We start from the raw sequence: 144,179 nt of genomic DNA, 5'->3' as shown, positions 1-144,179 counted from the left end.
TTATTCTGTGCTTTGTGCTGTTTCATGTTGTAAAGATGATATATGCATTACTTGGATAAAAAATTGAATTAGAAAAGGAACAGTCAGGGGACTTCCTTTGTGGGTCCAGTAGCTTAGAACTCTGTACTCCCAATGCAGGGGGCCTGGGTTCAATCCATGGTCACAGAACTAGATCCCACATGCCACAGCTGAAAGTTCACTTGTGGAAACCAGCATAAATAAATATAAAAATAGATTAAAGAAAAGGGACAGTGTGACAACTCATGTCCATCTCCACAGTGAGCTTTTCTTGATTTACTCTGATCTATAGAACAAAAAGAAATGGCAACTAAATGCCACAGCTTGTCCTTTTATCTTGGCATTCTCAAATCCAACATCTAAGATTGTGTAGGTCCTCAAGACATGTCTATTGAAGAATGGGTAAATAAACAAAAGAATAAACACAATTCCAAACACATGGCTTTTCAAAAATAATTTTGTGGGGAACTATACTTTCATTCAAGTTGGATTGTGAAGAAACCTGAGCGCTGAAGAATCGATGCTTTTGAACTGTGGTGTTGGAGAAGACATTTTAAAAAATATATATAAATTTATTTATTTTAATTGGAGGCTAATTACTTTACAATATTACATTGGTTTTGCCGTACATCAACATGCATACACCATGGGTGTACACGTGTTCCCCATTCTGAACCCCCCCTCCTACCTCCCTCCCTATACCATCCTTCTGGGTCATCCCAGTGCACCAGCCCCAAGCACCCTGTATCCTGCATCAAACCTGGACTGGCGATTCATTTCATATATATTATACATGTTTCAATTCCATTCTCCCAAATCATCCCACCCTCTCCCTCTCCCACAAAGTCCTAAAGACTGTTCTATACATCTGTGTCTCTTTTGCTGTCTCACATATAGGGTTATTGTTACTATCTTTCTAAATTCCATATATATGCATTAGTATACTGTATTGATGTTTTTCTTTCTGGCTTACTTCACTCTGTATAATAGGCTCCAGTTTCATCCATCTCATTAGAACTGATTCAAATGTATTCTATTTAATGCCTGAGTAATACTGCATTGTGTATATGTACCACAGCTTTCTTATCCATTCATCTGCTGATGGATATCTAGGTTGCTTCCAGGTCCTGGCTATTATAAACAGTGCTGCAATGAACACTGAGGTACACGTGTCTCTTTCAATTCTGGTTTCCTTGGTGTGTATGCCCAGCAGTGGGATTGCTGGGTCATAAGGCAGTTCTATTTCCAGTTTTTAAAGGAATCTCCACACTGTTCTCCATAGAGGTTGTACTAGTTTGCATTCCTACCAACAGTGTAAGAGGGTTCCCTTTTCTCCACACCCTCTCCAGCATTTATTGCTTGTAGACTTTTGGATCACAGCCATTCTGAATGGTGTGAAATGGTACCTCATTGTGGTTTTGATTTGCATTTCTCCAATAATGAGTGATGTTGAGCACCTTTTCATGTGTGTGTTAGCCATCTGTACATCTTCTTTGAAGAAATGTCTGTTTAGTTCTTTGGCCCATTTTTTGCTTGAGTCATTTATTTTTCTGGAATTGAGCTGCAGGAGTTGCTTGTATATATTTGCGATTAGTTCTTTGTCAGTTGCTTCATTTGCTATTATTTTCTCCCATTCTGAAGGCTCTCTTCTAACCTTGTTTATAGTTTCCTTTGTTGTGCAGACGCTTTTAATTTTAATTAGGTCCCATTTGTTTATTTTTGCTTTTATTTCCAATATTCTGGGAGGTGGGTCATAGAGGATCCTGCTGTGATTTTTGTTGGAGAGGGTTTTGCCTATGTTCTCCTCTTAAGAGTTTTATAGTTTCTGGTCTTACGTTTAGATCTTTAATCCATTTTGAGTTTACTTTTGTGTGTGGTGTTAGAAAGTGTTCTAGTTCCATTCTTTTACAAGTGGTTGACCAGTTTTCCCAGCACCACTTGTTAAAGAGATTGTCTTTTCTCTATTGTATTTTCTTGCCTCCTTTGTCGAAAATAAGGTGTCCATAGGTGCGTGGATTTATCTCTGGGCTTTCTACTTTGTTTGGTTGATCTATATTTCTGTCTTTGTGCCAGTACCATACTGTCTTGATGACTGTGGCTTTGTAGTAGAGCCTGAAGTCAGGCAGGTTGATTCCTCCAATTCCATTCTTCTTTCTCAAGATTGCTTTGGCTATTTGAGGTTTTTTGTATTTCCATACAAATTTTGAAATTATTTGTTCTAGTTCTGTGAAAAATATTGTTGGTAGCTTGATAGGGATTGCATTGAATCTATAGATTGCTTTGGGTAGTATACTCATTTTCACTATATTGATTTTTCTGATCCATAAACAAGGTATATTTCTCCATCTATTAATGTCCTCTTTGATTTCTTTCACCAGTGTTTTATAGTTTTCTATATATAGGTCTTTGGTTTCTTTAGGTAGATATATTCCTAAGTGTTTTATTCTTTTCATTGCAATGGTGAATGGAATTGTTTCCTTAATTTCTCTTTGTATTTTCTCATTATTACTGTATAGGAATGCAAGGGATTCTGTGTGTTGATTTTATATCCTGCAACTTTACTATATTCATTGATTAGCTCTAGAAATTTTCTGATGGAGTCTTTAGGGTTTTCTATGTGGAGGATCATGTCATCTGCAAACAGTAAGAGTTTTACTTCTTCTTTTCCAATTTGGATTCCTTTTATTTCCTTTTCTGCTCTGATTGCTGTGGCCAAAACTTCCAAAACTATGTTGAATAGTAGTGGTGAAAGTGGGCACCCTCGTCTTGTTTCTGACTTTAGGGGAAATGCTTTCAATTTTTTACCATTGAGGATAATGTTTGCTGTTGGAGAAGACTCTTGACAGTCCCTTGGACTGCAAGGAGATCCAACCAGTCCATTCTGAAGGAGATCAGTCCTGAGTGTTCTTTGGAAGGACTGATGCTAAAGCTAAAACTCTGATAATTTGGCCACCTCATGCGAAGAGTTGACTCATTGGAAAAGATTCTGATGGTGGGAGGGATTGGGGGCAGGAGAAGGGGACAAAAGAGGATGAGATGGCTGGATGGCATCACCAACTCAATGGACAAGAGTTTGGGTGAACTCCGGAGTTGGTGATGGACAGGGAGGCCTGGCGTGCTGCAAGTCATGAGGTCACAAAGAGTCGGACACGACTGAGCAACTGAACTGATACTTTCATTCAACTCAATCCATCGCTCAAAAAATAATTTAGAATGACATTTTTATTTCAGCTTTATTTCAGTTGAGGAGTGATACAGAAAGTTTCATTAATTTTGCTATCATGTTTTTATCCAAAAGTGTAACCTATTATGATTATATACTTAAAGCTCAACATTCAGAAAACGAAGATCATGGCATCTGGTCCCATCACTTCATGGGAAATAGATGGGGAAACAGTGGAAACAGTGTCAGACTTTATTTTGGGGGGCTCCAAAATCACTGCAGATGGTGACTGCAGCCATGAAATTAAAAGACGCTTACTCCTTGGAAGAAAAGTTATGACCAACCTAGATAGTATATTCAAAAGCAGAGACATTACTTTGCTGACTAAGGTCCGCCTAGTCAAGGCTATGGTTTTTCCAGTGGTCATGTATGGATGTCAGCCTTGGACTGTGAAGAAGGCTGAGTGCTGAAGAATTGATGATTTTGAACTGTGGTGTTGGAGAAGACTCTTGAGAGTCCCTTGGACTGCAAGGAGATCCAACCAGTCCATTCTGAAGGAGATCAACCCTGGGATTTCTTTGGAAGGAATGATGCTAAAGCTGAAACTCCAGTACTTTGGCCACCTCATGTGAAGAGTTGACTCATTGGAAAAGACTCTGATGCTGGGAGGGATTGGGGTCAGGAGGAGAAGGGGATGACAGAGGATGAGATGGCTGGATGGCATCACGAACTCGATGGCTGTGAGTCTGAGTGAACTCCAGGAGTTGGTGATGGACAGGGAGGCCTGGTGTGGTGCAGTTCATCGGGTTGCAAAGAGTCGGACATGACTGAGCGACTGAACTGAACTGAACTGAACTGAACCCCAAAGTATGTTCCAAATTGTCCTTGACTGTTTCCAAAAGTCCAATGCATCTTTAAGGATGAAAATTTTTCATTGCTGAGAATTGAAATAATTTGACATAAACTCTGAAGGTAATTCCAAAGAGACCTCCATGTTTTTGACCAATGCAATGTTCAAATGCAATGCAAAGCAATGACGTATGGATACATGTTGACAACTGAAGAAAAACTCCACTTGGAGTATTAGTGCTACTTGGGATGACAAAAATGTGTTTATATCATGGTTACACGTCATGTAACACATATATTTATCTATATGAGGATAATGGGAAGACAGTAAAGAAATCCACAATGTCATGAAGACGTGAATAGATAGTCAATCTAATTTCTAATATTCCTGTTGAGAATCAGTTTTAGTGCTCTCAGGGAATCTTATAAAGATGGAATAAATGAGGCACTAGTGCTACAGTTTTGCTGCCCAACGTTTGTTTGATCAGAATTTAATGGATCCTTATGGCCCTGCTTTCTTCCTTTCTCTTCACTTTGTCTAAACAGCATATGCTAGGTTGTAGGTAGGGTTACCTGAGGACCCTTTACACTCAGAGGAAGCATCGTTGTGATGGCAAAAAGTCACTGGATAAATATAAATAGTAACCACAGTGTTTCAAAAATTGCCAAAAGGGGGATAGATCTTACAACCCACAGCAAAACTTCTTGAAAATCTTTGCTTGCTTTCTCCCCTGTGGTGTGTCACTGGGCCTGGCAGGAACACTGTCCTGGTCTTTCTCTACATTTCCTTGCACACACCCCACCCCCACCCACCCACTGCTATCTTCCTTCTCCACTTCTGTCTCATATCCCCCTTCCATACATACACCAACTTCTTCCTTTTCTGCACTACTGCTCTCATCTTCTGAATCTGCTCCGTTCTTGTTTTGTCACTTCCTGAGATCAATGTAATTGTTTTGGGCTGTTTTTAATTCCCTCTCTCTCCCATTAACCTGGTCCAGTGCAATCCTGGGACCAGGGACACAGCGTTGGTGAAGACAGAATTCGCCTTGCCAAGGAGAGAAGCAAGGAGATCCAACAAGTCCATCCTAAAGGCAATCAGTCCAGAATATTCATTGGAAGGACTGATGCTGAAGCTGAAACTCCAATACTTTGGCCACCTGATGTGAAGAACTGACTCATTTGAAAAGACCCTGATGCTGGGAAAGATTGAGGGCGGGAGAAGGGGATGACAGAGGATGAGATGGTTGGATGGCATCACTGTCTCAATGGACATGAGTTTGAGTAAACTCCAGGAATTGGTGATGGCACAGGGATGCCTGGGGTGCTGCAGTCCATGGGGTCGCAAAGAGTCTGACATGACTAAGGGACTGAACTGACTGAAGGTGACAAGGGGGTGAGGCTGTGAATCCTCAAATATTATTGTTTCTTGTCATACCAACATCTGACAGGCAGAATTACATTTCACTACAAACTATGATGGATGACCTTAACCAGATATACTCTTAGGACATCATCAGGTACAACAAAGCCTGGCTATAGAGTCCAGGTGAACAATTCAGGGACCACGTAGTCACTGAGAAATATGGCTGCAGCCCTGCTGGGAGCTGATTAGACTGGTATTGATTTATATGGATGGGTTTACATGCATTTACATAAAATATGGCTCAGTGGTAAAGAGTCTGCCTACTAATGCAGGAGATGTGGGTTCAATCACTGGGTTGGAAAGATCCCCTGGAGGAGGAAATGACAACCTACTCCAGTATTCTTGCCTAGAGAACTCCATGGGCAGAGGAGACTGGTGCTGCAGTCCATGGCATTGCGAAGAGTCAGACACAACTGAGCGACTAACACTACTACCACTACATACAAAGAACTATCTCATGCCTGGGACTACCTCATTCCTCAGGACCCCTTCTTTTCATTTGATACCTCAGCACCACTTTCCTAGGCCTGAAAGGGTGTTTAAAGCTCCAGAAAGTGCCAAGAACCCTCCTACATCCCCACACCCTTATGCTCTCTCTGGACTCTGAACCTTGGGTGAAGTTCTGAGGACTGAAGTATAGGGAAGCTGCAGGAGCAGAAATTCCTATTTATTACAGAGTTGCCAAATAAAATACAGGGTACCCAGTTAAACCTAAATTTCACATAAAGAATGAATAATTTCTTAGTATGCCCCCAATATTGATGAGATAAGCTTATTGGTATGATCACTCATCTAGAGCCAAACATCCTGGAATGTGAGGTCAAGTGGGCCTTAGAAAGCATCACTATGAACAAAGCTAGTGGAGGTGATGGAATTCCAGTGGAGCTATTTCAAATCCTAAAAGATGATGCTGTGAAAGTGCTTCACTCAATATGCCAGCAAATTTGGAAAACTCACCAGTGGCCACAGGACTGGAAAAGGTCAGTTTTCGTTCCAATCCCAAAGAAAGGCAATGCCAAAGAATGCTCAAACTACCACACAATTGCACTCATCTCACACACTAGTAAAGTAATGCTCAAAATTCTCCAAGCCAGGCTTCAACAATATGTGAACTGTGAACTTCCTGACATTCAAGCTGGTTTTAGAAAAGGCAGAGGAACCAGAGGTCAAACTGCCAACATCCGCTGGATAATCAAACAAGCAAGAGAGTTCCAGAAACACATCTATTTCTGCTTTATTGACTATGCCAAAGCCTTTGACTGTGTGGATCACAATAAACTGGGGAAAATTCTGAAAGACATGGGAATACCAGACCACCTGACCTGCCTCTTGAGAAATCTGTATGCAGGTCAGGAAGCAACAGTTAGAACTGGACATGGAACAACAGACTGGTTCCAAATAGGAAAAGGAGTATGTCAAGGCTGTATATTGTCACCCTGCTTATTTAACTTCTATGCAGAGTACATCAAGAGAAACGTTGGACTGGAAGAAACACAAGCTGGAATCAAGATTGCCAGGAGAAATATCAACAACCTTAGATATGCAGATGACACCACCCTGATGGCAGAAAGTGAAGAGGAACTAAAAAGCCTCTTGATGAAAGTGAAAGAGGAGAGTGAAAAAGTTGGCTTAAAGCTCAACATTCAGAAAATGAAGATCATGGCATCCGGTCCCATCACTTCATGGGAAATAGATGGGGAAACAGTGGAAACAGTGTCAGACTTTATTTTTGGGGGCTCCAAAATCACTGCAGATGGTGACTGCAGCCATGAAATTAAAAGACGCTTACTCCTTGGAAGAAAAGTTATGACCAACCTAGACAGCATATTCAAAAGCAGAGACATTACTTTGCTGACTAAGGTCCGTCTAGTCAAGGCTATGGTTTTTCCAGTGGTCATGTATGGATGTGAGAGTTGGACTGTGAAGAAAGCTGAGCGCTGAAGAATTGATGCTTTTGAACTGTGGTGTTGGAGAAGACTCTTGACAGTTCCTTGGACTGCAAGGAGATCCAGCCAGTCCATTCTGAAGGAGATCAACCCTGGGATTTCTTTGGAAGGAATGATGCTAAAGCTGAAACTCCAGTACTTTGGCCACCTCATGCGAAGAGTTGACTCATTGGAAAAGACTCTGATGCTGGGAGGGATTGGGGTCAGGAGGAGAAGGGGATGACAGAGGATGAGATGGCTGGATGGCATCACTGACTTGATGGACGTGAATCTGAGTGAACTCCGGGAGTTGGTGATGGACAGGGAAGCCTGGCGTGTTGCAATTCATGGGGTCGCAAAGAGTCGGATACGACTGAGTGACTGAACTGAACTGAAGCTTATTTTAAAAAGCACTCGTTCTTTATGTGAAATTCAAATTTAACTGGATGCTCCTGTTTGATTATCTGTTCTTACCTAGGTCTGGTAACCCTAATTTATGAGAATCAACCAGGAGTGAAAAAATCTTAAGCTTAAAAAATGGGAATTCTCAGGTATAATCTGCCTGAAACGTGAAAATATCAAGAAAGCAGTCTCTGAAAGACAAATACTATATCACTCTCAGGTGGGATGTAAACTAGGGCACAAATGAACCTTCCTACAAAACAGAAACAGACTTGTGGTTGCCAAGGGGGAGGGAAGGGCTGGGAGTCTGGGGTTAGCAGAAGAAACCTACTATGCATAGGATGGATAACAACAAGGTCCTACTGTGTAGCCCAGGGCACTACATTCAACATCCTGGGGTAAACCATAAGGGGAAAGAATGCTTTTTAAAATGTCTGTATGCATATAACTGAGTCACTTTGCTACACGGCAGATTTGGCACAACATTGTAAATCAACTATATTTCAATTAAAAAAAAAAAGCAGTCTCTGAAAATATCAAGATCAGACAGAGGGAGTCTGCAGCGCTAAGATGCTTAAGTAGCTAGACATATCTTATTTGTCTCCTACAGATAGAGACCAAGTTAGCTTGTCCTAAAAGAGTATACGGTGTTGTAGGCACATGAAAATTTACTTGTCAATAAGTATAGATGAGCTTAAAGTCTCTTCTTGGTTCCTGGAAGCGGGAGTTGGGAATTTCAAAGCAAAATGCTTATAGAAATGTTTAAAAATCTGAGGGAAATCTACATTGCCGAACTGAGAGATTATATAGATCAAAGATCCTACTACAATAAAAGGAAACTACAATGACTTGGAAAACTTAAAAGGGATGAGGGTAGGTATCAGGCAATGTGTAAAAAAAAAAAAATGATTATTTTTCCCCCTTGAAAAACACTAATTGAGTAGAAAAGTGAAAATCTGCAGTGATAAATCCAGTCTAATCTGGCTAATTCTCACTTTCTTATCTTCAATCTTGATTATTCTCATAAAAAGGAGGAAATAAGGAGTCTGACCCTAATTCTTCAGAGAATAAAACTATTACAGAGTCACTTCATGGAGCCAAATCATTATTTTAAAGATAAATACATAATATGTGTTTATGTAATTATAAACAATTTCAGTTAAATTAGTGAAAATTATTAGCATTGCATAGATATATCTGGGCTTCCCTGGTGGTTTCAGTGGTAAAGAATCCACCTGCCAAGCAGGAGATGCAGGTTCAATACCTGTGTTGGGAAGATCCCCTGGAGAAGGGAACGGCAACCCACTTCAGTGGACCCACAGAGGACACTGGCGGCTACAGTCCATGGGATCACCAGAGTCCAACAGGACTTAGCAACTAAACAACACAGATGTATCTATATGGATTATTTACTATTAATCATCAAATTATAAAGCCAGAAGAATCACCAAATTACCTAAGTTTCATAGCAGATATCCAATTTATTTGTCTTGTTTTGCTGTTTTAAAGACTATCAATACATACCTGTTAGATACAGGTATCAAAGCATTCTTGAGCAAAGGTTTAACTACAAAGGATTTTACAGGTGAAATGAGACTGTTTGGCTTCCCAGCGAGGATGGAACAGAACATGTGCTAGTTCAATGGTAGCAGTAGCTATGGAAAATGATGAATGCGAAGCAGCTTCCTGCACCCACAGCTATTCCCTGTGGCACCAATAGGATGGTGAATCCAGGGTGAGTTTGAGTCAATGATGAGATTTAGTGCAAGTGAAAGCAGAGCTTCCCTGAGAACACATCAGTGAAACAGGAAGAGGTGTTTGGAGCAAGTAAAAAGAATGAATCAGTAGGAGGCTTTAGAGTGAAGGCTCAGGTAGTCACAGATAAGATTGTGCTGTTTATGTCTCCTTTGAAAAAATCCAAAAACGACTCCACATGCTCAGCTCTGTTTGAAGGAAACAGACTCTATTCTGCTGAAATATGATTTTGGAGCCATGAAGGTTAATTTTATCTATCAACTTCACTAGTTTGATTAAACATTACTTCAGGGTGTGTCTGAGGGTGTGTCTGGATGAGATTAGGAGTTGAATCAGTAGGCTCCTAAAGTAGATCTCTCTCCCAAGTGCTGGTGGGCATTATCCAATATCCTATATCTTCATTATAGGCTGGTGTAGAATCCTAAACCGAAGGCAATGGCACCCCACTCCAGTACTCTTGCCTGGAAAAACCCATGGACGGAGGAGCCTGGTGGGCTGCAGTCCATGGGGTCACTAAGAGTCGGACACAACTGAGCGACTTCACTTTCACTCTTCACTTTCATGCATTGGAGAAGGAAATGGCAACCCACTCCAGTGTTCTTGCCTGGAGAATCCCAGGGATGGGGGAGCCTGGTGGGCTGCTGTCTATGGGGTCGTACAGGGTAGGACACGACTGAAGCGACTAAGCAGCAGCAGCAGAATCCTAAACAGAATAGAGAAAGAGGTATTTACCCTTTTTGCTTCCTACCTCCTTGAGCTGGGACACTGACCTTCTCCTGAACTTGGACTAGGATTTTCGCCATCAGTTCCTCTGGTTCTCAGACCTTCAGATTTAGACTGTAATTACACCACCAGTTTACCCGGGTCTCCAGCTTATAGATGCATTTCATGGGACTTCTCAGCCTCTGTAATGACTTGAGTCAATTCCTCAAATAAATCTCTTTCCCCACATGTATATTGTTAACCTAAAACAATAAAGCAGCCAATTATTTTACCAGTAAAATGGGTTCATTCTGGAGCAGCAAAGGATTGCCATTCAGGGCACACAATGATGGTGAACCACGTGGTAAAACAAAGGAGAAGGAACTTTTTTATAGAGTAGAAGGAAGCGTTGGGAGGGGTTATTACAGAGTCCAACGGAGGAAACTGAGAGCGGGAGGTAGTGAGTGGCTTTTCATTGGTTCAGTTCAGTTCAGTCGCTCAGTCATGTCCGACTCTTTGCAACCCCATGAATCGCAGCACGCCAGGCCTCCCTGTCCATCACCAACTCCCGGAGTTCACCCAAACTCACGTCCATCGAGTCGGTGGTGCCATCCAGCCATCTCATCCTCTGTCACCCCCTTCTCCTCCTGCCCCCAATCCCTCCCAGCATCAGGGTCTTTTCCAATGAGTCAACTCTTCACATGAGGTGGCCAAAGTATTGGAGTTTCAGCTTCAACATTAGCCTTCCAAAGAACACCCAACACTGATCTCCTTTAGGATGGACTGGTTGGATCTCCTTGCAGTCCAAAGGACTCTGAAGAGTCTTCTCCACACCACAGTTCAAAAGCATCAATTTTTTGGCGCTCAGCTTTCTTCACAGTTCAACTCTCAAATCCATACATGACCACAGGAAAAACCACAGCCTTTACTAGATGGACCTCTGTTGATAAAGTAATGTCTCTGCTTTTCAATATGCAATCTAGGCTGGTCATAACTTTCCTTCCAAGGAGTGTCTTTTAATTTCATAGCTGCAATCACCATCTCCAGTGATGTTGGATACCACCAAAATAAAGTCTGACACTGTTTCCAGTATTTCCCCATCTACTTCCCATGAAGTGATGGGACCAGATGCCATGATCTTCGTTTTCAGAATGTTGAGCTTTAAGCCAACTTTTTCACTCTCCTCTTTCACTTTCATCAAGAGGCTTTTTAGTTCCTCTTCACTTTCTGCCATAAGGGTGGTGTCATCTGCATATCTGAGGTTATTGGCATTTCTCTCAGCAATCTTGATTCCAGCTTGTGCTTCTTCCAGCCAGTGTTTCTCATGATGTACTCTGCATAGAAGTTAAATAAGCAGGGTGACAATATACAGCCTGGACATACTCCTTTTCCTATTTGGAACCAGTCTGTTGTTCCATGTCCAGTTCTAACTGTTGCTTCCTGACTGCATATAGGTTTCTCAAGAGTCAGGTCAGGTGGTCTGGTATTCCCATCTCTCTCAGAATTTTCCACAGTTTATTGTGCTCCACACAGTCAAAGGCTTTGGCATAGTCAAGAAAGCAGAAATAGATGTTTTTCTGGAACTCTCTTTCTTTTTCCATGATACAGTGAATGTTGAAATTTTATCTCTTGTTCCTCTGCCTTTTCTAAAACCAGCTTGACCATCTGGAAGTTCGCAGTTCACGTATTGCTGAAGCCTGGCTTGGAGAATTTTGAGCATTACTTTACTAGCGCGTGAGATGAGTGCAAATGTGCAGTAGTTTGAGCATTCTTTGGCATTGCCTTTCTTTGGGATTGGAATGAAAACTGACCTTTTCCACTCCTGTGGCCACTGCTGAGTTTTCCAAATTTGCTGGCATATTGAGTGCAGCACTTTCACAGCATCATCTTTTAGGATTTGAAATAGCTCCACTGGAATTCCATCACCTCCACTAGCTTTGTTCATAGTGATGTTTTCTAAGGCCCACTTGACTTCACATTCCAGGATGTCTGACTCTAGGTGAGTGATCACATCATCGTGATTATCTTGGTCATGAAGATCATTTTTATACAGTTCTTCCGTGTATTCTTGCCACCTCTTCTTAATATCTTCTGCTTCCGTTAGGTCCATACCATTTCTGTCCCTTATTGAGCCCATCTTTGCATGAAATATTCCTTTGGTAGCTCTAATTTTCTTGAAGAGATCTCTAGTGTTTCCCATTCTGTTGTTTTTGTCTATTTCTTTGCATTGATCGCTGAGGAAGGCTTTATCTCTCCTGGCTATTCTTTGGAACTCTGCATTCAGATGCCTATATCTTTCCTTTTCTCCTTTGCTTTTTACTTCTCTTCTTTTCACAGCTATTTGTAAGGTCTCTTCAGACAGCCATTTTGCTTTTTCACATTTCTTTTTCTTGGGAATGATCTTGATCACTGTCTCCTGTACAATATCACGAACCTCCATCCATAGTTCATCAGGCACTCTGTCTATCAGATCTAGTCTCTTAAATCTATTTCTCACTTCCACTGTATAATCATTGGTTGGGTTGTAACAATCTGATTGGCTGAGCTGTTGCCAGGCAGAGAGAAAATTTTTTTGCTTTTGCTGTCAGTATTAAAGAAGTGTCGCTTCCTGCTGGGGATGCAAAAAAGGTCTTTTATTATTGCATCTGCATTGACCTCAAGTAGCATGTGTGTGAGTACTCTTCTGCCTCCCAACTCCATTTCAGTGAAGTTTCCCTTCATTCATTTGCATAGTATCCATGTATCTATAGCGACACCTCTCCTACAAAGCTCCATATAGTTAAAGCTATGGTTTTTCCAGTAGTTGTGTATGGATGTGAGAGTTGGACTATAAAGAAAGCTGAGCACCAAAGAATTGATTTTTTTGAACTGTGGTGTTGGAGAAGACTCTTGAGAGTCCCTTGGACTGCAAGGAGATCCAACTAGTCCATTCTGAAGGAGATCAGTCCTGGGTGTTCATCAGAAGTACTGATGCTGAAGCTGAAACTCCAATACTTTGGTCACCTGATGAGAAGAACTGACTCCTTGGAAAAGACCCTGATGCTGGGAAAGATAGAAGGCAGAAGAAGGGGATGATAAGAGGATGAAATAGCTGGATGGCATCACCAACTTGATGGACATTAGTTTGAGCAGGCTCTGGGAGTTGGTGGACAAGGAAGCCTGGTATGCTACAGTCCATGGGTCCACAAAGAGTTGGACATGACGAGCAACCGAACTGAGCTGAACTGACTGGTTCTATTTCTCTGGGAAAACCCAAATAGGAGAGTAAAAACAAGTCCATGAAGCATCACAGAGGGACATGAACCCGTATTTTCCAATCTGGAGGCCTCCTCTGGCACATCCTCTTCGCCCAGCCCCAACCACTCACCATCTAAATTCCATTTCCTATTTTTCATTCAGTTTTAGAAGTGACAGTCCATGTGAAAAACAGCAGCTTTTTCTCACTTTGGCAGCTAACCAAAGTGTATACTTATTGATGGCAGGAGAAGTCTCTCAGATCTGTATTTCCTAGGGTTCTAAAACCTAGAAGCAAGTGCTTTGCACACAGATAGGAGTTTCAGTGAATTAACAAATGCAATCTTCAAATGGTTAACATTTACAAACACTAACTAGCAGTATATTATTAATCTCCAAAAACAAACCAGACTGCATCGCAGAGACCATCCTGCTGGGGATGCAAAGAAGGTCTTTATATTCTTGGGATCTGTACTGACCTCTCACCCAGACTCCTTCAGAATGAGACTGAAGCATGAGGTCAGGGGAGAGGAAAACAGACTGCAGACACCGAAGGTATGGCTGCGGCTTTACCAAACTTTGACCAGCACCAAATCAGCCAACACAAGATGAATAAAGTTCCTGTTAGCATGTCACACACAGTGGGGAAAGAACAAATGAAATCACATTGATAGAATTCATCTTTCTATAAAATTTGTTCATTGGATCTTTCTCCCAAACCTTCTTTGACGTGATTAACCAAAGATTGAAAACTGAAGATAGGAAACAAACAAAAGCCCATTGGATTATCTAGTCCACATTTTTTGGCCCTGTGTGCAAATTGTGTGTTCCCTAGGGAAATATTTTCTACTTTTTTTTAAAGAATTTTTTTTATGTGGACCATTTTTTAAAACCCTTTATTGGATTTTGTTAAAATATTGATTCTGTTTTAAAATTTTGTTTTTGGCCAGGAGGTGGACATGATGAGAGACCCAACTAACTTGGGATCTTAGTTCCCTGACCAGGGATTGAACCCACACTCCCTGAATCAGAAGGCAAAGTCTTAGCCACTGGACAGCCACGGAAGTCCCCAGAAATATTTTCTAGAACTTTTGTCTAATCCATTTCTGGTAGATTTGCTCTTGTTTCAGTCTTTTTCTGAAGAATTTATTCCAGTCGTTTTTGTTTAATCACTCAGTAGTGTCCAACTCTTTGCGTCCCCATGGACTGTAGCCCACCATGCTCCTTTTGTCCATGAGATTTCCCAGGCATGAATACTGGAGTGGGTTGCCATTTCCTACTCCAGGGCACATTCCCAAACCAGGAATCAGACCTGCATCTCCTGCTTTGGCAGGCAGATTCTTTACCACTGAACCATCAGGGAAAGATTCCTTATTCCAGTTAGGCACAACTTTGACACCTGAGGGTTATTCTGAGATTTCCATTTCAGTTTGCCTTATTTAAATTTTGCCCCATTACTCCTACTTAGACCGGTCCCCTGTCAACATACTGTGGATCGTTTTCACATTCCTTTTTAGGCATAATTTAACCATGCTTCACACATTAACTTGAGTAGACAGTATATGGTATAAATTACAGAAAACAGCGATGTGTGAAGACATTCTGTGGTGAATAAATTAAAGCATTAATTTCAGACATATCAAACTAACACTTTTTAAATTTGTGGTTCATATAATTTTCGGGCCTGTTTTCTAAGGTCTTTGGAATGGAGGAATTAAATGGAAGACTAGTCTAAAACTTCTACTTTTATTTCATGGGATAGAGATCAGCCATTCCCATGCATATTTAAAAGAGGAAGAATTTTAAAAAGAGAATTTAACACAGAGGACCTACTCAGATTTACGGAGATGTTGACATTCAGACATACATGTGAGAAAAACTGGGTTTAGCGACTCACCAGACATTATCACCACCAATCTGGCAGTAAAGAGAATTAAGACTATTGACAAGCAGGACAGAACTTTCTCACCCACTGAGTATTTGTGCAACTTGGTACAATGAGTCTGAGTTGACTGAGAAGCAAATGTGTTTATATTGCAAAGGACAGATTTTAAAAAGGAGACTCTAACTCAAATTTACCAAAATTGGTAGGTGGAAAGGAAACTATTCTCAGCACAGGCTCATCAGGGATCCTGGAGTTTCTGCTTTTCACAGCTGATACAGAACCACAGCATGTACATGGAACTGGCACCAAAATGTGCGCACACACACACACACATCTTTTTAGGTAGTGAGACTTGAGGAAAATGATCAAATTCATTTTTGCTCCTAGTTTTATTATACTTCAGAGTATTTATCACTTACTCTATATCTTTATTTTTATTCTTTCCCCCAACCCCTTCTAGAATTCAAACTCCATGTGGACAGAAATTTTGTTTTGTCTTGCTCACCTCTATAACCAGGGGACCTAGATATGACCTGACACAGAATAGACAGCTAATGAATACAGCTTGAAGATACAGCTTGGCACTGATTCTCTGGTTAAGGAACAAAACAGAAAGATACCATGTGTACTCTTCCGTTAAAAAGAGCTAACTCTCCCCCCTAAAACTAATACAGAATGGGGAAAAGCTCTTTAATTTCCTAAAGATAGGCTTTAAGATAGTGTTAGTCCTTAAAGGTAACTGGGAAGCATCTAAGATCTGTCCATCTAATGATGGTCTTGAAGATAAGGCTCATGAAGGCAGAGAGTGTCTCATTTTTCTCTTGATATCAGCACATGATGTGGACCTGGGATAAAGTAATAAATAAGAACCAGTTGGAATAGCTGGCCTGGACTGTTTTAGTCCCTGATTTGGGCATCTCTATGTGTTAATTAAATTACTGTTTTTTACAGTAATTCTATGTTGGGGGTTACAAGTCTTACCCCCCAGTTTCCAGCTCATAACATCAGGCTTTAAGAGCATTATTGAATAATTGGCAGTTACCAATGTATTGTGTCTCCCAGCTCCAAACTCTCCCTTCTCTGAGCTGGAGGCTGGTGGAATGCAAGGCTGTCAACAGAGGGCGCCAGAGGGACACACCTCCGCCCCAGGAAGACATCCTGTTCACCTTCTGGCCCTCCATGGCTGGTATTTGATGTTGGAGGCTGGTGGCCAGCCTGGAGGAGTCCAGCTGCACTTCCGGCCACTCTGTCCTCACTGGGAACAGTTTCTGCAGTCCAGCTCTGGCCCCACCTTCTGGAATGTCTTCCCCCACATGAGGTTGTTGTTGTCATTGTTTGGTTGTTAAGTTGTGTCTGACTCTGCGACCCCATGGATTGCAGCACGAGGTAGCCACAGCCTCTCTGAAGGGGGCCGACTCTTAGCCTTGGGTTTAGGGGTGGGATTGGGGTGGCCCCTGCCCTGGTCCTCTGTCCCTTTACTGTCCCCTCTCCTTCAGCCAAGACGTCATGGTTGCAGCCCCTGTAGCCCTCGGATGCTTTTTACCCTGGTCAGTAGCTCAGCTCCTTCTACTAATTACCAAGCCTTTACATTAAATTGTCCTCAGATACAGTGCTGGGAGGATGCTATATCAAACAATGAACCGCCCAAGATGCTGCTGGTGGGAAGCAATTGAGCTGGGCTTCAAAGCCAGGAGATCTGGAACCAGAGGACACACTCCAAACTTCCATGCTACGTTGTCTCAAACATTTAGGAGAAAATTCAGGTTAACTTGCCCTATGGCCTGGACACCACTCATGCCACACGAAGTACTTACTTACCTAGAATCTCACTCAATGGCAAAAAAATAATAGTGTTAGAGGAGGAAGGTACTCAAATGCACCTCCTCAAGTATGGTTCCCAGGTGGCGCTAGTGGTAAAGTGCCAGTGCAGGAGACAGAAGAGACGCAGGTTTGATCCCTGGGTGGGGAAGACCCACTGGAGGAGGGCAGGACAGCCCACTCCAGTATTCTTGCCTGGAGAACCCCCACGGACAGAGGAGCCTAGAAGCTACAGTCCATAGGGTTGTAAAAAGTTTGTCATGACTGAAGCCACTTAGCATGCACAAAACCACACACCACCATAGATTTTAATATTTTCGATCACTTTCACACACAGGATTTGACCCAAACAGCTCTGTAGAGGTGATAAGGCATATGTTTTTATTCCTATAGATACAGAAACTGAGGCCCAGAGACAATAAAAATTTACATGCACAGTTGTACTTAAGTCTCCTGACTCCCAGCTGGGACTTTGTAATACTACTGTTTTGTCTTGAAGCTTAGTTACTCTGGAGTCCATATGACCAAGAGACTGAAAACCGGATATCGGAAAGACCCCCGTCCTAGTCCTTGGAGCCTGTGTGCCCTAACTAGAGAGTCTGGGTGCCACAGTGAAAGGTCCGGCATGATGCAACCAAGACCTGACACAGCCAGCTAAATAAATAAACAAAAGAGACAGGCAGAGTGGGACTTCACACACACAGAGGAGAAGGTGTCGTGAAGACAGAGGCAGAGATCAGAATGACATGGCAACAAGCGAAGGAATGCCTGCAGCCTCCAGAAGCTAGCAGAGGTGAGGCCCAGAAAGAGGCCAAGAACAGATCCCCTCCAGAGCCTCGGGAGGGCACACAGCCCCCTGTTGCCACCTGAACTGTGACGCCAGCTCAGGTCCATTCAAGGGACTCATTTCCGACTTCTGACCCTCAGAACTAGGAGAGAATAAATTACCATTATTTTAAGCCACCTAGTTTGTGGTTATTTCATCGGTCTCAGGAAACTAACACACTGAAAAATTCAAGTTTAAGTTTCTTATGTGACTGGAAAAGATCTACATGATTGATCCTTTAACGACACTGATTTGAGCTGTGCATGTCCACTTATACTTGGAGTGTTTTCGGACTTATACTTGGAGTGTTTTCAGTGGTAAGTTTTACAGTAATGCATGACCCACAGTTGGTTAAATCCTCAGATGTGGAACCTTGGATACAGAGGAACTGCATAGGTGGAAAGTGGACTATAAGTTATATTCAGATTTTTTACCATGCCAAGAGTCAGCGTCCCTAACTGCGGAGTTGTTCACGGGTCAACTGTAAAGCTGCTGCTGCTAAATCACTTCAGTCGTATCCGACTCTGTGAGACCCCATAGACGGCAACCCACCAGGCTCCCCCGTCCCTGGGATTCTCCAGGCAAGAACACTGGGTGGGTTGCCATTTCCTTCTCCAATGCATGAAAGTGAAATGTGAAAGTGAAGTCATTAAAATTCAGAATTTTAAGAACATTCAGGATGAAAACACGAGCTACAGATTAGAAGACATTTGCAAAATAATATTCTACACAGGACTTATATCCAAATATAGAAAGAACTCTTTCAAATGAAAGAAAAAAGACCAACAACTGGTAAATGAGCCATTAAAAAGAATGAAATAATGCCATTTGCAGCAACAGGGTTAGACCTGGAGATCATCATATTAAGTGAAGTCAGAAGAAAAAGACAAATATATCGCTTACAAGCAGAATCTTTAAAAAATACAAATGAACTTATTTACAAAACAGAAGCAGACTCACAGACTTAGAGAATGAATTTATGGTACCAGACAGGGAAGGGTGGAAAGGAGGGATAGACTGGGAGACAGGGATTGATGTATATACACTGCTATATTTAAAACAGATAACCAACAAGGGCCTACTGTATAGCACAGGGAACTCTGCTCAATATTCTCTAATAACCTAAATGGAAAAAGAACTTGAAAAAGAATAGACACATGTATATGTATAATATAACTGAATCACTTTGCTGTACACCTAAAACTAACACACTGTTATTAATTAAGCATGTGCTGCATGGGCTCAGTGTGTTGGATTCTTTGCAACCCCCTGGACTATAGCCTGCCAGCCTCCTCCGTCCATGGGATTTCCCAGGCAAGAATACTGGAGCGGGTTGCCATTCCTTTCTCCAGGGGGGATTTCCACAATCCAGGGATTGAAGTCGTCGTGTCTCTTGTATCTCCTGCATCTGCAGGCGGGTACTTTACCACTAGCACCATCTGGGAAGCCCATTAATAGTTAATTAACTATATTCCAATATAAAATTAAAGTTTTAAATGGCCAAAAGACTTGAACCGGCTTGTGAAAGAAAAGGATGTCCAACTGACCAATAAGCACATGAAAATGTACTTAGTGTCATTGGACAGTTGGAGAATGCAAATTAAAATCCCAAAGAGGCAAAAACATACCACTATGCTCCCGCTGACACCAAATGTTGGTGACGATATGGGATAGCTAACACTCTCATATACTGCAGGTGAGAGTGCGTGAGTGTGTGCTCAGTCGTGTCTCTTTTGCAACCCCCTAGACTGTAGCCAGGCTCCTCTGTTCATGGGATTTCCCCATACAAGAATACTGGAGTGGGTTGCCATTTCCTTCTCCAGGAGATCTTCCCGACCCAGAGATACAGCCCAAGTTCCCCAAGTCTCCTGAACTGCAGGCAGATTCTTTACCACTGTACAACCTTTGATACAACTACTCAGGAAAACTATTTGATAATACTTACTAAAGCCAAACATATTAATACACACACTAATCCAGAAATTCCACTCATGAACAGGACATATACACAAGATACAGTGTGCTTCTGTCTACCTAAAGACATAAACTAAAATTACAAGAATACCCATCAACTGTAGAATGGATAAAAAAATTGCAGTATATTTACATAATGAAATAATATAGAGCAAAGAAAATGAATGAACTCTTGTACCCAACAAGAGGAATGAATCTCACAGACATAATGCTGAGCAAAAGCTTGATACAAAATGATACGCATTGTATGATTCCACTTATATGAAGTTCAGGAACACAGGAAACCAAGCTCTGGTGATAGTGGTTAGTTAGACTTACGGTGTCCTTGGGAGATTATCTGCTGGGAGGGACCTCAGTGGAGCTGAAAATGTCCTAGATCTTAACCTGGCAGAGGGTGGTTTTATAGGGATGTAGACATAAGTAAAAGAAATTCATTGAAGTGAACACTTAAGATTCATGTTCTTTACTATATATGTTAGATCTTCATTTAAAAAACATTAAATTTTTATTTTAAAGAAATGGCAGAAAGTAAGTAAGGTTAATGCATCACACTTAAGAGTTAGGAAACCTATATGGCATTTGTGCTTCACTAAAAAACCACCTCATGAAAATTGATTTTCCTCATTTGCAAATTTGGGACATTAATACCTATCAACTTCCGGTAGCAATTAACAGCATTAGATAATGTATAAGTATTCTTGAGTTCCTATAGGAGAGGCCTCATATAAATATACGGTAATGTTCTTGGTGGCACATTTCAAGATCTCATTTTCACTTAACTAATCTCTTACAAATACTACCTGCTCTAAGTTACAATTGCTAAAATCCATGAAGTAAATGAAAATGGAAACTTGAGTTATGCCAGCAACAAAGTGATAAACTGAGTCTAGAGTAAGGCTTACTTCTATTCTTTCCATGACCCCTCTGATGGGTGATCGTCACAAAATGAAAAGTTCATATTTATACTTATTAATCTTCCTGAAGGATTCCAGAATCAACTGACAGGATTTTCAATTCCAGAGACTCCAATCAAAGATTATAAACAGCCTCAAGCCATAATACCATCCCACTTATCTCCTTTTTGAGGGTTATTACATAAATAACAGCCAGGTTATAGTCATTATATATGCACATAGTGTGATTCAAATCATATAGTTCCTGGTAATCTGAGCCATCTAATGTGGTAGCACTAGCCACATATGGCTATTAAATATGTGAACTTGGCTAATCTGAATTGGTTTGTCCTCTAAGTGTAAAATACACACTATTTTCAAAATAGTGTACAAAGAAAAAGAAATGTAAATTATATCAGAGCATTTTTACATTGATTACATATCAAAATGATAATATTTTTACTATATTGTGTTAAATAAGATGTGTTACTCAAATAAATTTAACTTATTTTTACTTCTTAAAAATGTGGCTAATAGAAAACTTTAAATTCCATATATGGCTTGCATTATATTTCTATTGGACAGCAGGGCTCTGAATAAAGATGGAGATCTTCTTAACACTGTTCTTCTCAAGACAGAGTTTTCAGAAAAGGATTTTTAAAAATTAGGGTTACAGTTGCTTATATATCCTCTGGCCAAATTACCTGCCTATATCAGAGATTAAAACCTAATCTTTTATCTATAATCAACTGAATTTTAGAATGGTCATATGATAAAATATTTGGCCTACCTGAAGTCATGAAATATTTGCCCAGTTTTCCCTGAGCTTTAATAATATGTGAACCTGTGGTTCTAAAATCTTTGGGGATACCTGAACTATTGAGACAGAGAAATGACCTTAATACATCTCCTGTAGGATTATGCAGAACACCCCTACATAAAAACTCAAAAACAACATACTTTACGGACTTCCCTGGTGGTCCAGCTGTTATGACTCTGCACTTCCACTGCAGGGCGCACAAGTTCCCTGGTCAGTGAACTAAGATCCTGCATGCTGCATGGCAGCCAAAAAAACCAAACCAAACCAAATACCAAACAAAACACTGCTACAAACTGAATTATGTGCCCTGCCCCCAAACTCCTATGTTTCAACATAGGAGTTTCAACCCCCAAAAGTCATGGTACTAAGAGGTAGGGCCTTTGGGAGGTAATCAGGTTTTGGATGAGGCCAAGAGAGTGGGGCACTGATGATGGGATTATAAGAGATTAGAACTCTCTTTCCACCGTGAGAAGGTCACTGTGAGAAGGCAGCTGTCTACAAGCCAACAAGAGAACCCTCACCAGGAACTGATTCTGCCAGACCTGAATCCAGGGCTTCTAGTCTTCAGAACCATGAGAAAGTCAATTTCAATTGTTGAAACCACTTCATCTATTGCATTTTGTATGGCAGCTCAAGCAACTAATATCTACCACTTAAAGCAATCTCTAATTAAACATCATCATTAATCTTTTGTTCTGGTTTAGTCGCTTAAGTTGTGTCCCCGCTTAAGTTGTCTCTGGGACCCCATGGGCATTATCCTGCCAGGCTCCTCTGTTCATGGGATTTCCCAGACAAGAATACTGGAGTGTGTTGCCATTTCCTTCTCTAGGGGATCTTCCTGGCCCAGGGATTGAACCAGCATCTCCTGCATTAGCAGGTGGATTCTTTATCACTGAGCCACCAGGGAAGCCCTCTTATTTAATCTTTTATTAATGGTAATTTTGAATATATTACCTTTTTTTGTTATATAAAGGCATGGTGATTTGCACAATGTGGAGAATAAACAAATATTTGTTGATTTTCTCTACCTGTTAATAGGGACAGGCCTGATCTATGGCCTCTGTAGCCCAACTTGCTCACAGACCATTTCTGTTGAGCCAGGAAGAAGGGTCAAGAAGAACACTCATTATTTTAAAACGTTATCACAATGAAATATCTTTTTTTAACTATATAAAAAATATTTTCTTCAGCAAACGGAATTCATATTCCCACTTGAACTGAAAATGCTAAGTTGTTAATATCCCCCTAGGGATCTGCTTCTTGGTATGGTACCTTCAATGATTTTATCATAGCAAACATAATAAAGTCTCATTTTATGCTCCAAGGCATGAACAATCCTGAACGTCCTTCAATCAGTACAGTCCTCAGCCTGTGGCTTCTGGAATAACATTTTTAAAGGCACTAAAAAAAGAAAGAAAGGGTCTCTGCCCAGGGGACAGAATCAGGTGCTTTGTTTCTTTAGAAATCTTCAAAACACCTTCAGGTACATGGTTTTAAAGAAAGAGAGGCAAAAAAAAAAAAAAAAGTAGAAAACCAAATAGAGTAGTTGACCAATCCTTGTTATCACTTTAATCCTTTCTGCTACCTTTTAGAACTCCAAAAAATGTATACAATTTTGTTTGTCCTACACATATCTTCTAGGAAAAAGCCCTGAACTCTGAATATAATCTCCAAGGAGACACTGAGCAAAAGATTAAAAACCTCTTATTTAAGGGTTCATTTTAGGGAACAGAAGGAACACTCCTCTGTTTGTTTTTTGGGGCCCTGCTGCACTGGCATGCAGGATCATAGTTCCTTGACCAGGGATGGAACCTGAGCCTCCTGCAGTAAGTGCGGAGTCCTAACCACCCGACCACCAGGGAAGACCCCTGAACTGTCCTTTTTCTCACTTTGAAACCAGCCTCCCCACTTATTACATATATACATACAGCCTAACATAAGACCTCAGAAGGTATACCAGGCTCTGCTTCTGCTGTTTGATGGGTTATCTGGTTCCTTGATTTCCTGGTGTGTACATGCTTATGCAGGTTGCCTCCAACTTACCTCTTTCTCTTAGGTGTCCCTGTTAAATAAGAGCGGATCCTGGGGCTTCCTTGGTATCTCCATGGTAAAGAATCTGCCTGCTAATACAGGAGACACGGGTTCCATCCCTGATACTGGAGGATCCCACATGCTGCGGAACAACTAAGTTTCACAACTACTGAGCCTGTGCTCTAAAGCCTGGGAACTGAAACTACGGAGCCCTTGAGCTGGTGCTCCAGAACAAGAGAAGCCATTGCAAAGGGAAGCTTGAGCACCAAAACTAGAAAAAAACCTGCCCAGCAAGGAAGACCCAGTACTGCCAAAAATAAATAATACACAAAATTATAAAAAAAAAAGAAAAAGAGTGAGTCCTGAGCAGCTGCCTCCTCATTTGCGTGAGACTGGCAGTGTTACCACATTTATCAACATATTCTCCCCCTTTATTTCCTCTCCACTCTTTTGAGGTCACTTGAACTAGTCACACTGCTGGTTCCGACGTCCATCTCTTTACTCTCTTTGTATTTGCGTCTAGAGATGACCAGTTTGGTGGCGGTACTTTTCAAGCTTATCAGATCACAGTTCTGACCTGCCAGTCCCCGCTGGTATAGAATTCTCTTCCATCCCCACAATAAAGTTGTTTTGAAAAAGCAATGGAGTACTCTTAGCTCCCTAGAAAAGAATACAATATAAAACTAACACAAGCTTTCCATTCCTGCCGATTATTCTGGCTTTAGTACACCCAATGGCAGAGCCCTCTGCACCTGCCTTGGCCATGTCTTTCCTAAGAGTCAGAAGAGAGGTGGGGCACCCACTGACGTCGCATTGCTCACCCTATCCACCCTCTCCAAGCCCCACATTCGAAGTTCTCTCCCTGAACTTAACTCCCAATCTTCCTACATCCCTCCCCGCATTGGAGTAAAGAACTGAAGCTCACTCTTTTCCATACTCGTCTGATCAGTAAATTCTAAAATCTCTTTTCCTTGCAGAGCTCAGATGGGTAAGTTTTTGGGTTTTGGTTGATTTTTTTTTCCCCCTAAAACTTGCCTGAAACCAGTGTCTGGCCCTCCGACACTCTGAATCTCATGGCGAGAGGAGTAGGCTGGCCAGAAGGGTCGCCGACACCCAGAGCCGTTGAGAACAAGATCGGCCCCGGGAAGATGCAGGCGAGCTCGGAGCCGGGAGCCAGGCCCCCCCGGGCAGCCGCACCCCGACTCGCCGGCCCCCGAGGCACCGGCGTCGGGATCCCGGCGTCGGGATCCCAGCGCCTGGCAGGGACGGCGGTCCCCGGGGGCGGGTGGGCCGGCCGGGCCGAGGGCGCTGCGCCGCGGCCTCTGGCTCCTCCTCCGGGCGCCGCGCGGCCAGGCCGGTGGGTGGCGGCTGCCCGGGCCCCGGGGGATGGCGGCGGCCGCGCTCCGCCAGCAGGTGGCCCCGGGGTCCCGGCGGCGCCGCCTCCTCCCGGCGCCCCTCCTCCCGCGGGGGCGGTCAGCGCCCCGACCCGGCTCGCACCCTGCCCCTGCCGCTGCCGCCGCCGCCGCCGCCCTCGGCCCGCCCGCCGCGTCCCCGGGGCCGCGCTCGCCGCCGCCGCCGCCGCGTCCGGAGCTGTACCCAGGCCGGCCCGCGGCGAGCGCCCAGGGCGCCGGCAGCCCCGGCCCGCCCTCCCCGCCCCCAACTCGCTCCCCAACGGAAAGTTCGGCTCCGGCGGCGTCTAGCCCGGCAGCCGGGGATGAGCCGGGGTCGGGGGGCGAGCTGAGCGGCGGCCAGGAGGGGGCAACTTCGCCCGGGAGAGCGCCTCCCGCCCGGCCCCGCCGGCCGCAGCCCCCGGGCGGGCTCGAGTGGTTTTTCCCTTGCTTGTGCCTCCCCCCTGCGGATCCAAGAGACGGACCTTGGTCCCCGCGCTCCCGCTGCCGGGTGACAAGAGCCAGCGCCGCCGCCGCCGCCTCGGCCGCCGCTCTCTCTGTCCCTCCGCCCGGCCGCCCCCGGCCGCAGCCCCTGCCCTGCCCGCCCGCCGCACCATGGAGTTCTCGGAGAGGAAGCGGAGCAGGAAATCCCAGAGCTTCAAACTGGTGAACCGAGGTAAGCGGGGCCGGGCCGGGCCGGGCGGGGGGCGTGCGGGCGGCCGAGGGAGGACTTGGCCGCCGCGTAAACAGCCCCCGGCCCGCGGTGCGGCCAACTCCGAGGGCCGGGGCTCCTGGTACACCCCCCCAACCCCCCCGGCTCCCCTCCCCGAGTCGGGCTTCGGCCGCACACACGCCGGGCGGCGAGGAAAGTTGTGCGGCTGGGGGTGAGGGGGGAGGCAGGATGTGATTCCGCGTAAACAAGTCGGAGGGCACATCAGGAAATTAGCAAACAATGACACTTGGGGAGCGGGGAGCCTTCTTTGGTATTCCTCTCCTGTGGCTTGGCGGCCGGGTGGGGGAGGACGCGTCTCCATGAGGCCGTGCGGACACCCACCCGGACCAATGGTCGTGGTGGTTTGGGGTTGGTTTGCTTTTTCCGACCCCTCCTACAAAAAGAAGGAGAAAAGGTGGTGGTGGCTGTTCTAAGACCGAGAAAGAAGCTCATTAGGTGTCCAAGCCCAGAGAAGAATTGTTGACATGCAGCATCTTTCCCGGATATGTCATTTGGGCAGGAAAGATGTTTTCGAATAGATCACGTAACAGTCAGATAAGTATCATTAAAAAGAAAAAAAAAAAAATCCAGCCGGTCCCTGACGATTTAACAGGTGTACACCGCGGTCTCTGGACTTCGGTTTATTTTATTAGGGGAGAGGAAAGTTGAATAGTCCTGCATGTGTTCAGTGACTTGTTAAAGAGTCTTTATTTTTCCTGATTTGACTTTTCAAAAAACGATAAGAATGTAAGGGCAGACAAAAAATTATGTCTATCAAAATGCATCGTGTCACCTTAAATTAGAGGCAGGTGACTTTTTCTCCCTGTCATGTCACAAGTCGCAATATTGAGTTCAGAATAATCCTGTTTAAGTGTCGTCTTTAAATCAGCTTGAAGTCAAAACCAAACCAGAGAACCTGTCCACTTTGTTCCTCTGTTGTAGTATCTAGCATTGGCATCAGACTAGAGAGCCAGGCGATTGTTTTAACAACCTGGAGAAGTCACATGTAAGCTGATGAAAATTAGAGGGCGATTGCAATTTCCAGCTACGCTAACTATGGTGTAGATTCAATAAAGCCTGCTTTCAGTTAGTCTGAAACTGATTTTGATTATAGACATTTTGAAGATCTACTCCTATCTGTTAACTCTGATTTAGTTTGGATACTGTTTGATGAAAAAAGTCTGGCGTAGCTGTACATATTCAAAATATTTGGCTTTGCTTTTTTACTCTGTACAGTTTTTTTTTTTTCCCCCAGCAGTGTTGATTACTCAGTCATTTGTACTTTAAAAGTACCTCCATTTGTGACTGGCCTGTTGGTCTGTCTGATTCATTCTGGAATCTAGGTGGCTTTCTTATTTATGACCTCAGGGAACTTACTTTGTTGTTCAGTTGCTGAGTTGCGTCCTACTCTGCGACCCCATGGACTGCAGCATGCCAGGCTTCCCTGTCCTTCCCTATCTCCTGGAGTTTGCTCAAACTCATGGAACTTACTACTTTATCTTAAAAGTGAGATAAGTTTTGTAGACCTTGTTCTGGGAGGGCTAAGGCCCCCAAAAGGGAATCACTGTTAAGAAGGATTGTCTAGTTTCTTACTTAAGCAATCCTACTTTTTGGAAACAGTTGCCAAAGTGCAGTAGCCTCTTTAGAGAAGCTTGTAAAATACTGTATTTTAAAGTCTGACTGACATAGCAAGTCTGTCTTTTTCCTTTTTTAAAAAAAAAAATTACGGGTCTGATTTTTCTCTCTGCTCTGCAGGTGCATTTTTAGAACTTAAACGATAGTATGTTGAAGTGCGGTAGCCGAATGCAAGACTTGCTTTCTTATTCCAAATTATACTATATTTGAAGTAACAAATCAGTATTTTTCATGTGTGCTTGCCTGCAAGCTGCTCAAAGGCTAGGATTTCTCTGGATAAACTAAGAGTACCAGGTAACTCTGAAGCGTACTATCATCTACTCATGCAAATGGCTTGTGGAGATAAATTTGGAATCTTCTCCTGGTCTATGATTGGGCAAGGTTTTTTCTTTTCCTTATAAAAATACTTGTCATTTGGAAGAAAAGAAGCGTGGTATGTAATTGGCATCTGTGGACCAAATTTCCTGTGAAAACTGTGTGATCAAGCAGAGCTGTTTTCTAAAGTCAAAATAATAATTTCAAGTTTGTGTACTTCTCCAGAGTAAGCAGAGCAGTAGAGATTACCAGTGACTGCAAATTCTGTGATGAACTTCAAAAAATTAAAAAGTGTAGCTTACACATAATGTATGTAATGAGATTCTCGCCTTTCTTGCTTATTCATATCTTGCAGGTCATTAGAATTCTAATTTTTGGCTGTTTTCTCACCCCAGATTATCACCATGAGGTCTATAAGATCTCAGACTTCAGCAGCGATGTTAATGGGGAGGCCAAAGAGACACAACCCATTTTTTTAGGTAGGTTCTTATGTCAATTAATTTCTCAGCAAAACAGTGTGGCCATTTGCAATTAGGGGGAAGGGGGGAAAAAAAAAGATTGTGCCAGAATGGGAAATGTCTGCCACCGCTTAATGTATGACATTCTTTTCAAGACCTTTTATTTTACAGATTGCCAATAGATCCCTTATTAACATGGCTAAAAGTTGTAATTTCAGACATAAATGTTTATTAGTGTCTACACACAGTGCTAATTATCACTCACTCCCGGAGCCAGAAGCTGACCGTGCAGTTTTGTGGCTCTGTGTTCACCCCATTTACATCGCATATTTGCTGGCATGCTTCATTGGCAATAGTTTGTGTAATTGGGGTATTACATCTTTGACATCTGGATAACAGAAATTCAATTTCCAGAAAGCTGCTATTTGTTTGGTTTTTGCCTCCTCCTTGGGTGGGGTAGAGAATTAATATGCTGTCTGATGATAATGTCCCTTCACCGTTGTGGCCTGATTGCTAATCCTGCCATGACAAAATTAAATTAACTCTCCAGCCAAAAAGCAGAAGGAAAAGGAAAGTGTGATGGTCCGCTGAACCACCTCTAGGTAGGACTGGTGATCACGGAGCCGCTCCTTGTTCGTCCTCCCAGCTCTGTGCTCACTTCGCACCATGTCAGAGAAGGGAGGCCAGTGCTCTCACCACCCTCCTTCCTGAGCCACCCCAGGGCCAAGTGGAGCAAAGCAGCACCTTGGAGGCCCTCCGACAAGAGGAACTGCGTGATGGATGAGTAGGTTCTCTAAAATGCTGCCGCTCTGTCCACGTGCGGTTTTTAGTACAGAAACTGTACCCAAGGGGCCTTGCCCATGCAGTTTGTTACTTGTAGACCATAAGCCGAAAAGGCTTCCCCGATAGCTCAGCGGGTAAAGAGTCCATCTTCAGTGCAGGAGACAGAAGAGGCACAGGTTTGATCCCTGGGTTGGGAAGATCCCCTGGAGAAAGAAATGGCAACCCACTCCAGTATTTTTACCTGAAAATTCCCATGGACAGAGGAACCAAAAATGAAACAAATTAGGATTTTGCCACTAAGAATGAAGTACCTGTGAGGTTGGAGTGGAGGACAAATCATGGCACTGGGCCTCCACGGTACCCTTTCCCAGCACCTCCTAGAGCCTGAGTGGCTGTTCTGAGAGCTGGGTGCCCCATGAGGAAGCAGAAGTGAGAGACAATCCTGGCAAGAGCCACTGAAAGCAAGGGCCAGAATGGCCATGTCTCTGGGGAGAGTTGATAGGTCATTAAAAAGAATTTTTTTTAATTGGAAGATAATTGCTTTACAGTATTTTATTAATTTCTAGTGTGAAAAGTGAAAAAGTGAGTGTTAGCTCAGTTGTATCTGACTGTTTGTGACCCCAGGGGCTGTAGCCCGCCAGGCTTCTCTGTCCACAGGATTCTCCAGGCAAAAGTACTAGAGTGGGTTGCCATTCCCTACTCCAGGGGATCTTCCCAACACAGGGATCGAACCTGGGTCTCTTGCATAGCAGGCAGATTCTTTACCATCTGAGCCACCAGGGAAGTGCAACTACGTAAATCAGCTATAATGTATACATATATTCCCTCCCTCTTGGACCTCCTCCTCCATCCCACCCATCTAGGTAATTACAGAGCACTAATCTGAGCTCACTGTGCTGTACAGTAGCTTCCCACTAGCTATCTATTTTACACATAGTAGGTCTTTTGGAAGCAAGATGGGTGCTCAGATTCAGGGTACTGCTAGTTAAAACAACAAGGAAGCCAAGTAGTTGAGGGTTCTCTTGATCTTGCTTGAAGGAAGAGAAAGGGTGGGTGGCAAAGGACTGAGAAGTCAAATGGGTACTAAATAGAGCAGGGGCCCCCAACTTCTGGGATCTGAAATGCCTGATGATTTGAGGTAGAGCTGATGTAATAATAATAGAAATAAAGTACCCAACAAATGGAATGCGTTTGAATCATCCTGAAACCATCTCCCTGCCCCAGTCCCTGGAAAAATTATCTTCCATGAAACCAGTCCCTGGTGCCAAAAAGGTAGGGGACCACTGGAACAGAGGTAAAACAGGAGGGGAATGATGACATTTCTTCCACCAGCAAGCGCCGAAGGTGTGTGGATCTTTCCATCCAGGCAGAGACTGTGGCTGGGGCCAGCACTGCTCTCAGCACCTGTTTTCTGTTCTGAGGGTCTAGAACCCAAAAGGTTCACAGTCAAGAGAGGTGCTGTGACCCAGGAGGAGAATATTCCTGGACTGCACTCTGTTCAGTTCCTTCCACTTATTCAGAACCCTGTATTTTCAGTTCCCTTAACTTGATCAGTCGGAATTCTATATCAAAGCACCACTCAATCTAGCCATTTGAAAGGAAGAACTTGCCGATTAGTAGAAAGAGGTACATTTATCATAAAAAAGGAACATCATTTCCTTGGTTTAGTTCATCTCCGACACAGCAGGCTGTTCCCCCTGTCTGCTGGGTGCTCGGAGAAGGGTGAGGATGCGATACAGCGGGTGGACTCCGGGTACGAGCGAGTGAAGGGTGTAGAGCAAGCAGGCACCAGTGCTCGGGACTTGGTAAGAGGCAAACTCTCCAAGGGGCAGGCCTGGCTTCATCTTTCCTAGCTTGAGCCCAGGAAGGTAAGAAAACATCAGTGTAAGGCCAGGCTTGCGGTAAGTTTCTAAGTCGCTGTTGGTCACAGAGGCCTTAGACATTAAGAGACAAAAGATGGAACAGGATGAAAGTGCCTGGGTTATTCTCAGTCTTTTGCTCATTCTGGGGAAAGTGGGATATGGCTTCCATAGAACATTTCTATTTTGTGATCTTCAGGTCAATTTGGAAAAAAACAAAACCAGAAGAGCAAACGATTATGCAAACCTGATTTCTAGAGTAATTGAGAATAGTTACTGATAACGTATGAAACACAGTTCTGTTGTTGATGGTGTCGTAAAGTGGACTTTTTTAGGTTATAGTTCTTTTATGCAAATGTCAGTCACGTTTGCTTTGTAAATGGTTTGAGTCCACCCGTGATATTACTCATCGTGGTGTAGAATTCTGCATGAGGTTGTGACACCCAAGGGAGATTGTTAGCAAAACAGCAGAAGCTGTTTGACCTGTGACACATTCCTTAAACAGGGCCTCTGGCATGCTGCATGGGACTTTCTGTGTTCAAATGTCCATGTGTCATACCTGATACTATCTGCACCTGTAAGATTACAGTTCATGCCTCAGGGAAGGAGAGCGCGCCAGAATTTGGCAGAGGTTCCCACCTCAAATCAGTTTCCCTGGGATATTTTTAGGCTGTTGACTAAGGCAGCATATTCAGCAGGGTAGGATGGCTCAGTGGTGTGAACAACTTGACTGTGAGCTTTTTGTGCGTCCCTCCCACGTGTTTAACTTGCTGACAGGGTCAGGAGAGATTACCCTGTGGACATGCACCTTCTCTGGCTGGCCGTGATGGGCCATTATGAAGATCTGAGTACTGTTTTGAAGAAAATTTAATTCCTTTTGATCAATGTAACAGATTTTTCTCTTTTTTTTGAGAATATATGAAAAACTCAGCACTTTTTTGAAATGGGAGTGGTACTGGGGGCAACCAAAGAAGTGGATAGGACAGGGATCCTGCTCTCAATGATTAAAATCCAGTGGAACAGGGACTTCCCCTGGTGGTCCAGTGGTTAAGACTGTGTTTCCAATGCAGGAGGCCTGGGTTTGATCCCAGGTCAGAGAACTACATCCCACATGCCTCAGTGAAGACCTCATATGCTGCAACTAAGAACTGGTGCAGCCAAAAATATAAAAAATCCAGTTGAACAAATTCAGGACACAGTGAAGGAGCAAAATTCAGTCATCCGAACAACTGCCGTAGTCTGAGCACTTCCTGTGTGCCCAGCGTTGAGTCGAGTCCTTGACAAGAAGGGTCTCATTTACCCCTCCGAGCAAATCTCTAAGAGTCCTCACTATCTGTGTTTTGTAGACAAGACTAGAGGTGTTGGGCTTCCCTTGTGGCTCAGCTGGTAAAGAATCTGCCTGCAATGCGGGAGACCTGAGTTCAGTTCTTAGGTTGGGAAGATCCCCTGGAGAAGGGAAAGTCTACCCACTCCAGTATTCTGGCCTGGAGAATTCCATGGACTCTATAGTCCATGGGATCGCAAAGAGTCGGACACAACTGAGCAATTTTCACTAGAGGTGTCAAGGAGGCTGCCACAGGTCTCCCAAGGGGCAGATGCCATCGCTGGGAGCTCACCAGACTGTGTGAGCTGGGAACACCCCACAGCACAGCATGTGTGTGTGTTAAATGACAGACGTGAGCCTTTAGGGCAAAAGCTGAGCTAGAAGGAAAGGATCACATTGCAGGTGGGATGGAGAATGCTGGGTGGGGTGGAGAATGCTGGAAAGGTGACACTGTGACCTCAGGGAGGGTTTGAATAGGCAGGGGAGCTGGAGAAGATTCCAGGTGGGAGAGGTGATGGGAGCCTTAGAAGAGAGCTCAGTATCACTATAATCAGACTTTAAGTGAGGGTTGCGCTCTGGAGTTTGCACAGTACTGGCCCAGCTGTCATGATTTTTTTTTGTTTTTGGCTGCACTAGGTCTTAGTTGTGGCACCTGAGATCTTCGATCTTTGTTGCAACATGCAGATCTTTAGTTGAGGCATGCAAACTCTTAGTTTCAGCATGTGGGATCTTAGTTCCTGACTAGGGATCAAACCCAGCCCCCCTGCATTGGGAGCAGAGTGTTAATTAACCACTGGACCATCAGGGAGGTCACATCCCCTGATTTTTTGGGGGGGGAGGGGGCTGCCGTGGGTGTGGGCTTTCTCTAGTTTTGGCAGGCGGGGATTACTCTGTAGTTGTGGTGCATGGGGTTCTCATTGTGGTGCTTCTCTTGATATAGAGCATAGGCTCTACAGTGCTGGCTCAATAGTTGTGGCTTGTGGGCTTAGTTGCCCCATGGCATGTGGGATCTTCTTGGACCAGGGATCGAACCCATGTCCCCTGCACTGGCAGGTGAATTCTTAACCACTGAACCACCAGGGAAGTTCCATCTCATGACTTTTACAACGGACCTGTGTGTAGCCTGGGTGGATGTCATTATTCCCATTGCCCAGAGGAAGAAACTGAAGCTCAGAGTTAAGTGACTTGCTCATAAGTAGCAGATCCTGGACTAAACCCAGGACTCCTGTCCCAAGGTCTTTCCCTCTGCCTGGTTGAGCCGGGCAAATCCAGGGATCATTGGAGAGACCTCAGCCAGCATCAGGGCACTTTTAGGAAGTATTTTAATGCAAGAACGAATTTATTATCCATAACAGTAGCAAACATTTTGGAAAATCCTTTTATATCTAGATTTTGTCCTAGGTTTAGTGTAATAGTAGATGTGAAACATGTCTTTTCAGGTGTCTGGTCCCATTCATTTGTTTAGTCAGATCCGGTTATGTGCTGTGCTGGCTGTTCTCTCTAATGTTGATTCTGTGAAACAGCTTTTAGAAGACGAAGCTCAAGGTGCAGTAGCCAAGCTGAGCAAGCAGGGTCGAGATCTCTGATGTTTTGAATCTTTCAATGGCTTTCTTGATGACAGCCAGCCAGGGTCCCCCGAATCTCGAAGTGTCTCCTAAAGTTAGGAATCCAGCCAACCAGAGTAGTGTCATTCACCAAGTTATCTGGGTGCCAGGTACCATGCTAAGAACTTTGTTTTGGGAGTTTTTTGTGGGGGAGGTGGAGGGAGTCACACCTTGAGGCTTGTGGGAATCTTAGTTCCCCAACCAGGAATTGAACCCAGGGCCACAACAGTGAAAGTCCTGAGTCCTAACCACTGGACCACCACGGCAGTCCCCATGTGGAGAACTTTGCATGTTATCCCATTAATTGTCCCCCAAAAGTATTATTATTCCCACTTTGAGAAATTTGAGGTTTTCACGGAGTAACTCAGTGACAGAACCAGGATCCAAACCAGGGTCTGTTGTCTCCAAAACCCTCTTACCCACGTGGGAAGCTTGTTGAAATGAGCTCCCAGGGATACAAAGTTTGGAGGGGAGCAGAGCAGCCAGGAGCAGGTGGAGGAGGTCCTGAGGTCCCATGTCCCATCTCCTCTGCTGGCCTCTGCAGAACGGTCAGGGTACCCTCAGCATCGTGGGAAAGCCTCTGGTTCAGATGGTTTTGGAGAATTCCTACAGCACTGATGCTATGTCTGGTTCTACTGTGGGTCCAGAAATGGTTTCAAAAATGAGAACAAGCAAAGTCCAATCTGAGAGCCTCTTGAGGAGCCTTAAGGACTGGTGGCTTCTTTAAACATAAGTGCTCATAAGTACCTGCGCTTATGTGGCTGTGGGTGCAGGCTTAGTCGTCCTTGGAGAGGACTCACTTTATTGCCTGAAGTTTGAGAGCTTTTGCTGCTAGGCTGTCTCATACTTCCACTAATCACTGAGTTAATACTACAACCCCTCCAGAAGGTAGGTGTTATGTCCCTTAGATGAATACAAATGGGAAGCTGACCTCAGAGATGACAGCGACTTGCCCAAAGTCACACGAATTAGTAGCTGACCAGGCTTTAAAATCGGATCCTTTGACACCTCATTCTGTCCTCTTTTCTCTGTGCCAGAGCTGCCTCCCCACCCACACTCCCCCACCCGGACCTTCTGCTCACAAAAGCTGATCTTAAAATGTAATTCATCATGTTACCCCATGCTCAGAGACTGAACTGTCTTCTCAAGGATTCTAGGGTCAAGTTGAAACCCCTTAACTTAGTGTTGAGTAGCCAGTCTGCCCCTAATCTCCATCTCCATCTTCAACTTGGATGTAACTCATCTCCCTGGGCCCCACTGCCCCCCCCCAACCCCTAGGAAAGTAGGATTTCAGGTGAGAAAGGGGGCCCCAGTGCAGGTAGAAGGAACAGCGTGGCCGATAGCTTGGTCGAGGGGAAGCCTGGGACCCATTTGGGAAGAAAGAGACTCAGGTTTGTTTAGTGCCTACTGTGGTCGGTGAAGCCTTGGTTTGAATCTCATGTTAACAGTTCAGCACACCTCGGACAGACTCGTGAGAGTTTTATCTTCTATAATGAAATGCTAATAGAGATCCTAACTCCCTCATCCAGTGCTCCCACAGCACTCAACACATCCTTTGCGGTGAAACACATTTTCAAACTAGAAAACACTGCATTTGGTTTTGTCCCCTTTTTCTCTGAATTAGAGGTTATCTTTTCTTTGGGGCACTTCAGCACTAAATAGAAATACCGCTGTCCTGTAGCATTTACCGCAGACTGCCTATAATTGTTGCTTGTTTTGTACGTGCCTTTACTGTGCTTCATGTCACCCTGAACACATTCCATGTTGAACTATGGTTGTTTTTAACCCACCTCTCCTCCTGTACATTGGAGGATCCCAGAAAAAGTGGGACCTGAACTCTTTTTTGAATCCTTTAGAGCAGGGGTCCCCAACCTCTGGGCCATGCATTGGCACCTCCTGTTGGATCAGCGGTGGCATTAGATTACAAATAAAGTGCATAGTAAACTTAATACCCTTGAATCATCCCAAAGCCATGCCCTGCCCCCGGTCCATGGAAAAGTCATCTTCCATGAAAAAGGTCCCTGGTGCCAAGAAGGTTGGGGACCACTGCTTTAGACCACTTAGCACAGTGATTTGTTTGAATACAATAGGTACCCCACATGATGGGTACTCAAATCCATGTTATCTCCATGCATAAGTATACTGGACACGGATACAGTTCTGTAGGACTCTGAAGATGTGCTTTAAAATACAGCACCATCCTGAGATTTTAGAGATGGTTAGTGAACCCACTCCAGTACTGTTGCCTGGAAAACCCCATGGACGGAGGAGCCTGGTAGGCTGCCGTCTATGGGGTCGCTTAGAGTTGGACACGACAGAAGCGACTTAGCAGCCGCAGCAGCAGTGAGCCAAAGACATGTCTCATTTAACCAAAGAAGCTTTGGTCGTATATTAAACTAACATAGAAATTGGGGGTTTCTGATGTTGATGGGTGAGAGACAACTTGAAACCTAATTTTTTATTTTTCAAATCTAGTAAAGACAAAAAAAGGAGAGGCACTCACATACGAAAGCAACACATGTTGAAAACCCAAATTGAAAAATAACATATGTTTTGCTGGCTCTGTAATTCACCGCGATCTTGGCAGAACTTTACAAAGGAGCTGAAGATGGTCCTGCCCTGTTCGTAAGACCATGTTTAGAACCAACTGGTTCTTGGGCTCCACTTGCAGCAGGTTTTCCTACCTGCATTTAAGAAAATCCATGCATCAGATGGCAACAGACCCTGGAACTGTCCCGTTTGGATCCCCTGTCCCCACCCCCGATGCTTGCATCTACACACACCTCTTTCTGTTTCTCCTGAAAGCTCGGGGTGGTTCAGCAACCACACTGTGAGTGAAACTTGGGGTGGGGTTGTAAGAGTTGGTTTTTCCCCTACCGATCACCACCACATCACTAAAACAAATCTTCACAAGGGACAGACTCTAAGGAGGTGTCTTAACAGTTTAGCCTCCCTGATCCCATAGGAATATGGATTTTTTTCCTTTTGGAGGAAAAGAGTATGGTCATTCATAAGGGGAAAAAAGACCGGGGAACAGTGTGTTTCGCATCTCAAAGTTAAAAATAGACCTAGGACATTTACGCAGCACATCTGTTATTCTTAACAGTATTGGAGAGAATGCTACCTGCGAAGGAAGGTTATGCAGTAGCAGGACACTTGCAGGGACACGTGGTAATTGATACAGGGGCGCCTGGAGGGCCCTTGGAGGATCGCACTCTCCCCGGCCCCCAGCTGAACCTCCTATTGTCTCTGGCTCTAAGATCAGGACTCAGAAGACACATTAAGATCCCACAGGATCTGTCACCTTCCTGCCTCAGGCTGATTCCTGACACTGCTCTTCCCATTTCCTATGCTCCAGCCACTCCAAACCACTTTCCACTCCTGCAGCCACCTCGCTTCCCCCTCTTTACTGCCTGCACTGACCACCTCCTCTGCTTGCAATCCTGTACCTGAACCATGCTCCCTCTTCCGTGCTTGGCTGTCTCTTATCCCTGAAGACACAAGTTGACGTTGCTTCTTCCAGGCAGTCTTCTTTGATTTTCCCCTCCCATCTCCTTCCACACCATTTCTACCAAAGTGAAGGCACTGCCAGTTTAATTCTCTCTCTCTCTCTTCCTGTGTCCCCACTTCCCAGCACCATGCTGGGCACATTACAAACATCCAAGGATGCTCAATGAATGAGCAAGGAGTTCCACTTCAAATTAAAAATAGTGAGATCAGCTACTCTGAAGCTTTATCATTCACCTCTTTTACCTCCAAGCTCCCATCTTGGCTTCACAAGGTGAAAATATACATCTCCATCTCAGGAGTTATCTGGACCTCACATTGTCAGGAGTAAAATACCCAACGGAACAGTTACTTTTCTTTGTTTTTGAAAATAATTTTTAAAGTAATTAATTTCATTTGTTTTAAAATTTTTGATTGTGCTGGGTCTTCACTGCTGTGCTCGTGCCTTCTCTAGTTGCAGAGAGCTGGGGCTCCTCTTTGTGGGGTTGGTGCATGGGCTTCCCTTGTTGCGGAGCTCCAGGCACGAGGGCTCAGGTGTTGTGGTTCACAGGCACTAGAGTGCTGACTCAATAGTTGCTATGCACAGGCTTAGCTGCTCGGAGACATGTGGAATATTCCTGGACAGGGGATCGAACCTGTGTTCCGTGCATTGGCAGGTGGATTCTTACCCACTGTACTACCAGGGAAGTCCACGGTTACTTTTCATTACATGTTTTTTTCTTTCCTATTAAGTTAATAGCTGGCCCCCTTTTAAAGTTGAACTCAAGACTAGGATGCCCTTGTGTGTGTTCCTGCACCTGCCCCCAGGGTCTTGGAGACTTAGACCCCACCGTGTGAAGGTATCCCTGAAATTTTGCAGTACTGTAGTGCTGGTCCCTGCCTGCCATCACCTCTACTTAACTGCCTTGTCTGTGAGATCTCTGTTGACCCTCGAGTCTGAGCTTGAATTCCTGCAGGGCAAGACTTTGAGCTTCCTGTTCCCAGGGCACAATACCTGGCGACAAGTAGACTCTGGGTTGCTAATTTTGGATAAATGAGTACCATGTTAAAACCTGTTGAAATGTACTTTGCCTCCAGTTATCAGCTGATCCGAGTGGGACGGTTTGTTAAGCCGAGCAGGTTTTCTTGGACAGGACTGTCTTACACATTGAAGGAGGTTAGGATCGCACCCTCTGAATGTTGGCATCATAAATACACATGCAGGTCGAGAGCTTCCCACTCAGTCACTGTGACGATCGGCCTCCAGCACGTGGTCCTTAGCATGCCAGAGTTGTGGGGTTCTTGGCCGTGCTGGGATTAGGTTCCTGTACACGGGTTTTCTCTAGTTGTGGCAAGCAGGGGCTACTCTCTTCTTGTGGTGTGTGGTCTTATTGCGGTGGCTTCTCTTGTTGTGGAGCCCAGACTCTCTGAGCATGGGCTTCAGTAGTTGCAGCGCATGGGCTTAGGTGCCCTGTAGCATGTGGAATCTTCCTGGACACAGGGATTGAACCTGTGTCCCCTGCATTGGCAGGCCAATTCTCAACCACTGGACCATCAGGGAAGTCCAGGTCCTTTAGCTTTGAATGGGGAAAAAGCCTGGATAATCCTTCCTTCACCATTCTCTCTCAGATGCCCTGTGTGAAAGGGGACAACAAAGACAGAGGCTGTGATGGACCAATTCAGCTGCATCACCATTCCGAGAAGGGAGAGAGCAAAGGGCACATTCCATTCATGGTCAGGTTACTGCACCTCCTTTCCACACAATGGACGGCTTACTGCATGCATATCTGAGCGTAAATTTTAAAACCATGAAGAAGTTTAGACAGGTTTTCTTTCAAGATTCCAGACAGTATCCTGGTAAATAAGAATCCATAAAATTGTTTTCTTAGTACTGCAGTTTTTCCCCCCAGCATGTACAAATATATAGTGTGTTCTCTGAATTCCAAGGGTTTACAATGGGTTTTTTTTTTTTTTTAACTTGGAAATCAAATTTTACATCTGAAAGGTTAATGGAGAAAACTAATTATGCTATCTGGTAACCGAATGTGTGATGGGACATTTGTCTCTGTAATTAACAGCAAGGAGCTTTTATAGTTTCATAAAATCGAATGCTACATCGAGTATTCCTTGAGCATTTGTTTGGATGAGGTGTCCAAAACAGAGATGTTTATGGACGATATAAAGTTGAACTGAGATGGAATGCAGGTGTCTGCTGTGCATCTCGCAGAATTTCTCATTGTTGAAATGGAAGCCAGAAGATTAATAACTTGACTTTGTCATGATAAAATAAGTAATGTGTTCTTGGAACAGTGGTGCGGCACATAAGTTACTCGGTAATTCCAAGAATTTATTCTGTTCCAGGAATAATATCCTGAACAATTTATTTTTTACAGAAAAAGTTGATGCAACATAATAGCCTCCGAAGTTGCTTGTGTGGCTAATGGAATTATATCTCAAATGTGACTTTACGCCCACGTATAAGATGTAAAGAACCCCACAAAAATGCAAGGTTAAGGCACACCTTGCAAGTAAGGAGTCAGGAGGTGCACGAGTAAAGGTTCTTCTGTGAACGTTAACTCATTCTCCTCACACATATATAATTTTTTCAATTACTAGCAAGACTTTAATGGGTACCTTAATAAGCGCCGTGTGAAATATAGCGGTGCCGTTGTTGCTGCGGGAGTGGGAGCTTGAAGTGTCCCTGTGAACTGTTTAACTCCTCCTATGAGAGGCAGGGACATGGACCCAGACCTAATCCATCTTCCTCTGATTTCCTTTGGCCATTTTGGGCAACTCAAGTCTTTGACGTAGACCATTTTTAAAGTGTTTATTCACTTTGTTGCAACATTGCTTCTGTTTCATGTTCTGGTTTTTTGGCCGCGAGGCATGTAGGATCTTAAGCTCCCCATCCAGGGATCGAACCATCATCCCCCTCACCCCACCCTACCGCTGCCTCCTGCATTGGAAGGTTCCCCAGGGAAGCCCCTATCTTGCTTGTTTTGGCGGGAGCCTGGGGGTGCGGATTTCTTGTCTGTCTTCCTGGGTGAACTGGGAAGAGGCAGAGAATGAGACATGTTCCCCTGGGGAGCTTTTGTAGGAAGACACTGTCAACTGTGGGGCTTCCCTGATAGCTCAGCTGGTAAAGAATCTGCTTGCAATGCAGGAGACCCTGGTCTCATTCCTGGGTCGGGAAGATTCCCCTGGAGACGGGACAAGCTACCCACTCCAGTATTCTTGGGCTTCCCTGCTGGCTCAGCTCATAAAGAATCTGCCTGCAATGCAGAAGACCTGGGTTCAATCCCTGGGTCTTGAAGATTCCCTGGAGAAGGGAAAGGCTACCCACTCCAGTATTCTGGCCTGGAGAATTCCATGGACGTAGAGTCCATGGGGTTGCAAAGAGTCAGACATGATGGAGCAACTTTCACTTTCAGGCACCAAGTAGCCTCATCTGGCTAACCCCACGCACCCCACGGAAGCAAGGAGAACTTCTGTTACAGATGTCAGTTTATGCCTAGTACATCAGTGGTGTTTGAGGGTTGTTTTTTCCCTCCTAGCTTTCCTCAACAGTAGCTTCAGTGTATCTGATTCTAGAATTAACCATTCCTATACTCATTGGTAGGTCTTTATTGAGCAGCCCTTGGTGCCAGGCTGGGAAATTTGACAGCCCATAGGTTGTGATAGAAAGACAGAGCCAGGGGACCTCACCTGGGGGGTGAAGGGAGGTGACCCTTGAGAAGAGGACATTTAAGCAAAGAAGGACCTAAAGAGTAAGTGTAAGGCGGGGCTGAGGCTGTGAGACAGTATGGAAGTGAAAGTCCATCCTAGGAGCCAAAGACCCTCCTTAGAGTAATTCTTTTTTTCTTTTATTAAAAAAAAATTTTTTTTTGGCCGTGAAAATGGCATGTGACCAGGGTTTGAGCCCGCCACCCTCTGCACTGGAAGAACAGCGTGTTAACCACTGGACTGCCAGGGAAGTCCCTGAAGACCTTCCATAGAGCTGAAGTGGGGAGCCCTCTGCCTCCCCATCCAGTATAGTCACTAATGGGGTTTGGATTCAACTGTCCTGAAGTTAGGCCTGGTTTTTTTTTAAAGCTATCCATGTGATTCTAATGTGTATCAGACCCAAGAGCCACTGCCTAGAACAGGGGGAGACGTGGCCAGAGCCAAGGCTGGAGAAGCCCCCAGTGCGAGAGCTGGGCCCCATCACCTCCTACCGAGGCAGGTCACTTGACAAGGTCTGCATTTCCGAAAGATCACCCTGGCTTCAGCATGGACTGTGGTGGGGTGGAGCAGTGCTGCAGGCTTTTGGCTGTCGCCCCATCAAGTGATGATGAGAGAGGAGTGGAAGGACTCCTGAGTAATCTAGAAGTTACAATAAGCAGGACTCAGTGTTTAAGTGGCTATGGGAGGGAAGAGATGGAAGATGAGGCCCAGTTTTCTGGCTTGGATAGCCAAGTTGGTGCTGTTTATCAAGGCTTGGTGATAGTCATCATAAAATACACTCTTGGACATAGTTTTAAGATTGCTTTTGAAATGTCCAAGTGGAACTGTCCAGTGGGCAGTTGGATGTATGGGTCTGGAGCCCTTAAGTGGGATCAGGGCCGAAGTCCTCACAGACAGATGGTCACTGGAGCCAGAAGAGAGGTGGGGTGAATCCAGGACATGTGTGGAGAGGGAGAGGCCCACGTGGGACAGGGTCCAAGAAAACTTCAGCATTTAAGGCAGTGGCCGTGACCTGTAAGTGGGTCATGAAGTCAGTTTAGCAGACTGTCACCCACACAAACTATCAATACAATAATAATAAGAGAAATAGATTAGAAAATATCAGAGTGTCTTGTATGCAGAAAGGGTAAATTCATGAAACTTTGATATTCTTGCTGTGATTCACAGTCCAGAAAGTTTGGAAGCTGCTACTTACAGCCACAGTCACCTCATCCCTGGCCTTGCTCAGGGAAGAAGGCCACTGCAGTCTCCAGGTGCCTTCGGGCCCACAATTATCAGTTTCTTGAGATTTGTGGAAGAGAAAGATGCTGTGAACGTCATACATTTCTCATCCTCATTAACATTATTTATACTGAAGATGTTGGAGAAGACTCTTGAGAGTCCCTTGGACTGCAAGGAGATCCATCCTAAAGGAAATCAGTCCTGGGTGTTCACTGGAAGGACTGATGCTGAAGCTGAAACTCCAGTATTTTGGCCACCTGATGTGAAGAGCTGACTCATTTGAAAAGACCCTGATGTTGGGAAAGATTGAAGACAGGAGGAGAAGGGGATGACAGAGGATGCGATGGTTAGATGGCATCACTGACTCAATGGACATGAGTTTGGGTAAACTCTGGGAATTGGTGATAAACAGGGAGGCCTGGAGTGCTGCAGTTCATGGGATCGCAAAGAGTCGGACATGACTGAGCAACTGAACTGAACTGAATACTGAAGACGAAACTGTACAACAGCATGTGTATTTTAAGTTGGAATATTTTAAAAATTTAAATGACCGAAGAAACAGTACCGCCAGTACTTAATCTTGTTCATCCTTGACTGACCCACAATATGATATGTAAGTTAATATTTAAGTCAGTAGGGGCAATGTGCAGTTCTGTACTAGCGTTCTTTAAGAGTTTTCTGTGCAGCAGAGCAGAGGGTCAAGATTTCAGGTTATATGGAAACAGATTGTCTCTTTCCAGACAATCAGTTATGAACATTTTATTTCTGATTAAACGAGGGCAAGATTTTGTTTATGCTCCTCTCGGAAAATGAAAGCAGCTCTTGGTCTGCACACCTGTTATATTTTTCCCGTGTATGTTGTCAGCCTTTGAAGACTTTTGCCTTATGTCTTATAGAACCATGAGCACAAATAAATTCTCATCTTTTGTAGGACTAACAGGACTCACGTGAGCCCTGTTTTGAATTTAAAGGACATGTCTGAGCTGCCTTCTTAGTTTGAAACCGCACAACTAAGTTGGAGGCCATAGAGATAGTGTGGTCCAGAGATTTCATTGTTTCCACCGTGTGTATTCTGATAAGTGGGTGGTTACGGGGGTGACGACTTCATGCGGTGCCCAGCGCAGGTCTCTACAGCTTCCTGGATGCAGTACAGTGGGCTTCATGGATGGAGACCTTCCTGCCGGCCAGCTGGTTAGCTTCCTGCCCACACTGGTAGAACAGTGAGGCTCATGGACCTTGGAGCGTGATGGGTCTCAAATGTCTAAACTCAAAGTCTCTCTTTTCTCCTGGGGAGGATGTATTCATCAACCTCTGAACCTCTTAGCTTGTGATCAGGATTAAAGGTAGGCAGTGTGCTTGCCCGAGGGCCCCGTACATAGTAAGTAGTGGTCCATAAATGGTGACTCTAACCTTTTTCCTCCTAAGCACGTCCAGATTCCTTTAAAAAACACATAGCTTGGGACTTCCCTGGTGATCCAATGGTTAAGAATCTGCCTGGAAATGCAGGGGATGCGAATTAGATCCCTGGTTGGGAAACTAAGATCCCACAGGCTATGGGGCAACTAAGCTCACTACCATGTTCCGTAACTAGAAAGTCTGTGCATCAGAACAGGGGCAGTCACATGGTGCAGCAAAGATCTGGTGAGCTGCAACTGAGACCAGATGCAGCCAAAAAACAACCATGGTTTGTAAGCTTCAAGAGAAAATCATTTTAGGCCTGTACCCCTGGATTGCAAAGTGCACCCCAGGTAGCCCCTTCCTTCCCTGACTTCCTTTTGGCCACCTACTTCCCACTCCTGCCCAGCTTCATCTTTCCTGGGAAACATCAAAGAAGCTTTTTTTTATGTCCCAAACTGTTTCCACCAGTTGCCTTATACCCAACTTTACAATCCCACAGGGAAAAGAGTGTACATAATTCTTCGATTATTTTTTTTCTTACAAAAATTAATACATATTCATTTCAAAATCATTTTTTACAGTTTTCATTTATAAAGTTGAAAAAAAGATATAAAATTTAAAAAATCCTGTCCCAGTCACCCTCTCCAGAAATAACCATAGAGTATGTATAAAAAATATAGGCGTGTGTGTTGCAAAAAGGAGAATGGGGCTTTCCCTGGTGGTGTAGTGAATAAGAATCCATCTGCCAATGCAGGAGACATAGGTTTGATAATCCCTGGTCCAGGAGGATTCCACATTCTGTGGAGCAACTAAGCCCCTGCACCACAACTGCTGAGCCCCCGCTGTCGGGCCCGTGAGCTGCAGCCCCTCTGAAGCCCGTGCACCCTGGGGTCCATGCTCCACAGCTGGAGAAGCCAGGGAGAAACCCAGCACCACAGCCAGAGAGTAGCTCCCGCGCTCTCCAACTAGAGAAAGCCTGCACGCAATAACTAAGACCCGGCACAGCCAGAAACGAGTGCAAAATAAACTAACCATAGAAAAGGGAAAATAGAATTATCCTGGATAATGTTTTGTAATTTTTTTTTTTTTTTTTTTTGCTTAACCAAATCTCCATCTGTTCCACACAGGTTGAGTGCCTAGTTTAAGCCAGGCAGGCTCTGACTATCCAGTATTGAAGGAAATAATCATGGTCTCAGCCTTCGTGGAGTTTATAGGATAATCCTGCACTTATTTTGAAATGACTGTAAAAAGGTCCGCTTCATCCTTTTCAGACATGTAAAGATACACTGTAATCTCAGTCTATAGATATGCCATAATTCACGTATCTTATACTCACTGATTGATGTCTGGGTGGTTTGCAATGTCTCACTAGTGAAAATGATGCTACCGTGAATGTTCTTTTAAGTATGTCATGAATACTTGTCTAAATGTTTCTGTAGGATAAATACCTATGAGTGGAATTGCCAAATTTCCCCGAAAAGGGCCCATACCTGCAGCATATGAGAGGGACTGTAACCCTACACCTTCATCAAAAATGGGCTCTTAAAATCTATTTGTTTGTTGTTGTCTAGTCACTAAATCATGTCCACCTCTTGCAACCCCATGGACTATAGCCTTCTAGGCTCCTCTGTCCGTGGCATTTTCCAGGCAAGAATACCAGAGTGGCTGCCATTTCCTTCTCCAGGGGATCTTCCCAACCCAGGGGTCAGACTCGGGTCTCTTGCTTGGCAAGTGGATTTTTTGCCATTACACCATCTGGGATGCCCTATGAATCTATAGTCTTTGCCAAATTAATAGACAAAGAATTTCACATTATGTAATTTTTGTTGCATTAATCACTAGGGACATTAGGAGATTTTAACTGTTTATTTCCCTTGTGAATTGCATGTTCATGTCTTGTGCCCATTTTCCATTGTTAGTAGGTATGTGTCGTCATCTTCTTCACTGATTTGTAAGACCTCTCCTATACATTTGGGATCTGAACTCTTTGGTTTGATTATTCCTTAACATTATTTGAAGTGGTGGCTTCTGACCTACCCACTTAATGTGGCTGGAGTTACAGTCCATGTCTGATGAAGGAACATTCGATTGGGAGGCCATGCTGTATTTGTTAAAAAATAAAATTTTTCCTTGTTATAAGTACATTTGGGGAAGAGAAAAGTAGGTAAACTCTCTGAATTGGTTAGGTAGCTCTAGTGGTATCATATTGCTTTCTTCACTGATACCCTGTCATTTTCAGGATAGGGTAAAAACATCAAGGTCCCCGTGTTCTGTTTTGCGCGTTTGGTGATCATTCAGTCCAGCTAATCAGCTTCTCACCACGGCCCACCTGGTTTTTCCTCTGCCTTCAGTGCTCTTCCCTCTTCTCTCCCTCACAGCGCCCACGGACTTGCTGACCACGTGTTCTTCTCCAACTCAGGGCTTCCTGTCTTTGTGGAGTCAGCTACAATCCTCACAAAGTGATCTCGTCCTGTCAATTCCCAAAACGCTCGTAATTTAGGCATCATCCAAGGCATTTATCCTGTGTTCTCTCGGTTTAATCTGTCCAATCATGCTATAAATGTATTCCTAGAGCACGTAGCTGGGGACAGTCATAAGCAACAGCCCTTTGCCTTCTGTAATGGTTCTGAGTTGGGAACCATGGGGCCCTGGGTTGTTCCATGGAGATAGGGATCTGCATATTTCAGTGGGCTCAAAGCAGAGAATACTTGCGTTTGTTTTTTTAGATAAAGCATGAAGCCATCAAAGAAAGTTGTTCCTTCATCCCCTTTTAGGGCTTTGCCCCTAAACTTCTCATGATGTTTTTCCTACTCTGTCTGTAGATGTTCTTTGAGGGACATACTTTTTAAAATTTATTTTAATTGGAGGATAATTGTTTTACAATGTTGTGTTAGTTTCTGGTGTACAGTAAAGTTGGTCAGCCATATGTATACATACATCCCCTCCCTCCTGGACCTCTCTCCCACCCCACCCTGATCCCACCTCTCTAGGTCATCACAGCACTGAGCTGAGCCCCCCGTGCTGCACAGCAGCTTCCCACTAGCTATCAGTTTTACACACAGTAGAGGACTTCCCTGGTGGCTCAGACAGTAAAGCGTCTGTCTACAATGTGGGAGACCCGGGTTCGATCCCTGAGTTGGGAAGATCCCCTGGAGAAGGAAATGGCAATCCACTCCAGGACTATTGCCTGGAAAATCCCATGGACAGAGGGGTCGCAAAGAGTCAGACACGACTGAGCGACTTCACTTCAGTGTGCGTGTCAGTGTTGCTCTCAATTCGTCCCACTGAGGGACACAGTGGAGAAGCAGCATGACGGCCCATGTTGATTCATGTCCTGGTGTTTCTTTGCTCCCCTGGCCCTTCTTACCTGTCTCAAGACCTTCTTCCCCTTTCTGCTTTGCAGGCCCATTTTCCCAGCCTGGACCCGTGGCATTCTGTCTTGGGACCTGTCTTGGCATCACTTCCTCAGCCTCAGTTAGAAAAAGCTCCTGCCTCCCACGCTGGCTATGGGTGGCCCAGACTGGGTGAGCTTGCCCACGTGTCAGGAGAGAGGCCCTGGGTCCTCGGAATCCTTGTGCGTTCATCTGGGTTCCAAGCGAGGCTGTAAACTCCCGGAGGGGAGAGATGGTATCTTGTCTCTCTTGTCTTTCTTGTCTTTTTCTTTCTTTGGTCCTACAGAAATCTAGTAGTAGTAGTAGTAGTAATATTGAGTAGTAGTAGTACCGTAAATATTTATTGAATAGATGAATGAACCTGATGTTATCTAAACAGATTTGTAAGGGACCTCGTCTTTTCAATGAAAACACTATCTATGCCCTGGGCTTCTTAATTATATTCCATCTAACACTTCAGTTGAATATGAGGGTCCCCCAGCACATGGCAGCACGTGTGCGGGTTAACTCCCCCTGATCAACATATTTGATTCCACCAGTTCACCGATCCTGCAGCCGAGGTTTGCGTCCTTCCTTCTCAGTGGCATTTAGACTACACAGTGTTCTCAACTGGACTCCAAGGACTGTTTTGGGAATGCAGGTTCTGACACAGACTCTTCAGTAGATCTTGGGTCCTCTTTATTTGGGGGATTCCACTTCAGATTGCTTCAGGGCAAAGGGTTCACTTGGCAGCCATCACTCTGTTCTCTATGCTTTTCAGCCCCTTCTTGCCATTAGCACCCCTAGGCTTGCATGTCCCTGGTAAACGTGGCTGCTGCCCCCAGGGATGGCCAGTCAGGGCCTTGGTAGTGTCTGCAAGTCAGCTCAGGTTTGGGGCAATGGTGCTAACCCGGGTCTTCTCAGAGTGCAGAGTCCACTCCCGATGCCTGGCTATTCCACTCACGTGTCGAGCATTTTGATGGAGAGAGCTGCTGTGTGGTCTTGATGGACCCTGCTTCCTTTTTTCCTGCTCTTTTTCTCACTGCTGCCATTTGACAGGTCAGAGTTCAGCCTTTTCTACAATACGGCTCCATGCCAGCTTCTGCTAGTGTTTGAGAAGGAGGTACTTGAACTGTTCAGTATAAATCATGGTTATCTCAGTATTTCTCATTGATAAACTCAACTTTTTTCTGTTTAACTACCATTACCTGGAAAATGCAAGTTGTTTTTTGTTTGTTTGCAATGAGTTTTAAACCTTTTTGGGGGGCTGCACTCTGTGGCTTTTGGAGTCTTAGTTCCACAACTGGGGATCAAACCCTGGGCCCACAGCAGTGAAAGCCCCGAGTCGTAACCACTGGACTGCCAGGAAGTTCCCTTAAAAGGCCTTTTCCAAAAAGGATGTTCACAGTGGTATGCAGCCATCGCCACTGTTTCCAGAACTTCTGTAGCATCCCAGACAGGAGGCATCCTTAATGCCACTCCTTCAGCATATCTTCTTAGAGGTTCCTCCTCTGTTTCTAGAACTGGAAGGGTCAGCTCTTTAGACCATAATGTTGCCCAGCCTCCTGCCTAGACGCTACAGTTTGAGGCCACTTTTTCCTATGGATAACGAACAGTGTTCACGATAACCCGTCAAGTGTTTGGAGTCACTCAGTAGCTATTTGTCTCTCAGAGAAAGGACCCAACTTCTTTAACCTTTCTTTGAACATTTCATCTTTTTTGTTGACTTTTGCATGATCTCAAGTTTCTTGACAGCCTCTTTAAAAGAGTGCAAAACTGGACGTGATGGGAGGTCCCTGGCGGCTGTGGTTAGAACTCTGTGCTTTCACTGCTGTGGCCCATGTTCAGTCCCTGGTCGGGGAACTAAGATACCCCAAGTTCTGTGGTTCAGCCAAAAACAAACAAAAAGGTTGGACATGATACCACAGTAAGTGCCAAAGCATACTGGATGTAGTGGTGACTGTCCCTCAGTACTGTCAGTGTCCGTCAGTCCTTCTGTAGACGTGAGTTAGGGAGTGGCACCCTGGGGATGGACTGGATGGTGGTCGGGGCGTGCAAGGAGCTAGAGATGACACAGTTGTGACCATGGTGACTGCTGCCTACCCCGGGAACTCACTTGGCCAGCTGGGACACACATGAGCTCATAGCTTTTAATGTTGAAATGAGGGTGCTGATCTCTCTACGTGTTAGATTAACAGGAAACCTAGCATCTCCACATAAGATGTCCTGCCACCCCCTGAGTTGTTTGTGAGCCCAAGGGGTTGTCTCAGTCCAGAGGGGCCAGTTACCACTGGGAGCAACAGTAGCTACTGCTGCCGCCAGTATTCCCATTTCATCACCATCAGCTTCTTGTGCATTCCCAACTGCCTGCCGACTATATAAATTTCCTTTGTCAGAACTAGCCTCAGGGTGGTGGTCCAGTGGCTAAGAATCCGTGCTCCCAGTACAGGGGGCCTGGGTTCGATCCCTTGTCAGGGGACTAGATCCCACATGCCACAACTAAAGATCCCACATGCTTCAGCTAAGACTCGACACAGCCAAATAAATAATAAAATAATAAATATATTTTTAAAAAAACTAGCCGCATTGTATTCCCACTCCCCTGCAACCTTCTAATTCTCTGACCAATGTTAGATAGCATCCATTCAGTCACCCCAGCTAGAAACCTCGGATTTATCTTTCACTGATTCTCCTTCACATCCTCACCCCCATCCCCACATCCAGTGAATCAGCAAGTCTATTTGGTGAACCTTCTTCAGTGTCTCCCTCTCCATTCCCATCCCCCATCCTGGCCCAGACTGTCACGGCCATTCATGAAGCCTTTAGCAATAACCTTCTAGCTGGTTTCCTCTCCCCACACTACTTTCACCGTAGTTTTGCCAGATTTGTTTTTCTGAGGGAAAGATCTGATTGTTTACCATCCTTATGTTAAAGAGAGAGTGAATTTGAAATTACCAGAGCAGGGACTTCCCTGGTGGTCCAGTGGCTAAGACTCCATGCTCCCAATGCAGGGGGCCCAGGTTCAATCCCTGGTCAGGGAACTAGATCCCATATACCTCAACCAAGAGTTCACATGCCATAACTAAAGATCCTGCCTGCCACTGCTGAGATTGGGTGCAGTCAGATAAATAAAAATATTGAAATAAATAACCCAGAGCAATAACCCAGTATCTCCAGTGCAAAATTATTCTTCCTTAACCTGGCACCTTAATGGGATGACCTTGCTATATGTGTTGCCTTCATCACCTGCCACTTTTCTTTATGAACCTTGAACTCCTGGCACACAGACCGCTGTTCAGGAAGAAGAGGGGGAAGTGGTACAGCTGTGGCATCTACCCAGACAGTGAGCTTCTGCCTGCAAGAGTGATGCTCAGGGGCCACCCTCCCCAGCCCCAAGGGAATGGGAGCTGAATAACTTGATTCCTCTTATTCCAAACTTTATGCCTCTAATTTAGTAACGTATTCTTCTTACTGTATTTCTGCTACTTTTTCACTCCATCCTATTAATATTGGGTTGGCCAAAGGATTCATTTGGATTTTTCTCTGTATATGGTTTGTTTATAATCTTAGTATCACATTTAATCCTTTTTTTAATTAATTAATTTCTAAAATATAAATATATTTATTTTAATTGGAGGCTAGCTACTTTACAATATTGTATTGGTTTTGTCATAGATCAACATGAATCTGCCACGGGTGTACACGTGTTCCCCATCCTGAACCCCCCTCCCACCTCCCTCCCCATACCATCCCTCTGGGTCATCCCAGTTCACCAGCCCCGAGCATCCTGTATCATTTAATTCTACTAGACTTTATTCTGGTTGTGATACAACATTTCTTTCATTTACATAAGGAAGGTGTATGAAATGACTGTTACAGCTCAATACTAGTTAATTTTCGATGCAAAGATATGGTGACTATTTTGAGTCTTTGTGAAAAGAAGGTATATAGAAATGGATATATAATGTTAAGGTACACCATCTCACTCTGTCTTTGAGCATGACTGCCTTTTTTCTTTCATTAGCCCAAACCATGAATAATCGTGTTCTGTGTGATATGTTCTTCTCCCCTGACCAAGCCATCCTGTATGATGACTTCTGTGTTGCAAGGCTGTCTGTTGTGTAGTATGCAGATTATTTACGTAAAGCAAAGTGATCTATGTAAAGGAAAGTGAGTCTTGAAATTTAGCAAAGGATAAAATCCAACCTGTAATCTTTTGTCAGTCTTGTCCAAGGAGTCCAGTTACTAAACATACAAACCGTTTTTCATTTAAGATTGTTTTACTGTAGTGCAGCCACATACCATGGATCCATGTTTGTAACATTCCTGTTCGTTTTTTCTTAAAAGATCCAGCCCTTTGTGGTTACACATGAAAAAAGGCGTGGTTAGGTTTGAAAAGTGAACAGGTTTCCTTATGGAATTGTTGCTTCTTGTTGTTGTTGTTGTTGGTTTTTGTTTTTTGCCCATATTGCACAGCCTGTGGGGTCTTAGTTACCCAACCAGGAATTGAAACATTCTTGGCAGTGAAAGTGTGGAGTCCTAACCACTGGGCAACCAGGGAATTCCCTGGAATCATGCTTCTTTAGAGGTTCTTTTTCCTGGCATTTATACATGGAGAGGATATCAACTTATTAGAACTGGAAAGACAAAGAGGTCAACTAGTGCTTCAAATCTCAATATCTTAATTTATCCCACTTTTTTTTTTTTTGAGTCAGAGAACTTGGCTTCACTGTAGCAATCAGAATAAACCCACTCTTTCTGAGAAAGACATATGTGACTTTTAGAGCTGTTTGGTGCCCTGTGAACATCTTGGTAATGGGAAAAACCTACATCCCTCCTCGACTGCTCTCCCTGGGTTATGCCAAGCATGGTCTGGTTCAGAATTTGTTTTTACGGTTCGGGAAGCTGAAGCCTGAAAATAGCAGGTGGCTCGTCTCGTATCAAGTAGCAAGTCAGTACAGTTGGGAAATGAGTCCAGGTCTGGGGAGCCCCAGCCCCGGCCTAACCCCTGACCCACCCCCCCAGCATCCGTGGTCCAAGCCTGCAAGCTTCACCCTCTCCATCCCAGTGTGTACAGGCTGCTCAGCTTTCTCTGTCGTCCCCACGTTTAGTCTTCAGGTCTCCCTCCTATCCTCTGCCGCATCCCTCCTGAATATGTGAGGACTCAATTCCCCTCTCTCTGCAGAGTGCATCATCCCCACCCTACCCCCACCCCCCAACCCCCGCCCCATGTGTGTGTGTGTGAGAGAGACAGAGACAGAGCTCAAGAGAGAGAGATTTGGTCCCAGGGCCTCCTCCCCAGGTGGTGTGGTCAGGGCTGCTCCTGACTTCTCCGGCTAGAGGAAGGACAGCTCATCCCGCTGCCCTCTGGGGACGCCCAGCCTGTCACCTCTAAGAGGCTGCCCCGCAACCAGCCCGTTTCCAGCCTTCTCCGCGTCTCTCAGCTTTCCTTGACTCCAGCAATTCTTACACTTAGCTGTTTTCTGTCCTTTCAACTGTCCCGCAGCTGGATAGACTGTGAGCTCTCTTCTCAAAGTCAGCCAGCTCTGCTACCTGCCTTCACAGCCCCCTGCCTTTCTTCCTCCTCGGTCCCAGGTCCTAATCTGTTGCCATGGTTTGCCTCTTGTTTTGATTTTGTAAGAAATGTTTCTAAGTGTCAGCCCAAAGCCAGGATCTCCCTCTTTCTTCCACAGTCCTGGTTGTCTTCCTGAAAGTATCAAGTGTGCAGAATTCACACCGTACTTTCAGTCTTGTAAGTTTCAGAGCTGTAGGTTCTGGGACTGTGAAACTAAGCTCATGACAAAGCAACTTTGATCTTAGAAAGTTCCAGGATCCTCATGACCTTTTTTCCCTCCTTCTGAAGACAGCACTTTATCATAGGATTCAGACACTGGAGCAGAAGTGGAACCTTTGAAAAGAGAGTGGCCCTTTGGCTGTGATGTGTCAGGGTTCATGTGGGGAATAAGCTGGCACTGATCCAGGCCCCAGGCAGCGTGCCCACCTCTGCCTGGCTTGGCTGGTGTGGTTCTTGTCAGGGCCCTGGGAGGGAGGGGAGTGGCAGCCACCAGCCAGTGTCAACCAAGATCAGCACGCCGCAGCCTGGATGCGTGTGTGACGTCCCTGGTCCAGAATAAAAGCCCTGCAGGAAAGAAGCTCCTTCCTGCCCAAACTATGCTGTTAGTCACGCCGGGGAAGGGCGGGTTTGGATGCTGAAGGTAACAGCAGCCGCACTGGCTTACAGATTCATCTCTCAGAATTCCTCTGGGACCTCTTCCAGACACACCCTGTTCCCCAGACATCCTGAGAAAGTTGTGAATGCTGGCTCCGCATTTCTTCAATTGTGCTCGGTCATTCGTTCTCATAAAGATCTGGAACGTGATTTATTGTTTCTGTATTGTCGTTTTCACAGGTGTTTGGAATGAAAAGAGTTTTATGACAAAGTAAAATATTTCTCCTCTCAAGCATATGCCAACACAGAGCAGTATTGTAAATTTGGAAATCTGTATTAATTCTGCATTTGTTCATGTTAGATATTGAAGACAATTAATACTTTTGTTACCATTTTAAAAATTGAAGATACTAACTTCACAGCATAAAAATAGAAAAGTTTCCTTACATTCAGTTTTGTTACTGTTGTTTGCTGAGTCGTGTTCGACTGTCCGACTCTTTGTGACCCCGTGGACATTTTCAGGCAAGAATAATGGAGTGGGTTGCCATTTCCTTCTCCATTACATTCAGTAACGTATTTGTGGATTAATAAGCTGAATATCTAACTAGACAATGCAAAATACCTACATTCATTGTGCAGTTACCAGTGTGACAGAGAAATCTGGCTAATATGATGCTGAGGGTATAACAACATAATTATATTAAATGTACTCAGGACTTCCCTGGTGGTCCAGTAGTTAAGATTCTGAGTTCCCAATGTAGGGTTGCATGGGTTTGATCCCTGGTCAGGAACTAAGATCCCACATGCTACACAGACGCGGCCAAAAATTAAAAATAAATAAGTAAATGTGCTAGATTTATTTGTAGGAGCTGTTTTTCGTAATAGATGCTTTCTGCGGGGCTTTTCCTTTCTTCATAGTTGAAATTTCAAGCATTTAGTAGAGTGACTGTATGAGTGTGTACCGTGGCATTAGACTTTTATTTTTAAACCCAGATTAGAGGAAAAAAAAAAGAAAAGACTACTTCCCTTAACCTTTGTAAAGTTACTGGCTGATGACAAGTTAAGAAGATAGTATGTTTGCAGTGGGCTTCCTTTGTGGCTCAGCAGTACAGAACCTAGCTGCCAGTGCAGGAGATAAGGGTTCAACCTTGTGTTGGGAACATCCCCTTGAGATGGGAATGGGAACCCACTCCAGTATTCTTGCCTGGAGAATTCCATGGACAGAGGAGCCTGGTGGGCTATATAGTCCATGAGGTCACAAAGAGGTGGACACGACTGAGAGGCTGAGCTAGCATGCACACATGTGTGCAATAGCCCTTAATAGGTCTAGATCTAATAGCTCCTTTAATGATATTATTTATAGAAAATATTTTATATCTATAATTTCAGAGTCATCTTTAAGTAATATTTATTAAGCACCTTCGGTGCAATACAGATACCTTGGTTCAAAAAAAAAAAAAAATCCTCTGAGGAAAGAAGATTCTTAAAAGAGAAACTTGCATCTGGAGTCAGTAATCCTCCCCCGATTCCAAAGAAGGAAGGGGAGGGTGTCTCGTTCTGGTTTTTTTTCTGGTAGTGGATTATTTTTTCTTTCACTAATTTACAGTGCTATCTCTGGCCCTGTTTCCATTAGGAGATGAAAGCATGGAAATTAAAAAACAAATTACAGGAATGAGAAGATTACTGAATGACAGCGCTGGGAGGATATATCAGCGTGTGGGCAAGGAGGGGGAGAAACTTAAAGAGGAACCCCAGGATTTGGATGCGATCTGGCCTCAGCGTTTGAACTCCGCAGAGGCCCCCCCGAGCCTCCACCCATCTTCCCGGGGTGCGTGGAACGAGCTGCCACCCCAGAGCGGGCAGTTCTCAGGGCAGTATGGCACCCGCTCCAGAACCTTCCAGAGCCAGCCCCACACCGCTGGGAGCTCCAATGGTATGGCCATCCTCAGATGCTCATAGTCGTCCCAGTATGTTTTCTGCCTATAAACATTCAGTATGTTCTTCGAGTTCTATATAGTAAACCCTCCTTTAATCACGTACCTTAATTGAGTTATTTTAAAAGACAGGGAAGACATAAAGGAAAAAGAGTATAAAAAAAATCTAGACTTGAGATGCAGGAAAAACTGGAGGTTCTCTATTAGAAGGGATAGTTTCTTGATAGACACTTTAGCTCTTTAAGAAGTCATAGCCATCACTGGCTGAGATACGGATATTATTGTCACAAACAGCTGAACATTAGGGCAGAAAGAGCTCCACTGTGTCATTAAAAGAAGCTTCCTGGTCACATGGTGCATTATTAACACATCCCCTTGCTAAGTCCTGGGCTTTCTTCATTACAGGACGAGTCACTTAAAGGGAGGACTCATGACCCCGCCAGTCAAGTGACACCTTGACTTTAACCTCCCCTTCAAGCTCCTGAACCAAATGATCCATATTTTATAACTTGCTTCATTCAGGTTGACAATTGTTCCTTTAAAGTAAAATTTCCTTAATTTAAATTCCTAATGGGTTTTTTTTTTAAATTAATTGCAGTACAGTTGATTCATAGTGTTGTGTTAGTTTCAGGTGTGCAGCAGAGGGAGTCAGCGATGCCCTTAAATATGTCCACTCTTCCTTAGATTCTTTTCCCACGTAGGTCACCACAGAATATTGAGTAGAGCTCCCTGTGCTATCCAGTAGGTTCTTATTAGTTATCTATTTTAAATTCCTAATTGTTAAGGGGGAAAAAACTCAAATTTTTTTTTTCCCAAAGCATAAGGAAAAACTTGATTTCTCCATTCATGTTAATTTTCCCTCCAGTAACACTGTTATTCGTGTTATAAATGACATACAGATGTGCAGATCTGTAGTTTCAACAAAGGGAATGAGAAGAAAGGAAGAACACATTTCTAGTTTCTCTAAAACGTTAAGGATTTCCCCCCCGTTCATCATCCTTCAAGAAAAAGACAACTATTGTGATTATTTTTTTAAACACAGTTTGTGATAACCAGTTCAAAGGTATAAAAAGCCATCACTAGCCACTGCTGAAGAGAGAGGGAGGGACCCCAAGAGATGTATGGGTGTCTTCTGTCTCTCTTAATATTACATAAGCCAATATCAGATTCTCATGCTGGCGTGCTTCCAGGTTAGAAAGAGATGGCTCTTTAAAGAGTCCTTAAAAATAAAAAGATCGTTCTCTTTAAAATTAGAAAATGATTTATAGCAAGCTGAAAAGGATTGGTTTTGTCTTCTAAATGATATAGACTTGGAATAATGACTAGGAATATTCACAAAGTCCTCCTAACTCTACTGCCATCACTAGAGAAATAAAATGGCCTCAGGTATCTATGAAGCTAATAAGCACCCCCATCAGGAAGTATTGGGTGAATAGTGTTCTGTTTTCCAGGCCCCAACAAGGATGGTGGATTTACTTTGAAAAATGTTAGTAATGATCAGAGTTACAAACCTAAATTCCCCCATGTTTGTTTTAAAATACTTCTGTGTTAATGGCGTATTGTCGATTGGAAGACATTTGGTATCTCATTGGAGTTTTAATTTAATCATTTGTAGTTTTAAAGTTGTACCATCTCATTTTGCTACAACTCTGAATGTAAATAATTGTGCTGCTCCACACATTAAATAGTCCATGGTTTTGCTGCGGTGAAACTTTCAATAATTAATATTTGCAAAGAATGCATATTGTAGGGTGTAAATTACATTTAATATATAGTAAAGAATATAGCTAGACCAAAACTGGAGAACTTCCCTCTTCCACCTATGAAAAAACCCAAGTGAGAGCCGTCTGTTAACCTGATCGCCTTTAAGGGAACCTGGATACTGAGGCCAGGGGTACTGTACTGAAAGCATGCTTTTCCAAATGTCCTATTTTATTCCAGCAATAACAGGAAGATATTTGTTTACATGTAAGGAAAACAGAGTAAGACAATTGTATGACATATTAAACAGTGAAAAGGGTTTCCCTGATAGCTCAGCTGGTAAAGAATCCGCCAGCAATGCAGGAGACCCCAGTTTGATTCCTGGGTCGGGAAGATCCACTGGAAAAGGGATAGGCTACCCACTTCAGTATTCTTGAGCTTCCCTTGTGGCTCAGCTGGTAAAGAATCCGCTTGCAATGCAGGAGACCTGGGTTTTATCCCTGGGTTGGGAAGACCCCCTGGAGAAGGGAAAGGCTACCCACTCCAGTATTCTGGCCTGGAGAATTCCATGGACTCTCTAGTTCATGGGGTCACAAAGAGTTGGACACAACTGAGCGACTTTCACTTTCAAACAGTGAAAATGAGACTAAAATGAAACTGAAGACCTGGGAATGGACGATGTAGAAGGGCACTCTTTTATGAAGCCGGAGAAGAGCCAACACAGCAGCCTCTGACCCCTTAAGTTCACATGGACCCTCCCAGACCCTGCTGCCCCCGCTTCCCCCTACCCAGACATACCACACCCAGCACAAAAGCAATGTGTTGACAGTTCTTAATTTTTGGAATCATATGGTTAATGCTAAAACTATCTTTTAAATACTTAGATACATTTAACTCTTAGTATAAACTCTCAGGATGTGTGCAGCAACCCAGTTTGTTTGGTTTTAGATAAAGGCTGTTCACTAGATAAAGAGCTAGTTTTTTGTGCAAAATAGCACAAGTGTGTTCCTAGTAAATGTTTTCTGTATCGTTATCTGAGATGAACTGAGGTGACAGTGGTGGTGGGGTGCTGTGACAGCAAACTGTGTGTGTCCGTTCACACAGGCTCCGCCACCCCGTGACACGCCACACTCCTGGCAGTAGAGAAACCTGGACGGCTAGCTAAAGTCAGACCCCAGCAGGCTGTGAAAATCACCGGGCACCTTTTTTATTTTCCTCTTTATAATCTTGCTGTTGCTTGGCGGCCATCATTCTCTCTTTTCGTGCTCAGGAGAACTTCCAGTGGTGAATTCATCGGCTGGATCCAACTGCTGCACTTGTAACTGCCAGTCGACGTTGCAGGCCATCCTCCAAGAGCTCAAGACCATGCGGAAACTGATGCAGATTCAGGCAGGTACGCAGATCCGGCCTCAGAGGGAGGATCTTCAGTGGGGATGTTCATTATGCTTTGATTACGCTGTGCCTCCCACCTTGCTGTCTCACCAGCAAGGTTTCCTTTATATATATATATATATAATTTATTTTAAAAAATGTTCATGGAAGTATAGTTGATGGGGTACTTCTTCAAGCATCCATTTTTCTCTGCTTTTTCCAGAACCCACCTTCCTGTTAGCCAGTCTCACAAATGCTTTCTGGTTGATACTGCTCAGTCCTTCTGTACATGTGCTTCGGGTACTTCACAAATGTCAGCTAATTAAACTTTGGAACAATTACACCCGAAGGTGGGCAGAGCCCTTTGGCTCATCTCCCTAATGTAAATTGACGAGGAGGTTCATGATGGGGAAGGAGGTGAGAATGGCTCATCTTCCCTCCTGAGGGGCTCGGTTTGAGGGGCTGTGTGCATCTTACAACCCTCGCTTCTGCACAAGCCCACCCTGCCTCCCACAGTGGGCTCCCGGTGACAGGTGAGGAGCCGAGCAGCTCTGTACATGCAGAGGAGCCCTTAGGAAGCCTGGGCTCTGCTGGTAAAGATTGCAGAGTATCAGCTGACACTCAGGCTCTGCTTGTGGCTTTTCTCCCTAACATTAAAGTCAGAGAGGCTCCAAGACACCTCCAGTTTTGTCTTTTTACTTACACGATGCTTTTGTTGTTGTTGTTCTCGCTCCTGTTAGACACGTTGAGGAACAGAAGAGCAGTGAACTTGCATTTTAGGGTCAGAGTCCCAGTCTCCCCTGTCTTGGCTTGGGTGACTTCTCTGAACCTCAGATTTCCCATCTGTAACTAGAGTATTAATATCTAACTCGCAGGGTTGTTTTGAAAATAGAAGAGATAGTAAATGCAGCTGAACTCGGTAAAGCATGATCTGAGCCTCAGCTATTTTGTGAGTGTTGTTACGAAGACCTGGAGCATTTCTTAGAAGTCTGGAAGTCTAGGTCCTTATTACAGTGGCTGTGATTTCCAGTCTCCAAAATTAGGAGAGAAAAAGCTTTTTTTGTCATAGGGGAGCCTCACGTGCTGCAGTCCATGGGGTCCCAAAGGGTCAGACACAACTTAGCGACTGAACAACAGCAACAGAAAATAATAAATCATTTCATTAAGCCTTCCACTTCATCAGGGAAAACTGCTCCTTAAGCTGGAAAGTGGCCCAGTCATATGTAACTAACTTCCCCCCTTTCCACTGTAAAGGTATTCAGACAGCTCAGAAATCGTCCTTGGTGCCGTTTAGTTAATTCTAGTAAAATTTTAATATTCAGTGATGTGGTTTGATACTTAAAAAACTTAAACATATCAGTCACCCAAGATCACGTGCAAGTAAAATGAGCAAAAGGTTTTCTGAGAAGCAACATCTAATTTTATGCACTGGATTTAGTCTTATCCCAAGGGAAAAAATAAAAGCATTTTGGTCAGGCCAGTAAGCATTTAACTCACCTTGTTCCACAAGGATAATCTGTGTTCTTATTAACCCAGCAGAGGCTAACATCTCCTAAATAATGAGCTCAGAAAGAAAGGTTACTTCATTCTGTACAGATTTCTTTCCTCAGAGGAAGAATTTGTTAGCACTTAAGAAAATATGCGTATGAAATGGTAATGATTTATTTTGTTACTTAAGCTCCTTACTCCCAAAATGGCAAACTACAAATTGCAACCATTTAAATCCTTGACTGAAGCCTTTTGAGAATCTATTAAGTAAATGCCACTGTGTCTCCCTGTTTCCTTTTAAGAACCTTTGCAGATTAGGGCAGTAAACGACCCCAGAGCTGTCAGGGATCCCAAAGGATAAACTGAATAAATTAGTCTCCTTTAATTTTCCTAAACTGAAGAATCTGTGTTGAGTGAGTAGATTGACTTTAAGGTTTATTACCTATAAAATGTAGATTTACCTTCTACTTAGAAAGTTTCACTTTTACTTCAGGGAGAAGGCAAGGAATAAGATCAAGCGATAAGATCTGATTCGAAAGAACACAGCTCTGTCCAGACTTGCAGAAGGAGAAGAAAACCTCAGACCCTGTGTTCTTTAAACTCGAAACATTTTCGCTTTTGATTTTGGAAAGTGAGGCTTGGTGAGGCTGGAGTCCTCGATCACTGATGACTGCTTCAGTTGTCTAACTTTCCAAATGGAGACCTAGCCTCAGCTGAAAATTCAGATCTAACAGAGAAAAGTTCCAGTCCAGCTTATATATTGGGGATCACTGGAGGAGCTTTTAAAAAATCCCGATACCCAGGCATCTCCCTGGGAAATTCCAGTCCCAATTAGTCTGGATTGAGGCTGAGGCACTGGCTTTCTTTCTTTCTTTTTTTTTTTAAGGTGAATCCAATGAGACTAATGTGTAGCTGAGGTTGAGAACCAGTGAGCTAGACTGCTTACTGCATGGGTGATTAAAAAACTTGTCAGTGCTCATTTGCAGTGCAAGTAGTGTCTCTAATACTTATTTATAAATTTCTGTTCAGCTGAGAGATGCAGATATCAAGTTCAGAGTACCAATATTCCCCATTTACAACCTGATAAGAACTGACCCACATGTGCATGTCAGGATCTTTAGGTTTTCATCTGGCTTATTTTCAGAGCTGTATTTCTGTGAGAAAGCAGCTGGGGTCATAGTTTTAAAAACCGTATTAACACGTGAAGATTTAAGTAATAATGCCATATTTCCCTACTACACTTTAAATCAGAGTATTTTTAAATGGTTAACAAACACTACATCTTGAAGGGCACCTCTGAGAACTGTAATTACCATCCTTGATTCCCTTAAGTATATATTCAACATCAGCACTCAGCTCTCAATCAGCGCTTCTCGTCTTTGGAACTCAGACCATTCCTGGACCTTACTGATTTGTTCTTGTACTGAACTATATTTTTCCTATTTTTCAGCTACATAAAACTGGATTATGGAGAAACAGCCTGGTCAGAACGCAGTAGCATAGTGTGTGGAGATGGCTGATGTGTGGACAGTATTGGTTTGTGAGGCAGGAGTAACTGGACCTGAAATTGACCAGCAGACCTAGTCCACATGCTTACTGGTCATTCTCAAGTGATGCTTTTGATCAGACTTGCCCAAATGAGCATCGTTACCCGACTTTTGTTGATTTCGGCACCTGTAGGTTGCTGGCTACCAATCAATTTAATCTCAAGTAGAATATTCCCGAGATTGGCTTTCCAAAAAACATAGATGTCTACACCTCAATTTAAGTTCTGGGGTTCTTGGTTATACAAAAATGTCATGTGATGCGTAAAATCATTCTTCAGTGTTTTCCTATAGCTCATCATCCTTTCCTCCTATCGATTACCCACCAGGTAATCAATTAGCCACCAGGATTTGGAGGAGAGTTTTCTCTTGGGTTTTTTCTGCCTATAGACCTTTTGAGGCAGCATTTGGTCACGCTCAGGTTCAGCGTGAGGTTGATCTTAATGTGCCTCATCCTCCAGTAAACCCATTTCAGCCTCAGTTGATGGAGCAAGAATATTCTCCTAGGTTAGACACACATGCCTGTACCATATTTTTGTTTGTTGTTCACAGTTGGAACCCAAAACAGACAACAACCCCCAATTTCCCTTATCTGCTCCCAGCGAACTGCCGTCTCGCGCAAGAGAAATAAAAAGAAAAAAGTGCCCCCAAAGACTATGGAACCTCTCACTGTGAAACAGAAGCCCAGTGCATTGGAAGCTGAGAAGAAGGCTGCAGGGGCCCCTGAGAATTCCAGTCTCCCCGTGGCCGAGCACCCCTCCCCTGGGGAGAGCCACATTCTAGGATTCGGCATCGTGCTCGAATCACCAGCCTCCGATGTAAGTTGATGTTTTCTAGCTGCTCATGCTAATATGTAACTTTCAGACACTGTGCCATATTTATACACTTTGCCCTTCACTAGTTCTGCCCAAGAAAACCAGAGAAACTTGCAGAATACACGTGGGAAAGAGGAAAGGAGAACTCTTAATGCTCTCCTTGCCCAGAATTTTCTCTTCTGAAAATCTTAGGCCTTATTTACCTCAGCATGTTTCCATTCTCTCCGAAAGGAGAAGGGTGATGGAGTAAATATTCTGTTCACTAATTTCGTTAACATTTGTAATTTCGAAGCGGCCGTTTTCAATTTCCTCAGCATAGAGAGCTAAAAGAATGTAATTAAATCCTTTGTAGATGGACATAAATGAGCAGAACCCTACAGATAAGGTCACACCTTTCTAGAAACACAAACTAATAATAAAAAAAGAGCAGTACTCACACTAATTCTATTTTATAGATGCAAGGATGCAAGCCACACTGCTAATTAGGTTGCAGTGCCGTGCCATTGAGTCTGTGTAATGATAGGTTAACACTCTGCAAAGGTTTTTCTATTTTAATATCATAGCTCGAAGGTCGTCACAGCCCAAGATGCTGGATGGCATCTAAGACAACCGTCTGACTTACCGTTTTAGAGTCACACGGCCATAAACGAACTTAGCGACGTGTTTTGTCGGCCACAGCAAACTTGCCTTAGTGTCTGAGTACGCTGATGCTGTGAACCCCAACTTGTTGGGAGAGTTCCTAAAATAAACCAGAATGAGTGGGCTATTATTACCAGATGGCATAGGATGAGAACCCTGCTGAGAACTCCCACAGGCCTATATAGGATGCAAGTGTGGTCCTACTCTTCAACTTTAAATAAGAAATACATTGCTATTTTAAAACAGCATTCCTTTCACATTGGAGAAAGACAAGCTGCTAGCTTGGGTCTTTAATAAAGGGAGGCAACGAAAATGATTGTCTCGTGACTTTATTGGACTAGAAAATCACTTGAAGTTTTATCCCCTCCTTGATGAGAAGAATTCATGTTTGTTTTTTATCCACGAACACACATGATTGTTAAGAAGTCCTTCCAGACTAAAAACTTAGCCTTAGAAAGTCATTAATGGTGACAGCCTTCCACCCTGGACTAGCTGGTTCATTTCATCCTATCCGGTTGTTATTGTAGCTGAGGCCCTAGGTTCAAAACCCGTGTCAATCACACATTTGGAAGCAGAGGCAGATGATACCCCAGCACAAAGTACATTCAGCCTGAAGCAGCTTTCACAATACTTTTATATTTTTCTTGAATTATTTAGAGCCTTCTTTCCTGTGATAGGCATTAGTGTATCAGGAGCAATCACTGGAGTTGTGAAAATCATCTAAATGAGTCAATCTCATGCTAATCACTGAACTTCCTCCTTTTTTAAATTTTTAAGCTCTAAACATACTTCAGAGATAAATTGAGAAAGAACTGATAAAGGCTATATGTACATTAGTGAAATAGAACTTTCCTTTACCAATGTCAGAATGCCAAAAAAATAATTTGCTTTTTATTTTTGATGAGTTTTGCTAACAAGAACTATTAAATTTAATAAAGTACATTCAGAATTGTTCATGAAGACTCAGGGGCTGACTATCTTTGACAGAAGAATAACATGCTTCTTAAAAAAAAACTCAAAACTGTATATAGATGTTATCTTTATGTTATCCAACTGCTTGGCCATTTGAGTCATCTGTTGAATGGAAACTAACTGCCCTTAGAGAACCACACAGTGAGTCCATCACTGGAAACTGTCCTCAGAGAGTCTTGCTGGCATGGATGAGGCTGGCCCCTTAGGTGGTGGGTCCATCAGTGCTGAAGGTGTCTAAATTTAGATGCCCTTCTCGTCTTTTATTATTCCTTAGCCATGAACCTTTTACACTTTTGTGGAAGTCCAGAGGGAGAAAATAGAAAATAGATAATGATCTTATAGGAATTCTTCTATAAAACTGCTTGGAGAAAAAAGTAATAAAGCAGGATTATATGTAAGTAGACGGGCATTATGTATCTGAAGACAGGCTCTGAAAATACCCAGTGTTGAGGAGATTAGGTCCAGAATTGTAGGAGTGGGCATGTGGGCCAGTATGTCTGGAGCAGCTTATGGCTGCGCTGGTAGCACATGATCACGTGAACATGGGCTCAGCAGTGTATCAGACGGTGAAAGCCCCAGCGTGTTATCCGAGGCCCTTGGCTTTTTTATCTTGTGGGCACTAGGAAGCCACTGCAGGTTTCAAGTAGAGGAATAGTCATATATCCATGTTTAGACAGGAATCTGGAAGCGCCTTGTGGATGACTGATAAACACAGAGAAGAGACCAGAGACCAGGAGACAGATAATTCCAGGCAGCCAGGCAAGAGATGGGTAGAGTCCAGCCATGAGCAGTGAAGGGACAGAGAAGTGAGAGGCGCCCAGGAGGTACCCCCCACAGGGGACCTGGTGCCTTGGGAGAAGCAAGCCCCACATGTCTATCCTGGAAAATGAGGTTAGTCAGTACTGACTTCCTTAACTGAGACAGGGAAGGCAGGAGCGGGCCTTCATTTCTGGGTGGGAAGTAACAGGAGGTTGAGTATCTTCAAAAAGTCCAGTAGATGTTTGAAGCCCAGGAAAAATATTAGAGCTGGAAGCAATGAAAAAAAGGACACATAAAACCTGTGCCTTTATTGCTTTAAAAAAAATTTTTTTTTAATCAGAATTTAAAAAAAAAATCATTTATTTATTTATTTTTGGCCACACCTTGCAGAGTGTGGGATCTTAGTTCCCTGACCAGGAATGGAACCCGTGCCCCATGCAGTGGAAGTGCAGAGTCTTAACCACTGAACTGCCAGGGATGCTCCTTTATTGCTTTTTAAATGTAAAAAAAAAAAAAAAGAAAGAAAATTACCGTAAATTGTTTAAAGTTCACAATGTATGAAGTTACCTTTTTTATGCTGTGGCTTTTAGCATTGCCCAAATACAAATTTGTGTGTCTGGGCACAAGCAGGAACATGAGGGGCTGTGGATCACTGCAAGGGGACCACCGAGCCCCTGACACCTGATGGGCAGCCCTGCTCAGTGCGGAAAAGCAAGGCATCCTAGTCAGCACTACCCGCAGTAAAGAACTTCAAGCACGCAGGGAACCCTGCCCCAGTGCCTGGCCCAGAAAAGGTGCTCAGTAAACAGCCACGCATCGCAGCTGCATTAAGCACAATATACGAAATCACCTTATAGAAATTTGGTTCTAGGATTTGGCTTTAATTGGAACCCTCTCCTCAATTTAATGTGATTTTCCCTCCTTCCCCCTTGGCTTTTCAAGGGCAGGGATTAAATTAAAAAATAATAATAATAGTGGTTGTAGTTGTGTTTGTGTGCTATCCTTTGCCAAGTAATTTTTCAAATTTCATCCTTACTCTTTGAGGTATTATTATTATCCTCAATTTATAGATAAGGAAGGACTTCCCCGATGGTCCAGTGGCTAAGACTGCATGGTCCCAGTCCCAGGGGCCTAAGTGCTATCCCTGGTCAGGGAACAAGATCCCACATGCCCACAACTAAGACCTGGCACAGCCAAATAAATACCTTTTTTTTTTAATTGATAGATGAAAAGACTGTGGCATAAAGGGTTAAGTAGCCTGCTCGAGCCCATGCAGTCAGAGGTGGAGTTGGTTCTCAGACCAGGGCTGAGTGCACCCTGTCCACCAGTGCTCGACTCAGTGCCTGCACTAGCCCAGCTCTGGTGTGTGACCACCGCTCACTGTTCATGAGGTGATGGCAACACAAAGGAGAAGAGAAAGGTTAGACTATGGCTTTGTATGCTGGCTGGCTGGTTGGTTTGGGTTATTTATTTATTTGGCCACACCCTACAGTTTGCAGGATCCTAATTCCCCAACCAGAGATTGAACCCATGCCCCCTGCAGAGGAGGCTCAGAGTCCTGACCACTGGGCTGCCAGGGAAGTCCCCGTGTATGCTGTTCGCTTGGAAGTTTCCAGGGGAGACCTTCCTGGTCGAGGGTATAGCTCTGAAATGTCCAGGATGTCTAGTCAGGATGCCCAGGCTAGAAGCCCTGCGTGTAACCCTGACAAAGGGACCCACCCTCACCTCCCTCAGTTTTCCCTGAGTAAAATGAGAGTAATAGTAGTGCTGACCTCACAGTGTGGGCCAGCTGGAAGGATTAAATGGCATTATCTATGTAAAGCGCTTAGAATAGTACCTGGTACCTTTTTAAGCGCTCAGTAAATACTGGTTCCTTTTTAAACCGTAGCAGTCCTAGCTAAGTACCTTTATAGGGATAAATATAACTTTGTTAAGTAAACTTACAAGTATATACACTTGAGCAAATACACATGAACTAATCGTATTTTTAAAAAGAGAGTGGCCAGAAATGGTTCCCTCTGGGGGCAAGATTACTTGACCCGTTTTAAGTTAGCGCTTAAATAAAACTGAAATCTGAACTGCACAGAAGCAAAAACAGAAACCCCAAACCAAATTTCAGATTTAAACACAATATTCAATTCTTTCTTTAGGAGTTCCCAACCCAGTACTCCATCAGGACTCAGAGAAGACAGGTGTAAATGTTTGACAGTTTTCCCTACCTAGTTGGATTTATTGATTTTTTTTTTTTCAGAGTAGATACACATAGGTACTTCCTCGTTGTTGCTTCCTGTTTGGCTTATTGATTGGTCTTGATGAAACACTAAGATCAGTTCTTTTATATTTTAAATATTTTTTTTAAAAACATAGAAAATGTTTCTCTATTTTCTGTAGTTACTGTGAATATTTTCCAGTAATCCCAGACTACACAAAAGTTATCAGAAGATAAAGCTACATATCCATCAACTTAAGATAATTTTTTTAATGTATGTCATTCTTAAATAATTTAAAATGCATTGGTGCTTTCAACATACATAGCTACTGAATTCAGAATCTGTTTTCTTAATTTCTTCATAGCCCAATAAGTAAAGTAACCCACTGGGAACTGGTAAAGCATGTCCACCAAGCATGCAATTTTTTAATTTATTCATTGACACATTGAAGTTTAAGGCAATGTATGCTTGAGAGTTAAAGTTCTAGTGCAGACTGCCTGGGTTCACAGCCCTACTTCACCACTTAGCTGGATAATCTTAACAAGTTACCTAATCTCTCTAAACCTTAGTTTTTGCATCTGCAAATTGGGGATCATGAAAGTGACTGCTTCATAGGATGATGAGAATTGAATTAGGAAACCCATGTAATGCAGGATGGACATGCTAATTATTGCACCATTGTCAAGGGCTACTGAAATGAATGAAATAGTCCTCGCCCTTCAAGGACCATATGAGGAAAACACATAAGCAGTAATCACAGTGTAATAGGATGTAAGCGGAGATGTCCTCTGCTCGGGGTGTTAAGGACAGGCTCTCCGAGGTGGCCATTTTCTCCAAAGAGCAGTTTCCATGGAGTTGTGATGGGAGAAATTAGACCACAGTGGTTGAAATCTTATGAAACATTTTGGCTCAAATAGCATGAGCATAAATCAAGCCGAAGTCCACAGAGTCATTAATTTACCACCTGAGAAAGGAAGGCACTGAAATATCTCATTCTGCAGGTGCGTGGGGTCAATTTCAAACTGTACTGCCTTTCCCTTGTTTTTTTTTTAAGTTAATTAATTAAGTTAGTTAGTTAGCCACACCTTGCAGCTTGCAGGATCATAGTTTCACGACCAGGGATTGAACCCTGGGTCGAACCCTGGGTCCTGGGCAGTGAACGAGCCAGGTGGGTCCTAACCACTGGACCGCCAGTGAATGACCCCCTATGTTTTCTTTTCTCACTTTAAATTCTACCAACATTTTGTTGAATAAAAATCAATCAAGGATTGGCTCTTTAATGACTTCCTGGTGATTATCACCCTATTCAACATTCAGTGTCCACTAGTCTAAGAGATTATGTACACTTTTTGATAGAGCTCCTGCCTGAGCATTTTTTACTCATTACAGAACATCCTTTTTACACAATGGATCCACCCACTCTGCCCCATCAAAGCAGTGGTTCAGGGCTGTGCCACATCCACAGGTCACACTGTTTGGGGCTATGACAGCTGAACCAATAAAATCAGGTCTGCCTTTCAATCCAGTGGGTTCTTGAGTCTGCCCAGCTCACTGGCCATGATCTTGGCATGGCTTAATAAATAGTGACAGTAACACTTGCTAAATCTACCTGGAGCAGACCTGAGTTAGAGGGAACATTTTCAGTATTTCTCAAAAAGAGGCGGATCACATTTGCGAGCAAAACAAAATCAGTTATGAAAGGGTTTTGTGGGTGTTTTTTTTAATTTCATAAACTTATTTTCCTAGAAGTATATCTAGTGCACTGCTAAATAAACTCTTAAATGAGAATAACAGATCATTGTATATAATAATGTTATAAACAGAAGGACTGAATTCACTGTTCTTATAAGTTTTGTTATACATTTTCAGTTCAAAAGCAGGTAGTCTTACTTGAAAGACTCCTTAAATTTTCATCCATAGTTTTCTTTATAGGTTTCAATCTTAAGCCAGTCTGAAACTTGACTAGGTAGCAACTCAAGTTTACAAACTATTGTGTATAATTTATTGAAATTAGTACCAGATTGAAAATCTGGGACTAATGCCCAAGATGAATATTCCTGTACTTCTGTTTACTTTAACCTGATGACTATATGTCACTTTTTACATGTCTTCCTATAATTGGCAGCCAACAATGCCTTACATAAAATAGCCAATATCAGAAATATTGCCTGTGTGATTAATTTGTATGATCTCAAAATTGTTTTATGTATTTTTCTTTAGATTATACAGGGGAGTCATATACTCAGAGAAACTTAGGGGGAAAATGTTTTTTCTTTTTCGGCCACACTTTGCGTCATATGGGATCTTAGTTCCCCAACCAGGGATCGACCCCAGGCCCCTGCAGTGGAAACGCAGATTCTCAACTACTGGACCACCTGGAAAGTCCCTGGGGAAATCTGTTAATTTACCAGGTGTTATGGGATCCCTCAACCAAACTAGATCTTGACCCCACCTACTTCTAATCAAAGGGGAACCACAGTTGAAATGCAACCGTGAAGAGAAATAAGATAGTTAGTCTACAGGCCTGGGGCCAGGAACATTTTTAAGCATCGTCATGACTACATGCAGTTTTTGCCTCCCAAACTTCAGTGGGTATAAGATACAACACCATTGGATAGGAAAGTTCAACATTTGATACATTACTGTGCTAAGTGGCTGAGGTACTGAAAATAGGCAGGCCATCCATGGGAATCCAAATTTATAGTGGGCATTCAGACTCCCGACTCTTAAAAAGATGACTCCAAGAGCTGTAAATCCTGTCCCATACTTTGAATGTCATCATTTAAAAATCATATTACTTCAGTAATCAATAGAATCTGTAAATCAGTGTGTTAGCTGTCTGTCCTCACTAGAATATCAGACAGTAATTCTGTCAAAGGAAGTCTAGCTTTTAAAATGATATTCATTTGGAATAGTGGTGGTTTCTATCACAGCCATCATCAGTAAGCAGAGGGATCTCACTTAGACTAGACAGTAAACAAAAAGAAGAGATTCAAGCATACAGAGTTTTAACCTGTTTTTAAATGTAAGTACAAATCTGTGGATCACTACCAGGGCCACTGTGATTATATTTATAAAATGCAGGCGATAAAAAGGTTTCATTCTAAAACATTGAGATTAATCAACCATCAAATTTTTCGTGCCTTAGGAAGTAAGGCTCCCCACCCCTTTTCTTTCTTTTTAAGAAATTGGTTTGTAGTTTTGTGACACCTTAGTGCTCACTGACAACCAGCTAAGAAATCTGCTTGAAAGAAAAGACTTGAGCAGGGAGGGCCAGAGACCAGTCACCTTGGCCTCTGCTGCTGCCTCCACTAATAAAACTGAGTCCTTTGTAAAGGAGGCATAATTGGGCGAGTTCGTGTTCCTTAATCTGGAGGGAAGTCTTCAAAATAACAACAAACGTCTGGCAGTAGAAAGTAGAGCACAAAGTATTGACAGTTTGTGCATCGGGATAGCATCTCAGAAATCAGAACACTGCTCTGATCCCATAGGGAGTCTCAGCTCCACAGAAACCTCCAGATGCTTTAGTTTTAGGAGGCGGAGCAGATGCCCCAAACAGCAACTGCATCTCTCCGAAATCCTAAAACCTCCAAGGTCCTAATAAAATGCTATCCTGCCGCCTCTACCCAAATCCCTTCTCCCCTCACCAGCCAACTCTGCCTAATGGTCCTTACCCCTCTTGCAGCATTGGTCATTCTCCACTCTGTATGATCGGGGTTTATGTACGTTTCACCTAGTGAGCCCGACCTTAAACTCCTTCCACATGGAGGATGCCAAGTAAATACTGATTGAGTCAGGGCCGTGTTCTCTTGGCAGCTTGCTCCCCCAGCCAGCTCGGGCCCTGCTAGGAGAAAGCTGGTGGGCTGGACTGGGGCACAGCCGACTTCCACAGCCACTTCCTTTATGTGGGGATAAAAGACCTCGAAATCAATACTAGTCATTTTGAATGAATTCTTCCATAGTGTTTTGTTCATCCTGAGAAAAATCTATCAGGCGCTAGCCCGGGTGTTTGGCACTCTGAATGCGAAAGACAGTACACATTCTGATGAGAAACAAACTCCCAACTAAACAAATGCATCATGGAAAGTGCCAGAAATGTAGTTCATAGAAAACACTGCGCCTGTGAAGAAAGGAGTGGCCAGTTCTGCCTGGTGGGCTAGTCTAGGTCAGTCTCTCAAACCAGGTTCAAGTCCTACACGATGAATCCAAGGGGAGGTACTAGGAGTCTCAGAGGTCAGGTGGCTGCTCCAAACCCCTGCTTGGTGCTTATCAGAGCCCAGCAGACATACATGAATGAGAGACCATGGTTCATCTTTCCCTGTTCTCTCTCGTGAATTTAAGAGCTTCTGTACCAGCCCCCTAAAGCCCCGGATCTTCAAATAGCTGTGAGTTGCTATTTCTATAAAGTAGACAGGGACTCTTTAAATGGTTTTCAAATGATATAGGAGCATTCAGCCAAAATCTGGTCAGTTCATTTAGCATAAAAGGTCTAAATTAGGCAACCATGGGATGTGCAAAATAAAATTGTGACTATGGATACAACTTTATTTTAGATTTTGATGTAGAATTCCTTCAACCCTAACATTTCTACATTGAGTCATTCAACAAGTGTGCCTTGAGTTGCCTGAGTGTACAGCTTCTGTCCCAGGAATTGGGGGCCCAGACCCTGGCTCCCGTCAGCTTCCTCTGCAGACCATCACCAGCATCGAGGGGCAAAAAGCCAGGGACCCACCCGGCAACACTGTTTTTAGAGTGATATTCACTGCGCATTCAGAGACCAAAAGCCAAGTGGGAGAGCAAAGCAGAGAAGTGAGATGATTTTCTGGACAATCCAGTTGAGAATTCCACTTTGGAGGAGGAGCAGGGCCCTAGATGGTCCCCACACAGTCTGAGTCATTTAAGCCTTTCCCCAAGCCTAGGTGGCAACCAGTGGTAAAGAATCTGCCTGCCAATGCAGGAGGTGTAGGAGACTGGAGTTTGATCCCTGGGTCAGAAAGATCCCCTGGAGTGGGAAATGGGAACCCACTCTAGTATTCTTGCTTAGAAAAATCCATGGATAGGTACAGTCCGTGGGGTCACAAAGGGTTGGACACGACTCAGTGACTGACCACATGCCCTGAACCTTTGCTCTGACCACAGGGCATAGTGCACATAGCTATGCATTTTGAGAAGCAATAGGACAAACAATAATTCCTATTCTCCAGGAGAAAAACAAGACCCAGATCCTCACATATCTCATATGATTTAGAAAATCTAAAATGGCATCAGGTTAGCCAAGTTTGCAATAAGATATCTAAGAATTAGCTTTTATGGTATATCTTAAGTGAGATTTCCTGCTGACTTTTTTCAAAGGAAATTTTACCAACTGCATTTCTTCACCCTAAAGTTACTATTTTAAAGTCATCATGTTCTAATCAGTAGTAAATGACTTAGTAGTTTATGTAATGACTAATTAACTTTTATCCATTTAACAAGAATTTATTTAGTGTCTACTGTGTTCCAGGCCCTGGAGACATAAAGCCTGAGTTCTAGGCATCAGGAAGGGCCACAATTTAATCAATAATTATAATAAATACAGTCAGATAAATATGAACATCCTTGATAGTCCAGTGGCTAAGACTCCACACTCCCAATGCAGGGGGCCCAGGTTCGATCACTGGTGAGGGAACTAGATCCCACATGCCACATCTAAAAAAATGATTGTGAATACTGCAGTGAAGATTGAAGATTCTGAGTGCCACAGCTAAGACCTGGCGCAGCCAAATAAATGAATGAATAAATAAATTTTTTTCCCCCAAGCCTCCTTGGGAAAGAAGGAGGTAAGAAAAGCTTTGAAAAGGAAATGGTATGAGTGGGTTGAAAGATGAAAGGATGGGTTGTAAACATCCGTGGCATATACACAGACAATGTATTATCAGTGTCTGAGCTTATATGGTAGAGTTCAGGTTGAAAGGCCCCTTATCAGTCCCCCAGCCAGGAAATCCCCAGCAGGGAAGCACTGGTAGAGTACACTGGTCTCCCAATGGTGCTCTGGAATAGAGCTTCAGATTTCCCTCCCCAAAGAAGGGGTCAGGGCACCTGCTCAGGATTTATGTTTACTTTATACATTAGTTGACATAAGTTTTCCTTAACGGGGGGAATAACAGTTCCACAGCTAAAAACCACTGGCCTGGTACAAAGAGCATGAGGCCTTTGGGGTAGCCCCATGTCCATAGGCAAATGAGATCAAGTTATTTAATGCAGGAGAAAGTGATCTGTAAACTGTAATGCAATTGAATACGTCTAAATTATTTTTTTAAGTTATTTTTGTTATGATCTCTTTAGGCCTGAGTTCCTTCCTTTACAAAATGAAGACGTTTCACCCAGAAGTCTCAAGTCCCCCGGGTAGCTCTAGACTTAAATGCTTTGGAAATTATCCAGCTTTCTCTTAACTCTTTCTGAGGATGAGAATTCTTTTTCAGTATACTCCTTTGCACTGTTTTTGACAAGACTTAATACTGGAATTAGAGCATCTTGTTGGTGAATTACAGCTAGTCACTGGGTTTGTAAATCGCAAACACTGGCACACAAAGCTGAGGCTGTGTGGTTTTCACGATATATGGCCATTGCAAGAGCTGGTGATGTTTTTTTGTTGCACATATGCCCAACATTGGTAACTTCAAATCTTGCTTTTAATGACATTTTTATGTTCTTTTGGTAGCCAGAAGTGCAACTTGCTGAAGGCTTCGATGTGTTTATGCCTAAATCTCAGCTGGACTCTATATTGTCAAACTACACTCGCTCAGGAAGCCTTCTGTTTAGAAAACTGGTGTGTGCATTTTTTGATGACAAGACTTTGGCTAACTCCTTACCCAATGGGAAGAGGAAAAGAGGACTCAATGACAACCGGAAAGGACTAGACCAAAATATTGTGGGTGCAATAAAAGGTTGGTCTGCCTCATTTCATTTTAACGGGGTCTTTGTTAAGCTTTGCCTTCATTCCATAAAGATGCAGCTCAAACTGTAGTCAGTGAACTAGAGGTGAACTTAACTTGCCGTTGGACATCTGCCCACCGGCATGGCTTTTGGGTATGAGCTCCTTAACCCTCCGCCCCAAATACCACTAGAACTTGTTGTTTCAAGGTGATGTTAACCTGTTAAAATCAGAATTTAAAAGCCAGTCTGATCTGCAGAACCAAAATGAAGTCATTCCTTAATTAACTTTGAAAATGAAAGTACGTTTTCCTCTCAGTCATTTCACACTAAGAACTTCTTCAACATAGAATTTCTACTTAGATTTTTAGTTATCAGAAGGAATACAGCTGTGATGCTCTTTTGAAAGAAGGTAAAACAGTTCTCTCCAAAGTTGAGAAGTTGCTTTACCAGGTCACTGCTTCTAAAGACACCCTAAGTGGAAGTGAACCCACTGTGAAGCCAGACCCTACTCTGCTCCCTGGGGTTTTGTGACGTGAGTTGGGCCAGTTACATGTAGACAAGATCCTGTGTCTCCCCATTCACACCTGTGAAGCTGTGTCTGAATCTCACTGCATTAGTATAGCCAGGTGCATGCATACGTGGATCTTCATTTAATTCCAGTTCCACATCCTGGATGTATTTTTTAATTTAATTTTTCCTATTCCTTAATTTTAACATGTCTTTATTTAGGATTCTGATAAATGTAATTTTTAATGGAAGTATTTCAGTGTGACTTTCAGGAAGAATGTCAGTGAGTTGGCAAATATAAAACACAGCCACCATGAACATGAAATTTGGGGTCAAGCCTTAGTCCCTCTAGCATCACTGACTGGAATGTTCCTTCCTGGCTGTGGACTGGGACTGGCACCCAGAAAGCACCCCCAGCCCTCTATCTCTTGGTCCCCGCAAAATGAGTCAATGAACGTAATAGCACTTAGAGTATACTTGGAAACCCACGACTGACTTTTGAAAATAATACAATTTTTAAATGAAGCTAGCAAGTACCAGGCAGCCTTTGTTCGTGGCCAGAAGCACATGAGCCTTCATTAGCAGAAAATTTCTTATTCTCCAACAGTTTTTTCACTTAAAGTGACAGTTGAGTTGTAGTAAATAAGCTACAGAGATATCACAATCGGTGCCACTTCTAAAAAGAATGATTCAGCCTGAAGCGACACTGAAAACAAGATTACAGAATTTGAAAAATAGTCAGTGATGTAACTAGGGCTTGCTGAAGTGAAAAAGGGTCCCATTTGGATTTAATATGGCTGGGGCTTGTGGAAACTTGAAGGTCAAGGCTGATGATGCTTTTCATGCTGAAGCTCTTAAACATGCTGCAATGTAGCCAAGAATTGTTTTAATTTTCTTTTTTTTTCCAGGGCAGTATATTAACAGTATGAAGTGTTTGGAAATTAGGGAATCATAAAAGACCACGTTTCATTTTCATGACAGTAGAAGAGTTACTCTAATCACAGATGATAATGAAATATATCGTTACATATATCAAACCGATACGGGTTTTCTTCTACCATTTTCCATTTAGACTGGACATGATACCATAGCCTGAGAAAATATATTACAATCAGAAGTAAAAAACACACCTTAATCTTCTTCACATCTCTCCTCTTTAGCTAGAAATAAAAATGGCAATGAGCCCTCTTCAAACCCTAGTTCATCGTAGAGCAGATTATTCAAACCAAAGAACTTTAATTTTCCATACTCTTTTTTTGTTGAATTAAACCTGGCATTAAAAATTCTTTTAGGACAACAGACAAACACAATAACTTTAAGACAGACGGAAATCCACCCATCAGGCACCAACAGCCTAAGTCAACAGATACCACACATTCACTTGTTTGATTCATAGTGTTGAATCACAGTGTTGATTCATAGAAACATTTTTATTTTGATTTCTTTTCCTTCTTACAAAAATAACACATGCTTGTTAAAAAAAAAGAAATCCAAACCATGAAAAGACACAGAAAGCTGAAAGGCTTCCATCATCCCGCTCTTCAGAGTATCTGTGTGCATTCCTGTAATCTTCGTTCAAACTATGAATGAGGTGTCGGCTTTGTCTCTCTAATGAAAACATTCTGTTCATACTAATCAGCCAGCATTTTTACCTGATTTTTCTGACAATTTCTTACAAGCACCTTGAGGACAAGCTTTGTCATCCTGTTTTTTTTTTTTATTACCTGTTGCACCTCACTGAGAGCTCTACCCCCAGTCGGGTTTCCATAAATACATGCGGGGTGAATGGACCTAAGTTTTGTTTCTCATGCTGACTTTGCCTTAATCTATTGGCATAGTGGGCCTAGTACTAAGCATCCATCCTCAGGGCTTCTCACACCTAATTTGGAACAGCTGACATCAGTTGTTGTGATAAATTGTTACTTGTTAATAAAGTGCCAATGAAACCAAAAATATGGAAACAAAAATTGAATGTAAATTTGAATACACTTCTCTTAATGCCCTAATTTTCTTCTTTTCATATCATACTTTGACTCACTAAAAATTTATTGACGTACATACTACAATATAAAATGATTTTTGGAAGTAGTTGTTAACGGAAGTTCTTTTTTTGTTTTGTCTTGTTTTGGTTATCACTGTGCTGTGTGACTTGCAGCATCTTAGTTCCCTGACCAGGGATTAAACCCTGATCCCCAGCACTGTAAGCGTAGCCCTAAGCACTGGACCACCAAGGGATTCCCACAGTTCTTTAAAAAAAAAAAAGAGAGAGAGAGAAAATAACAAAATAACATGCATACATGAAAGAGACCCAAGAAATCTAAGCAACTCTTAATTTAAGGTCTTACAGAATAATTATACCCAGTTTTTCTTGCTATTATTAGAGCGAAAACGAAATTTATTTCCCCAACCAAGTCTTTTGAATCTCAGTAATCTGGCAAAGTAATAAAATGGTTTCTTTCTTTATAATTATGGCAAGACTACTCATGTACCCCCTGCTGTCTACTACATACTTTGAAAAGATTTTGCAGATATTAAGTGTTCTGTCTTCCTTCCTCTGTCCTTTATGGGACAGTTCACCAATACTATATTAATTTGCAAAGTTTTACAACTTAGGGATATACAAAGACCAGTCAGTTTTATAAAACCTTCAAAGTGAAAACAATAGTGGGGCTGGATTTTGTTTCAAAGTGATAAGGTTGGTTAAGAATGGGAACAAAGATGAAGGAAAGCCTGTAAAATGCTTATAGATAGGAACAGAAATGTGCTGAAAAAACAGAGTTTATTGTACGATTGTTAACAGCTCTTTGTAGTGATAATTAATATTCCCCATAGTATATAGTACCTGGAAAATAAAATATAAACCTCTTTATAGAGATCATGCTTTCAACGTAGTCTCATCTGTCTTATGGTAGCTAACACTTATTGGTAATTCATTAAAAATTCATTTATAGGTTATGACCTGAGGTGTTGATGATGGAAGGATCCTTAATTAGAAACATCCACCTGAGCACTTTGAATTTAACTCTGGGAAGAAGCAACTTAGGATCTTATTAAGTGGAGTCTTGGGTTTTGATGCTGAGGAGAGTTTAAATTAAATCCTAGATTTAATTTGGAAATGATCTTACAGCCAGGATGCAGCATTGAGGTCAGGACCTAGGCAGGCCTTCCTCCCTTCATGCTTTACCTGCCAGAGACCACCTAGTTCTCAATGTCTTAGGCCAGGAGACCATGCAGGGTGAGCTAGTGAGAGTTTTGTTAGATATTGACATAATCATTCCTGTCTGAAGGCTCTTCAGAAAGTATTGTTGCAGTAAAGCTGTTTTTAGAGCCTGGGTTATGGTTTTTAATTCAGCTTCAGAGTAATTAGTTGAGAGAGTTTTATTATTGAGTTGGCCCAAAAGTTCATTAGGGTTTTCTATGGTCTTAAGTAAAAACCTGAACGAACTTTTGGGCCAACCCAGTACTATCCAACAAACAAGATTCTTGAATCCTCTTGCATTCAAAGCAAATTATGTCTGCTTGTCAATTGCAAGAACCACTCTACTGCCCTTCGCTCACTCCATGCAGTACACGACGCAGCACAGACTTTGATGCTGCTCTTGGGGGCATCTAGGCTGCTGACCTGCTGGGGTGGTCCACAGGGATCGGCGCATCCCCAGGAGGGTGCTCTCCTTGGGTGGTGCTGTTTCTGACACTTCATGAGACCCACCCTTTCATAGGCTCTGCTGAAAAGACAACCAAAACCTCTCCTTTTATTCCAGAAACTCAAGAGACATCCAAGGTCTATATTTGTCATTTTATTTTTTTGAACTTTTTTGGCTGTGCCTCTTGGCAAGTGGGATCTTAGTTCCCTGACCAGGGATCGAACCTGCACCCCCTGCAGTGGAAGCGCAGAGTCTTAACCACCGGACTGCCAGGGAAGTCCCTGCCATTTTAGAACTCCTTTATTCTCCACCTTTTTATCATCACTCATTTCCTTGGATTTATTCCCCAAAAGTGAATAGCTGTTTTCTATCTGGTCTCTAATAGGCTTTTAATATGTTTGGGGGTGGAATCCACATCTGGTTTCTTATTCATTTTTTTTTTTTAAATGATTATTTATTTATTTATTTTTGGCCGTGCCAGGTCTTTGTTGCTGCAAGGACTTTCCCAGTTGCTGCTAGAGGGGGATGCTCTTCGTTGCAATGCACGGGCTTCTCCCTGTGCTGCAGGGCACTGGGTCTAGAGCGCATGGGCTCAGTAGTTGCAGCTCTTGGGCTGCAGAGCACAGGCTTGGTTGTGGTGCACGGGCTTAGTTGCTCCACGGCATGTGGGATCTTCCTGGAACAGGATCAAACCTGTGTCTCTTGCATTGGCAGGCAGATTCCTCACCACTGAGCCACCAGGGAAGCCCTTACTTATTTCTTGATAGTAACTTCTTTGTGTTCTGAAAGCTCTCTTTAAGAACAAGGCTGAAACATCAGCTTGCATTCAGATACACCTGTGATGCTGATGATTTTCGTTCCATTTATGGGAAAGGAAGCTGAGGCTGTGAGAAGTTAAGTAAACTTAAAGGAAACAGCTAGTAAGTGGGAAAACCAAGATTGAACCCCAGGCCTCTCCCCAAAGCCATTACTTCGTTTCTTCTATGAGGACTATTGAAAAGAAAGAAAGGTATCTCAACTTAAAATTTTTATCTTAAATGTTAGCATTTTGGATTCTTTATAAATTCCACTGGGAAGGTGGCCATGCTAATGATTTGAAATGACTGGTCAGTTGTGTGGTATTCAGAACAAATTTCTAGATAAGCTTAGCTCTCCTTCAGTTTATTTCCTAGTTTCAAGGGCAGGTCTTCCTTTGAAGACAGTGAGAATCAGTCCCATTGACAGTAGGGAGGGAAATAGGAGCATGATCCTTTCCCTAGGGAAAGAGACACTTTCAGAACATAGAACCACAGAGAAAGAGCATGCAAGTCCCCCTGCGTGAGCGACTTCCAGCACTGTATGTAAATTCAGTTCTAGGTGAAGTGTTTGCCCACTGGAGCCAATCAGTGAATGCTTTCATTCAAGAATCCTTTTAGTTTCCATGTTACAACATTGGAAGTCACAGTGCAACTTGCATGCTCTTTCTCTGTGGTTCTTGTGGTTCTATATACTGGAAGTGTCCATGTTAATGTTTGGCAGAAACCAACATAATTCTGTAAAGGATAAACATAATTTATCCTTCAATTAAAAAGTAAATTACTTTAAAAAAGAATCCTTTTAGAAGATGACTGACCATTGTGGACAGGGAAGCCTGGCATGCTGCAGTCCATGGGGTTGCAAAGAGTCGGACATGACTGAGTGACTGAACTGAACTGAACCATTTGTGAATTTATCTGTTCATCAGTTTACATATCAGATCAGCTTAGAACAGGACAGGACTGCATACTATATGACGACAAACTCTAAGAGATTGTTTAATGACATCACATTCATAACTTGTCTGTGACTACTACCTAGTTGCTGTTATTGGCATTCTTCCTCTTTTTATGGAGGCCCAGCAACACGTGGGTGATGTTGAACCTTGATCATTCTGCACCTGGAACCCTCTTTGTTCAACCTCTGCCATAACTGGTCTCATATTTCAAGGTGCATCAGAATTACCGCAGGTATTGGTTCAAAATTCAGATTTCTGGGTCCCCTCCTGGAGATTGATTCAGTAAGTATAGGGTAGTCCAGGAATCAGGATTTTGAACAAGCAGCTGCCAATGACTGATGGCGGCTGTTTCCAGACCACCCCCTTGGCAGGGCTTCCCTGATGACTCGGACGGAAAAGCGTCTACTTGCAATGTAGGAGACCCGGGTTCCATCCCTGGGTTGGAAAGATCCCTTGAAGAAGAAAATGGCAACCCATTCCAGTATTCTTGCCTGGAAAATCCAGTGGACGGAGGAGCCTGGCGGGCTGTGATCCATGGGGTCGCAGAGAGTTGGACACATCTGAGTTACTAACACACACACACACTTGGCAGAGCAGCGCCATCGCAGCTCAGCTTGTAATGACTGGTTCCAATGAGACACTGTCTGTCTGGGCCGCCTGGCCCTCCTGCACATGTCCATCCCCCTCTGTTGCTAAGAGTGCTTCTTTTCTGAAGCCTGCCCTGCATCTCTCCTGGAGCAAATGACAAGATAACCTATGTCCACAGACTGTCTGGGGCTTAGCCTGATTTTTTCCTGTCGTCTGACACAAGGGTTCTGGTTTCAGACACACCCTCAGTGGCTCCCCAGGACTCGAGGGAGGAACTGCCTCGTTTCCCAAAGTGGAAAAAGGGCATAGCCAGACTCAGCTGGAGACTAGTGTGTGGATCAATAAACACATGTGTAGATGCTGGGAGGCTCTACTGTCACTACACAGAAAGTCATGTCTGTTCTTGGCAAGCATTTGCCCAGACTCCTCCTCACTGGCATATCTGGAGCACTTTGCCACCAACTTCCACACCAAACAGTGTCACACAGAAGACGTGGTCTTGGCCACTTTTCTGATTCCAGTTAAGTCACAAGAACACCCAAACATTTGCAGTGTTTTCATTGACCTCACAAACTTAGAAATCATCAGCAGGCAAGACATTTCTGGTAACAACACTCAGGATTATTACCGACCCATTGAGAGCTGGGAAAACGTGGCCTGACCTTCAGGGTGTGCAGTCCTGCAGAGCCACAGACCTGTAAACGGTGAGCCGAACCTAGCACCATCTCCAAGACAGGACAGGATGAACGTCAGGTGCCCGTTACTGATGGAGTGATTGCAAATCCCGGTTCAGAGAAAGGCCCACGGAACAGGTGACGTTGGAACTCAACCTTGAAGGATGAACAGTATCCTAGATGCAAAGAGAATGGAAAAGGTTAACTTACAGAGTAAGATTAATGAAGCTTCAACACAGTAAGACATTGGAGCCTTTCGCCTCCAGAACAGTTTAAAGTCTGCTCAAAGCATAGGGCCTTGAGTCCTCGCCAAGCTGTTTACCTTTGAGTGTTTAACTTCATGAATATAAACGCCAATTGCCATGGACATCAACATAGTTTATGCTCAGGGGTTTTCCACCTGGGCTGTGCTTTTTATTTTTTTAAAGTATTAAGTCTTTATTGAGTTTGCTACCATATTGCTTCTGTTTTTTATGTTTTGGTTTTTTGGCCTGGAAGCATGTAGAATCTTAGCTCCCCAGCTAAGTGGGAGGGATCAAACCTGCAACCGCTGCATTCAGTCTTAACCACTGAACTGCCCGGGAAGTCCCTGGGGCTGTGCTTCTTAAAGTTGCTTAAAGCTGCCTCAGCCCCATCCCGGACTTAATGAACCAGAAAACTTGGGATTGGGGCCATAGGGAGTAGCCAGATTGTCTCTCATTTGTCACTGGTCATCTGTAAGCTCAGAAAAGGAACCTCCTCCTCTTCCTCAAAGTGACAAGTCGATCTGCATAAGGAGCAAAGTGACACATGGAGACGTTTGTTGAGAAGGATGTTGTGGCTTTTGTTGATGTTGTCTCCACCCCATTTCATCACAGACGGGAGCCTGCCCTGGATTAACTCACAGGGACTCAGTTCTAAGTCCTGGGTACTGAATTCTCACCCAGACAGCCTTTCAACACCACAGCCAGGGCTAAAGTAAACAGCCTCCTGTTTCTGTCACACAGGCAGGGCCACCACATCACTGTGCGTTTTGTGATGTTACGGGCACCCTTCCCGGCGTGGACATTGTCAATTTGTTTATTTCTTATGACAGTTTTCCGGCAGATGCTAGTCGTATGTCCTAAGGGAGAGGTACCTTTCTAATCTCTAGCCACGGCACAGTATGATGTGGCCTAGCCACAGTTCTGGACAGAAGAAGCAGTATTTTCTGCTTAGCCCACCTCACTATTCTTTAAATCCCTGAATTGCGCGGCTAATCTTAAATGCTCATCAGCATCTTCAGGTAATGCCTCATCTCTGTTTTCCTTCCCATTGCCAGGAAGCGGAATTGGATAATAAGTCCCAAACTAGTCAAATTACATTCCTCGTTGCTTTTCTCCTGGACCTATCATTGGTGCTAGTGATCTGGCAATTATTTTAATTCATTTCCATGAACAGTTGTTGACTGTCTCCTACAAGAGACTCAGTAGACTTCTGAGACTTGAGAACTGACATTTGCTTGGACAGCTGCCCCACAGGTGTCTATGCAGTGATCGTGGGATATTTGCTGTCACTGTGGTACCAGGGACTGGTGGTCAGCTCACAAAAAACCTAGGATACATGTCAGTTTCCATTAAGAAAATGCCTCAAAATCCACGGGCCTTTATTTAAAATTGAACTGAAGGCTGTCATGGATTGTGGGTGCCTGGAAGACATCTCCGTATAACAGCAAGCCTGGCTGCAGCTGTCTTAGAAGAGAGAGACGCTGCCTCTTGGAATTAGTCGGGTTTTCGCACCGACTCTCCCTATAGTCAAGTCTCTGTTATGCTGACTGTGTTTCCAGGATCTTCTTTCTTCCTTCTGGCACTTGGTTTGATTGTGATGCTTCTCCATCATCAGCTCCTGGTATTTCTCAGAACCATATCGTCCCCTTGGCAACCCTTTGCTTTTGATCACAGAGCCCATCCAGCAGGCCTTATGTTACGTACTAGAGTCCCCACACCTCTCCATCACCACCCGTCCCACATGGAAGCAGCTTAGCCACCTACAACTAAGTAGGGGAAAATCTTAATTAGAAATGTGAATGGAAGCCAGGTGCTAAGGAGACAGGTGACAGCAGGAACCAAGACATACAGGCCATCCAACCTAACCACTAGAAGATGTGGGGACCTGTCCTGGCCTCTTCCTAGAGTCAGGGCTGGTCCTTCTTACCCAAGCGTGCATCACTTGAAAGGTGGCTTGGGCCTTCTTACACTAACATTCCCTGGCAGGAATTTTTTTTTTTTTTTTTGGCTGTACTACTTGGCATGCAGGATCTTAGTTCCCCGACCAGGCAACAAACCCACAGTCCCTGCAGTGGAAGCACAGAGTCTTAACCACTGGACCACCAGACACATCATTATTGACAGCAGCATCAGCATTCTGCTTTTCAAGTTTGAAAGCTCAAGACATCATGAATGCCATTTTCTTCTTCTCTGCCACTGATCACTGGGTCTGATCACGACCCAGTCCTATCAGTGCTTTCTGTCCTTTCTCTCCCGTTCACTAGTCTCAGCTTCTCTGACACCATCCTAGTCCAGCTGTCTATCACTTTGACCCTGAAGCTCTGCAGAAACACTTTTTAAATATACTTCCTACCCCTCACTTTTTCATCTAGGTTGTACTAACGGTATGCTAACAGCCACTTGTAAGATAAAAGCCATGGCATTTTTCCTACCTCCTCTTTGCCTGTTAAATCAAGTGCAATCTCTGGCCTTTCCCCAGACTCCCTGGAGCTTGACCACATTTCCCCCAGGCTCCTATGTGGTGAACCAGCCCAGCACTGACACTGTTCCTTAAGCATCACTTGCTTGTCTTGGACTTTGAGTCTCTCTCTGTTCCCCAGGCTACAATGCTCTTTTCTCTCTTTGTAGACATCCTGCCCATTCTTGGTCCAGCCCAGGTCTCATTACCTTGATGGTGAGACTCTCTCCTGGTGCCTGAGCCTCCATCGATTTTTCCTTTCTCTAAACTCTTACAGCACACGTTACCTTTATCCAGCTTAGCAGTATATCCTCACCCTTAGCTTTGCTACTCATAGTTTAGGTGGAGGATGGCTCTATCATTTATTGCCCAAACTGGAACCCTTTGAGAGTGAAAATGCTGTTAATCGCTTCCCTGGGAAAACGGGCATTTTGAACTCTCCAGTGAAAATCAGGATCTTTGGTCATCCTACTGTGCTTGGGCATCTTATCTTTCCAAGACTGTGAACGCCTAGAGGGCAAATCTTACATGGGGGCTATTTGCTTTGCGTGCTCCTTGGTATGTGAAATGCAGTTAATGATCAATAAATGCAGGAAGGAAGGAAAGATGGATGGAGGGAATTAGGCAGTCAATTCATCCTCACTGAAAAAGCTGGTGTCTTAAAAATCAAAACAACTCTACCCCACAGGACAGGAAACCAGGGTAAGCACACAACTTCTCCATGACCAGTTGGAAGAGAGCCACTGAAATTAGAGAAGGCAGAATTATAAGTTTGAAGATGGAAGAAACAACAGTAACAGACAAATCAGGTGGTATAGAGCAGTTGAGGATGGTATAAATCTTGTCAGTCAAAACCATCAAAGCAATCCTGAATGTAAAGCCTAATTTGTATTCTGTGAAGGCTCTGAAAGGATGAATTATCATTATATATCAAAGAGCAGCCAACACAGTATGCAATATAGGAAGTGTAGTTTTTCCCACTTTCATTCACACCAGAAAGTAATCATCTCCAAAAGGTAAAGTGTAATAATTGCATCATGGGATTTTGATTTTAAATAAACTCCCAAATTGAATTCCAAAGCAAGCTAACTGTGCCATTTTCGGTCTTTACCATCTCAAGGCTTCTTGATAATGTCAGCATAGTTATCCATCCCTAGCATCCATCATCACAGCACCTCAGTGGCTCAAAAAGAAAGTACTGAAAGAATGAGAACTTCCTCTTGTCAGTCTCAACATAACTCCCAAATTTCCTTAAGCCAATCTCAATTAGAAGGGAGTTGTTCACCATTAAGAAAGAAGAGGAAATAGAACCCCAGCTCTGAGGCATCAGCCCTGTCCTAATGCCCAGCATCTTCACTGCCATGCTCCCTAACAACATCAGCCATGGGCGGATGGAGGCAGGGCTGGGGTGAGTGTGTTGCTCTGCTGGCCTGATCCCCATGGGCGAGACCTCAGCACCCCTACTGCTCGCACAGCTCGTCATTCTTGTCCTTCCCATCTCAGCCATCTCTGAATTTAGGTGGTGGTGAGGGACAGAGTGGTCCCTGAGCTTCCCAAATATGTTATCACTCATTCTGGTCCTATGACTATTAACTGGCTAGCAGGTGTGCTCAGGACCTCATGGAATGACTTCAAAAGTTCACAAGCCGAGAATCCTAGCTTTAAAAACCAAGAGGAAAGAAAACTCAGCACTTTCCCCTCATTTGTTTCTATAAAGAACAGATACACAGAGAAGCGTCCTGGCAAGCAATGCTTAGCCACTCAACGGATGCGTGATTTACGCCGCTGCCCAACTATTTGAGCTGATGATTCCTGAGCTTTTAAATTTCGTTTCACCCGAGGCTCTCAGTTCCTGATCTATGAAGTAAAGGAGTCACATTATTTCCAGGATGCCTTCCAAGCAGAATTTCATCTGTGATCTTGAAAATTTTCTCTTTGCCAAAAAAGGGGGTACATAGTGAAACACCATTAGGTCAAAGTTTGTTATTAACCAGACCTTAGTATTTAGCAGGTATAATTCATCCCCTTGAAACACACCCAGCACAGGAAGTGAACATGTTTCCACGTGCTGCACCACAAGCCAAAGGAAAGTGTTACACTTCTCACTAGTTGTGTTACAGATGAGCCCTACTGAGGGGTTCCTCCTGTGTGTGTGTGCGTGCTCACGCTCAGTCATGTCCAACTGTTTAGGACCCCAAGGACTGTAGCCCACCAGGCTCCTCTGTCCATGGGTTGAGTGGGTTACCATTTCCTCTTCCAGGGGATCTTCCTGACCCAGGGATGGAAACCACGTCTCTGGCATCTCCTGTATTTCAGGAGGGTTCTTTACTGCTGAGCGACCAGAGAAGCCCTTGAGGGCTTCCTTAGATAAACGTAAATTAAAATTAAATTTGTTTAATATAAGACACCACTAGAGGCACTTCCTCTTAGACACAGACACCACTATAGCCAAAACCAAATTTAAAAAAAGAGACAAGGGATCTAGTTCTTTTCCTCTTGACTCTTCTCTGGCCTCTGATCTTTGAGAATCGCTGTGATGTCCCCAAGACTGTTCAACCTCCAAGTCCCACCAGTTTGGGGACAATGAAAGGAGCATCGTGGGATGTAGACTTACTCCCGACTGCCACGTAAGGTCTTGAGACGCTACCCTCTCCTGGGGGGGGAAAAGATGTGTGACTTGGCTAATTTTTCAACTTGCTTCCAGTTCAGAAATTCTGTGGCTCAATGCTGCTAAGTCGCTTCAGCCGTGTCCAACTCTGCCACCCCATGGACTGTGGCCCATCAGGCCCCTCTGGCCATGGCTTTCTCCAGGCAAGAATACTGGAGTGAGTTGTCATTTCCTCCTCCAGGGGATCTTCCTGACCCAGGGATCAAACCCATGTCTCTTGGCAGGCGGGTTCTTTACCACTCACGCCACCTTCAGTAAATTTGTCCAAATTCTCATAATTAAAAAACATGTCCAGAAATCAGTTTTATGGCTATCCAAAATCTTCTTCATTACAACAACCACTTAGAAGTTCATGCCCTGTGGAAGGCTCAGCACCAAGGACAAAGTATTCCATGGTCGTTGAGGTCAGCTATGACTCTGCTGGGCCAGCTGACTGCCCTGCAGGCTCCTCCGTATGCAGTTCAGTATGATATTCTGGTCTCATCAGTAAACATTATTGTCTGCATGACTGCTTCACCTTAACTTTCCTTCTAATCTGAAGACTTCATATTTAGGTGTATTTGTTGATACACTTAAGCTCAGTCTTATTAAATCAAACCCAAAATGAACTCCAGGACTCAGTGTCTTTCAAGATTGATGACTATTTACTGAAGAATTCTTCCTTCAGTTCTTTTGAGTTGAGTCACAGACCTGAGAAAAAGAGTTTCTCCGATGTATTCTTCCACCAACCACGCATTTATGCTGCCTGTCATGTGCCAGCCACAAACAAGAGAGCTGCGATCTCTGCACTTGTTGAGTTGATAGTCCAGACGATCACTAGGTGGTATGATTTAAAAACCATTGGTTAACCAACTCAGGGAGGCCCTTCCTGAGAAGGTCACACTTCAGCTGAGACCTGCAGGATGATGGATTCTCACCTTCACCTGTTATTTCTAGCAGGCAAATCACCCAGACTTCTCTTGGGTCTCTTTTATTTATATTTTGCCCTTGCTGCATAGCGTGCAGGATCTTAGTTCCCCGACCAGGGCTCGAACTCATGTCCCCTGTGGTGGAAGCTCAAAGTCTTAATCACTGAACCACCAGAGAAGTCCCTGCTGGCTCTTTTTTACAGAAAGCTGCTGATGCTCATTCCAAGAGAAAGTGTGTGTAAGGCATGATCTTGCGACCCGTCAGCACTGGTAGATCCACGACTTCATCCTAGGAGACATTGTCTGATATGTTCATAGACTGATCTACAAACAGCATTTGTCCGAATTAGCAGTAAGTAGTCTTGAGGTCAAAAGTGGAAATAATACATTCCTCTTCATCTTGAGTGTGTTGGAGATATTTTCCAAGATTCCTTTTCTCTCCGTCTTACCACCGAGATCGAAAACAGATGTTAGACTTACTTCATACCCCAGCCTTGCTCCTTACTTTTTTAAGAATCACAGTGTTCCTCCACCAGACTTTCTTGCTCTTTCTCCCTCCTGTTCCAGAGTATCATGAAGTTGGTGTGAATCTTCCCTGTTCTACATGTTTTTCCATCTTTACTGCTCATGTATCCATTCGTCACATTTACTATTTTGCAAATTTGTGAGTGTACATACATGGCCTCATGTGGTACTTTTTTGCAAGTTTGTGTCCTTTTTTCTCAAGTTGATCCATATCAGTCCATTATAAATCTAGTTTATTCCTTTTAACTGCTCACCCCTGTATAAATAAAGCACTTTCTTTCCCGTCTTCTGTTAAGAGACAGTTATGTTGGTCCTCCTTGCCCTTGATTCTCTGTGGAAGGCGATGTGCAGCAGGCAGTGGAACCAAGTCTCAGGGTAGAAGTGTTGTCATCACCACAAAGATTTGTCCAACAGCTCTGTAATGCCAACAGTATCGTTTAGACATCCTCCAGCAATGGATCCAAAATCCCATTTTTCCTTATTTTCACTGACATCTGGTGTTAACAGATTTGACTTTTGTCAGTCTGATGGGTCTCAAGTAGCACCTCAGGGGTGGGTTCCCTGATAAGTAATGAGGTTGAGCATCATTTCATATTTATTACTGTTTGGTTATTTGCCTGTGAACATCCATCCTTTTCCTGTGTTTCGCATCAGGTTGTTGGTTCCTTATTGACTTACATGAATTCTTTACTCTGTTTTCAGGTGTTAAAAATATTTTTTTCTTATTTTCCAGCTTGTAGAAACTTCTGACCTTTATCATACCAGAGTTTAGAATTAGCAGTCAGATGGATTACTTTATGCCTAGTGCATTTCTTGTGCCCTTTTTAAGAAGTCCTCCTTGCCCTGATTATGTAATGATATTCTTTTTTTTTTTTTCCCCCAACAAAGTTTTCAAGTTTTCTCTTTCATATTCAAGTCTTTTATCCATCTGGAATTTACCTTTGCTATAAAATTTGAGGGAGGGATTGAATGCCTTTTTTTCCTGTGGGTCGTGAGTTGTTTAACACCATCCTTTTTTTTTCTTTTAATGTGAATTGTAATCCAGCTCTGTGATAGATGAATCGCCCCTTTTCCATGTCTACCTTTGGTCTTCTATCTGCCTCTGAGCAAGTGCCACTCAGTCTCTGTCAGTCTGGCATTGCTGTAATTCTTACCATCCCACAGGTCCTGTCCGCTTCTTCCCCCCCCACCTTCTGTTTCTTCTGCCTCAGGTGCAGCCTTAGGCCATTCTTTGAATGCCGAAACACAATGTGGCATTGTCTTTCCATCTTTGTTGTGCATATGTCTTATTTCATCCTTGCTATACACCCAAGCTGCCTGAGGCTGTGTCCCTTACCAAGGCCACCTGGGGCCCCTTGCTCTGGAGGGGGAGGCATGATCCCACAGACCCAGGGAGGGGTCTCCCACCCAATGGCTGCCATCCTTCTGTGTCGTGTGGGTAAAGTACCACCAGCGTTCACAGCTGTCATACGTAAGCATTACCTCAGTCAGCTATAGATTTGTTCCTATGGACAATTCAACCATTGTTCTTTTCCAGAATCTGTGTTCTCATTGTTGTTCAATTGCTAAGTCGTGTCCAACTCTTTGCAACCCTATGGACTGCAGCACACCAGGCTTCCCTGTCCTTCACTATTTCCCAGAGCTTGCTGAAACTCATGTCCATTGATTCAGTGGTACCATCCAACCATGTCATCCTCTATCACCCTCTTCTCCTCCTGCCCTCAATCTTTCCAAGCATTAGGATCTTTTCCAATGAGTTGGCTCTTCACATCAGATGGCCAAAGTACTGGAGCTTCAGCTTTAGCATCAGTCCTTCCAATGACTGTTCAGGGTTGTTTTCCTTTAGGATTGACTGGTTTGATCTCCTTGCTGTCCAAGAGACTCTCAAGAGTCTTCTCCAGCTCCACAGTTTGAAAGCGTCAGTTCTTCGGTGCTCAGCCTTCTTTATGGTCCAACTCTCACATTCAAACATGACTACTGGAAAAACCATAGCTTTGACTAGATGGACCTTTGTCAGCAAAGAGATGTCTCTCCTTTTTAATATGTTGTCTAGGTTTGTCACAGCTTTTCTTCCAAGGAACAAGTGTCTTTTAATTTCATGACTGCCTTAAAAATTAAATAACTTATATAGAAAATAATCCCTATTAGCTGTGCCACCTTGCGCCAGTTATTTAACCTGCCTGAGCTTTCAGCTTGTCATCACAAAAGAAACAGGATCACAATACCTGTGCCACCAGGCTCCTGCCAAGCTTAAATGAGATAGACCGTGCTCAGCACATGGGGAGTTTCAAATCATAGCTTGGAAAGAGGCAAAGGAAAGAGGGAATGGTTGATTGTGGGCTTGGGTGCTGGCTGTCTTATACTCACTTAGGTGGGTGGATGTAGGTGCAAGCAGCCTGCAGGGAAACCTAGTCGGCTTGTCCACCTCTCCTCTGGGGTCGGTCCGAAGCTTCCTCCCCACTTGCACATCCCCAGGACCCTGCTGTGGACAGTTGTCTTTCTCACCCTTATTCCCCAGACCCTCACAAGGTCCAGGTGTTTGGCAGATCTAAGGAAGACTCCACTTTCAGTTCTGTTTGATATAAACCTTGATTTCTGCTCGTTTTTCTGATCAGAAGTTTATACCAAGTCTGCCAATCAGAAGTAGGCTCTCAGGGCTGCCTTGAGTTATTCAAGCCTTCCCCTGCTTCTTACATTGCCTGTGTGATGCAGGGGCTTTCTTTCAACATCTGTACAGTGCCCTGCTTTTCCCAGTGCAGAGAGCCAAAAAACCCCACGTGGAGAGCCTTCTAGAACAAGGGTCCCCAACCTCTGGGATCTAACGCCTGATGATCTGAGCTGATGTAATAATAGAAAGAACATGCCCCCAAATGTAAAGTACTTGAATCATCCCAAAGCCGTCCCCCCACCCCCCGCCGGGTCCATGGAAAAATTGTCTTCCAAGAAACCAGTCCCTGGTGCCGAAAAGGTTGGGGACCACTGCTCTAGAAACCATCACTGAACAGACAGCTGTTTGGGGAACATGGCTGATCCAACCTGTTCCCCTGCCACATCCAGACACACACCACACCACTGTGTTCACTGATGATGACATCAGATGCCAGGTTCCCAGGGAAGGATCCGCTCAGCCACCACTAGCTTATTGATTATTGATGCCCAATTAAAGGGCAGGGTTTGAATGCATGCAGCATCTGAGAAAAGTCCTTATTTGTCTACAGATCAAACTGAACTGTTGTCATTTCCCTGGCAACTTCACGCATCTTTGTGCCTTGGGACCTCAGATGATGTCAAGCAGAGTAGATGCTTCCACAGTTGTATTCAGTTTAATGGTTGGCCTTAATCCACTTGTTCAGATGATTTGGACTTGTGTAAAATCATCCCTCGCTTCCTCTTAATATATTAAACTAGGCAAGAAGGGAAATTTCTTTCCAGGACCTATCGCATTCTAAGGATAAATGCAAATTGTTCTCCTCTGATTCTTAATGACCCACTATTAACATAGTAGGAAGCCCAGCGCATTACTGCAATACCTCTTTTCACATCATTACTCCTAATGAAACTGTTAGCAGGGTAATAGCTTGACCTTTAGCTATGGATTCAGATACCAAAAATATGTTCTGCTTACCCAATACCTATCCACATAGCATATGGGATGTTTTCAGATCAATCCAACCACAAACCTTTGGCCCCTTTCTCAGGCCTCATCTACCCATGTCACAAGGAATAGGATTTCGTCCTCTGTAGGTAGATTCTAGTTAAAAGTTTCTTTTAAGTTTGAATGTAAGCCAGAAACGAGAATGTCAGTAATATGTTCAGTGGAAATAATTGTTTATAGATGTATTTTTTTCCTGAAAGCCTAATACTTTGCCTTCAAAGGTCTCAGATGCAGACCCAGGAGGCAGAGAGTTCCCTGGTCTCTTGTGATTGAAAGCAGATAAGCTTTTGCTGAAAGGAGAAAAAAATAGCCAGCAATTGTTGCCTTTTGAACATGCAGCAGAATACTTGAGCTCAGGATGAGATTAGAAAGATCCCCTTGGATGCCACCCACATGTTAGGGGACCTTCCCTCTACTCCTGAACATGCATCTGCTAAGAATCACTTTGATGTCGGCATAATCCAAATCTATTTGGTTTATTTCAAATCTTTACTTCCTAATCTGGGCTAATTTGGATGCATGCATTTCCCAGTCTAGGAAGAGAGGGGTTGCTATGGAAATTAATTACATAAATAATATTATGAGGAAGCAGGGAGATGTTTACCTGTAAGATGGTACACTCAATCATTTTGTGGTATAATTTTCTTATAAATTAATAGGGTGCCAAATACAGGTACTTTTTTATAGTCATTCAAACAGAATTTCAAGAACCTTTCTGCAACTCTGATTAAGAAATGTCACAATAAGAAATGTCACTGTGGGTATTTGACTATAATAAAACCTGTTATTTTAAATATATGCCATTAAGACTTTCTATTAATTCAGATAGGCCTTGCTCCTCCAATTGGCCTAAATGTCTGAGCTGTTGTATTTACTTCCATCAGAAACAAAAGCAGAAAGTACGTTTGTTTATTCTTCCGATGTTTATGGGGCTCTTAGTTGGGGGCACTGCAGTAGGTGCTTTTAGGGAGACAAGACACAGGCCCCTGCAGTTGTCTACAATCTGGTAGAGGAGACTCACAGGCAGCCCCACCCCCAGGATGTTGTCCCCTCTGCCTCTCTCCCGGGTGGAGGCTGCTTACTTGCATGGCCCATGTGCCCTGTGGTGGGCAGCCTGTCGATGTTTTCCCTGGACCTTAATTCTGCCTCTTCCTCCTCTCAGTTGGGGGTTAGGATACAGCCTTTCCATCAGCACCACTCCGCATCGTCCTCTCTCCCCCAGGTCCTGCTGGCATCTGGGAAAACCTCACCATCCACGTGACTTGCTAGAGCTAGAGTGTCCCGACCTCGTCCGCACTGGCTCTCAGCCTCCACTTCAGCCCTACACCACTAACTGCACATCCTGCTGCCCTTTCTCCCTGGCACTTCCTTGCCAACCCCACTGAGATTTCCATTCCCTGGTCTCTTAGATCGTCCTAAGTCTGAACCATTTTCTGGCTTCACTTGCTTCCTAGATTTGGGTGGAAAGGAAAATGGCTGAAGGAAGCAGTAATTCATTCCAGGGAGGGGAGTGGGCATCTTCACCAACATCTCCAATGCTGTCCTTTATATCCTGTGCCTTTGCCAAAACCAGCCAGCAAATGCCTAACCCTAGACCAGCCCTCCCATCGCTATCTCCACTCTGGACAAGGAATTGCCAGGTGCCCTGGAGAAAACGCCTGCCCTGCAGTTGCCACCACAAGCACGCGGCCCTCCTGCTCAGCACCCTGCATCCTCACTGCCTTACGATTCCAGGTGTTCCCGCACTCTCCAGGTTCAGTGAGGCATCAGGGGCAGTGATGACCACCTCTGGCCACTTCTGAGTCCACCCCTGTCTTCCTCTTCTCTGGGTTCAGAGGAGGAAGTTTTCCTCCTGATTCTGGTTGAGGGTCACCCTTCTCTCTCCAGGATCCCAACCCCCAGTTCCTCTGGTGTATGGTCCCTCTGATTGTTCCCTCCTTCTCTCTGGATCCTACCCCCTCCAACAGTGCTGCCTGCCTTCCCCCACCCCAGCCTTCCTCCTCCTCTTCTTCCCTGCTCCCACAAACCTGGTGTTTGGAGAGTGCTATCTCTGGTCACCCTCCCCACGTCCTTGCTGGCTGCCAGGGACCCTCTCCACACCTTCCTGGCTCTTCTGCACTGGGGACTGTGGGTCTCTCCCCTTTAGTGTATTCACACACTCCCACCTGCACCAGACCATGCTTCCCAGCTGCTTCCTGGACTCTGTGCCTTAGCCTCCCTCAGACCCCAGGGGTTCCTGCTGTTCTGTGCTTGCCCAGCGCTCTGTTGAAACCTCCCTGCCCACTGTGTTTTCTCTTGTTATTTTAACAACCACACACATTTGTGCCCCTGAAGTCTACGTCTTCGGCAGAGACCCCTTCCCTGAACTACAGGCATCTGTGTTGAAACAACTGCCAGCCGTCCCCCGTGGGGGCTCCACAGATGCCCCAAACTCAGTGTGTCCCAAACCGTCCCTAATGCATCTGGCCCATCCCCTCACAATCCCTCCTCCTGGATTTACAAGTCATGTGAGTCTCCAGAAATGCCAGTTCCCCATCTGTTCCATCGTCCCTTCTGTCTTCACTAGCGCCACCCTGACTCTATGACTATGCACATTCCTCAAAGGCATCCATGCTCCCCCGCCCAACCCCAACACATAGCTACCCGCCCCAGGCCACCCTGCATCTCTTCCTGCACAACTGGATTGTTGATGTTTGTACACTCCCTCCAACCCTACCCCGCTCCCGCATCCACGGATTTTGCACCTGCAGTTTCAACCAGCTGCCAATCGAAATATTTGGGAAAAAATTCCAGAAAGTTCCAAACGAAACAAACTTGCCAAGTGCAGGCATCTATTTACATAGTATTTGCATTGTATTAGGTAATCTAAATCATCCCTGAGATGATTTAAAGTATATGGGAAGGTATGCATATAATACACATTGTACATATGGGACTTAAGCATCCATGGATTTTGGTACCCATGGGGGTCCTGAAACCCATCCCCCACAGATTCCAGACTGTTTATGACTTTTTCCCCTTCTTTCACATTACTGTTTACTTAGGATAAATTTAACAACGTAGGATTACCAATCCAGAGGAATAACAGTTTTACATCCCTCGTCATCCACAGCCATCTTATTTCCCAAAAGGGTTTTGCCAGTTTATGCCAACAGTCAAACTTGCATGTGCCAGGTCGACACAATTTTATCAATATTAGTATTTTCTTAATCGCTTATCTAATTTAGTAGGTATAAAGTGTGTTTTGCAGCTTAGAGGCTTACATGTTACTTGAATGTCTTCCATATTGTTTTTGCTAAGTCTACTTTGTCCATTTATCCATGGAGGCTTAAAGTTACACTTTTATTTGGGACGAGCTCTTCCTGTGGTGGTGGATTTAGTGCCACCAGCTCTGCTCATTCAAATGAAAATTTTATTTTTTATTCAATAGAAATTGTTTACAGTTAGTTGAATCTGACATTTTCCTCTGTCCTTTCTTTTTAAAAGAAACCTTTGAAACATTAAAACCATCACTATTTTAAACACCGAAGAGGCAGTGTGCCATGACCGCGTGGCAGGCCTTGGCCTCGAGGGGAGCAGGCTGAACAGTGCTCGGGAACACAGTGCAAAGCAGAAGTGCCAGCCCCAGCACCGCCGCACGCTGTGCGGCTTCGCTCAGATAATTGTCCTGCTCCCTTGTGTCCTGGCACACAACTCCCAGAGCTTCCTTTGTGCTTTTAGGGAGCTCTTCTCTAGGAGCTGCTAGCTCAGGATGCAAGAAGTTGACTCAAAGTAGGAGTGGAGCTTTCACTAAGACTCAGCTGCATTGCTCCACTGAGCGCTGATCCAGTTAGCGGGAATCACCATGAGAACATCATCTCTCTGTGTAATTTTCCATTTGATTTTTTTTAAAGATATTTTTTTGATGTGGGCCATTTCTAAAGTGTTTATTGAAGCTGTTACAATATTGCTTCTGTTTTGTGTTTGGGTTTTTTGGTCTGGAGGCGTGTGGGGTCTTAGCTCCCTGACCAGGGATTGAACCCGCACTTCCTGCATTGGAAGTCTTAACCACTGAACCGCCAGGGAAGTCCCCTCCATTTGATTTTGAGTTAACAACAGAAAAGTGAAATACATTAATACACTTGCAGAATTCTGTCATGGGGCCAAGGTACCCCCTAGGAAGCATTTTCTCTGTCCATAAGACACATACACATGGACATGGAGCAATCAGAAAAAGCAGTCTCAGTAGAAGCACAGGATATGGTGTGCAGGATGGGCCCCGCCAAGCTCCATCTTCACCAAAAGAATGTCATATGGATTTGGACAATAGCCACTGCAGAAGTGACATCTTTTAGAAATATACTCTTCCCTCCCCCCCTTCTTGGGGTTATGTTCCTATTTCAGATATGCATTCTCTGTTTTCAAATGTTTAACAATATTTCACATTTTCTTTCAGTCTTCACAGAAAAATATTGCACTGCTAATCATGTGGATAAACTTCCTGGCCCAAGAGACTGGGTTCAGATTCTGCAGGATCAAATCAAACTGGCGAGAAGAAGGTTAAAAAGAGGCTCAGGTATGAATAAGCTGCAAGAAGATTAATTGCATAAGCCCTCAACTAAATTCTTAGATGTTGCAAAATACAGTTCTTTACTCTCGGATACTTCATTGTCTTTTGTCTTTTGAAGGAGAAGCTTTATATAATTTGCCTTGGTTTTGTATTTTCAAATCTTATTCAAATGATTTTGAAATTCACCCTAAGATTAAACAGTGAAAATTACATCGGGCCATTTATTTTAGCACAAATGAAAAAGATTGCTAATCTCATTGGTAGTTTTAAGTTTGAAACAAGGTCCCTCTTTTATGATCTGTTATGTTACCTATTGGTTTTTTATTTGGATCTGCATGCCTTTATAAAAAGTACTAGTTGTTTAAGGTTAAAAAAAATGAAATAACAATAATCATCCTACCAGAAATACCATGTGAAGTAGAAAGGGCTTTTTAAGTAAAATATTAACTTACCTTTTTTTTTTTTTCAACCTGGGCTTGGCTATTCTGGGATAGTTCTTCCAGGAAAAGTGAACAGCGGTTGCATTTGCCCATTTAGCTTTGGGTATCTGCATTTGCAGTCTCCTCAAATTAGCAATGGGACAGTTTACCAGTGAAGAATCCCTTCAGAGTCATTTTTCTGCCATTGTGTAGTTATTATTTAAAAAAATTCCTAATCAAACCTCAGGACCCCTGGCCTTCTAAGAGCCTTCTGTGCTTCTGTGGCTGTGATGTGAGAGTTTGGCAGACAGATTTTATTTATTTTTATTGAAATATAGCTGATTTGCAATGTTGTGCCAATCTCTGCTGTACAGAGTGACTCATCTAACTCATACATTGTTTTCTTATACTCTTTTCCATTATTGTTTACCCCAGGATATTGAATATAGTTCCCCGTGCTGTACAGAAGGACCTTGCTGTGTATCCATTCTAAATATAATAATTTGCATCTACCAACCCCAAACTCCCAGTCCATCCCTCCCCCTCCCCCTTTCTCTCTGGCGACCAGAAGCTTGTTCTCTAAGTCTGTTCCTGTCTCATGGGCGGGCTCATTTGTGCTATATTTCAGATTCCACATATGAGTGACATCACGTGGCGTCCCTCCCTCTGACTTACTTCATTTGGTATGATCATCTCTAGTTGCATCCATGTTGCTGCAAATGGCATTATTTCATTTTTTATGGCTGAGTGATATTCCATTGCATATATGTACCATATATTTTCCCATCATCTGGGGAGACAGATTTTAGATGCTAGAATGTCACACTTTGGGATTTAACAGAGATCTGGAGGTTCCATGAGAACAGCAGTACAAATTCAGTAGACTATCTGTAACACAGCCTCTTGGAATTCTCACCATGAGTAGAAGTAACAGTGACCAAGCCTGCTGAGGCACCCAGTTACCAGCCCCTGGAAGGAAAGCTCTGGGCTCAGGCTCAGAGTGCCCTTGACAGGACACAGAGCACTGAAGGACCGCGTGGTTTTTCGGTGTGAAAAACCTTATAGTCGGACTTCCCTGGTGGCACAGTGAATAAGAACCCACCTGCCAGTGGAGGGGACACGAGTTCAGTCCCTGGTCCAGGAAGATTCCACATGCCACAGAGCAACTAAGCCTGTGCACCGCAACTACGCCTGTGCACCGCAACTACTGAAGCTCTTACACCGAGAGCCTGTGCTCTGCAACAGGAAACCACCACCGTGAGAAGCCCTCACACCAAAACACCGAATAGCCCCTGCTGTCCACAACTAGAGAAAGCCCATCAGCACAGCCAAAAATAAATAATAAATTAATTAATAAACCCTTGCAGGTCTATAAAAGTAAGGCAATGGCACCCCACTCCAGTACTCTTGCCTGGAAAATCCCATGGATGGGGGAGCCTGGTGGGTTGCAGTCCATGGGGTCGCTAAGAGTTGGACACGACTGAGCGACTTCACTTTCACTTTTCACTTTCATGCAATGGAGAAGGAAATGGCAACCCACTCCAGTGTTCTTGCCTGGAGAATCCCAGGAACAGGGGAGCCTGATGGGCTGCCGTCTATGGGGTCACACAGAGTCGGACACGACTGAAGCGACTTAGCAGCAGCACCAGCAGCAGCAGGACTCAACTCCTGGATGAGTTTTCTATTAAAAATTTTCCCTTCCTCCTTCTTTACCCTTCTGGCTTCTTTTTACACTTAACTGATTCTCTTTTTATAAAGAGCAGTGGACTACTAGTTTAACTGGTAAACAAATGGATTATCGCTTTAGGTAACAAGTCACAGAGAAGTCAGTAGATCCAGTTCCCAGGACTTATGTCTGCTCTTCACCAGCTCTGGCCCTCAGACAAGTCACTAGGTCCTTCTTATCCTTGAGTCTCCATCACTAAGGGGACAAGAAGTACAGCCAGTCTCAGCGCTGTCCTGAGGCTCCTGATGTGTGCTGTACAGGAATGTCTATCAGTGAAGTTAGCGTACCTCTCAGAAGAGGTCTGTCTTTGGGCACAGCCGTGCTTGGCAGTGTGGGGGTCCCTGGGGCAGCCACAGTTGCATCCTGAGTCAGGAGACCCACCGGCCTGCTATGCCAGGGCAGCCGCTTTGCTCTTATGGTCCAGACGTTATTATCAGTGATGCTCCTTTTGCTCTCAAAGGTTTTCAGGCTTGTACAGTAAGTCATACCCTCAACCTCGTCTTTGTCTCCGGTTTTCACTGCCTCCTGCATCCCCAAATCATCAGTAATAAACAGCACAGTGCGGTGCAGAGGACATGCTGCCCTGCTAGCTCTGGTCTGCCATTTACAATCTCCTGGCAAACTGGACCAGTGTCTCAACCTCTGAGCCTTGGGTTCTTCATTTATATAACGAGGCTGATGCCTTCCACGAGGTGTTTTCAGAGTTAAAATTAGATAAAGTATTGCCACTGATGGAGAGCAGATATATAATGCTCAAAAAATGCCCATGACCTTATTCTCCTTCCCTTTGCCAACTCAAAACAAAACAAAGTGACTCTTTTTTCCTTGCACATCTTAAAAGCACTTCCGTGTCTTTCTCCTGGCATCGTTGGTCAGATTTCTTCCCAAAGGGTCTGTGTTCCCAGAGTTCATGTCCCCATCCCAGTTCACTTTATTTCTTACTGGAGGATAATCACTTTACAGTGTTGTGTTAATTTCTGCGGACAACATCGTGGATTGGTTATATGTGTATATATATACATAATCCCCTCCCTCCCATCCGACCCTGCTGGGTCATCACAGGTCACTGGCTAAGCTCCCCGTGCTTAGAATCCACTGCATTTTGCCCTCTGACTTCACTCCTCTACAAGAACGTTTGCCACGCTCGCATCGGATCATCAGATTTCACTTGTTTATATTAACAGTTGAACTTGACCTCCATACTGATTTTTACCCTGTCGAGTCTCCTTCTTGACACGCTCTTCCCCCAGGTTCTGTGATTCCATTCCGGTTCTCTTCTAGATACCCCCTCCGTGTCTGGGGTCTCCTTCCCTGGCTCTTTCACTTCTGCCTGTCTCCTCTGTTCTGCATCCTCCCTGGTGACGTGCACTGACCCATCGTCCCCAGCATTCGGCTCTAGGCTTGGCCATATCCTGAGACCCGAGTCTTCATTCCCTGTGCCTCTGCTAATGGGGTCTGTTCATGCCCCTCCCCAGATTAAATACATCTGACTTCCTATCGGCTCCCAAATAAAATCCCTGCTCAACACCCCTCTCAGCATGGCATGCATGGTTCTTCACCATCTAGCGCCAGCCTCATCTCCTGCCATCAGCTTCTGCCCCCTGAAGCCACATCAGCCCCCTCCCTGGTCTGAAATCGGCTGCCACCCCCACACCCACTTTCTCTCTGCCTGGGAAACATGCAGCATCTGAAAGGCTACCTCCTCCTGGAGGCCTCACAGGCAGCCCAGACACTTCGATCTTCCGCCACCGGAATCATGACAGGGACACACGTGTCTCCTCCACGAGATCCTTGGGAGCAGAGGCTGTGTGTCCCTAAATGTTGAGAGCAGTGTGTGCCACAGCGTGGACACGTGGGAATATTTGTTGAATGAACCAACGAACCAATGAATAGAAACAATGGGACAGCAGTCCACAGCAAACAGGACTTAGCTCATCACAGTCACGTGAAATCCCAGAGAATAACCTGTTGGTTCCTTGAGGTTCCAGTGCTTCCCCACGCCCCCAGAGCCTGGGGGTGGCTGTGTCCTGGGCACCCCTGCAGCCATTCTCCAGATGCCTGGCCTTCCTCCTCGGGTCCTTCCTCTCACTTCTGTGCTCTCATCTCCTCAGTCCTCTTTCTTCCCTCCCAATTGCCGCTTCTCCCAGCCGCCCCCAAAGGTTCAGAGTCGTGGGTCAGGATGCCTGGACCTCACGCCGAGTGGATTAACTGAGTAACACCTGGGAAGATCAACCTTCTGCCACGGGTCTCATCTCTTCTCAGACTGAAGGTCCCCTGTCTCCACCTGGAGACGCCTTACAAAGGCCCCCTTGTGACTCTTGACCCCTTAGATCTCAGGCTCCAAGGAAAGAGCTCTTTGCAGCTGACTAGCAGGTGTTAGGAAGGACAGCACCGTGAGTCACCCCTTGTTAAGTGAGCCCTGGTGTCATGTTGGGTGCATGTCTCAGATGATCCCTAATCAAATTTCAAGAATAAGCCTGAACACTGTCCCTGTTAGTATTAAGTCTTAAGTTGCCTGAATTCTGCATTAACCCATGCTGACTGTTTTGAGTATGTGAGCACTTGTATCTACCTGTTGCTTTTCAGAGCAAATTCTCAAACCCCCAGAACAAAAGACACTAAGTCTATTATCAGACAGAACTGAGATTTATCACTGTGAAGAGACTGAAATGTAATACAAGGTTACTCCCACGAGCCACAGCCGCCCCACCCGGCCACCTGCTGCCCTGTGGTCCCTACACCCTGGTCCCTGCACCCTGTCCCAGTCATGCCATCAGCTTCCAGCAAATCTGTACAGGCTCCTTCCACCAAAACCGCTCCCTGTGTTACAAGGGGTGATGGGAGCACACGGAGGGTGTAGGGAGTGCTCAGAGCTCCTCGGGAGCTTGCGGGGAAAGGATGGGATAAATTCTCATCCTGACGCTGCTACCTGAGGAGCTGCAGAGACCACCCGGAGGAAGCAGGCTCGGTGTCCCAGAGCCTGCACCTGACTGATGGCGAGTGACTCACTGATCCCTAAAGGACTGGTAAGTTCTAGTCTGAAGAGTCGCCTTCGAAGGCAGAAGACGTGCATCGGGTGTAGCGCGCTGGGCCTGCGCTGAGTACACTGGAGAGCACTGTTCTCAGAGACGCTGGACTAGAGCAACAGGCTCCGTTTTGATGTTGTTCCCCACTCCTGTGTATATTTTATACATAAACACGCCTCTTTTTTGTTGTTTTTTTCTGTTGTCAGATGCTGAGACCAGTTACTCTAAGCTCTGGCCTCCATTCCCTTCCCTGTAACACACACAGTGGGGACCTTCCTCCACATCCCCCAGATAGATTGGCCAGGGAACACACTTCTTAACCATCTCAGGGTTTGGGTTAGTAATTCCCGTGCCTGTTGGTACAGAATGGGGTGCAGTCTCCGCCCCCCTCCCCCATCTCACCTGCCCAGATGACTGCCTGCCCTGCTCTGGGGTCGTTGTCTTATCTGATTTAGGACTTTTTCACTTCTGGCCCTGGCTTTAGATTCTCTGCTCAGAGAGCTGTGATTGGCACCTTGGCAGTTCTCGCTTGCCCTTCTAGCAGGTTCTATCAGTGTCTGAGAAGTGGAAGGTGACATAGAGACCACACGGCGACCATAGGAGAGCGAAAATGGCAGCGCGTCTGCAGTGACTGCCAAGTCGGCTCTGTCTCCCAGTTTTGTCAAATCTTGCCCCACTTCATTCTCTCCAAGCAGCACGGAAGTGGGACCCCAGCAAACGAGCAGGAGCCACGTGTGTTGCTGTTGTCACGTGATGGGAACTAAGGGGCCGGGCTTCAATTCTATTGCTTGCTCTTTTTGTGTCTCCTTCTTGGTCTAAGTGACAATACAGTGCCTCAAAGGTATTCCACAGCTTCGACCTGATTTATTGTATTTGGCCCAGTTCCTGGAATTAGGTACACAACTCCACCTGGGCAAACAATCAACTCACTGCTAAAGCCAGCCCTCACAGCCTCCAGAAAAAAAAAAGGGTGCCCCCCACAGACTTGAAAAGTTGTTCTGCAAATCTAAATAGAAACTCATTCAGGGCTCTCATCACATGTAATAATTTTTCTTCGAAAACTGGAATGATTCCTTTCCTGGTGTAGATTTTTTTTTTATAATTTTCATTAGATTATTTCCTTGGCACGGAAATCACAATTTTTTTGTTGTTCTTGGATCTAAGAGTAAAGCTGTCGCTGCTATTACATTTTTATTGGACTTGTTCAATCTTCCTCAAATCTCACAACTTGCCTGTCACCAGAGAAGAAAGACTGTGAGCTTGTTGTTACAGACAGATGTTATAATTAAATTTAAGTAATAGTCGTGTTCTTCATCCGAGACACTTGGCCCTGTTCGTGCAGCGGTCAGCTGCTAATTTATACATAATCCTTTACAGATGTGGGGGTTGTGTATGTTTGGTTCTTACAGAGCACATATTTGCACAGGCCTGTTTTTAAAAAATGAGGATAGCTGAATTACAAAGTGATCAACTTCATCCCTGGAACTGATTTTTGTCATCACTAAGTGAAATGCAGTTTTTCATAGGAAGTAGAGAAAGTTACTACAGTGTAAAATGAACTAAAACTTGAAGTTTTATAGACTCATAAACCTAGAGAGGAGACCTGTAGTTGCCAAGGGGGTGGGGTGAGGGAGGGAAGGCGTGGGATTAGTAGATGCAAACTTTTATACATAGGACAGATAAACAATAAGGCTTTACTGTACAGCACAGGAAGTTACAGTCAATATCCTGGTATAAACCATAATGGAAAAGAATATAAAAAAAGAATGTCTTTATGTATGTAACTGAGTTATTTTGCTGTATAGCAGAGATTGGCACAACATTGTAAAATCAGCTATACTGCAATTTAAAAAATTAATTTAAAAAACCTGAAGTTTTAAAAATGTAGCTTATAGTGATGCATGTTATATATGTTTGGACTATTAATAGCAAAGAGATTAAGTCAAGGCATTAACCTGAGTCAAGTCCTTGGCAGAGTCACTTACTAGCTGTTTTATTACCTTAGGTAAATTTCTTAATGTCTGACTCCATTGCCTCATTTGTTAAAATGGGCATAAGTTAGACCTACCTTGTAGGGATTGCTAAGGATTAGATGACACGGTGCATATAGTAAGTGCTCAGTAGGTGGTAAGCGTTTAGTAAATGGTAATGCCCTATCAGAGCTATTATTACTGAAGAAAATTTTAAATCCCAGACAATGAAAGATCATCTTCCTATTTAAGTTCACTGAAACCAATCAGAAGAGAATAATGTCAGGATGTCCCTAGTGGTCCATTGGCTAAGACTCCGAACTCCCAATACAAGGGGCCTGAGTTCAATCCCTGGTGAGGGGAATAGATCCCACATGCTGAAACTAAGACCCAGCACAGCCAAATAAATAAATAAATAATTTTTAAGAGAATAATGTCTTCTAAATATGAAAATAACACGCTTGTTATTTTTTAAATATGAAATAAAATTTTAAAATTTGTTAAACTTGAACAAAATTTTAAATAGCCATAAACTTTTCATGCAGAGAGAAACACTTAACATTTTAGTGTGAGCGTATTTTGCCCATAAATCTATTGTCAGAATTCTAATCTTACCATTTGTCCCATCTGGATATGTTTTTCATTATTAAGCATTCACCTACATCACCATCTTCTCCAACCAAAACTGGTCTTGACTACTCTCTCGGTGTTTTCTCTTTCTGGTGGGTTTAGCAGGTGAGGGGCGATGGGTTTTTCACGGGCCAGCGTGTGGCAATCTGCAGACAGGATGGTAGAGAGGTAAACGAGGGGAAATCTCTGAATGTTTCCATCCATCTCTGAACCCTGATTGTGTCTAAAATCACAACGATCAGGGACTTCCCTGGCAGTCAGTGGTTAAGACTCTGCACTTCCTCTGCAGAGGGCATGGGTTCCATACCTGGTGGGGGAATTAAGATGTCAAGCAGCCAAAAAACAAAACCGCAGCAAGCAGAACAAGAACAAAGCACTAGTTTGCATCCCACCAACTCAGCATTACAGCGTGTTGCACACATCAGCCCTCACCCAACTGCCCTCTTGGGCACACGTGCAGGAAATTCCAACAGAGCCACAGCCTTCAGACAGAGGGAGCAGGCCAGAGTGATCCCAGTAGCTGTGGAATGTTCTGGCCCGTCCTCGGTACGTCCGGGAAATTGACAAGCTCATCACTTACCAGGAAACAAACAGGCACCTTCTTTTTTTTGTACTTGGTGGAAGGCTCTCTGTGACAAAAGGATCTACCTTTGGAAAACTCTTCAGGGCGATTGAAATAGATGAGCAGCATTTTGCATTTTAAAGCATAGAAGTCACGAATCTTTTGAAGAAATGCTTATTATTCTGATTTTATCCATGATTTGATGTCAATTTTAGATTGAGTTTCCAGCCATCAGAAAAGGTTTCATTCCCAAGCTGTCATAAGCCTGCCCCACTGGAATGTTTCTGGGGATGACCAGTAAAATTCTGCCATAGGAATTCACTGACCTCCATGCTTTCAACAATCATGTTTAAACAATTCACCCCAGATTCTGGGTATATACTGAAGCCTATGTAAATAAGTGAAAATGAACTGAAATCATCAATGAGTGATACAATAAGGATCATAAGATATAAAAAATTTAATACACAAAAAGATTTTATATCATTAAAAATTTTTTTCATTTAAATAATGTTCCTAAAATCTCTAATGTGATCTAGCGTAAACTGAGAAGGGAAAAGAAAGGTGAAAACTATTATGTATGCTGGAGTTTTTAAATTGTATTACCGTATTAGGCAGAATGAATGAATGCCTTGAAACTAACGAGATTTGTGTTTTATGTTTGTAACCAGCAGAGGCAGTTGATGGTGATGAACGGCTGGACAGTGTTTCTCTAACCCCAACAGGTAAAACACATTTCCATTTTCATCACCCACTGGAAAATATGGCATATGAGAATATTTGCGTTGAAAATATTTTTAACATCAGAGATGCCGATGCTTGAGCAGACTACTTCCATTAAGAGACCCAGCCCTTAGTCCTCAGAGGAGCTCAGTGCCCTGCGTTCAGGGAGATTTTGCAAATTGAATATGAAAAGCTACAGTTTTCTCACATTCTGTTTCATCTTCTTCAAAACCTCAGAACAGCAAGTCCTAAGAATTTAGTGTCACATTTTGCCTTCCCAAACCTTGGGACATTAAAAAGATATCTATTTTAACATAAAATGATATTTCTGTTTAGGTTGGGGATCATCTGTTTTATGATGGGACTCCTGTCTGTTCTGGCCTCTCCCTCCTTCCCCCAAAAGGCTTTGAGGGGCAGTATCACCACTTTCCTTATAATGGGCACCCTTTGAATACTGTGCTTTGAGTGAGTGAATAAGCTGATCCATCTAGCCGGGTGGCTAACACTGTAACCGGATCAGCTGAATATAGCATCTCACTGATGCATCTGCGGCAGGGATAAGTTGCAGACTTCATTCAAACTTATTATTTAACTCTCCAGTAATCCTTCCAACCTTGGACTCTACCTGTGCCTCAGTTCTCACCTGAAAGCCCGAGGGACAGGTGTCCGATCAGTGAGCCACGTGACAGAGTTTATCCCTCAGTTGGTCTCAAGACTCTGTATTGACTGCTCTCGAAATACCTGAAGAGCCTCTACCAACCAAACCCAGACACCCCCTACCCTGCACCTCCCCGACAAAAACCCTGTCAGTGAACAAGCTCAGCTCAGTGTTCTCTCTCCCTTTGACATGATAAAGCCAGCAACTATGAAAGGCATGTGTAGGAACTCTGCCAGGCCACGTGTACACAGGCAGCACTCACCCTGACTTCAAGGTGCACAGACACACATTAGTGAACTTCAGAGTAGGCACGGCTGCACAAGTGAGAAGGTGCCTTTTCTGTCACTGAGTAACTAAGCAACAGCTAGATGGATAGATAAATGAAATAAACTGCGGAGGCCAACAGCAACCTGCTTCTATCAAGGTCTCACTGGATATAGTCATTACAGAAATGCCAGAAAAGTGGTTTCTCTTCTAGTTTGGCTATGTGTCCACATTTATGAAGGAAGAGAACTGAAATGCATGATCTCTATTGTTCCTGTCCTTCTTTGAGTGTCAGGACAATTCCCATTATCCTTGTTCTGACCTCCCCGTCCCAGTAGAGGCAGGAAGCGCTGCTGCTAATGATGAGATTGTCCCCTTTCGGGAGGCCCTCTGGAGGAACCCCTGGCTGTTCTACTTGTATCTGTTGGCCAAAAAGTTCATTGGAAACTTTTGTTTCCAAAGTCTTATGGAAAACCCCCAATGAACTCTTTGACCAACCCAATACTTTTCAGGGTTCCTCCCCAACCAGCCTCATTGTCCCCAGGGCATTTGCACTGCCCATCCTGGCTACCATCTGCCACAGTGAGCTTTTAAGAAGTATATTGTTTGAAAACCACTCCCCTTGAAATAATACCTTTGCATTTTCCCATCTGAAGATGGAGGCAGAAAGATGTTTCAGATGAGAAAATTGAATCTGGGATGGTAGAACCACCTCATGGAACTGAAAACACTTTCAAGGACTCTGAGAAAAAAGGAACGTTAGAGATCATCTAGTCCCGTCCCTCGTTTTTATCCAGTCCTTTTATTTTACAGGTAAAAAAGCCTGAGGCCCAGAAACACTCACAGCTGGTTGGTGGCCTGGCCGGAGCCCAGGCCTCTGAACTCCCAGCCGGTCCACTGCGTAGCTTTCTTAAACCTTCTCTGCATGTTTCCTAGAGATCCTAAGAATTGATGGATGTACTAATCCCTGTAGGATTCCATTTCAGTGTCGCCCCGTCGTAAGCCGGCCTGAAGTCTGCTGCAGTTCAGCTCTCGGGTTTGTCCTCAGATTCCGAGGCTGTGAGGTCCCAGTGAGGGCAGTTGTGGGACACCCCCGGCAGGTCTTTTCACTAGACTCCTGCTAGAGATTTGATACAAATCACTAGACAGGATGAGAAATAATACCACTTAATCATCTCGGAAAAGGGAAAAGAAGTCACGGATTGGTGCCCGAATCTTGCGGTTGTGGAATTAAATGATCTTGATTAGACTAGCATGTCTCCCCAGAGCCTCTAACCTAAACTCATATCCTGGGGCTTCTCTGAACACAGCACCACCACCGCATGCTCTCTTCTTATGAGTCTCCTAATGAGACCGTCTGAGACCGTCCCATGCAGCTTCCTTCCTAGATGTGAGACTCACTGGCCAGATCGTCCTCATCTGGTCATCTGGTCTATCTGAGCCAGCCACAGTTGGTCTTTTATGAAAGATTTAACAATGCCTTTATTATCCGGTTAAGGTCTTTTTGCTCCTTCCAAATTCATGTGTGTTGAGGAGGGCTAGGGCAGGGGTGTAACTCCCCAAGTGTTTCTATGAACCAGAACCAACCAGGCCAAGTTTATAGTCAGGCGTCAGATGACATTAATCTCAATCCATCACACTTAAGCAACCTTCTGTTTGTCTAGTTTTAACAAAATGAATACAGATTTTATAGTGGAAAAACATTTTCTTAATTTCTCTTCCCTCAACCCTTTCAGTAAGCGTTTTTGAGCAAGGCCAGGAATCAGCACTGAGTTGGGAGACTTCTGAATTTGAAATAGGTTAGTGCAGAGTGTACCTAGGCTTAGATTTTGGGGTCATCATTTGGCATCCATTTACATACTTTTAGAAATACAGAAAAGTGTAACAAAGAAAAAGTAAATTACTTTTGCCACCCAGACACAGTCATTATTATTGGGTGTTTTTTTTCCCAGCCTTTTCTCTGTATTTTTTAAAAATTTATATGCTGGAGGTCAAATCCATCCAGTTGGTTCCTTAAGGTTTTGTTCTGTTTTGGTTGACCACCTAATAAGAATTTTCCATTGTATTACAAATCACCATACACATTCTTTTAATAGCTGCACAGTATTCTGTTTTATAGGTAAATCATATGTTATTTAGCCATTTTCTATTGCTGGATAATAGATGTGAATATCCTCTAGAAGTAACACACATTCATGGATTTTCCTGTAAAAAATCATTATTGCAGATTTCTAATGGCCTAAAATTGCTCATCTGGCACACCTAAAGCCTTGGTTAAGAAATAGTGATTTAGAGAGAAGACACAGACGCCTCCCCAAGAGGTCCTACATCTGGCTGTGTCATGGAAGAGCATACAAGCCCTCCCTAGAGAAGGGACCCCCTTCATGCTCTTGTCTCTGTTGTAGGTCATATACTTGACACCAGGAGAGAAAAACCGGAAGACACAGGGACAGCTTTCACTGCCTAGACTTTCCTTTAGTGACCCTGCTCCTTAGTACACACAGCTCTTTCACTTGAATCTCCTCAAAGATCCACTAGTATTTCAGGTCACTGCAAGGTGTGGGCGTTCCGTGGAGCTGACCCGTCATGTCTGAATAGTTTTCATATTCTTTCTTTGTCATATGCAATAAGCAAGCCTCAAATTTGGTCTAAGATTTTTAAAAAATCATCTTTAGAGTTGAACTTTCAGCCTTTTGACATCCAACATATCATTCAGTTGGTTCGTTGTCCATCAAAAAGGAGCAGTTTTCTTTTCTTTTTTTTTTTCAATGTGAATATGGTAGAGAGTTTGGAAGCACACATTTTAACATAAATTGCTTCAATGCATTTTATAAAGGAGAGTGGCCCTTTCAGGACTGAAGGAGCAGTGGTGAAAGCCAAGATTAATTAAAGCTGTCATCAGCCTCAAAGATGGAAAAGTTGTTTTGGGAGACAGGGTGACTCTAACCTATTAGATGAAATCATTTGTGACATCATTTCCCCCCAAAATAATCATGTCCCTGATAAGTGCAAATGATACGTGAATTGTCAGGAAAGAAAAACCTTTCACGTAGGTTGTGTCAACACAGTGACAAAATACCTAATTGAAAGGTGAGAAACTCAGAGTAAGCAGCCTTCCACATGATACCCAACAGCTATTTTAACATATGGCTCTAACTGAGTAGTCCAGGCTTGTGGCATCATGTGGCAACTGGCCACAAATGTACTTACCCTTCACACTTCATTCAGTTCTAGCACACGTGCTCTCCACTTGACATAAAACCAACAAATGAAAATGTGGGTTCATTTCCAAGAAGTATTTTGGCATGTTGGCATTTGTTTTACAGAGATATTTATCTCCAGATTCCTTTCTCTAGTTGAGATGGTGAATTTAAAATAATCCTATTTGTTTAGAAGCATTACTTTTACACCTCATTTACTGTAGAAAGCAAATTACCTTGAATCTTTGACACTTGACCCAAAGGCCAAAAGTTGGCTTGAAAGGAACTTGGAGAGCACAAACACCAAACCTTGGAAAAGGGTGGTATGCTACACTGTCATTTAACACATGTCCCTAACACTTATTTGATCGAAGCAGAGAGTGTTAGGGCTCAGAGTTATAGCTCAGGCCCTCAGTCCCATCCCCTCGTTTTGCAGTAAGGCGGCTGACGAGTGAGGGCTAGGGCCATCCTGGGCTGGGCAACAATTCGTCAACTAGCTAGCGAAACCAGGAGCCTCAATTCCTTCCTACCCTATCCAAGGTACTTGTGCCATACATGTGACACAGGGCAGTTGACCTTGAGCCAGGAGGAGAGCTCCAGGGGGATTCTGGAATCCACTAAAGACCAGCTAGTTAACCCAAGGCCATGGGAGGCGTCCCTGTGAAGTGACAAGGCTGGTCCCAGCGTGCTACATCTCATCCATGTGGGTCTTTTGTCTCCTTTTTGGAGCCTCCAGGACGGTTCAGAGCAATGGTTTCCATCACAAGTTTAGTCAGCCTTTTCCATTTCAGGCCAGTTAATAACCCCTTCCCTGAAACCCACCCCTCTGTTCATCACAGAGTCTAACGAAGTACTGTGAACCCAGGCTTTTGTTTTTCTGCAAGGCGTGTTTTAAAATTTGTCTTCTGCCTCTCGGAAGGAAGTCTTAAGGGAATTGAAAAGATTAATTAGTGACCTTTCACCTCTGTTACAATACTATGAATACGATGAATAGGTTGGGAATAAAGGTAGAAACATTTACCTTATGGCTGTGGAATCTGTTAAATATACACCATGAAACTTCAAAGCACTTCCTGCCAAGACTGGGCAAGAGCTTGAATTTTTCACTACTTGAGAGGGGGGTGGGGATTGTTCAGCTCACAGATATGTGCAATGGATTCACAAATTGGAAATATGTGTTGTAAAACTGCAACGGCAAAATCATTTTTGTAAATTAAAAGTGTATTTGTGTTTACTTAACTGTGACTACTGTTCAGACTCTACTCAGAAATCCTTTTTATAGGCTTTCTTAGCAAAAAAAAAAATTATTCCATACCTATGGATCATGTCTCAATCTTCTGTATATATGTTTTATTAATATGTAAATATTTAGATTTTTTTAAGATTACTATGTTCTTTAAAAAAAAAATTCCATGCAAGGCTAGTTGTGAAAATGGTGTATAACATGTGTTGTGATATCAAGTCCCAAGACGCCCTTTATGTCTGTTCTGGAAGAAAACAATAAATTACTTTAATTGAATGCTCCTGTCTCGTGCCTGTGTGCCAGCCCTCCCGTGTTTATGAAGAGGAGCCAGTGCAAGCCATTAATTAAAAGGTATTTATGAATACTCTGGTGATCTTACGTGAAAGTTTTATCATCTCTTTATGAAGTTAATTTTAAAAAATAAACGCACGGACCAGATCGCCACCAGAAAGAGTGTCTTGGAGCGTCTCAAGTCACAGGCTATGCCTGGCGATCAGATCAATGGCAAGCCCCACAGTAACACTTGAGCAGTAAGTACTGATATGCTTGAAGCCTAATTTTAAATGAATTAGGTGCCTTCATAATCTTCACTTAAAAGGTTAAGCCCCGCTTCTATGGAAACAACACATCAGAAGGACAAGTCAGTCTCCTCTAATGTAAAGTGGCTGTTCAAACCTAATTGCTTTTATTCTCCTCTCTGAACACAGAAGGGTGCTACTCTTCATGGGTCCTTGCCCCCTCCTGCCTCCAAAGGCCCCCCCGGGAGGGTCTGTCAGCTCTGTCCAGGCTTTGGTTCAGGTCCAGTTCTTGGGCCCTTGTTTGGGGGTATGGGGGTGGTGGGGCTAGTCTACCACTGGGAGGAGGGTAAGAAAGCCGTTGGACTTCAGGAATGAAGGTGACAAGGGTGAGCTGCTTGGAAAGAAAGGAAATTGAAACTCCTGCCAACTGGTCCTTCATGAACCCTCCATGTACCCGCATCCCTTGGAAGCTGAGGGTCTGGCCCCAACCTGCCCCTCATGCTGTAACTGCTCCCCTGCCCGCCTCCCCCCAGCCCCCACTCCACTGCCACACACAGGGCTTGACATGGCCCTTTTACCGGGGAATTGTATTTTTTTTTTTTAATTATTGCTATGTCATGTGATTTGGCCCCAGGACACCTTTGTTCCCACCTACCGGTGAAGATCTGTGCTCTCTAGTTCTCCTGGTTGACACCCTGAAGAGCTTTTCTCATCCAGTGAGGGGAGGGGGTCGAGTTTCACCACCAGAAGGGGCACCGCTTGCATTTTTTTAGAATAAGAGCTCACACACCTGCCTCACTTGTCTACCTCCCACAGGCCCACCCTTAAAACTAAGTATGGGTGGATGGCGGCTAACTCATCTCCCAGTCCTGCCCTCCCAGTCCTGCCCGAGCATTTACTGAACACTCGTTGTCGGTAGATGCTGTGTTGGTTTAGCACAGCCAGGGTTGGGAAGCAAGGGTTGAGGGCTGGAGCTGGGGCAGCCTGGGACCATCCCACAAAATGGGGCGGCTGTGGGGGCCACTGAAGGATTCTGAGTAAGAGGTCTGATCAGAGTTACAGGCACCCTTGATGGGTCTGGCTAAAGTCTGGCATGTTAAGTTGAGGGGAGGGGCACTCAGGAGCATGGAGTCCCGTTAAGAAATGGTGGGAACAACTCAGGATGGATAGAGGACCCCAGAGGACCAAGCCCCACATGCTAAAGCACAGGAGGACCAAGAGGACTCAGTGATGCACTAGCTCGGCTGGAGGAGGGAGTGCAGCCTGCGGGAGGAAGTGTGGAAGACGACACCCAGGTCTCCGGCTGGAGAACCATGAGATTGGAAACATGGGGGCAGGGGCAGTTTGGGAGAAGATGACAGAGTGCTCATGGCACTCTGTTTCTTCCTTCAATGAGTGGTCGCTGAACCCTTAGGGTCTGCCTGGTACAGTCTGGGGGCTGGGAGCACAGCCGTGAGCCCCAGGGAACGTCAGCACTTTAACTCTGTTGAGTTCCTGAGTTCTGGAACAAGAAGAGGGAACTTAAACTGAGCAGCTTTGTCCCAAGCTAGAGCTGATCAAGATTTGAAGCCCCATTCATTCCACATAATTCAAGTCTGAACTAAACTACATCATAACAGAGGGGTCTGTCAGCTCACAAGAAGCCCCCAGTCCCCATCAAGTCACAGTCTTTCAGTTCCTTTGGGTCACTTACCATGCTCTGAGATTGTCTTATTTATGTTTATTATCTGTTTTCCCTCTGGAATCTAAGCACCATGATGTCACAGGGATGTTTAAGGCCACATAGATTTCAGTCCTTGGGGAAAACATGTTTTCAGAACCCCCACTTCCCATCCTCTCCAGCAGAGGCAGACTAGGACACACGCTTCCCTCACCCTCTTCTGTGTCCCATAACCTTCGATCACATGGACTTTCTGTCCCTATGTTGACACTTCATAAGTGTCTAACTGCGGGAGTTATGGATGCTCCCCAGTAGAATCCGGTCACTAATGATTCAGAACAAAGCTTTGAATTTTCACAAACCAACTCTGTTTGCATTTTTGTAACCTCTGAAGGTATGATATTGATCATCCCTCCCAAAATACATATTATACGCATGCATGTATTATTTCTATTTCGTTACCGGTGAAATTAAAAGAATGTAAAATGAGTTATAATGGGAAAGCTGAAGAACAATAAAGAAATGGCGCCCTTGTGGGAGAATCCACAGCATTCTGTGCTTTTATACTGATGTTCCAAATAGACTCAATACTTATGGGCCTTTTAATTGTGTTTTACTTTTTTTTTTTTTTTTTGCCATTTTTATCTGTTAAGGCTGAGAAATTGAAGGACATTTTAAACTTAAACTTTGAAACTAAGCTACTTAAGCTAATTCCTTTAAAACACATTTCAAACATGAAACTGCTACTGGCCTGGGTCCTCTCACCATGGATAACCCGGAAAATGTTTTTGAAATGTTTGAAGCCCATATGCAGAGCTACAAGGGCGATGACCCACTTGGTTAACGGGAAAGTTACATGCAATGGGTAGAAGAGAATTTTCCTGAGAATAAAGAATACTTCAGTTCACTTGCTCAGTCGTGTCTGACTCTTTCCAACCCCATGGACTGCAGCATGCCAGGCCTCCCTGTCCATCACCAATTCCTGGAGTTTACTCAAACTCATGTCCATTGAGTCAGCGATGCTGTCCAACCATCTCATCCAGCCATTCTCCTCCCACCTTCAATCTTTCGTAGCATCAGGGTCTTTTCAAATGAGTCAATTCTTCGCATCAGGTGGCCAAAGTATTGATGCTTCAGCTTCAGTCCTTCCGATGAATATTTAGGACTGATTTCCTTTAGGATTGGCTGGTTGGATCTCCTTGCAGTCCAAGGGACTCTCAAGAGTCTTCTCCAACACCACAGTTTGAAAGCATCAGTTCTTCAGTGCTCATCTTTCTTTAGAGTCCAATTCTCGCATCCATACATGACTACTGGAAAAACCATAGCCTTGACTAGATGGACCTTTGTTAGCAAAGTAATGTCTCTGTTTTTTAATATGCTGTCAGTTCAGTTCAGTCACTCAATTGTGTCTGACTCTTTGCGACCCCATGAACCGCAGCACGCCAGGCCTCCCTGTCCATCACCAACTCCCGGAGTTCACCAAAACCCATGTCCATTGTGTCAGTGATGTCATCCAACCATCTCATCCTGTGTCATCTTCTCCTCCTGCCCTCAATCTTTCCCAGCATCAGGGTCTTTTCAAATGAGTCAGCTCTTTGTATGAGGTGGCCAAAGTATTGGAGTTTCAGCTTCAACGTCAGTCCTTCCAATGAACACCCAGGACTGATCTCCTTGCAGTCCAAGGGACTCTCAAGAGTCTTCTCCAACACCACAGTTCAGAAGCATCAATTCTTTGGCTCTCAGCTTTCTTTATAGTCCCACTCTCACATCCATACAAGACTACTGGAAAAACCATAGCCTTGACTAGATGGACCTTTGTTGGCAAAATAATGTCTCTGCTTTTTAATATGCTGTCTAGGTTGGTCATAACTTTCCTTCCAAGGAGTAAGCGTCTTTTAATTTCATGGCTGCAGTCACCATCTGCAGTGATTTTGGAATCCCAAAATAATAAAGTCTGTCAATGTTTCCATTGTTTCCCCATCTATTTGCTATGAAGTGATGGGACCAGATGCCATGATCTTAGTTTTCTGAATGTTGAGCTTTAAGCCAACTTTTTCACTCTTCTTTCACTTTCATCAAGAGGCTCTTTAGTTCTCCTTCGCTTTCTGCCACAAGTGTGGTGTTATCTGCATATCTGAGGTACTGATATTTTCCCCAGCAATCTTGATTCCAGCTGTGCTTCATCCAGTCCAGCGTTTCTCATGATGTACTCTGCATATAAGTTAGATAAGCAGGGTGACAATATACAGCCTGACGTACTCCTTTCCTGATTTGGAACCCATCTGTTGTTCCATGTCCAGTTCTAACTGTTGCTTCTTGACCTGCATACAGATTTCTCAGGAGGCAGGTCAGGTGGTCTGGTATTCCCATCTCTTGAAGAATTTTCCACAGTTTGTTGTGAACAACTTCATCAGAGCATCTAATGAAGGAATTTTTAGATAAGAAGTGATACCACAGTGACCCAAGGTTCATCAACCATCGTTTAAAATTTGCCGAGTGCAACAGTGACCATCACCAGTTTTTTGAGTTTCTGTACAACCAGGGGATCAGAACCTGGTCAGCTCCTCTGTCAAGCCTAGGGAGCTACTGCAGCAACAGTACAGCATGTTTCAGACATGCCTCACTAAAACAATTTGCCAACTCAAGTGAGAACCGCAGCACCTCTGCTTGATGCTCAGATTTTAAATCAAAGGTAACTCAAAATCAAATCCAGGAAATAACTCAGCCTGCATTTCTAAGAACCAGAGTCCACAACTTTCTGGAGCAACACCTGCAGCTGGTGATAAAGGGTCGAACGTGGAACAAAGGGTGATCGTGATTTCTAAATTGGGATATTCTGCACACCTATCTACGGCAGACAAAGATGATGTTCAGCAGTTTGTCATGTATTGCAAGGAGAAGCTTATTCGCGGAGAATCGGAGTTTTCCTTCAAAGAGCTGAGAGCCCAGAAATACTATCTATGGAGAAAGCATGAACAATGGTAAATGAAGAGAGACATTATATGAAAAGGAAAGAAGCAAATGCTTTTGAAGAACAACTATTAAAACAGAAAATGGATGAGTTTCATAATAAGTTACAGCAAGTAGCAGAGATGTCTCATGAGAACCTGCCCTCTTCCCAGGGGATGTCTGAAGTCAGTCCAGCATGTTTGGGGACACACACAGACTCCCAGCAGGAACTAAGAGCTCTGAGTCTTCCAGCCATCCCTCAGCAGACCTTGAAGAATACAGACGAGAAACCCAGAGAGGCAACTTCTGTTCCTCTTATGGCAAATGCTGTCACCACTGGTTTGGTGTTCCCAGCCGTCAACCAGAGTGTAGCTTGCCCGGTTCCTTTGTCAGGCCAGCCAGTGATGGATGCCATGTTTTCAGGGGCCAGCAAAGATGCCAGGTATGTGAACAAAAGTACTCATGAATTTAGGCCACAGAGTGGAGCAGAAATCAAAGGAGGGTGTGAAACACAGAGGTTATTAACACAAGTTCCTTTCACACAACTCCAAACACATCATTGGCACTGGTTCAGGCAACACCATCCAAAGTGCAGCCATCACCCACCGTGCACACAAAGTAAGCTCTCGGTTTCATCGTGAATATGTTTCAGGCTCCTACAGTTCCTGATATTTCTGATGACAAAGAGGAATGGCCATCTTTAGGTCAAAATGAAGATGCATTCGAAGCCAAGTTTCAAAAAACTGTAACATCTTCTGGGGCTTGGGGAGTCAGTAAAATCATCTCTTCTTTGTCATCTGCTTTTCCTGTATTTGAAGATGGAAACAAAGAAAATTATGGATTACCACAGCCAAAAAAATAAACCTGCAGGAGCCAGGACCTTTGGAGAACGTTCCATGAGCTGGTTTCCTACAAAACCAACTGAAGTGCCTCACACTGATGAGTTTCTGGATGATTCAGCCATGGGGGGTGTCCACTGCAACAAAAGCCTGGCGCCCAGCCCCTACAGCCCAGGAGACTTTAGGTTCGCCATGCAGCTCACGTCTATGCCCTTCCAGAGGCTTCCTGTGGACTCCATGCTCCCACTGGAAGATAAAGAAAATAAGGTAGCAAACCAGTACACCCATGTGGCTTTGGATTCTTTCAAAGGAAACAAGATGGAACCCCTGAAAGAGAGAAAGTTCAGTACAATTGAAGAGATAAGCCGAGACTCAGTGTGCCTCACAGATGTCCCTTCAGCATCCTTGCTCTGTCTGGGCCAGCCTGCTGCAGCCATGCTGACCACCAAGGCAGAATGGGATCCCCTGACTTTGCCATTGCAGAGGATCCGGCAGAAGCCAGCACCGGGCTCCAGGCTGAACTGATGCAGGCTGGCTCGCTTGGGATTGTAGACGTTCCAAACTTCACTGTTGAGAATTCCTGGGATGAGGAATTGATTCTCAAATTTTTATCCAGGCTTTCTAAACCAGTGAGTTCCTATCCAAATACTTATGAATGGACATGTAAGCTTCCAGCCGTCAAGCCCAAGACTGAATTCCAATTAGGCTCTTTGCTGGTCTACATTGATCACCTTCTTGCAGAAGGGGCTTTTGCCCAAGTCTATGAAGTTACCCATGGAGGTGTGAACAATAGCAAAAATAAGGAGAAATTTGTTTTTAAGGTAAACAATCTGTACAATATAGAAATGAATTTTAGAAAAACAATTAAGCTTATGCAAGTGTGTTAAACGGAGAACACTCCTAAACGCCAGATGTGCGTGCTCTCCAAAATGATGCCATCCAGATTCCAAATGTCGAGGGCCCTCGATGTGAATATGGAGCAAAAAAAAAAAAATCCATCTTACAAAGGAAATTGAGCATCCTAAATTGGTTCAATGAAGTGGTGGACCAACTGCACATTCCAGTAGGAGAATTGCTTTCTGCCGTCCTCGAGCAATGGAGGGAGGAAGGATGCATTCAATAGATGGCACTCACTCTGTATATGACCGAATTAAGAATTCTTCTACACTGACGTATTCCTAACCACTGAATAGGGAGAAATCAGGCTCAGTTAACAGTCCCCTTCCTCTCTTGTAATCAACACTGCAGCACTGCACTGTCTTTAGGAGAAGTATCTCACTGGTGTGAAGCAATGCCACCTTCCTCCACTGCAACCTCACAGACGCTCCCTGTAACACAGACCCAGAGCTGTGGGCATCTTGGACTCAGTACGAGTTTGCTTGTTTCTGTGGTTTGTGTCATGGACAGTTCAAGTGTATGCGTCCTCCCTGCCTCCCTGGAAGCCATAGCCACAGCTGGTCTTTCCCTCTCTCTGGGTGGATGGGCTCAACGGTCATGGAGGACTGGGTATATTTTAAATGTCCAGCTGACTCCTGGATGTTGGCTGGTGGTCATATTAAGAGCTGCTGCTGCTGCTAAGTCGCTTCAGTCGTGTCCAACTCTGTGTGACCCCATAGACGGCAGCCCACCTGGCTCTCCTATCCCTGGGATTCTCCAGGCAAAAATACTGAAGTGGGTTGCCATTTCCTTCTCCTATGCATGAAAGTGAAAAGTGAAAGTGAAGTCGTGTCCAACTCCTAGCGATCCAGTGGACTGCAGCCTACCAGGCTCCTCCATCCATGGGACCTTCCCGGCAAGAGTACTAGAGTGGGTTGCCATTGCATATTAAGAGAGAAGAGCCCAAATACACTTTGATAATGCTGAGGCTAGCATTTTGACATATAGCTTTAGAAAATGAGCAAACTCTCAGAGATCAAAAAATGACTTTTGATTGGAAAGTACCCAATGACTTTGGAGGTGGAAAAGAGGAGGTGGTGGAAGCTGACAAAATGAGTGTGAATTCATTTGAAAGATTGAATGCAAGAGAGAAGTCAGGAAATGCTCTAGAAATTGTGAGAGAGACATCGGTCCCTCCCATCCTTCTCCCATTTAAACATAAAATTATTGAAATTGAAGCTGTGGTTTTGGTACAAGAATAGACAGATCCATGAAACAGAGTGGAGATTTAAGGAAAAATTTGTCTCTATACAGCATATATTAAAAGTATTGTTATAATTAGCATAACATATGTTCAGCTGCTATAACAAAGAGCCCTGCCACCCAGTAAGGCACTCAAATGCAAAACAGATTTTTTCCCTTCCAACTGATAATAGCCTAGAAGTGGGTGTCGGGGTCCAGGGTGGTCATAGGCAACTCTGCTTCATGTGGTCATCCAGAAACCCAGTTATATCCATCTTATTGTGCTATCACCCCTGGGAAACATCCTCACCCAAGTGGTCAAAGCTGACTCACCAGCACAAGTCTATATTTAAGACTCTGGGAAGGGGGAGGGGAGGAGAATGCAGGGGAAATGGGGCTTCCCTGGTGGCTCAGTGGTAAAAATAAACCCACCTGCCCATGCGGGAGACAGATTCAATCCGTGATCCAAGAAGATCCCACAAAACAATTTAAAAGAAAAGAGTGGAGGGGAAAGTCAAAGAATTGAAAAACTCCTGAGCACACAGAGATTTGTACACAAATGTTCAGAGCAGCATTATTCATAGTAACCAAAGCCCAGAAACTTGAATATTCGGATTCAAGTTTTTGGACATCAGTCCATCAACTGATGAATGGATAAAGTGTGGTATACCCATACAATGAAATATTATTCAGCAATTAAAGAAAATGAAATACTGATACATGCTGCAATGGATGAATCTTGAAAACATTATGCTAAGTGAAGGAAACTAGACACAAAGGTCACATATACTATGATTCCATTCATATGAAATGTCCACATTAGGCAAATCTGAAGAGACTGAGAATATTGTAATTAGCAGTTGTTTAGCACCAGGATGGGGAGCAGTAATAGGAAGTCACTGCTAAGGGATGCAGAGTTTCCCTTTGGAATTATGAATATGTTCTAAAATTAGATAGTGGTGATGGTGCACAACCCTGAATACATTAAAAACCACTGACTTGTATACTTAACTTTTTCTAAATTTTATTTTTTGGTAGCATGTGGGATCTTCGCTCGCCAACCAGGGATCAAACCTGTGGTCCTGCCATGGGAGCACAGAGTCTTAACCACTGGACCACCAAGAAAATCGCCTATACACTTTAAAAGGGCAAGTTTTATAGTATGTGAATTATACCTCAATCAAGCTGTTAAAAAATTACAGTACAGTTGGACCCTCTTATCCTACTCTATGTGTGACAATTCCAGATATTTCAAGGATTTGAATAAAAAAACTAGAAAATTTGAAATTAATATTTATACAAGCTTGAGGAGAGAAAGGATTTCTTACATATGTTGCCATAGGAAGAAATAATCAACTAAGAATTATTTAATTAAAATTTTTTAAGTGTACTTCAAAAGTTTACAAAGAAAAACAGCAAGTGACAAGATGAGAAAAATATATGCAGAATAAATGATTTTTAAGAAAGAATATACTTATCACATATCCAACTCTCATAAATCAAATGGCCAATAAACATTAAAACGCTAAAAATTAAACCAAGAAATGCAAATTAAGTAGTGGAAAGAAAATTATTCAGTTGCCAAATATTGAAAGATAGCACCAGTGTTTCTCTCTGTGCTGAAGGGAACTCTTAGCCATTATGAATAGGCATGTTCATTGCTACAATATTTCTGATGGCAGTTTGGAAATAAATATCAAATTTGTTTAAAACTTTTGACCCAGCAGTTTTACCTGAAGGAATTCATCTGTAAGAAAGATTTGCCCCAAAATCAAGGTAAAGGGTATTAATCACAATATTGTTTAAATATTTTTAAAAATTAAAATAATTTACATGTTATAATGTAAATTTATATTTAAATTATAATACATCCTTAAAATACTATACAGGCATTTTGTGTCTTAAAGACTTAAATATTTAAGAAATAACACCATAAGACTCCTAGAAAAGAATATAGATAGGCAAAACATTCTTTGAGACATAAATTGTACCAGTGTTTTCTTAGGTCAATCTGCCAAAGCAATAGAAATAAAAACAAATATAAACAGATGGGACCTAATCAAACTTACAAGCTTTTGTACAGCAAAGGAAACCATAAACAAAACAAAAAGGCATCCTATGGACCAGAAGAAAATATTTACAAATAATGTGACCAACAAGGGCTTAATTTCCAAAATATATGAACAGTTCATACAACTCAACAACAACAAAAAACAATCCAAATGAAATAATGCCATTTGCAGCAACATCGATGGACCTAGAGATTATCATATTAAGTGAAGTAAATCAGAAAGAGAAAGACAAGTATCATATGATAACATTTATATGTGGAATTTAAAGGACAAAGGAATATATCTATGAAACAGACTCTCAGAGAACAGACTTGTGGTTGTCAAGTTGGGGAGGTAGGAGAAGGGTGGATTGGGAGTTTGCAATTAGGAGATGCGAACTATTATTTGTAGAATGAATGGACAACAAAGTCCTATTATAGTGCAGGGAACTATATTCAATATCATGTGATAAACTATAATGGAAAAGAATATGCAAAAGAATGCATATATATATATGTATAACTGAGTCCTTTTGCTCTACAGCAGAAATTAACACAACACTGTAAATCAACTAAACTTCAATAAGTTTTTAGAAAAGAATACTATACATTCATTTTCAGTGGTATACACAGATCAACAGTCAAGAGACAAAAAAAAGCAGATGAGCAAAAAGAACAATACTAAATTTTTTTTTTAATACACAAACTCAAAACAAATTCTAAGGGGACATACGCCCAACTACTGATAGCTACCTCTGAATGGTTAGATTATGGGAACTTAAAAATTTTCTTGTTATTTACCTAAATTAATTTTCCTGTAATGAACATGGAATGAAAAGGGAGGTTATTCTTAAGACTTTTTAATAGTGCAGAAAAATATTTATAGCATGAAGAAATGCCATATAGTTAAAGCTATGGTTTTTCCACTAGTCATGTACGGATGTGAGAGTTGGACCATAAAGAAGGCTGAGCACTGAAGAATTGATGCTTTTGAACTGTAGTGCTAGAGAAGACTGTTGAGAATCCTTTGGACAGCAACGAGCTCAAACCAGTCAATCTTGAAGGAAATCAACCCCGAATATACATTGGAAGGACTGAGGCTGAAGCTGAAACTCCAGTACTTTGGCCACCTGATGCGAAGAGCTGACTCACTGGGAAAGACCCTGGTGCTGGGAAAGATTGAAGGCAAAAGGAGAAAGGGGTGACAGTGCATGAGATGGTTGGGTGGCATCCAATGGACATGAGTTTGAGTTGACTCCAGGAAATGGTGAAGGACCGAGAAGCCTGGTGTGCTGCAGTCCACAGGGTAGCAAAGAGTCGAACACGACTGAGCAAGTAAATGACAACAAAATATTAAATAGTATGTTCAGCCTGATCACACTTCTTATTTCAGAAACGCCTTTATTTTTATAAAGTTAGATTAATGGTCATCGTGTGCAACTATAGCCAAATTGCAGCATGTTCAAAAACATACCTACATCAACAACCTCCTACAGCTCTAAAGAGGTACAGACGTTGTGTTACCCATTGGCCTGATCACATTCTGTAAAAGCAATATTTACACACACACACAGAAAAAAAGAAGTTGTTGACAGTGGTTAGCTCTGGGTGGTAGAATCATATGTGACTGAAAAAATTATTTGTGTAAGTTTTCTAAAATGAACACTTTTTTGTTGTTCAGTCGCTCAGTTGTGTCCGATTTTTTGCAGTCCTATGGACTGCAGCACACCAGGGTTCACTTATCATTTTCTAAAATGAAAAAGTGAACACAACATTGTAAATCAACTATATTCCGATAAAAATTTAAATATTTGAAGGTAAAGGAAGAAAAGGCTCACAGGTCTATATTATGTGTATGTGTGTCATGCTTACTGCTTAGATACTGTTAGGAATACCTGAAATATCAATGTAAAGTCTTATAACACAGATTTCCAAAGAATCATATAAGCTCCAGTGAAAACTTCACCTTGTTGCTCCAATAATAAGTATGTTGAATCCATTTACAGAGCTCGGGAAGTCAGTGCTTCACTCTGAATGGGGGGAAAAGTCATTCTGCAGCTTAACACAGAAAGCATATTGTCTCTGTAGCTTGAAAGGACACTGGAGCTGATGCTTTATAAAAAATGTATCAGCTGCAAGATAAGAAGAAACCCATCTGACGTCTAAATGCATCTGACACATCAGTTCAGAAGACAATTCCACCAGGGCCCTTGGGATTTGGGGAGAATGGCTACCTAAGAAAAATAAAACCGATGGGTTCCTGTAATAAATGAAACCAAGATGTGAGCAGCCAGGCCACGACAGTCTTCACTCACACGCTTATCCCTCTGTGCAAGGTGACAGGGACCTAACAGATGGGACTGATGGCTGTCAGGACCACAGGTAACACCCACTCTTGTGGCTACCAACCAACACGGATCAAACACATAGCACAGGCCAGGCACTGTCCTAATGCTTTAAAGTCCAGTGTAACTCACCTAATCCTCAAAACCATCCTGTGAAGTAACTACTACGTTTATCCCCATTTAACAGATGAAAAAAGGGAGGCAGTTTATTCCAATTCACTAAGGAGTCATTTTTAGCCAAGATTTGAATCCAGAAAGTGTGACACCAGCTCCCATTCACCCAGACTTTCAGTAAAATGCTCAGAATAACCCCTCTGAGGGCGAGGCCTATAGGAGTCACCTTTACTAAGCCCTTTATTCTTGACCTCAAGGCTGGTCAGAGTGCCTTGACCAGCACTCCACTTTTCAGGGTGACCCTGAGCCCCACAGACACAATTCCCAGAAGGTTGGGCAGCATCAGCTGGAGAAGAAACCAAACCCACAAATCCCAAAAGACATTTAGCAAGCCGACAACTTTTTACCAGGCCACTACAGTAGGGGGTCCTGCCCCAGGAGAGGGGACTAAGAGTACCTAACATGCGGTCCCTGCTTTTGGGGGTGGATGAGGGCATTGGACATCACCCAACACAATTACAGAACCTGGACAAGCTCCAGAAGCTCTGGACCTGCAGGTTCCTCTAACCACCAATAGAAAATATTCAGGAAAAAAAATTCCAGAAAGTTCCAAAAAGCAAAACTTGAATTTGCCCCATGCCCAACCTGCTCTTTACATTGCATTTTTATTTACACTGCATTTTAGTTTACACAAAAGCATTGAACCAGGAGCGATAACACTGTCTATACATATTCTTGTCTGTATATACTTTACAGACAAGAATTCAGTTGATCTCAACTCTAAGCTTGGAAATACTACTAGGATTCTTCCCAGTCTACAGATGAGGAGACCGAGTTAGCTTAAGTAACTTGCCCAGAATGCTAATAAGTGGCAGAGATGGGATTCAAACCCAGGCATTCTGATCCAGAGCCTGTGCTTCTAATCTCTGTGCTATAGGATGTACTTCTAGGTACATGTCTTGGGAATGTCTGTTCTCTGTCAGACCTTGTTTTAAGTGTTTTAACTAAATTATCTTGTTTGAAATACCCTCAACATACTGTCAGAAAGAGCCAGGGAAATAGCCAGTGTCTTAATCTGAAACAGTTTGTTAAAAGGATTCCAGATGTACACAGCAGAGTGGTTAGCAGATAGACTTTTGTCATCTGATTGACCACGGTTTAAATACTGACTCAGCTATCTTTTTTTAAAAAAAAAATTTATTTACTTGGCTGCATCTTAGTCTTAGTTCCCCGACCAGGAATGGAACCCAAGTCTCCTACATTGGAAGGCAGGTTCTTAACCACCAGACCACCTGGGAAGTCCTCTCAGCTATCTTTTTATTCCTAATTTCCTCCGCCTCTTCACTGTCCATCTGTCCACTCAAAGAATTAGAGAAGACACACTGAAATGCAGGTCAGACTATCCCCAGAATGACGAGAGCCACTGAAAACCCTCCACGTCGATGGAGCGACATTTGCTGCAGGTGGCAGGGCTGGGGAAGCCAGAGGGTGTGATGCCCCAAATCAATGACCCTCAGAGTATGATTCTGTAGATGGGTGGCAGCAGCATCACCTGGGAAACTTGTTAGTGATGCAAAACCTCCTGCCCCACCCCAGGTCTGCTGACCCAACAGATCTGGTAGGAAGCTCAGTGTGTTTGGACGAGGCCTGCAGATCACCCAGATGCATGCCGAAGTTCGAGAGCCACAGCCCCAGGAGAGCTGGGAGATATGGGGAGGCCCCAACCTCAGAGCACAACGTGGACAACCAGCAACTAGTGACTAAGGACGACAATGTGAATTTGCTCCCTTAACAAGTCAGGGTGGATTCAGCACTTTCCCCGGGCTAGCATCACTGCCCCTGGCCTTCTGATCGGAGGGAACCGGGAGGTATTAATCCCGGAAGCTACTGGAGGTGCCAGTCCCCCAGTGGCTGGTTGGAGGCAGGGCAAGCATGTAAAGAAGTTCAGACCTGGGCCCTCTCTATTTCAGCTGCTGGACAGAGGCCCCTAGAGGGCAGGGACTAACCCCAGAACCCTCACTCCCTTGGGCGACATGCTTAGCTGGCCACTCTCTCCCCTAGACTTGCTCAGCGCGTGTTCCTTCTGGACCTCCCCTCCATCCCTTCTGTGGTTGCCCTGGACAGTCACGTAACCCACTCCACAGCCTTGACTAGCACTCTGCCCTCCAGGATGACCCTGAGCCCCACAGATACAATGCCCAGGAGGTTGGGCAGCATCAGCTGGAGAAGAAACCAAGCCCAGAAACCCCAAAAGACATTCAGCAAATTGACAGCTATTTACCAGGCCACTATGGCAGGGGGTCCTGCCCCAGGAAAGGGGACTAAGGTACCCAACATGCAGTCCCTGCCTTTTAGGGGTAGATGAGGGCGTAGGACATCACACAGCACAATTACAGAGGCTGGACAAATTCCAGGAGCTCTGGATCCTCAGGTTCCTCTAACTGCCAATAGAAAACATTCAGGGAAAAAAAAAAAATCCAGAAAGTTCCCAAAATCAAAACTTGAATTTGCCCCATGCCTGGCCTGCTATTTATATTTCATTTACATTGTGTTAGGTATTAATGGTATTAGGTAGGTTATATGTAAACATTAGGCCATTTAACATAAGGGAATTGAGCAAGCAAGGATTTTGGTATCTGCAGGGTTTCCTGGAACCCATCCCCTGCAGACACCCAGGGCTGACTGTATATACAGAGACATGGGAGGAGGTGAAGCTTGCAGCCAAGTAGTCAAAAACCTTGGAAACTAGAGTAACTAATTCCAAACAGATTCTATAGGCCAGGGTTTCCCCATAGTGGAAGTACATTTCTCAGAATTTTCTCTAGGTAGAATTTTAATACATGTTATGGGACTAAATGGGTTCTGCCACCCACACCAACAGGTAAAGTCTCAGGACCCCAGTCAGGCATCCTGCAAATCCACTCAGTTCTGACAGTCTCTACTCAGAGATAGCATCAGATCCCACAGCTTAGGGGCTTGGTCCTATAAGACTGCACCTGCTCCCCTCAGACTAGTCCAGGTTGTCACCTATGCTTCTGATGAATCAGCTATAAACCAGAGGTTGTCACAGCTTTCTCAGGTTCAAGTAATTTGCTAAAGCAGCTCATAGAAACATTTTACTTACCGGATCATTGTTATTGCTGTTCAGTCACTAAGTCGTGTCGGACTCTGCGACACCACGGACTGCAGCATGCCAGGCTTCCCTGTCCCTCACTATCTCCTGGAGTTTGCTCAAAAGTCCACTGTGTCAGCTTTCATTTCACTATACCATCAGGAGAGGATGTAACTCAGGAACAGCTAGACTGACAAGATGTGTAGGGAAAGGGAAGGGGGCCTGGAGAGTCCATGTTCTCTCCAGGTACCACTGTCCTCACACCTCCACGTGTTCACCAACCCAGAAGCTCTCTAACCCACTCCTTTTGATTTTTAATGGTTTAACATCCTTATGTAGGTATGATTGATTACATCATTGACCACTGGCCCCTCTCTGCTGGGTCAGGGGGGTGGGATTAAAAGTTCCAGCCCTCCAATCACAGGGTAGACTCCATGGCAACCAGCCCCCACCCTTATGTGCCTTCAAAAGTCACCTCACTAGTGTTAACAAAAGACACCTTTGAGGCTATCACCACTTAGAAAATCCCTAGAGTTCAGGAAGCTCTCTGCCAGAAATAGGATGAAAACCATGTGCCTATTTCTTACTATAAATCACAATATCCCAGACAAAAGAGTCTTGCAGTCTCATAGGTCTTACATATCCTGGATTGGATGGTTTCACAGGTATCTTACCTGCATGACCTCTTCAATTGTGAATCTCTGGAGGGGTACGTTGCAGGCTACATTTTACAAACATTTCAATACAGAACCCTTTCACTGAGGGCTAGTGCGCCATGTCACAAGCTCAATTTGTAGATTTCAGTCGGTGGGTCAGTGGGTCTGTTCTTGCTATGATTTCCTCAGCAGTTTTTTGAAAAATACAGCTTTGGAGGTCTCTTCACAGTTCCTCTGAAGCAGTTACTGACCCAGGTGAGTCTAATGTATCATCAAGCTTGGGAGCAACTGGTTTTCACTGTTGCAGCTGAATTCTAAGGGCCAATGAAGATGATAAGGGACAGCTGGGGTGAAGAAGGAATTATAGGCAAGACTTTATGGCTTAGATATGGGGGCCATGAGTGGGATGGGGATCAGTGAGGGGATGTGGGGGCTGTGAGGGGGGCCTGGGGACACTGAGGGAATATGGAAGCCCTGAGGGGGAACAGAGGTACACAAAGTAAGGAACAGAGACTGGAAGGAAAACCTGTAGAAACAACCTACACTTTGTGGAGGGACCCGTGGGTCACAGACTATCTTCCAACACACCAGCTCTTTCTTACAATCCCATGAGGTGCGGAGGAAAATTACTTCTGTTTTCCTTGGTTTAAGGAAACCCAGACTATGTGGACAGGAGTTTGTTTCTCGTTATATCGCCCCATATCCGACTCCTCTCTGCACTCTGAGGAATTACTTGAGGTGAATGAGGACCATTTGCATCCCAGCCAGCAGACATCAGCCCAGACTGTGCTCAGGGCCCACCGTCACTGTTGCCACTGCCGTGCAGGCCCTGGGAGGCCATTTACCTGCCCTTTTTCCAAATCTGGTTCCCTGGCCTTCTCTTCTGACCATGGCGTGAGCCACCCTGTCTCCCTCCAAATCAACCTTTTCTAAGTTAGCTAGGGTAGGCTTCCATGGCTTGTAAGAAGCTTGGCTTGAACGAGAAAGGTTAAGTGTGGGCATGAACCTCCATTTCAAAATTCATAATTCACATCTTCCTCTGTGCCCAGCTGGAGAACTAAAAAGTATAATGAGTTCGATTTTAGTCTTATGATAGTGTCAGTGATGAATGTCCAAGTGGGAATTTCTAGTAGGCATTTGGAGATAAATGTCTAGTATATGGGGTAGAGGTCAAAGTAAAAATACGGATTTAGGGATCAATTCCACTGAAATCATGGATATAAATGACAGAGATTATAACATAGGTCAAGTTGTGACAGCGAGCACTGAACACATTTTGATGAGCCAAGGTGAACAGATTTGTCTGCAAAGTCCTAAGAAGACTCTGGAAAGAGAAGAAACACAGTTTGGCAGAGGGAAGTGGAAAGGCAAGACATTTGAGAAGATTCAGAGTCAGATGCCACCTATGGTTAGAGAGGCAATTTCTTAATATTGAAAAGTGACAGTAATACAAAAAAAGCAAAACTTTCATTCAACAGTATGTATGGTATGACACCATTTTATTTTATTTTTTAATATATATATCTGCATCAGTCTGGAAGGATCTACATCAAAGCATTTGCAGTGATTATCTCTGGGTGCTACAATGACAATATTGCCTTCTCTATTTTCTTTTTTTCCACATTAACCATTCACTGATTTTTTTCCAGATACCATTGGTAAACCACAAAATTCACCATTTTAGAAGGTACAGTTCAGTGTTTTTGAGATTATTCACAAAGCTGTACAACCATCATCACTATCTAATTCCAGAAAATTGTCATCATTGCAAAAAGGAACCCTGGGGACTTTCCTGGTGGTCCAGTGGCTGAGACTGTGCTCCCAATGCAAAGGACCTAGGTTTGATCCCTGGAGAACCAGGGAACTAGATCCCACATGCCACAATTAAAAGGAACCTGAGTGCTGCGATGAAGACTGAAGTTCCGGAATGCCACAACTAAGACCTGGCACAGTCAAACAAATACTAGTAAATATTAAGATAAGCGAAACCAAACAAAAATACCTTATTTCCATGAGCAATCACTCCCCATACTTGCCCTCCCTCCCAGCCCCAGGCAATCACTAATCACTTTCTGTCTCTAGAGTTGTTTATTCTGGATGTTTCATATGGATGAAGTCATGCAGTGTGTAGCCTTTTGTGACTGATTTCTTCACTAGAATCGTTTTCAGGGTTGATCCACTTGTAGCTTGTGTCCTTATTGCTGCCAAATAAAATTCCATGGTATGGCTGTTCAACATTTTCTTTTAATCTATCTTATCTATCATGTCGATAGACAATTGAGCTGTGTCTTTCCATCTTTTGGCTAGGGCCTCCTAGGTGGCTCAGCGATAAAGAACTCGCCTGCAATGCAGGAGACTCGGGTTCGATCTCTGGATTGGGAGAAACCCCTGGAGAAGGGCATGGCTACCCACTCCAGTATTCTTGCCTGGAGAATCCCATGGATAGAGGAGCCCAGTGGGCCACAGTCCATGGGGTCGCAAAGAGTCAGACGTGACTGAGCAACTAATATTTCACTTCAGCAATCCTGAAGTGAACATTTATGAACAAGTTTTTGTATGAATGCATGTTTTCACTTCTGAGTATACACCTAGGAGTGGGACTTCTGAGCTGTATCTGTGTTTAACTGTTGAGGAGCCACAAAAGAGTTTCCAAAAGGTCTGTGATCTTTGACATCCCCACCAGTAAGGTAGGAGCATTCTGGTTGCTTCCCTTTCTCCCTAAAACCTGTAAACTTACAAACTTCACTTTTTAGAAAGGATGGAGTGCACATGTGCTAAGGGGGACCCAAGATTCACCTTTATTCCCCCCAACAAATTTAATCCTTTTTTGTGATTTTTTTTCCAGATGAGAGATAAAGCATGCAAAGATTCCTTTTAATAATGATAAAGACATTGGCATTTACTGGATTCTTATTTGGCCTCTGGGAGGTTAATGTTGAACTTTGCGCATGAATTATCCCACTGAATTTTTCTGGCTGTCCAGTGTTCAGGCTTCTCTAGTTGCGGCATGTGGATTTTGCCGCCCTGTGGCATGTGGGATTTAGTTCCCTGACCAGGGATCGAACCCATGCTCCTGCACTGGCAAGTGGATTCTTAATAACTGGACCACCAGGGAAGTCCGTATCCCATTGAATATACACAGAAAACCCTGAGCTTGGAACCTAGTCTAGAGATGAAGACGATGAGGTTTTGAGGTAATGTGACTTGAGCAAAACTTCTGCCCCAAAGCCGAAATTCTTAACCATCCACTGTGACAGCTCAAAACCCGCCTTTCCTTTCGCTGTTTCTGGCTGTACACACCATTGTGTCATTTCCATATTTTCCTAGGGGGAAAAATCTTTCTCGAGATGATTTTTCACAAGTCAGTCAGGTACAATTTATCATACTCTTAAGTGCCAACAAATTCTGGAGACGCAAAACCTATAGCCTATGTATAAATAATCTGACTCAGTGGTGTAAACATTAAGTCAATGCTTAAAAAAAAAACACAGCAAACAACCTTGTGTCTCTGAGTTGATATAATACTTCTTTTCTTCTGGATCTTTTATTGGCTTATCAGCACCAATAGGAATGGGTTTTAAAACTGATTAGCCCGGAGAAAGACACTGTAATCAGATAAATCTCAAGTTAGCCATACTTTCCATTTTGTTTAGAAGTGAGATTTTTTTTTCACCTGTGCCTTCTTTTCCAAAGAAAGCGTGGTGCTTTTGTGTCTGCAAGCACATACACTTCTGTGGTTTTCTATGACGGCAGAACCAATTCTGTTTGTAACTGGCCCATTTCAGCTCCTGAGACAGCCCTGTGGAGGAAGAGGGATGTGAATAAGATCTGAATAAACCATATTAGATCTCCAAGAGAATCAATAGAATCTAATGTAGTTTTCCTTGCCTTGCATCAATAAAGCAATGTTGTCACGGAGGCATTACAATCTTGTCTTCTCATGTGGGTCTGAAAGCTTGTTTTGTGCTGCTGGCGGTGGTGCTGGCTGGTTTGCCTGAGTCGTCTGTCCTAAGGACTGATTTGCTTGGATCTGAAAGGCATAATTGCTGCATCCATAATTTAAGGCTCAGAACACCTTGAGTGTTCTGGGGAGACAAATAGATGTTATTTTTATTATCTGCGGTTTATAAATAAATGTTAACCTGGAAAGATGACGCGGTCTAAGTTACATATTCAGTTGCATTTGGCAGGTCAATGCACAATTCTAGGCTGAAACTTAATCTGCTTAAAAGTGGGAGAAATCTGGGAAACCACAGGCTCACCCATTATTTCTCTGCTGGTGAAGTTGAGACCAGTTGGTAAAAGACTGCAATGGGTTGAACTGGCCCCAGAATTCTTATACTGGATCCCTACATCCCAAGTACCTCAGAATGTGGCTGTATTTGGAGATAGGGCTGTTAAAGAGGTAATTAATTTAAAGTGACATGATTAGGGTGGGCCCTAATTCAATATGACTGGTGTCCTTGTAAGAAGGGGAGATCTGAACACAGACATGCACAAAAGGAAGACGATGCAGACATGGGGGCGGGTGGGGAGACGCCCCTGGAGGTCCAGTGGTTAACTGTCAATGCAGATGACACGGGTTCAGTCCCTGGTCCAGGAAAATCCCACATTCCACTGAGCAACTAAAGCCCGTGAGCCACAGCTACTGAGCCCGAGCTCTAGAGCTGGTGAGCCACAGTAAGAAAGTCACTGCAGCGAGAAGCCCACACACCACAACAAGAGAAAGCCTGTGCACAATAACAAAGACCCAGAGCAATCAGAAATAAATTAAATAAATGAAAAATTAAAAAAATAAAAAACCATGGGGGAAGATGGCCACCCACAAGACAGAGAGACCTGGAACAGATCATTCCCTTATCACCCTAAGAAGTAACAAACCCTGTCCACACCTCAATTTCACATTTCTAGCCACCAGAACATGAGACAAGAAATTTCTGTTGTTTAAGCATCCCGGTCCATGGGACTTTATTATAGCAGTCTGAACAAATGGACACAGGTGCCTCTGCTACCACTTTGGGGCTGATGGCCCAATGTCAGAGGCCCCTGGTCTCCTGACATTCATCTCAATGCCCTAAGATGGTGCCTTTGAGGCTTACTGAGCGAAACCCAGAAACCACAGACATACTAACTGTTTGGTGCTCACGTGTGTTGTGTTTTATCTTAGATTTTTATCTTAGATTCCACGGAAATCAGTCTTCTCTTTGGTCAGGATGTCATCCCTCGGCAAGTCAGAATGCAGGATTTGAAATTTGAGCCATTTGGTCAACTAGTCTGGTCATCCTCGTTTTCCTGCTCCAGGGCTTCTTGCCGGGGAAATTTTCTCCAGGGAAGACTTCACTCCTTTCTGGGTTCCCAGAAGTTGCATCCACCCAGACCTTATGTTCAGACATCCTATGATTTTGTGAAAGAGGCCCCTTTGCTCTTGTTAGGCATGTGTCCCTCTTTCATGGGGCAGGGTCCTGACTCTCCACTAGGGCCCTTTTTCTAAAGAAGGAAGAGGACAGAGTAACAAGGCACCATGTGAAGTGCTTGCCAGGCACCATCTCACTTAGTCTTCACAGTCTCCCTAAGGAGGGCAGCTACCATCGCCTGCATTTGCTAGATGCAGTAACTGAGGCACAGACCGGTTAAGTGCTTGACCCAAATTCACACGGCTCACAAGCTGGGGAGGCAGCAACTTTGCCTTCTGCTCTCTGACTCAGGCTCTCTGCTCTCTGCTTCAGGCACCGCTCCTCCATGGCTAGTGGCATGGTTTCTGTGGGGCTCTAAACAGCCTCACTGAAAGGGTGGTCTGCAGCAGGAAGCTCCCTCAGGGCTTGGTCACTGCTCCAGAATGGGATAGAGAAAGATCGCAAGAATGAGCGCAGCACTTGGCGGCATCCACGCCAATTCAACAGCAGGGCTAGGTCCATGGAGCCCTATCATAAAAGAGAAACGGGCTTGTAGTTTATAAAAGCATCTCATTTTTTATCTTATTTGCGATCAAATCTCATTGCAAATAAGAAAACTGGTCTTTGGGACATCTCTAGTGGCCCAGTGGTTAGAATTCCACGCTTTCACTTCTGAGGGCTTGGGTTCAATCTCAGGTCAGGGAACTAAGATCCCACAAGCCATGCAGTATGGCCAAAAAAAAAAGAATGAGATCATTTTTATACAACACAACATGCACAAGGCTGACCGTGCTGTTGTTTTAGAGGAAAGTGCAGACGCTGTAGAAGTTTATGAGCAGCCATCCCAGTTTTTGACAACCAACGGAAGCCTGCAGCTCCCATCACTCATTTCTCAATTATCCTGGAAGAAGTAGGTCGGGAATGGAAGCAGGCCGGGAGGCTGGGGGCTGTAGCAGGACAGCAGGAGGCTGGCCCTGCCCTCACTGACGGTGATCTTGGGTAAGTCCATGACCTGCCTTGCCCCTGACTCCCCATGAGGGTTTGGAGCCCTGTGACCGCATCCTTGATGAAGTCACTTTCTGCAGCAGCCATCCGGTCCTTTAGATAATCAAACAAGAAGCCAAATGGACTGAAATGAGCCTCCCTTCCTGCTCCCTTCATTCTCCAGGCTGTGCTGTTAATAGGAAAGTAGCAAGAAGGTAAACAGCCAGGAGAAGGAAGAGACCGAGCCCTGACAAACAGCCAGTCCTCTGAGATAAACTCACCCCCAAAGGCTGCGGGACCGGTGGCTTCAGCCTCCTGGAGTTGCCAGCAAACTCTGTGCTTGTCTCTGAAGTTCCATTGCCCAGGAAGCTGTATCTGGTTTCTCTTTCCTGTCCAACAGATACCTGTGGTTTCCTTCGGCCTCACGCCACACCCCCTCCTGTGGTTCCTTCCTCCTTCCTCTCCTGCAGCCTGCCTGCTCTTCCTCCCATGGTCCCGGTCCTCCCGTCCCGTCCTTTAACACCCACCTAGCATTTACAATTTGTCCATTACAATGGACAAAGCACATTCATCGAATTCTCATAATGTTTACGTACTGGCTTCTGAACAACAAAAATCACCAGATCTGAGAGCTGAGTGTAATTTTTGCCCTGCAAAAATTGGGTCATGCAATCAGGGATGGTTTATGTACATAAAGTACCTCCTGTGGGTCTGGCAAACCTCATGAGGCCAGGGGTGGGGAGTAAGCTCCTTTTTATAAACATGGAAGGAGGCTCACTTGGGTGCCTGGGTACAGCGGGATGACTTGGGGTGTCCACTGGGCTTAAAAAAAAACAAGCACAGGATGGTCACGTGCTGACTCACGGTCAACGCAGTGCAAGAGGCAGAGGCGGCTCAGCCCTGGATCTGTGTGATACCAAAGGCCCTTCTCCTTCACCAGACGTCCTGCCCTGGCCTCTGTGCTTACCCCTTTGGGGTGTGGCCTTTAGGATGCCTGAGCAGCTAGTGAGAGAGGCAGACCCAGAGCCTCTGGGATGCCCAACGGAGAAGGAGGGTCCAGACCAGAAGAACCAGGTCTCCACCCAAAAGCCACAGAAGGCTTGCCCCTCAGCCTGGACAGCAGGTCAGAGGCAGCTGCTGGGATCCTGAGGTGGTTCCATCTGGAAGTAGGGATGGTGTGGTGTTGTGACAGTCCAGTGACTTGGGACTGGATAATTAATGGGGCTGAGGACACTAACAGGTCAGTCCTGCCCCATATGCCAGTAGCGCCCCCTGAAGAATCATTGAGTCCCTAAAGCCAGCTCTCTTTTTGCATTTGACCCCTCACTGCTGTCTTGCCATTGACCCAGACGACACCGTCCAGCGCTTCTGGGGCCCGCGGCCTGCTTTCAGGCTGCTGGAGAAGCAAGGCATTCAGAAACCCGTGACCTGTGCTCAGGGCTTTTAATCTCCTTAATTGAAATTGATTGGCCTCTTGGGAGGCAGCACTGCATTGGCCCTGGGCTTCAGCACGTGATGGACTCTGGTTTCATTCTTTTAAAGCCCTATCAACACTCCAGGGCATCTGATCTCCCTGAATCCTGGGCCCCTTTACTAACCAGGAGCAAAATCAGAAACAGGCCCACTTGATAAAACAGCTCAGGAAATAAAAGCGTCTGATAAAAATAAGGGGAGAACATTCCTGTCCCACTGTGGCTTGGCATGACACAAAAGGCTGGTCAAAAGCCCCATTACCTAGGAAAGATGCAATCACCCGGGGTCGGAGCCCCAGCGGGGGCTGTGAGTGCCTCTGCAGCTCACAAGATAAACAGGCTGGGCTGCAGCGTCTCGAGTGGCTGCAGAAAAGATGAAAAAGGAAGAAAAGTGAAAGCACATCTTCAGTGAAAAGAAAACTGAACACGCAGAGAACACTTTGAGAGTCCGGATTTGTGTTTATCCAGACACATAGCAGGCCTGGCGTGCTGCGATTCATGGGGTCGCGAAGAGCTGGACATGACTGAGAGACTGAACTGAACTGAACTGAGACATATAACAGTCCTCCCCAAAGTGGCTGGAGCTGCTTCACAAACCGGTTTGGCAGGTCATAGCTCTTGGCAAAGCTTCTGATAGGGCCCCTTTCTCACCAGGCTGATTATATATCCTGGCAAATAGCCCTCTGGGAGATCTCCCGGGAAGGGCTGGTGGGTCATTTCACCAACTGGGCTCCTGGCTTGAAAGGTCCATGCCAGGGGATTGGGCCACCTTCTTGCTTCTAGCCCCTAGGCTCTGTCTCCACACTGGCTGCACAGGTGGTACCTGGAAACAAGACGCACCTTAGAGGTAACAAGACATGGCGCGGACAAGTCAGGTAATCATTAGGAGTGACAAACTCACCCTAAGACCATCTAGCAGCCCTGCCTTCTAAAGATCAAGTCAAAGGGACCACAACATGCCATTCCCAAATACACCACTTTGGCATCAGGATTATTACTGATTATAAACTGAAGGCAAGTGAGAATCAACACAGTGCTAAATAAGTTCTCTTCCCTCCCCTTTTCTGCCTAAAAGCAGGGCATAAAATTCCCTTGGGGAAGGTTTCCCTCCTCCTGTACTAGAAAGAGATTCTTATTACCAAGACAGAGTCATCACCAAGACGGATCTGCATAAACAGACCTTGTTAAAATAACCCTTGGACTCCTCTGGGGGTCCAGTGGTAAAGAATTCTCCTGCCAATTCGGGGAACATGGGTTCAGTTCCTGGTCTGGGAAGATCCCATATGCCATGGAACAACTGAGCCCATGTGCCACAACTTCTGAAGCCCTTGCATCCAGAGCCTGTGCTCTGCAACAAGAGAAGCCACAGCAACGAGGAGCCCAAGTAACCATAACTAACTCCCTGTTCACTGCAACTAGAGAAAAGCTGGCACAGCAATGGAGATCCAGCACAGCCAAAAGGAAAATAAAGAAATAAACCTATAATCTTAAAAAAACCCTTATCTTCCATTAGTTTCCCCCTTATATTTCCTCGTCACTTCTCCACAAAGTATCATCCCTAGAAGCCCAAACCTCCTTTCCTCTGTTGAAGATGACATATAAATCCCCGAATCAAGTCTACCTTGAATTTCACTTTTTTTTCTGTGAAATCCATGTAAAATATTAATAAAATTTGTCTTCCTTTTCTCCTCTTAATCTGTCTTTTGCTGTTTAAATTTGTAGGCCCTCGAGTATTGAATATAAGAGGGTAGTGGAAAAGTTTTTCCTCCCCCCTATAAACTCCAGAGATCCAGATTTTAAAAGGGATCCAGCCTGTTTGCTGCAGAAAGTCCTATTTTCAAATAGATTCCAGTTGAAAGTGGCTCTTAATCCCCACTTTCTCCAATAGCAGCAGCATTAAACCAGAGTGAACTTTTTAGAAACAAGAGCTGTTTCATGGAGCTAGTGTCTAAGGATGCCTAATGCATAGTAGGCACCAATGAACAGTTAAGTGAATAAATCAATGGATGGATGGATGGATGTTGGGTCAAATAAGGTTGGAGCAACTCATCAGGCAGAAAGTAAAACTGTGGACTTCCCTGGTGGTCCGTGGTTAAGAATCCACTTGCCAGAGCAGGGGACATGGGTTTAATCCCTGTTCAGGGAAGATTCCACATGCCTTCAATCCCACTAAGCCCTCGAGCTGCAACTACTGAGCCCACGCACCATAACCTCTGAAGCCCTAGAGCCTGTGTTCTGCAACAAGAGAAGCCACTGCAGTGGGAAGCCTGTGCACCGCAAATAGAGAGCAGCCCCGGTTCGATACAACCAGGGGAAGCCCGCGTGCAGCAGCAAAGACACAGTGCAGCCAAAAATAGATAAATAAATTAAAATGTTTAATTTTTTTTAAAAATAAAATAAAATAAAATTGTTGCTGATTAAATACAGGCTCCCGTAATAGATCACCAAGACAACCTGTTGATAAAGCAAAGCTCCCAGCAGTAACAGAGGTCACTACTCAGCAGTCTCGACAGTGTCTCTGAGTCGGGCAGGTTATTTATCAGGTTGAAGGTGGGTCTTTCAGTGTGGGGCTCATTAGGATTGTGTAGGTTCTTGATGTAATAGTTCAGGATTATGGGCACAGCAAGGTGTGTTAACAGTCATTTGATGTTATCTGCTGAAAAGCTAAGCAGTTTCAAGTGGGTTTAGGAGAAGTTCCTAAAACTATAAAATTATTTACAGCTTTTATCTTCATGAGCAAGTGTTTCTACAATCATTAAATCATGTTGGTAAAGACAGGGGAATCAAGTCATCAGTGAGGACTGCATGGTGCTAGTCACATTAATACAGGTGTAAGTAAGCTTGGTGGACATGGATGTGTTCAGGCCTCAAGCCAATGACCTTAAGTAAACCATTCTCCTTCCACCCTGTGACAAGAAGTAAAAACCACGTCTGTCCACAGCAAACTTAAGTGGGCTCTAGGCTATGTGTGGTGGCTAATTTCATATGATACCACTTATATGCAGAATCTAAAAAAATGATACAAAGAACTTATCTACAAGGCAGAAACAGAAACACAGACTTAGAGAATGACTTTACAGTTACCAGAGGGGAAGACTGTGGGGAGGAATGAACTGGGAGTTTGGGACTGACATATATACACTGCTACTAACTCCAGGAGATAGTGAAGGACAGGGAAGCCTGGTGTGCTGCAGTTCATGGGGTCGCAAAGAATTGGACACGACTTAGCGACTGAACAAAAACATACCTAAAATAGGTATATCAACATGGACCACTGTATAGCACAGGGAACTCTGCTCAATATTCTGTAACAGTCTCAATGGGAAAAGAATTTGCAAAAGAATAGAAAAACAACAAAAAGCTTAATATGTATATCACATAGAGCTTTGTAGCTATAATAATATTTATTATAATAAAAATATAACAGTGATAGCAGTTAAAAAAAATGTTTGTCCACAGGAATACAGGGTAGGTGTGATGGCTAATTTCTGCTTAAATAGAAGTGACACATGCTAAACCACCCATGGGAGAGGTGATTCAAATATGCCTTGGACTTTGACATCTGAATGGGATCCCTGCTGGCTCAGACGGTAAGGAATCCACCTGCAATGTAGGGGACCCAAGTTCGATCCCTGGGTGGGGAAGATCCCCTGAAGAAGGAAATGGCTACCCACTCCAGTATTCTGGCCTGGAAAATCCCATGAACAGAGGAGCCTGGTGGGCTACAGTCCACAAGGTTGCAAAGAGTCGGACACAACTGAATGACTTCATTTTCACTTTCTTTGATATCTGACAGTAGCCCTGGCAGGCCAGATCATCGAAACAACTTGCAGAGCCCAGTGCAAAATGAAAATGCAGAGCCCCCTGTTTAAAAACTAAGAATATCAACTAGTTTGGCAGTTCTTCAAAAAGATAATGGATAATTACCATATGACCCAGCAATTCCACTCCTAGGTGTATACCCAAAACACCCTGAAAACAGAGACTCAAACACACAATGGTACACCAGTGTTCATCACAGCTTTACTCACAATTGCCAAAAGAGGTAAACCACCCAAATGTCAGTAAACATATGAATGGATAAACAAAATGTGGTACATACAGATAATGAACAATTATTCATCCATAAAAAGAAAATGAAGTTCTGATATACGCCACAATATGGATGAACTAAGATGCGGCAACTAAAGATCCCCGTGCCGCAACTAAGATATGGCGCAGCCAAATAAATAAAATACTTTTCAAAAAAGGATGGCGAAAATTGCAAGCCCACTATCACCCCACCTCCCTGGCCTCCTCAACATCATATCCAGACCCAGCACTCCGGAGACTTCCCTACCTCAACCCTGGAGGTAACAATGTTTATGGGATGTTTTCCCTCCTCCTTCTGACATCAGTTCTGGTACTTTAATCCTGTAGTACCATTCACAGGGCAGACGTGTGTAGCCAGGGGTACAGAGGGGACAGTAATCTAGCTGGGTCACATGATGGGTAATTAGGTGAACAGTTACCACCCCCATGTTATCTGTAGACTGACTGAATTGGATGACAAGGCCAGGACTCCTTCTTCCAGATTTAGTCTCTGCTGTCACCTGACATTCATGAGGACACTCTCCATTCCTTCTGTTTTTCCCTCCATGCAAACTCTCACTTCTCTGGGCTTCCTCTCACTCCGGATCCATTAGATGGGACCGACTAAAGGGTGTAGAGGTGGGTAGAGTGGGATAAAGATTAGGAATTAAAGGATGGCAGAGACTAACCTGGAAGAAGGAGTCCTGGCCTTGTCATCCAATTCAATCAGTCTACAGATAACTTGTATTAAGTACCAATGAGAGATGAGAGGGCATGACCCTGCCCCAGGAAACCTTATGAAAGATAGCTTGCTACCTTGCATACATGCCTTAGATGATCAGCCCTTGATCCGGGGTTTACTGAGCAGAAAAGATGCCCTTCTCATGAGCCAAACCAAACACGGGGGCCCACGCCATGAGCTTCCTGAGCCCTGAGGCCACCTCTGGCTGTTCCTTCTCATTGGTGGCTTCCAAGCTGTTCCATCTCTGGGTGGCCACTCAATAGGAGGGTGGGGGCTCTGCATACTGGCTGAGTACAGACCCCAAACAAGACACTGCAAAATAGAACGATACGAAGTAGTCCTCTGGCTCTGAACCTGCTTACCATTGTAGGATTCCCCAGCCACTCCCAAAGCCTGTCATTTCTAGGACATCTCATGGGTATGTGTGTCCTTTCACAACCACGTGGCATGCATGTTTTCTCCAAGTCTAACTATGGTTCCCTACTAGGTTACGTGCTGCCCCAACCACTACAGGTCTGAAGGTCCCAGGAAGGTGTCTCCCTCCAGTCTTGTCTCCTGCTGCTCAGGGGTCTGTGGTCAGGCAGAGGCTTCTCCTCAAGGAGACATCAATACAGCCCCCTACTGCTGATGCCTGTTCTCCCTAAAGAAGAGAGAGGCCTGAATCACACACTTCACCCTCCCCACATTGGACCACTGTGTAGATTTCTGAGCACTCTCAGTGTTCAGGAGATTGATGCATGGCCCTACTGTGCTAAAGCTTGCCCTTCAGCAAGACTATACAGTGGAAAAAAAGGCAGTTTTTTCAGCAAGTGGTGTTGGGAAAGCTGGGCATCCTCATGTAAATCAAAGAAGTTGGAATACTCCCTCACACCATACACAAAGATAAACTCAAAATGGCTTAAAGATTTAAATATAAGACAAGACACCATAAAACTCTTAGAAGAGAACATAGGCAAAACAGCTCACAGAAATCCTACCAGTGTTTTCTTAGGTCAGTCTCCCAAGGTCATAGAAATAAAAAACAAAAATAAATAAATGTGACCTTATCAAAATTACAAGCTTTTCTACAGCAAAGGAAACCATAAACAAAACAAAAAGACAACATACAGAATAGGAGAAAATATTTGCAAATGATGCAACCAGCAGGGGCTTAATTTCCAAAAGATATAAACAGTTCCTACAACTCAACAACAACAACAAAAACAAACAACCCAATCAAAAAATGGGCAGAAGATCTAAATAGACATTTCTCCAAAGAACACATACAGATGGCCAATTGGCACATGAAAAGATGCTCAACATTGCTAATTTTTTAAGAAATGCAAAGCAAAACTACAATGAGGTACCACCTCACAATAGTCAGAAGAGCCATCATGAAAAATATCTACAAATAACAGATGCTGGAGAGGGTGTGGAGAAAAGGGAACCCTCTTAAACTGTTGGTGGGAATATAAATTGATGTAGCCACTGTGGAAAACAGAATGGAGGTTACTCAAAAAACTAAAAATAGAGTTGCCATATGATCCAATCACACTCCTGGGCATATACTCAGAGAAAACTTATATTTGAAAAGATACATGTACCCCAGTGTTCATACAACACAATTCGCAACAGCCAAGACATCGAAACATTCTAAATGCCCATCACCAAATGAATGAATAAAGAAGATGTGGTACGTATGGACAATGGAATACTCCTCAGCCATTTTTAGGAATGCGGATGCAAGTAGAGATGATCAGACCAGGTGAGCTAGGTCAGAAAGAGAAAGACAAACATCATATGATATTATTTATATATGGAATCTTAAAATAGGAGATGAATGAACTTATCTACAAACAGAAACAGACTCACAGACAGAGAGAGGTTGCCAAGGGGGAAGGAGAGAGGGGAAAGGATGGACTGGGAGTTTGGGATTAGCAGATACAAGCTGTTACATATAGAATGGAAGAAGAACAAGGTCCTACTGTGTAGCACAGGGAACAATATTCAATATTCTGTGATAAAACACGATGGAAAAGAATGTGATAAAGAATATAGAGAACAAGATGGCAGAGGAGTAGGTGGACATGGAGCACATCTCTCTCTGCAGATACATCAGGAATACACCTTCAGACACAGAAGTGCATGCAGAGCATCAGCTGAGAGAGGACAGGAGTACCTGAGCAGCGGAAAAGAATACACAGAACCATGCAAAACTCGGTATGATGAAGAAACTAGCGGGGAAGACAGGAGTTTTAGTTGGACTGGACCTGCCCTCAGTGGGTGGGGGAACTGAAGCACGGGTCTGATCCCCACAGTGGGGCAACTGTCTGAGTCGAAGGAGAAACATTTAAGGCTGAGTGTGAAACAGCTGATCCGTGACAGCCTAAATGGAAAGAGAATCACAGTCTTTGCCACAGGCATTATATCCCAGACAGGATCGCTGGTCTCCTGGAAACCGCAGTGGCTGGGAGCTGGAGTTTAAGGATTGTGGAGCAATCCCAGGGTGAGGGCTGCTGTTGACTGCGGAGAGACGGATTGAGGGGATGAGAGGGAGGAGATCATGGTGGGAAATGCTGGTGAAGGAAAGCCAGACAGCCATGGAAGCAAGGCGATAGATACTCCTGAGTCACTGTTAGTGGCTGGAGCCATCACCATAGCCTCTCTCTCCCCATATGCCAGCAAAGGCAGCTGAACAATAGAGAGGTTGGCCCATCAAATGCCTGACACACTGAACTACAGAGTAGGACCCCGCCCAGGGTGCCCCTTTAAGTGCCTGATGCACCAATCTACAAAGTAGGACCCTAGCCAGGGGGGGGCCCCTCTATGTGCTTGACATGCTGAACAACAGTGAAGGACCCCAGGCAAGGGAGCCCCCTAAGTGCCTGAACAGGCAGAGCTACAGAGAAAGACTGGCCAAAGAGGCCTTCTGATCGCCAGCTACAAGAGGCTCGAAAAAAGACTCTGATAGGCCATAACTCCTGTCGGGCAGGCAGTCCACGTCCCTGCACACTTGGTGCCGCCAGGGTCCCCATAAGCCAAGCAGCTACACCACCTTCATGCTCAGCTCTCACTGGGCAGAGCTGCCACAGGCAAAAAAAAAGTCTTAGTCTATATGCGCAGGGTCACTTTGGTTGTGTCAGACTCTGCGATCCTGTAGACTGTGGCCTGCCAGGGTTCTCTGTCAGAGAGGGGGTTCTCCAGGCAAGAATACCGGAGTGCATTGGCCAATACTGGTTGCCATACCCTTCTAGAGCACTATTTCCTGCTGCCCTAGCTGCCAACCCCCCCGAGTAGCACCCTGTGCAGGATACCTCATCTAAACAACAAACAAAATAAAAACAAAACAAAAATACAAACCCAGTCATCAGCAGACAGGATTACCACCTCACTCAGCCTCACTCAGGCTTGCCTATCAGAGGAAAAACAAACAAACAAAAACTCAGCACAACTCTCACCCTATACAAAGCTCATAAACCACTGGACCAAGCTTTGGAGGGCAGAAACCAAAAGAAAGAAAGAATTCAACCTTCTTCAAGGAAAGAAGTCAACTTCCCTTGAAGCCTGGGAAAAGGAGACCTCAAACACAATAACTTTAAAAAATAATAATGAAAAGGCAGAGAAATACTGCACAAATGAAGGGAAAAACTAGAAACACAGAAGTCCAAATAAATGAAGAGGAAATAGGCAAGTTACTTGAAAAAGAATTCAGAATAATGATAGTAAAAATGATCAAAAACCTTGAAAACAAAATGGAGAAAATGCAGTAATCAATTAACAAAGACCTAGAAGAATTAAAGAATAAACACACAGAGACAAACAACACAATTAGTGAAATTAAAAATACTCTAGAAGGAATCAATAGCAGAATATCTGAAGCAGAAGAACAAATCAGTAAGCTGGAAGATAAAATGGTGGAAATAACTTCTGAGGAGCAGAATAAAGTAAAAAGAATGAAAAGAGCTGAGGACAGTCTCAGAGACCTCTGGGACCATATCACATGCACCAACATTCGAATTATAGGGGTCCCAGAAGAAGAAGAAGAGAAAAAGAAAAAGAAAATCTCTTTTGAAGACATTATAGTTGAAATTTCCCCCAACATGAAAAAGGAAATAGTCAATCAAGTTCAAGAGGCACAGAGTCCCACACAAGGAGAAACACGCCAAGACACATATTAAGTGTTAGTCGCTCAGTTGTGCCCTACTCTTTGCGGCCCCATGGACTGCAGCCCACCAGGCTCCTGTGTCCATGAGATTTTCCAGGCAAGGATACTGGAGTAGGTTGCCATTTCCTTCTCCAGGGGATCTTCTCAACCCAGGGATCGAACCCGGGTCTCCTATACTGCAGGCAGATTCTTTACTGACTGAGCTACAACGGAAGCCCAGACACATAGCCTTTGCTAGTTTAATTAGACACATATTAATCTGACCTGCCTCTTGAGAAATCTGTATGCAGGTCAGGAAGCAACAGTTAGAACTGGACATGGAACAACAGACTGGTTCCAAATAAGAAAAGGAGTACATCAAGGCTGTATATTGTCACCCTGCTTATTTAACTTCTATGCAGAGTATATCATGAGAAACGCTGGGCTGGAAGAAGCACAAGCTGGAATCAAGTATGCCAGGAGAAATATCAATAACCTCAGATATGCAGATGACACCACCCTTATGGCAGAAAGTGAAGAGGAACTAAAAAGCCTCTTGATGAGAGTGAAAGAGGAGAGTGAAAAAGTTGGCTTAAAGCTCAACATTCAGAAAACGAAGATCATAGCATCTGGTCCCATCACTTCCTGGGAAATAGATGGGGAAACAGTGGAAACAGTGGCAGACTTTATTTGGGGGGGGGGCTCCAAAAACACTGCAGATGGTGACTGCAGCCATGAAATTAAAAGACACTTACTCCTTGGAAGAAAAGTTATGACCAACCCAGATAGCATATTCAAAAGCAGAGACATTACTTTGCCGACTAAGGTCCATCTAGTCAAGGCTATGGTTTTTCCAGTAGTCATGTATGGATGTGAGAGTTGCACTGTGAAGAAGGCTGAGTGCCAAAGAATTGATGCTTTTG

At 43.9% G+C, this 144,179-nt stretch overlaps 1 protein-coding gene, 1 non-coding gene and 1 pseudogene across 2 annotated transcripts; all 3 read left to right on the top strand.

The window, feature by feature from the left end:
- Window positions 1-25,724: 25,724 nt before the first annotated feature.
- BEND7 (BEN domain containing 7) lies at window positions 25,725-106,573 on the top strand. Its single transcript, XM_068987505.1, has 9 exons — window positions 25,725-25,785; window positions 28,167-28,250; window positions 54,801-55,100; window positions 58,073-58,195; window positions 61,758-62,023; window positions 73,301-73,526; window positions 95,576-95,695; window positions 104,694-104,747; window positions 106,481-106,573. The coding sequence occupies exons 1-9, from the start codon at window positions 25,725-25,727 to the stop codon at window positions 106,492-106,494; spliced, it is 1,248 nt and encodes a 415-aa protein (XP_068843606.1). The 3' UTR covers window positions 106,495-106,573.
- TRNAW-CCA (transfer RNA tryptophan (anticodon CCA)) lies at window positions 49,967-50,039 on the top strand. The gene has a single exon. It is a non-coding gene; the product is annotated as a tRNA-Trp (tRNA).
- A 6,481-nt stretch (window positions 106,574-113,054) lies between the features above and the next one.
- LOC138091089 (mitotic checkpoint serine/threonine-protein kinase BUB1 pseudogene) lies at window positions 113,055-116,963 on the top strand (annotated as a pseudogene).
- Window positions 116,964-144,179: the final 27,216 nt, after the last annotated feature.

This window comes from Capricornis sumatraensis, chromosome 15 (assembly GCF_032405125.1).
Source record: "Capricornis sumatraensis isolate serow.1 chromosome 15, serow.2, whole genome shotgun sequence".
NCBI lineage: Eukaryota > Metazoa > Chordata > Mammalia > Artiodactyla > Bovidae > Capricornis > Capricornis sumatraensis.
This window is presented reverse-complemented; position numbering and strand designations above follow the sequence as displayed.

Bases quoted from the DNA above. Each gene is read 5' to 3' on its own strand.
- BEND7 (XM_068987505.1), top strand. From the start codon at position 25,725: ATGGAGTTCTCGGAGAGGAAGCGGAGCAGGAAATCCCAGAGCTTCAAA. The intron at 28,251-54,800 runs GTAGGTTCTTAT...TGTTTCCATTAG, and splicing joins GACACAACCCATTTTTTTAG to GAGATGAAAGCATGGAAATT. The intron at 73,527-95,575 runs GTTGGTCTGCCT...ATTTTCTTTCAG, and splicing joins TATTGTGGGTGCAATAAAAG to TCTTCACAGAAAAATATTGC.